The 144,179-nt window shown below is 46.0% G+C and overlaps 1 protein-coding gene across 1 annotated transcript; it reads left to right on the top strand.

Annotated features, from left to right (window-relative positions):
- The first annotated feature begins 5,654 nt into the window (after nt 1-5,654).
- On the top strand, nt 5,655-102,329 carry Cdc42bpb (CDC42 binding protein kinase beta). The gene is made up of 37 exons (XM_038337941.2): nt 5,655-6,108; nt 41,627-41,718; nt 48,813-48,896; nt 50,938-51,033; nt 54,391-54,539; nt 60,954-61,047; nt 63,153-63,353; nt 65,568-65,816; nt 66,878-66,957; nt 69,228-69,394; nt 69,475-69,594; nt 70,748-70,881; nt 71,125-71,367; nt 72,911-73,021; nt 74,141-74,385; nt 74,472-74,577; nt 74,875-74,999; nt 75,344-75,449; nt 78,598-78,746; nt 79,713-79,807; nt 82,657-82,736; nt 85,545-85,634; nt 85,883-85,960; nt 87,343-87,448; nt 88,755-88,891; nt 89,533-89,672; nt 90,597-90,678; nt 92,079-92,295; nt 92,419-92,481; nt 93,790-94,389; nt 96,873-96,970; nt 97,057-97,141; nt 97,283-97,400; nt 97,518-97,635; nt 98,104-98,209; nt 98,298-98,368; nt 101,123-102,329. Exons 1-37 carry the CDS (start codon nt 5,934-5,936, stop codon nt 101,252-101,254), a joined length of 5,142 nt encoding a protein of 1,713 aa, XP_038193869.1. The 5' UTR covers nt 5,655-5,933; the 3' UTR covers nt 101,255-102,329.
- Nucleotides 102,330-144,179: the final 41,850 nt, after the last annotated feature.

Here is a 144,179-nt window from a genome sequence, read left to right on the forward strand (position 1 = left end):
CTCAGAAGACACAGGCAAGTGGATATCTGAGTTCAAGGCCAGCCTGATCTACAGAGTGAACTCCAGGACAGCCAAGGCTATACAGAGACATCCTGTCAAAAAAAAAAAAAACCAAACAAACAAAACACACATACACACAGACACACACACACACACACACACACACACACACACCAAAATTATTCCTTTTATTTTTTCAGGTTCTACTATAATTTTCTTACTACCATTTTCTTCTTCCCTTTCTCCCTCTAAAACCCTTCCATATACCCCTCCTTGCTCTCTTTCAAATTTGTGGCCTTTTTTTCATTAATTGTTGTTACATACATACATATATTTGTATGTATCTCCATACATATATATTCCTAAATACATAGATGAAACCTGCTTGGTCTGTATAATGTTATTTATGTGTATGCTTGCAGGCTTGAGCACTTGGGGTTAGATAACCAATTGGTGTGCTTTTCTTTGGTGAAGACTGTGTCTCCTGCTCTCAGCATTTCTTAGTTGTCTGTAGCTCTTTGTGTAGGTTCAGGCCTCGTGGGCTCCCCACCACCCACCTCCATCTACTTCAGCGTGTCTATTGTTGCTGTCCTTGTTCAGGTCACGTTTGGCCAGCCGTGTTGGTGAGACTTTATGGGTGTAGTTTCTGAAATTAGCAGGAAACACAGTCTCACAGAAAATTTCTCGTTTCTGTGGCTCTCACAGCCTTTCTGCCCTCTCTTCTGCAATGGCTCCGGGTTTAATTAGGAGTTGTTTTGTAAATGCATCCATTAGGACGAGGCTCCACTTTCTCTACTGTGACAGGTGTGGGTTTCTTTAATGGTCTCTTCCTATTGCAAAGAGAAGACAGGTGAGAACATTTATTATAGCTGAAGAGTTAGAGCCAGAAGCCTCAGATGAGAGTGAACTTGTGGTGTTTGTCTTTCTGGGTCTGGGTTTCCTCCCTATGACCTTTTCAAGTTCCATTTGTATGCAAAGCTTGTGGTTTCCTTTTTCTTCATAGCCAGGTAGTGTTCTGTGGTGTGTGGTATGGCGTTCTCATTGGTCACTCGGCTGCTGAAGGAGCTTGATCCATTTCCTAGTTCATCGCCCGCTGCTGTCCCAGAGTTCACGGGAGCTCAGTTCGTGTGTGTGTGTGTGTGTGTGTGTGTGCTCTGCACATGCACGTGTGTGTGGGTAGAGATCAGAGGACCAACTTTGGGGGGTCACTGCTCTCATTCACCCTTGTGGGTCCCAGGGATCAAGGCTATCAGGTTGTGAGCCTGGGTGGCAAGCCCCCTTATCAGCTGATCCACCTCCCTGGCCCACCTGGATAATTCCAATTCTAAGCTTTTAATTTCATGAATCTTAAGTAATATCTAATCTGTTACAAGTAACATACATTTTTTCCTTCAGGGGCTGTAGTTTTCATCATTCGATGTTATATTAAAAATTAAAATGATTTTGTTGACTGTTTGAACATAGGGAATATAACTCCAAAAGCTGTTTTTTACCGTCGTCTGCTAATTCTCTTATGGGGTAAACTGCAGGCTGGCTCTGACTCTTGGTCTCCTGGTTGTGGGCTGTGCTTTCCTCTTGGCTGGTTTGAGAGCTTGGCTCTTCTTGGCTGGACTCCAGGCATTGTGATGATGCCATTTGGGATCTTCGCTACTTTGCCTCCAATAAATGTTCTGTAGCTTTGTTCTGGGATGAAGTTAAGTTGTTTGTAAAGATTTTGCTATTACTTTGTCTTGTTTTGATGAGTTATTAAGCAGACATGGAAGCATGGTCTGTCTAGTGCCCTCTCTTTCCCCCACCCTCTCCCCTCCTCTGTTGGACTGAACTCAGGGCCTCACACTTGCTAGATCAGAGCTCTCCATGAAGCCAAATCCCAAGGTTCAGTCTAGGCCTTTATCTAGGAGGTCTAGGGTGGTGATCCCACCATAAGGCACAACTGTTTTTCATTTGGTTGACCTCTGAAGGTTCCTTCAAGGCCCGTATGTTGACTGCCTGCTCCACAGCTGGTAGCATTAGTGGGAGGGAGGTGATGGGAACCTTAGGGTCACTGCGGGCATGCTCATGGAGGGTATGCTGGGCACCTGCTCTTTCCTCTCCCTTTCTCTGCTTCCTGGTTGCCATTTTTTTCCTCCACTATGACAGAAAGCTGCCGAACTTAGCAACCTTCCTGAGCATTCTATCCAGTGTCTGTGAATTATGAGGTTTTCTAGTCTGGTTCGTGGGAAACAACATTATCCTTTTGTCTGTTTGTGCACTAGATACTATTCCTTTAATCTTTTGGAAGCCTCTTTCCCTGGCACTGGATGTTTTCTTCCCCTGTGAGCACTGGTAAGTAGGCTGCTGGATTCCTGAGGGCGCCGTGGTGCTCTGTGGAGTATCCTTGCAGCTGAGTGCCATCCTGAGAGCTGTGGCTGTCTCCTTGGCCCCAATCATCTTCAAGCTTCAGGGTCACCAGGCTCCACCCCAGTTCTCCTAGATGGCTCAGAACATTCATCTCTGGCCAATCATATCTCAGGGAGAAGGATCGCAGCTATCTGTAGAAAGACACCTGTTTTTTATGGTTACAGAATTCCTTATTTCATGTATCCTATCTATATTTTTCTTACATAAAAGAATAATTCTGATTTCTGTCACCCCTTGGATTTTTTTTAGATTTTTTTATTTATTATGTATACAACATTCTGTCTCCATGTATGCCCGCATGCCAGAGGAGGGCGCCAGATCTCATTACAGATGGTTGTGAGCCACCTTCTGGTTGCTGGGAATTGAACTCAGGACCTCTGGAAAAGCAGGCAGTGCTCTTTACCACTGAGCCATTTCTCCAGCTCCAACCTCTTGGGTTTTTAAGACAGAGTCTCACATATTCTGTCTTTGAACTTGATGTAGAAAAGGAGGACTTTGAACTTCTGATCCTACTGCCTTCACCTCTAGAATGCTGGGATTATGGAGTTGCAGGCGTGTTCCACCATGTCTGATTACACACAGTGCCATGGACAGAACCCTGGAATTGGCACATGCTAAGCAAACACTCCACTAACTAACCACGTCTCCCTTCCCCCGGACCTTTTGAGATAGGGTCTCACTCTCAGTCCTAGCTGGCCTAGATGTCCCAGGCATTTTCTTGCTTCGGTCTCCCCAGTGCTGGAATTAAGGCCTGAACCTCTATGACCTTACCTGGAAGCAGAAGTTTGGGAAGGTTTTTTAATTTTTTTTTTAAAACACAAATTAGATCAAGCAAATTCTCATCTGTCTATTGATTCTTTGTGTTTGCTTCCTGTATAGTTCATTGTTCCTGTTATTTGTTCTTTTCTCTTTGGGGTTATCTCCTGTTCTTTGTGATCTGAAAGGATACTTTCAGGTACAAACTACAAGTCCCTTTCTCACACTGATTTACAGAGAAAAGGAAACTTAGTTGCCTGTAGTCAGATCCCTTTTCCCAAACAAGGGTTCTCTCTGGGCCTGGAATCCCACTGTCAAAGCTGCAATTATGAAGCAAGAGTCAGCAAAACCACCGGCTTCTGGAAATAAAGTTTCACTGGCACAGATCCACCTTCATTTGTTTAGACATCATCTGTGAGGATGTGGAGTTCTCAAGATCTCAGAGTTAATCCCCCAGATTGCCTATGTAGATTATCAAGGGAAATGTTTGGGAACCTTTCCCTCACTCTGGACCAAGTTTTTGCTTGTGGCGTGAAGTTACTACATTGTGTACACTTGAGATGCTGGGATGGGCTAGCTTGGAGTAGGGTTGGTGTGTTGATCTAAAAGATCAGAAATACATGGTGAGTCCACAGTTTACTGTGTGTTCTCATGAATGCCAGAGACGATATAGCTAGGCTTCCTCCATCTAGGGGCCAAGAGCCAGTACCCAAGGCTGTTTCACCCATCAGCTGGTCACAAACTTTCTGTTTTCTAAAATATTAACCCTAATGCCCCAATAGCAGCCACCAAAGTCAATGACAGGGCAGTGGGCAAGTACTTCTTGGGTGTTTATTACTCACAAAGCCCCTTCCAAACTCTCTGAGATGCACAGGAGATACTCTTTTTTACATTTGGAAACCGAGGGACAGAAATAACTGTTTAGTTATTTTACTTTTGGTCCCAGGCTAGTGAGCAAGCTCCCTATGGACCCACTGTTACAAGTTCAGAGGAAGCCTACAGAATCACCTGGGGCGGATGTCTCAGGGCTGTGAGATGGCCCAAAAGGCAGTGTGGAAGCAAATCTGGGATAAACAGACACAGCAGAGGTAGCTGGGCGAGGCACTGCTGACTGGTACGAGGGGGGGAGGAGTCGGGGGGGCAGGTATGAAGTTCTAATCTGGAGGGATTAAATACTTCAGAGGCAAGCAACCACTCCAGTGCAAGGGTTTGGAAGGCTGACAGGGCCAGTCAGAAGACACGCTCTCATGGGGACACTTATGGGACAAAGAGGAAGCATGGGTTCTGTCAGGAAAGGAATTCATTTGTCTGGTCACACTATTTGGGACCTTCGTCTTACAAATAGTACTCAGATTCTGGTTTTGGGTAGTGCGATCCTCTTGGCCTTTCTTTTAAAAATTTAAAAACTGGGCACCAAATATATGCAGTAACTCGTGAATACGCTATCTATGTGTATAGATTCCCTCGCGATAACACCGTTCTGATGAGGGGGTCGCTCTACCCAACCTACTATACTGGGCCATTTTGCCTGCGTCTTAAAAACTAAGGCTAGATACACACGTATGTGTGCTTGTGTGACCCCAGCTAAGTCATACATCATTCCCAGCAGCCTAGAAGGCTCCAGGGACCCTGCAGTCGCTTCCTGCGCTGGACGTTTTGCCTCAGGCTCCACTCAGCTTCCGGCTTCCAAACCCCACCTGCCCCCATTGAACCACAAGCCCTCACTCTGTTGAAGCAACCCTGGGGTCCACAAAGGGATCCTCTGCAGAGGCCCGGGGTTTCTCGTAAGGGATGTTCTACATCAACCTTTTCGGCCGCCGATTCCACTAAAGGCGGCGTCTCGCCTGGATTCTCATTCTCAGCGCACCAGGCCGACACCCTAATCAGTCAGGGGGTAGAATCTCAAGAGTAGAGGCAGGGTACTGCGCATCCCCAGGGGCGCGTGCCCGGGGGTCGGGGAGCGCGCGTCCAGCGGATCCCGGAGCCTTCCGGCAGGTGCCCCGCCCGCGTCTGGCGAGCGCACTCGGGCACAGACCTCGGACGAGCTCGGACGCGACAACCGCGACCCCGCAGAACTGCTCCTGGGGTCGCGCCAGACAGATGCCTCGCTAGACCACGATGGTCGGTCCCGGAGTCCCGGGAACGGACCCGAACTACTGGACCCTGAACACATAGCTCGCAGCTCGGCGCCCCGCCCGGGCTCCTCTGCGCGTGCGCCACCCGCAATCTCGGTTTCGCACTCGGCACCCCGCCCCACACCGTTCCTACGGCGAACCGCGAGGCCCAAAGAGCCGCGGGCTGAGGGCGGGGCGTCGCGCTGAGGTCAGCGCGGCGGCGGTCGGCCCCGCGGTGGTTGGCTGCGCGGCCCTGGCCGCGCCCTGGTTGGCTTTCAGGTCGCGGGCTGGGCGGCCGGCCGGGCTGAGGTCGGGGCTCGGGCGCCAGCCGGGTTTCTGCTGTGTTCGGCTCCGCCGCGGTCCAGGTCGGCGACGGCGCGCGCGAGGGTGCGGCCAGGCGACTGAGGGCGGGGACGGCGTGCGGGCGTGCGGGCGGCGCCTGGGGGAGGAGATCGGCCCATGGACCCGCGGGGCCCGGTGCCCCAGACTCGGTGCCGCCGGGACAGAGCCCAAGATGTCGGCCTAGGCCCGGCTGCGACGACAAGGACTTTGCGGCTACTGGACACCGGGGCGCGCGACCGCTGGGCCGGGGAGTGCTGGCCCTGACGCCGGGGCGCACGGGCGGCGAGAGGCCGGTGCGTGGGGAGCGGGCCGCGCGGCACCATGTCGGCCAAGGTGCGGCTCAAGAAGCTGGAGCAGCTGCTCCTGGACGGGCCGTGGCGCAATGAGAGCGCCCTGAGCGTGGAGACGCTGCTGGACGTGCTGGTGTGCCTCTACACCGAGTGCAGCCACTCGGCGCTACGCCGCGACAAGTATGTGGCGGAGTTCCTCGAGTGGGGTGAGTAAGGTGCCACTCGTTCCTCCGCGCCTCTCGCTCCTCGTACCCGCGCCGGGCCTCCCTAGTCCTGCGCTCCGGAGCCACATCCTCCGTTCGCACTCCCCCCACTCCCGGCCATCGCCCTGGCCGCTTCCTAGACCCACCCTCCGAGTCTGGATATCATTTCCTGCAGCGCTCCCTGGGACATCCGCCCTGCCTCCGCCCGGGACTAGCCTTCGGGGTCCATAGTCGGGCCCGGAGTTATCCCTCCAGCCCTTTGCTCTGCCGGGTGGAGGGCAGCCCCTATGCCTTTTGCATCTCCTCCACTCCCGCCCCCGCCCGGTGGGCCTTCCAAATGCTTCGCCCGGCAGCCCAGCTCCGAGGGCTCCACCCAGGTGACAGCCTGTCCACATCCCCTTGATGTCCAGGGCCTGGGCATCCCCCTTTCTTTAGCACCCCCAAGCGAATTTTAATGTTAAAAGCTTTATTTCAAATACACCATGCGAGAGCAAGTAGATATTCTCCCACTCCCGAATTATAATTGTGGCAGACTCTTGTGATATTGGAGGGGGTGGGGCAGCTGGAACTGTCACTTAACTTTTCTTCATCTGACCTTGGTATCCGGTGAATGCAGTAGTCGTAGGTCGGATAACCTATTGTGCTTCACTGGGACAAATGCTTATGTAAGTCATTTATTGATGGGAATTTCCCAGACAGGTTAGAGTGTAAGGTGAAACACTTGCTTCATACCTCCCTTACATTCATTTCCCCAGAGACCCCCAGTTTCCTCACGGACTGACTGAGATGAGGCTTAGGTTCGGGTCAAACTCTGCGAATCTTCCCCTCGGGTTGCTTTCATCATTGGGCTAGGACTGTGCAGTTTGAACCAGTCATTTCTAGTCTTTGGGACTGATAAAGCTGATATTTACATGAGGAAACGAATGAGTTCCACTTGGAGGCCTCCTGCTCTCACAGTCGTGACTGGGATCTAGAGTTTAATTCAGAGCTGGAGTCACAGTAGTCTTTATGGGACTTCTGTCTGGTTGCCGTTCAGATGTTGTTACGTGTGAGAGCAGCTGGAGGAGGGCCCCTGCCTCAGGACACTCTGGGGCTTTGTTGTGTGGGGCCTCTGCTCTTGGTTACATAGAGGGCTGAGCCCGTAGCTGGGAATACTGGCTTTCCGGGACCTTTATCGGTGACATGATTTCCAGCTGGGTAATGAACTGACTTGAGAGTTGCTTATTAGAAAGTGAGGTCTTTAGTGCATGCTGCAATCTGAGACTTCTCAATATTGCATTTGTCATTCTTTTCTGAGCACTGGGTCTTGAAATCCAGACAAGTCCGCAGTCAGGTTCAGCTGGTATATGGCCTGTGAGTGAGCCATGAGAGGAGACAGCGAAGGGAAGGCTCTCTTCCCAGTGGGGTGTGGTCCAGGTGTTCTCTGTCCTGGGCCGTGCACAGTACGTGGTAGGGATGGGCCAGAAAGTGGGTGCTCACCACTTGGTACTCCAGACTCCCCGGGAGGAAGCTCTTCTCAGCATGTAAAGAGGGCAGATTTTGTAAGATTTGACCTTTCCAAATCTAAACAGAAGTTGTGTACTATAGTGTAAGCATAGTTTTGAAATTGTGTTTTGGCCCTTGGAAATTGTGATTACAAATAAATTATCCTCTTAGCTCAGTTCCTGCAGTGGTGTAAGCTTTTAATTAAGAGCAAACCGGGTGACACACCCGTAATCCCAGTATTTGGGAGGTAGAGACAGGAAGATGGGGACTTGAAGGTCAGCCTTAGCTACATTGTGAGTTTGAAGCCAATGTGGGCTATCTAAGAGAGACTGTCCCATAACAACAAAAAACAAATCATAGAACAGAATGGTCTGTTAGGTACAAGGTAAAATTTTAGTGAAGTAGTAACACAGTTTACAGTGCCTGTACTGTATATAGCCATGTACACTGTTGTAACATTGAAGTGGTATGTCACCAGGAGAAACACCTGTGCAGGCATTGTCTAGGTGTGTTTGTGACAAAGCAAAGAATGGCCTTCCTAAAAAGACTGTTCTAGAATTCTGGTAGGTCCCCTAATGTCAGAGTGGAGGGGCTTCAGTTCAGGAAGCATCAGGCTTGTTGAGATTTAGGGTTCTTCATTCTGCCTGTTTCAAAGTCTCTGACAGCGTTGAAAAGGCAGAGAGCCAGTCTCTCCCCCACCACACCAGTCCTGCCGAGTACCCAGTGATGAGTAGATAAGATTCTTGAGATTGGGAAGGGAAATGGGTGACTCAGCCCTTAAGAAACTTAAGGGAAACCTTTGAGGAAATTTGGGAAATAAAAGTAATAAAAAGTTTTTAAAATGTAAAGATTATTCCTGGCCGTCCGTCCCACGGTGTTTGTGTTGGATGCATCGCTGCAGCTCTCACTGTGGGAGTTCGTCTTTACTCTCCTCTGATTATGTTTATCGTGTGATTGCTTTCCTCTAGGAAATTCCAGACCGTAATTAAACGTTGGAAAATCCTGTACTTTGCATGTGTGTTTCTTCAAAATGTAAATAAGAAAGTGTTTGAAGCGCAGCCTATGAAACACTTTAGAGTCTCCACTGGTAAATAGTAACAAATACAAGCACCCAGTGTGCCGGCCAGCTCCCTCTGTGTTACATCAAAGTGTGTTTTCCTGTGCTGAGTAGTTTTTCACAGTTCAGAGTGGAGTTGGAAAGAGCAGTTGTTTGGAATCCCAGCATGCCTCACTGCACAGGCCTTTGTGTGGCTTATAGACCAGGAGACAAGAGTTATGGCTCCCTAGTTCCTTGTCGGGCATCTTCTCTTGCTGTGTGCTATGCCTTAATAAATAAAGCTAATCTTTTTTATCCTTCTGGTTAGTTAGTTCCTCATAGTTGTTTCTTTCTTCTTTTGGATTTTCAAGACAGGGTTTCTCTGTGTAGACCAGGCAAATTCAGAGATCCTCTTGCCTCTGCCTCTTGAGTGCTGAGTTAAAGGTGTTTGCCATCACACCCACTGAACAGTTTTTTATGCCTTTAATTACCCACCCCCTTTGTTTTAATGTATGGGTGTTTGGCATGCATGAATGTATATGTACCATATGTATGCAGTGCCCTCAGAGGCCAGAAGAGGGTGTCAAAACCCTGGGACTAGATTTACAGACAGTTGAGAGCTGTCTTATGGGTACTGGGAGTTAAACCTTAATCCTCCAGAAGAGCAGCCAATGCCCTTAACTTTTGAGTCATTTCTCAAGCCCCATTAAAATATTTTTTTATCTTGTGTGCACACAGGGCTGTGTGCCATAGTGCATGTGTGGAGTTCAGAGGGCATCTGGCAGGCATACTTGCTCCACTGTGAGAGTCTGGGGACAGAACTCAGGTCGTCAAGCTTGATGACAAGCACTTTTGCATTAAGTTGCTTCACCCATCCCACTTAATGGTTTTCTCGTCACCAGTATGACCATATTTTCTCTTCATTGAGCTGTGTGCCCAGCCCAGTATGACCAGGTAAGGGCCACCGTGTTTGGTAAGACCTATAGTGCTAAGCATCAGGTACCCGATAACTTAGATTTCTCTGAATAAGATGTATGTGGAATATAGTGAGTCTTTCTCTGTCCTGCCAGCTCACAAATGGCAACTTAGCTTAAGCTTGTCCCACCAGCTCTTATAACATAAATTAACCCGTTTATATTAATTTACGTTTTGCCCCATGGCTTTTTACCTATCATTCCGTATGTCCTACTCCCTCCATGTCCACCTCCCTCTCTCTGCTCGGAAGTCCTGCCTATACCTCCTGCCTAGATACAGCCGTTCAGCTTGTTAGAACAGCAATCACAGTAAATACATCTTCACACAGTGTACAGATATTCTACAACAGTGGAACATGAAAATATTTTTTTCCTAAGACAGGGTTTTTCTGTGTAGTCCTGGCTGTCCTGGAACTCCCTCTGTAGACCAGACTGGCCTTGAACTCAGAAATCCTCCTGCCCCTGTCTCAAGTGCTGGGATTAAAGGCTTGTACCACCACTGCCTGGCTAAGATTGCAATGTTTCTGTCTTTTTTGTTTGTTTCTCCCAGCAAAAATACTTTTTAAAATAAGAGATTTCAAAAACATCTTTTAATAAGTTCCAAATTGGAGGGAAGTGTTGGAACTGCATGATAAAAAGATAGGCTCACATAATTTCGGTTTTTATAAATAGCTCTTTGAAGTGCATATTGACCCTGGGTTCAAGGCATGAGATGGGATAGTGGGAACACTTAAACATTAACAGGCCAGTCCTGCTTTGTCCCTCCTCACACCACGCCATGGGCAGTCAGACTGTAAAGTGAGCAGACGGCAGTGTCTCAGTCAGGACGCCACGGAACTGAGCCTGCTGTAGGGCTGGCAGGCAGGTGCTCTCCTGGCTCCTGCTTCTTGTTGGGGAGCCAGGTGTCCAGGTTGCCTATCTGGGCATCAGAGATGTCTGATCAACTGACGAGTGGGCAAGAACGGGCTGAGAAGATCCAGTGTGTTTCTTGTTAAAGAGGGTGGTGGCACACGCTTTAATCCCAGCACGAGCGAAGCAGAGACAGATGGATCTCTGTGAGTTCAAGGCCAGCCTGGTCTACAGAGTGAGTTCCAGGGCAGCCTGGGCTACACAGAGAAATCCTGTCTTGAAAAAAAGAGGAGAAAATATTTTTAAATTTAAAAAATTTTATCTATTTTGTGACTGTGTATATATGCCACCAGGTGTGGAGGTCAGCGTGTCGACAGCTCGTGCGGGTGAGCTCTCCCCTTCCACTGCTGAGTTCTGGGCATCATCTTAGGTCGTTAGAGTTCCTAGGGAGAGCCCTACCTGCTGAGTCGTCTCTCTGGCCCCAGAAAGTTCTTCTTGAGACTGATAACTTTAATAGGTTCTTGTTAGAGATGAGACCAAATATAGGCTTTACCCTTTTTTCTTTCTTTCTTTTTTTTTTTTTTAAGAATTTAAAAACTGGAGAGGGATTTGGCTTAGTTGGTAGAGTATTTGCCTAGCACGTGTGAAACCCTGGCTTCAGTCTCTATTCCTGTAAACTTGGCCTGGTGGTGGCTACCTGTGATCCTAGGGCTGAGGAGGTCAACCTTGACTGCGTAGCTAGCTGCCGGAGACCCTGGGCCCAGAAAGAACTTTTAAACCCTGAGACAGCACAGCTGCATCGTCCTGTCTGAGTCTGTGACAAGACACACCTGGATCCTTTCCCACTTTGATGTCTTATTATTTATTTTTAAAAATGTTACTCTGTGTGTGGATGGGTGGGTACATCTGTGCCACAGTGCATGTGTGGAAGTCAAAAGAAGGCCTGTGAATCCTGTCTCTCTCCCAACAGCTGAGCCCTGGGGATTAAATATAAGCTCAGGTTTGGTGGCAGAGTACCTTTACCTACCCTCTGGGCCATTTCACTGGCCCTTACTTATTTCTAACTTTTATTTATTTATTTTGAGATGGGGTGGTGGTGGTGGTACGTAACTCAGCTGGCCTGGAGTTCTGTGTAGACAAGGATGACCTTGTACTCTTAATCTCCTGCCTCTACCCCGAGCTGGGTCAAGGCAGGGTCACAGACATGGGTCACCACGCCCAACTTTTACTGATATTTTATTCTGGATTCCTGGGTGCTGTGTATTGACAGGATCTCAGGAGGTGTGTGTGAGATCTCATACCTGTCCTTATTGCAGATTGGAAGAGCGGAAGACCGTGTTCCTCAGGAGAAAGTCCTAAGTGTTTTGACTGTGTGATGTATTTAGGATAGTTCTCATTCCTTTCGGGGGGAGTGATTATAGCCCCTCACAGTAAATTTTTCACAATTTATTTAGTTTTAAAATCTACCAGAAAAAGCTGGGCAGTGGTGGCACATGCCTTTAATCCCAGCAGTCAGGAGGTGGAGGCAGGGGGATCTCTGAGTTCGAGGCCAGCCTGTTCTACAAAGCTAGATCCAAGACAGCCAACAAACTACCAGAAGAACCTCTTGTATGCACAAACAGAATAGATACTACCTATGAGGTATAGGTCGTTCATTCCCTTGAGTTTGATTTTAAACAGTCTATGTTGACAATTAGGTTTTGGTTTGTTTCATTGACTGGTGGGTAACTGACAATTGTTTTTAGATGAACGTTGTCTGAAAAAGATTATTGGGCACTTTGGATTGTTTTTTGTTGGTTTTTTTTTTGTTTGTTTGTTTTGCTGTTCTTAGGAATGTGTTAAAAATTCAAAAATTTTGAATTATTTCATTCAAATTCTGTCCTGCATTGGAGCCCTGTTGGAGAACTTGTGATACTTCTCCCTCTCTGATGATCCTAACTTCGTTGAGTCCATGACTCCTGTGGTCTCCAGAAGAATTTTGACACACTGGACCCTGTCCCGGTTCATGCTCCTCCCCTTGAGTGAACAGGTTGTAAACATTCCCGCTAATTCTTTCCAGCACCACGTGACTCTCCCTCAGGACCACAGTTGTCCGTGGGCCTCCTGGTTGCTGGTTGGTTTTTGGCTTTTTCTTTGGGTTCCCTTTAGCCCTGGCCTAGCTAAAGCTCTTGACCCTAGATGTAAGTGGGTGCTTTTCCAGTGTTAAGAGCCTCTGCAGGAGCCAGGCAGTGGTGGCGCACACCTTTAATCCCAGCACTTGGGAGGCAGAGGCAGGCGGATCTCTGTGAGTTTGAGGCCAGCCAGGGCTACACAGAGGAAACCCTGTCTCTAAAAACTCCTGCTTTTCAGGTCATTACTTTTCTCTTAAAACCCCTGCAATGCTTCATAATGTTGCCTTGTTAAATCGTCTGAATCCCAGTCAGTGCGAGAGTTTAAAATGGACTTAAAGACCTGTGTAATCCTAGTTTTAAAAGTTAGGTTAACATTTCTGGTAAAACACCCTGGTGATACTCTTTACACTTAAATTTACCTTCGTTAGTGTGGTCCACTAACGAAGCCAAGTAGAGGTGTGGAATTGAAACATAAACCAGCAGCCCCTTTGCTGCCTCTACCTCAGATTCCTTTTGTCTTCTGTTTGTGCTTATGAGATAGGATCACACTTCACTGCTAGCTGAGGAGATGAAAACTGAGAAACATGGAGCCAAGGCTGTGTTCACTGGCATGTCAAACCGGGATGTCATGGTCCAGGACTAGAGCACACCTGTTCTTAGGAGTGGCCAGGGCTGAAGAGGTCTATGCGATGGCTCAGTGGTTAAGAGTGCTGACTGCTTTCCCAGAGGACCTGGGTTCAGTTCCAGAGGATCTGATGCCCTCTTCTGGACTCCGAGGGTTTCACCGCGTGTGGTATGCAAATACACATGCCCACAAAACACCCATACACACTAAAAAGAAAAAAAGTGTCAGGATTTGGGCCTGTCAGGTGGTGGCCAGCCCTTCCGGATCTCAGGCAGTCGGGTGGGAGTTACTATGGAAAACCCTTGGGTGTCCATGGCTGTGTATTTAGCAGTCCCTGGCTCACTTCCTCCCACACAGCACACTTGTGAGGTGCTCCCAACCTCCCTTTGGGCATCGCTTCCTGCTCCAGTGTCTCATGACTCCTGCATCCCTCTCCTCCGCTGCCCTGGAGACAGGCTTTGCCTTCTGTTTCCCTTTCCAAACACTGCTGCATAACTTGGCTTACGTTGATATTCTGTGTTGCCGTTCTTACCATAGGTGAGCACTGTCACAGCTAACCTGTAGAGAGTAGGGTTAATAGGGTATCTCTACTAAGACAGGGAAGTTTTTATGTGATTGGAGTGAATTATCTGCCATTTTGCTTGAGTTTTCAGTCAACAGACCTTAATTTCATACTAGGTTTTTATTTTATTTACTAGGTGTTCTTGTTCTTTTTAAACATCTTGTTTTTGCTTCATGAAGGTAATATCTTCTAAACATTTTTATGTTTTTTGACTTATGCACACATATTTGTTGCACAGACATTTTTCATTCTTGTTTCTCTTTGTGTGATGTATGTGTGTGTGTGTGTGTGTGTTCTGTGTGTATGTGAGTGTGCATATGTGAGCATGCTCCTGTGTAGAGGCCACAGATAAACATTGGGTGTCTTTTTATATTGTACTCTACTGTATTTTTTTTGAAACAGTCTGTAGTGCATTTTCTAGTTGGTCTTAATAATAAAAGCCCAGAGTCATATATTAGTGGGCGAAAGCTGAAAGATCAGAGAAGCAGAGCAGCCAGCCACTAGTTCTTACCTCTATGAAATCCTCAGACTGAATGCAGTTAGCTCCTCTCTCCTCCCGATTTATATTCCTCTCTCTATGCAGCCGTGTCCCTGCCTGTCTCCACCTCTCTAGTACTGGGATTAAAGGTGTGTGACTCCCAAGCCGGGCGGTGCTGGCGCACGCCTTTAATCCCAGCACTTGGGAGGCAGAGGCAGGCAGATCTCTGTGAGTTCGAGACCAGCCTGGTCTACAAGAGCTAGCTCCAGGATAGGCTCTAAAGCTGCAGAGAAACCCTGTCTCGAAAAACCAAAAAAAAAAAAAAAAAAAAAAATGGTGTGTGACTCCCAAGTACTGGAATTAAAGGTGTGAGCCACCACCACCAGGCTCTGTTTCTCTTTTAGACTGGATCAATTTTGTGTGTAGCCCAGGGTGGCCTTTAACTCACAGAGATCCTCCACCTCTGCCTCCCAAGTGCTGGGATTAAAGGCGTGTGCCACCATCGCCCAGCCTCTCTGGATAACCAGTGGCTTTCTGTGTTCCAGCACAAACACGGTATCACCACCACAGTAGTCTGTCTGCTGAACCTGGAGCTCTCAGACTGCTCAACTAGTTGGCCAGTGCGCTCTAGGGATATATTGCTTCTGCTCCCCGTGCTGGGGTTACAGTCTCCGTCATGCCAGTCTTTCCATGGGTGCTGGGATGTGAACACAGGTCCTCATGCTTGCTCAGCTGCACTTTACCCTCTAAGCCCTCTCCATCCCCATTCTTCCCTCCCTTCCTAAGACAGGTCTCACAGTGTTGCCCAGGCTGCCCATGGACTGGTTTCTTCCCTCTGAGGTCACATACTCTCTAATTTCAGGAGTTGTCTCCAGGTTCCTGTTTTCTTGTCCTTGCTTTGGTCTTTGGAGAGGCTCTTTCCCCACATCTTCTGGTTTGGATTGTCTGTCTGTACTTACATATGGTCTGATTAGAACTCTGTATCACTGACAGACTTGAAGCCTTGTGCCTCACCTTTCAGAGACAGGATGTGGAGGCTGGAGAGATGCTCAATATAGAGAGCACATCCTATTCTAGAAGACACCAGTTTGGTTCCCATCATCTATGTAGGGGACTCACAAGTGCCTGTAACTCCAGCTCCAAGGGATCTGACATTCTTTTCTGTGTGAACATTTGATGTGGGAGAGTCTTCTGTTTGTGTTGATTTCATTGGTTAATAAAGAAACTGCCTTGGCCCATTTGATAGGCCAGCCCTTAGGTGGGTGGAGTAGACAGAACAGAATGCTGGGAAAAAGGGAAGTGAGGCAGATGCCTCAAGCAGATGCCATCCATGCCTCTCCTCTCTGAGACAGATGCCATGGAGCCAGCCACCAAGTAAGACATGCTGAATCTTTCCCGGTAAGACACCACCTTGTGGTGCTACACACATTACTAAATATGGGTTAAAGCAAAATGTGAGAATTAGCTAATAAGAGGCTGAAACTAATGGGCCAGGCAGTGTTTAAATGAATACAATTTGTGTGTTGTTATTTTGGGGCATAAGCTAGCCAGGCGGCCTTGGAGTTTTGTGCTTACTCTGCCCTTTGATTTGGATACATTGCTGTTTAAGTTTTTATGGTAATTCATTTTCTTGAAAGGGACCCAGGTTGAGTAAAAGGAGGAAATGGATGTAAGGGAGTCAGACTGGCACTGGAAGACAGAGATTGAGGGGGGCAGCTAAGAGGGATGAAGGGTGGAAGGACACCAGGCTGTGCTGAAAGTCTCAAAAGGGTGTCTGGCAGTTCCTGCTTCCTCTGGTGGCCAGGAAGACAAGGGGGCTCAAGGGTGCCCTTTCTCGCTCTCTCTTTTTCCTTCTTTCCTTTCTTCCTTTCTCTTTTCTTTTCTCTTCTTTTCTTTGAAGTTAAATGGGGCGGTACACATCTCTAATATCAGAGCTGAGAGACAGAAATTGGAGGATTAGGAGGCTGGTGTGGGGACACTTGATGGCTAGCAGAGGCAGGAGGATCTCTCTGAGTTTGGGGCCAGCCTGGTCAACAGAGCTAGTTCCAGGACAGCCAGGGCTACACAAGAGAAACACTGTCTTGAAAAACAACAACAACATCAATAATAATAATAATAGTAACAACAACAAATATATTTCTTAAAGTAATGGTAGCGAGGTGTGGCTGAGGCATGAATTGAAGCCACCTGGGCTACATGGTGAGCCTTCCCCTATAGACAGCAAAACAAAACTGAAGTGATTGTGAGTAAGTGACCATGATCTGCAGTGGTGTTGCGCAGAACAGCAATGGGTTCTCTCTGGCTATTGGGTATTGTCCCTCTGTCTGTATCATATGACTGCCATTTACTCCTGATCTGGCTCTCCCAGTGAAGAGCGTAGTGAGCGTTAGTGGTGTCTGAATTCAGCAGGGTTGTTGTTTCTTTCATTCTTCTTCAGGTCTGCTCTCTTACTCTGCCCTAGCTTTAATAGTTGCTAGAAAGTTCCCACTGATGGTCCAGTTACCAGTTTGTGGTTTAGGACTGCCTCATCCCAAATATCAGCAGTATTGGAACGTAGGTCACAGAAGCTACACAGCAACAGAAGTTGCTGCACTTGGCAACTACCGTTGTCAAAAGGGTTGTTTATTTTTTTGTGTATTTATTTTTGTGGCGAGAAAGAGAATGTGGACTTGTTTTGTTGGAGACAGAAATGATCTTTCTGTCTCAGCCTTCCAAGACTGGGACTGTAGTTTCCTTTTGTTGTGTCTACCTTTACTTACTTATTTTGCATGTGTGTGGCCACGCACATGCCTTGGTGTCCTGTGAAGTCAGGACAGCTCGCCTGAGCTGGTTCTCCTTTCACCATACAGGTCGTGGGAGCGCAGGTCCTCAGGCTTAGTAACGGCCCCTTTGCCACTGAGTCATCTCGCTGACTCTGCTTTATTGTTTAAATTATGAAAACACTGTGAACTCATGGCTACATAAGTTTAATAATACAAGATAATACTCCATAAAAAGTATGTTTCCCCACTTGTACTACTGTAATGTTTTACCTTTTGGAATTTAAACATATTCTAGGTGATTTCTCTTAGAGTTGAATATTATTTTGGAATGTTTTAAATATTAAAATATATTTATTGTTTTTTGAGTTGTGAGCCTAGCCTTTAGTGGCTGAGCCACCTTTCCAATCTGTTAAAATAGCTTTTTAACTAGTCATAGTTAAGACTTTTATGGGAAGTTGGTGTTTGCATATGGTTATTGCGTACATTTGGAGGATTTGGTTCTGCCTGTGACTTTTATTGTATGTCACCACGCACAGTGCTATCAACTTGTTCGTTCCCGGGGTCAAACACTAAGGTCCCGTTTGATATTCTTATGATGTAGTGAGCCTATTATGTTTATACTTTGTTTGAAGGTAGATTTTAAAATTTATTGTATTATTACTTAAAAACGTTTATTTTATTTTATGTGTGGGTGTTTTGCCTGTATGTGCTTGGTGCCTTTAGAAGCCAGAAAAGTGCATCAGATCCCCCAGAGCTGGTGTTACAAACAGTTGTGAACTCAAGGCCTCTGGAAGAACAAGTGCTCTTAATCACCAACCATCTCTCCACTCCCTGTTTTATCTCGTGTGTGTGTGTTGCACACACTTGCCACAGTTCCAACCCCTGTTTTACCTCTTGTACATGTGGTTCACACACAGCACAGTTCCTAGCCTGTGTTTTATCTCGTGTGTGTGTGTGTCTGTTGCACACGCCACAGTTCCTAGCCTGTGTTTTACCTCGTGTGTGTGTGTCTGTTGCACACATGCCACAGTTCTTTCTTTCCTTCATGGTTCTGAGGATCAAAGGACAAGTTTGCCCAGGGGCGGAACCATCTCTCCTGTGTGTGTTGGGAGTTTTTCTCCTCCTCTTCTTCTCCTCCTTTTTTTTTTTTCTTTGTTTATTTGAGTCTGGATCTCACTATATAGTCCTGGCCGTCCTAGAACTCGGTAGTAAACCAGACTTGCCTCTGCCTCTGGAATGGTGTCAAAAAGCTAATTTTGATTAATAATTTTCTCTTAGAAACATCATCTACTTTCTCAATGATTTCAGGTTTATTAACATGAATTGTCTAAAAAAATTGTTAAATTTGATCTTTATACCTTTTAGTTTTTAGTTGAGTTAGAGGACTTAATCAGTTGATGACTTATGTTATATGACATCAGTGGTTCAGGGGATGTTGGGGAAGTACTCTACAACAGACTGTATCCTTAGCTATGAAGTTTTTACGTTGGTTTAAAGAGTTGAAAACTGTTGGATGTGGTGGCGCATGCCTTTAATCCCAGCACTCAGGAGGCAGAGGCTGGTGGATCTCTGTGAGTTCAAAGCCAGCCTGGTCTATAAAGAGAGTTCCAGGACAGCTGGGGCTGTTATACAGAGAAGCCCTGTCTCAAAAATGAAGGAAAGAAAAGAGAGAGAGAGAGAAAGAAAGAAAGAAAGAAAGAAAGAAAGAACTGGAAGCCAGGGAAAAGCTTTTCTGGCAGCCACAGTGACAGCATTGGGATGCATTACAAAGCGTGAGTCTGACTGTCCCGTGAGAGTGCAGGCAGGGGCACCGTGAGCAGGTGAGGGAGTTGCTGTAGTTTGGGTTTGATGTGGACAGCACCTCCCTCCGACTTCTGGCTTTCTTCATGCTACTGTGTCCCAAAACTCAGCCACCACTGCTCTCTTGTGCTCACTACTTTTTCTTGGATTCTGTTTTGATGTTTTCTAGGGTCCTTATGGGTATGCGTGTCTATATACACATTGCATGCATACATTGCACACGTATGTGTACATATAACTAACACTTGGGTTTTTCCCTTTGAGGATTGACAGAGTGAACATGGAGGTAGGGTAGAGATGCGACAGAGGTCCTGCTTGGTGGTCATGTGGTTGCTGGGGTGTGCGGTGGAATGCTGAGGACGCCTCTTTCTGATGATGAGAATTTCAGGTTTTTCTTCTGATGCTCAATTTCCTCTAGACATAGCTCTTTGTTGGTAGTGGAGCTTGAAGGTTGATAGTCCTAGGCTGTCCACTTTGCTATAGATGATGTAGAAAACTCGTTTGTCGTGTAGGTCGGCAGTGTCCCTCTTGGTGCTCTCCTTCAGTACTGTGACCCACCCTTGGTTCGTCTTTCTCCAGTAGCATTGTGATGGCAGCTATTTGTAACAGAAGTTAGAGCGCGCATCGCTGTGAATTAGTGTCCATTTCATTTCCACTCCTCTTCCCACTGTTCTTCTCCACTGTGGTTGTTGTTGTTGATGGCATGAAAATTTACTTCCAGTGTTGTATTTGCAGTCTTAGAGAAGAATTCTCAATAAAGTGCACATCAAATACTTTTTTAAAAAATATTTATTTATTTATTTATTATGTATACAGTATTCTCAGTATTCTTTCTGCGTGTATGCCTTCAAGCCAGAAGAGGGCACCAGACCTCATTACAGATGGTTGTGAGCCATCATGTGGTTGCTGGGAATTGAACTCAGGACCTTTGGAAGAGCAGGCAATGCTCCTAACCACTGAGCCATCTCTCCAGCCCCTCAAATACTTTTTATAATAAAATTTGATGTGGAGAATTTAATAGTTGTTTCTTGATTCCTGAAGTATTTTATAGCATTGTGTTTGAAAGGAAGTCTGCATGTTGGAACAGTAGGAGAACCTGCACAGACCTTGAAATCAAGTCCAGAGTGTGGCTGGGCTGGCATTGACCAAGTTTGGGAAGTACAGATAGTTTGTGCTGAACGCAGAAACCATCTATGTTATGTTATGTTATGTTAGCTCTGCAGGATTTGCACAGAAGTTTTACCAGCTCGTAAAACTTTTATGGTCCAGAAGGAACACCAGCAGTAAACAAAATGAATTCACAGCTCAGCTGGGCATGGGGCTGGTTGTCCTGACAGTGCTCCCGTTGGAGATGCTGTCCCACGTGCTACAGGGCTGGCAGTCGTGGGGCTCTGTGTTACTGCTTGGAGACTGTATGAGTGCTCATTCAACAGTTAATGTTGTCAGCTGCTATCTTCCCTGTCTCCCTTTACACCCGGAGGTCTGATTTGACCTTCTCTGATACCTTGTCTGGTTTAGTTGGGGCCATCCTTCCATGTGATGGGTAATTTGGGGTGAAAGAAAGCTGTCTAGGAGGATGTGCTCCACCCTTTATCTAGCCTTTGCCTCTCGTGCTGGCCAGATGTCTACCCAGGAGTATAGGGCAGCTTCCCTGGAACCTCCTGTCTCATGGGACCATATAGACAGAGGCTGTGGAGGTGTGTGGAAGCCTTGTTCCTGCCTGTCTCCAGCCAGAGCACTCTGGTTCCTCTTTCCACTGGGTAGGAGGCTGTAGACCAGTTGAGAGATTGTGGCTGCCTCTTAGCCAGGGGTGACTGCAGGACCTCAGACTTACAGAAATGTGTGGTATCCTCCTAGCACCCCTCTCTTCCAGCGTTAGAGGCCCCTTGCACAGTGTCAGTCTAACACATGGTCTCGTGGCATGCTATGCACTACTGCGCAGGATTCACTGCTGGCTGGAGAGCCTTCATTGCTGAAGGCAGTGAGGACCCTGTTTTGAAAAGGACCTCGTGCAGCCTAGGCTGGCATGGATTCCTCATCTTCCCACCTTGGCCACCATTGAGTAGGACTTGGCTTTTAAATGTGGTCCTGAGCTTTGTGGTTTAATTGAGTTTAGGAACACAGGTTGGTTCTTGCCCATCTCTATGAGTCATGCTATGTCCAGCTACCTCAGGTATGTTTCCCTGTGTATGGCTCTTCCACTTGCTAGGTCCTCCAGATCTTGATGCAGATGAATCTAGATGATAGGGCTGGGGTTTGAGCCTCTTCCCACCAAAAGCCAGGAGTAGTGTGTGCACGAAGGTGCAAAAACAGCTCCCTGAGTTCCCCGTGTGCTCCTTTTCATGGATGTGTTGACTACTTCTGTATTGTTTTGGAGAAGTTATAGTTTTGAACTGGGGTACAGTATTTGTCTTCTAGTCAACTATGAAAGTCTTTTTCTATATTCTAGCTAGATACATCACTTATCAGGTATAAGATTGGCAGATGTTTTTTTGACTGCAGGTTGTCTTCTGCTTGCCCCGATCCCCACCCCTGATCCCTACTACGAGATGCTGTCTTGGGTGTGTCTTGGGCTCACCAGAGCTCCTGCCTCAGCTTGGCAAGTATCTGGCACTGCCAGTGCACCCCTGTGCCACAGCACTGCGCCAAGAACTGCGCCAAGAACTGCGCCACTCTTCTTCCTCCTGATCTTCTTTCTCTTCCTCCTTTTGCTTTTTAGAGACAGAGTTCATGTAGCCCAGGGTGGCCTCAGCTTTTCAACATGCTGCTTTTGCAGACATGCACCACCGTTTGCCTTAGCAGTGCCTCGTGTTCTGGGGTCTGGAGTGGACATCAGTGGTAGAATGCTTTCCTAGTGTCTGCGCTCGTTCTCCAGCACTGGAGAGGCTGGCTTGCTGTCACCGGCTCTTGGCTGAACAGTTCTAAACATGTTTTTATGCTTATAGTTCAAACATGTAAGTGTTAGTTTTTTTGTTTGTTTGGGTTTTGTTTTTTGGCTTTTTGAGACAGGGTCTTACTAAGTAGTACTGGCCACTCTAGAACATGATATGCAGACCAGACTGGCCTTGAACTCACAGATCTGCCTGCCTGCCTCTGCCTCATGCTGTTCAGGACATCTGCCACCATGCCTGACATGCCGTTTTGATGAAATCCAGTTTGTTTTTGCTTGTATTTTGGTTTCATATCTAAAATTGTCACCTAACTCAAGTTTGGGACCAGTGTTTCTTTTAACTCTTGGAGAGGGTTGCCCTCCCTTACTTGTTGAAGCAGCCATTCTTTGCTCTTGGACTCATGGTTGGGGGTGGTGTCTACTTTCGAACTTTATGTGGAGTCATGTGGTGGTTGTGAATGGTTTCATGTATGGATGCTCGTGCATGGGCACTCCACTCTGTCTTTAGAGACGTGGACTGTTACTGGACCTGGTGTTCAGTGACTGAGCCAGTTGCCTGGCCACAAGTCTGAGGCATCCTCTTGTCTCCGTTTCCCCAGCTCTGGAGTTCCAGGTGTGTTGGTGTTGTTTATGTTTTCTTTAAACATGGGTTCTGGAGATCCAGACTTTGATGCTCTGGGTTGGGCAACAAGACTTTACCAGCTGAGCCATCCCCTGCTCTTGAATGTGCTCTTTCTCTCACATTACATTTATGGTTTATTTATGTGTATGTGTGTGGGCGGGCACGAGGAGCTGGGCTCTCTACTATGTCAGTCTTCCAGTTCAGGCCTTCAGGGTTGGCGGCAAGTGCTTTACCCACCGGGCCATCTCGCTAGTGAACATCCCCATCCCTCACTTTCTTTTATAGTTTTTTATTTTTGAGACAGGTTGTAGTCCAACCTGGCAATGAACCCATGATGAGTTCTGCCTCAGCCACTCCAACACTAGAAGCTCCATGAACTATTGTGCCCAACTTTAGCTCCACATGGTGTCCCTGACATAACCTGCCTAGCGCAGAGCAGATTGCCCTTTCACCTGCTAGGGAGCGTTTGGGATTGCCAATAAAGGTGCTGTGAGCACCGTCATGTGCCTTCTCATGGAGTTACCTAGTCTAGAAGTCAGTTTAGAAGCTGCACCTGTGTTAGCCAAAGAGCTCCCTGCACAAGTTTGGGATGGTGGCAACCAGCTGTGCTCAGAGGAGAGCGAGATAATCTTCTGAAGTTAACCTTCCCCCTTAAACTAAGCATGGCCCCTCTGACGGACAGGGCTCAGCACAGGGCTCTTCATACCTGGGAAGCCACTGTTACTTGTCTGAGTTCAGTAGCACAGGATGTTTTGATAATATGCCATTTACTAAATGATTACAAAAAAAAAAAATCAGGAGCTAATTTCCTCCCTGGCTTTTAAAATGGAAACTTACTAGTGTTGCAGGAAATGTAAGACATGGGTGTGGGAGATAAATAAATGGTGACAGATATAAACACCAAGTGCTACCATGCACTTGGACCTCACATTTCCTCAGTCTGCTTAGATAGTGTCCATCCTGCAGGTTGTCAGGACAGCAGTGTGACATCCCTGACGCTTAAATGTCCAGAGAACAACACCTGCTGTCAGCGGTGGGTGGATTTACTACTTACCTAATGATTGGGATTCAACGAGCACACAGTTTTTAGGCTATTAGGTGTCTTTTAGATAGGGAGGGGTGTGATTCTGAATGCGTCTTTGCAGGCTCATGGTTAGTGGAATCTGGAGAAGTGTTTATGTGGGGGAGGGATCTTGGTTGGATCAGCCCACTGGGTGCCAGAAGCTTGGCTACAAGAGGAGGGCCAGCAGACAGCCTCTGGACGGACTTGATGTCCCTTATTCTCAGAGTTTCCAGGTTACTGAAGTTTAGCCGCCCATGTTTCACTTCTAATCTGTTGATGCCTTGCAGACTCATCCCTCTGGTTAATCTCCTTATTTCCTTCCTGGTGCAGTTTCTGCTCTAGATGTCAGTTTAGCAAGTGCACTTTGTCCAAAACCTGCGACTGTGATCCCTGGAAGCATGCTCATGTATCTTGGGCTCAAGGACTGGAGCTGGAAGACTTGAGTTGATTCTGTCAGAGATCCCTAGCAGCCAAAGTCAAATCTCCTTTTTGTCTTCCATTCAACAGAAAACTCCTGACCAGAGGCATTCTGGGAGGAAGAAGTACAGACAGTTCCTCAGTGTCATGTCCTTCCTGTCATAGCAGGCCCCAGCCCATTCTCGGGTGGGGAATAAATATTCTCTGTGTATATTTAGAATGGCTCAACCCAGTGGTAAGAAGGAGGGAGGAATTCGTTTTTGATTTCTCATCCTGCACCAGCATAGTAGTTGAGCACATTTCTCATGTTGCTGCCATGGAGACAGGCGTCATCCTAGGTTCTGTCTGCGTGCTAGATCCTGTCTGTTTGATTTGGGGAACCAATCTGTAATGATGCTTTTTGTCTCTAAAATAATTGCATAGAATTCAAGGGTAGGGGAATGGGTCAGTCCCCACAATTTCAGATGCTTAGTTCACAGGTAAGATTGGATTAGAAAACTGTCTGCAGTGCTCCTGCTCTTCTGTCTGCTCAGCTCTCAAGAGATTCCACCCCATGGTGCAAGATACAAAGTAACTCCATTTAGCATTGTGTCGAATCTGCCCCTGCCAGATAATCCCAGCATCTGGCTTTAAAAAAAAACTGTGTGTGCTGCACATCCACCGCTGCACACCTGGGAGGGAGTCATGTATAAAGTCCCCGAAGGGCTTTCCTCAGTAAATGTGGGCAGAGTTAAATTTGAACTGGAAGTCTTCATTTCTCAGGTCAGATGTTAAGAGGGATGGTTAAATTGGGGCAAAACCAGGGGCCTTTGTCTTTGTGTCCTTATTAGAATGCACTGTCTCAGTAAAAGATGACTTGCCAGTTAGCCAGCACCTACAGACTACAGCCCAGTAAGGGCTCTGGGTGGATGCCACAGAGACTTCAGCTTCTCTCTTCTTGTAGAGCTGGCCCTTTTAATTTCACCCTCAGGGTGAATAATTCCAGATGTTGAGTGAAATTCTTTGGAATTGTTGCATTTGAAGAGTGGTAGAGGTGGAGAGTGTTGGGAGTCTAGAGTTTGGGGAAAGGCCTGGAAAATTAAGTAGTGGAGAGAGGACAGAAGCCACAACTCCTTTGCTCTGGAGGGAGAAATGGTTTCGTGATCTGTCCTCCACCGTTAGCTCTTCATTCTCAGTACTGAAGTGAAATGCTGAATTCAAGACTCTCTTACTGAATTAAATTTTGGAATGAGGTTCCATCACAGGGTAACAGAAACAAAACTTTCCCCCTTGTAGCTTGGCTGTTCAACCCCAAAGCAGGAAGGTGACTGTGGGGAAATTCAGAAGCTAACTGGAAATGCCCTTGTGACAGGGATGTGACACCATCTAAGCCTTCATCTCTGTTTGTACTGTCCTAGCCTGTCCCCTGACACCAGCACCTGGTGCCTGGGAGAAAGTGGCCCCCAGGGACGAACACGGTCAGAACTTTGGCTTAGCCTTGGCCTGGGTCAGGAAGCTCAGCTATTTCCTGTCTGTGTGATGTGGCCACAACCTTAGTTGCCTACCTGTCAGGGGGGTTGTTAGCGCACAGCCACACTGCCGCTGTTGGGCACTCTGATTTCACATCACGTGCACTCAGATTGTGTGTCATTTTAATGGCAGGTTGCTCTACACGTGTGTGTTGCTGTTTCCTGTCCATGCTCAGCTTAAGTTTTGCCCCATGTCTGTCTTTGTAAAACAAGGTTAAACCAGTATTAAAGCTCTTACATTAAAGATTCTGCTTGTGCTGGGTGTTGGTGTCACAACTTTAATCCCAGTACTTGGGAAGCAGAGGCAGGTGGAACTCTGTAAATTCGAGACCAGCCTGGTCTACAGGGCAAATTCCAGAATAGCCAAGGCTCCACAGAGAAACTCTTGTCTCAAAAAACTATACTTGCTAAAGGAAAAAAAAAATACTTATTTTTCGAAAGATTTTTGTCCTAGTTCCCCCCAAAGCAACAGGGCACTGGACCTTACTGTGTCCTCTGGTACCTCTCTCTTGTTGTTGGGGTTCTTGGGAGGGCTCCACTCCTTACCCAGTGAGTGTCCATCAGGGCCTCTTAAAACAAGATCGCAGGGCTGGGAGGATGGCTCTGTGCATAAAGCACTTTAAGTGCAGTGTGAGGACAGTGTGAATTCTCGGCACCTGTGAAAAGTGGGGTACGGTGACACAGCACCCATAACTCCAGTGCTGTGGGAGGCAGAGAGGTGCATCCCTGAGGTCCTCTGGCCAGCCAGTCCAGACAAAGTGCTGAGCTCCAGGTCCAGTGAAAGACCCATCTCAGACAGTAAGATAGAATGCAGTCAAAGATGCATCTGATGCTGACTTTTGGCTTCCACTCATCTATCCACTAATGAGTGTGCGTACACGCAGTGCCCCCCCTACACACATGTGCGCACACATAGATTGAGGTACCTTAAACATTGTAAATCACAAATTTGTGACTTCTGTCTTGAGCATTCCACTTCTGAAACCACGTGTTTTTGTTGTTTAACATGTGTTTTCTTATTTTGTGTGTCTGACTGGGGGCTGGTTGTGGTGCAGACCATGGAGTGATTATGGAGGTCAGAGGACAGAGTTGGTTCCAAGGACAAAACTCATCATTAGCCAGCGTGGCAGCAAACACTGTTACTCACCCAGCCATCTTGGCAACACCAAAAAGCCATCAGTTTGTATTCAGGGCACCATGTGCCTCTGGGTCCTTTTCAGCATGACTTTGGTTAGCTGGCAGAACCCCCAGGAAGAGAGCCTTCAGGGGAAAGCACCCTGACTTCTAAACTCAGATGCTCCCAGTAGATAGTACATTACAAAATCTTCTTGCCTTCTCCCAGCAGATGCTGCTGGCCAGGTGAACTGGAGTCGCTTGGGAAGAAGGAACCTCAGTTTAGAACATGCCTCCATCAGATTGGCCTGTAGGCTAGGCCGTGAGGGCATTTTCTTGATTAATGGTTGATGTAGGAGGGTCCAGCCCACTGTAGACAGTGCCAGCTCTGAGCAAGTAGTCTTATGTTCTGTAAGAAAGCAGGCTGAGTGAGCCACGAAGAGCAAGTCAGTAAACAACATCCTCCATGGCCTCTGCTTCAGCTCCTGCCCTGAGTTCCTGCTCTCACTTCCCTGAGTGATGGCCTGTAAGCTGTAGATGAAACCCTTTCCTCCTCAGCTTTCTTCTGGTCATGATGTTTGCCACAGCCATCAAAATCAAACTGGGGGTGCCGAGGAACCCACTCTGACAACCTCTGTGCTCAGAGAGCAGAAGCGTCCAGAGCGTTACTAATGCTGACTTGTCTCAGCCTTCTCTGAGGCTTTTTTTTAATCTTTTGATTGGAGTTGAGGTTTGGTTTTTGTTTTGTTTTGTTTCTTTTGTTCTGTGTGTGTCTGTGTCCATGTTTGACTACATACATGTCTATTCAAGAAGGGCACATGTGGAGGTTGGAGGACAGCTTTTGGGAGTTGTTTTTTCCTCCACTATGTGGTTTGCAGGAATTGAATTTAGGTCATCATGTTTGGACAAGTACCTTTACCTGCTTGCTTGCTTTTTGAGACAGGGTCCATTAGTCTAGTGTGACCAGCTTGGAACTCACTGTGTAGCCTAGACTGACTTTGAACTTAAAGTCTCTTGCCTCAGCTCCTGGGTTTTGAGCACTTATTCTTTACTTCTGATTTTCCTTTCTTTTAAATTTGGGATGTACACAGACAGGATGCTTCTAGGAGTTTGTAGAAGAAATAGCCTAGAAACTGGTTGTCTTGTGGGTGCACCAGCAAGCAGAATGGGGGCTTTGTCACGAAGCCCTTGCTGTGTTTCTATGACTTCAAATCACTCCATTTTACACTAGGTTATTTTTCATTTTAAGTTTTTGGGGGAGAGAGGCAGTGCTGGGGATGGAACCAGCTTTATGCAGCTACATCCCAGCCCTAGAATTTTAAATTAAATTTCTATTTAAGCAAGGGGAGCTGACCTTACTGTAAAGCTGCTCATTCAGCAGAGGGTCTTGGCTTTGCTGAAGGACTCCTACAGGACAGTACTGCATGTGACTGGGATCACTGCCTTCTTGGAGGGTTCAAGTGGGGCGCATTGTCCTTGAACAGGAAGCCAAAACACTGTTGGGTGATGCGCAGCAGTGAGGTAATGGGACCTTGTTTCTGTAATGACAAAGCAACTTCAACCAAGTGGATGTGAGTAGAGAAAAGGAACCTGACAGACATGGGGTGCAGGCTGGTGAGGGGCCTGAGTTGGTCTGGAAATTAGGTGTGAATGGCTTCATCAAGGGGCATAGGCGGCTCCTCCCATGACTGTATCCTGCTGGAATGAAGGTTTCCCATCTGGTGTTGACTCAGCACAGCCTCCCCACCCCAGTGGACTTTTAACTGCCCAAGCCTGTAGCTGGCTTGGCTCCTGACACAGTTAAAACGCTTCCTCTTTACCCTTAAGTCTCATGTTGAATAGTTCATTGTTTGTTCGCTAAGAGTGTTGCAGGTCTGCGGTCCATGTCAGCTTGGGCGGGAGGGTTCTCAGATAGGGAACTAGAGTGGGGTACCACTGGGACTTCTTGAAAGAGTCAGTTCAGTTTTCTCCAGCTCATGGTTCATGGTGGAGGATTTGTAGTTGCTTGCCTGGGGTATAGGTTGCTGTCACTTTACAAATATCTAGTTATCTACACAAGTGAGTGTGGTTTTTATAATCTGAGCACATTTTTCAGAACTCTTATGGTGAGTATTAATCTTTTGTGCCCTCACTAGGAGCAGGTGCTTTCAGGGAGCTGGCCATGTGCCAGGCGGCCATCCTATGTCTCCTGAAGGGAGCTGTCTATGTGTTAGATGGCTACCCTATGTCTGCCCAAGTGCCAGGTGGCCACACTATGTCTCCAGAAGGGCTCTTGGAAGGAGAGGCATTCTTAGAAGCAGGGAGCCTTCAAGTAGAGTTGACTTATATCTGTGTGTTCCACACATGTCAGCGGCCTTCAGGGGTCCCTATTTCCCTGTGATAACATGCTGTTTGTACTGGGTGATCATCAAGGGAGTTCACTTGCAAACATAGTGATGCTGTCACAGCCACAGAGACAGAAGAGTGGAGAGACTAAGTCCAGACATGTGAGTAGAGCAGCTAGGTGGGGAAAGTGGAACTTAATGCCTGCCTTCTGTTGGCAGTTACTTTGACCACGGTCCTCCTTCCTCTGTCTCTTCCCTGCTAGACCCTCTGTTTAGTTGATCTAATCTTACGTCCTCTCTTGGTGATCAAGCCAAGATAGGAGGCATCAGCTTCTCATTTCACAGTGATTTGCAGTCACATCCCTTTTGCCTCCCCTAGTTCCTCCTGGCAGAGCTTCCTGTTTAAAGGAACACTGGGCTTCAATTTTTCTTGTAGTTTGGATCTCATATTTATCAGTAGTTTCTCTTTGTATTTGTATGTGGTATATGACATGGTCTTCTGAGTGTGCCCATGTGTGAACTGCATAGGCTGAAGGAGGGTAGCAGGTGTTTTCCTCTGTTGTTCTTTGCCTTTTGTCTTGAGACTGGGTCTCTTGTTGAACTGGAAGTTTGCCTTTTTGGCTTTGTTGACTCTCTAACCATTAAGCTCCTGGGATCCACCTGTTCCTGACTTCTCTGCTTGGGCACACAGAACCATTCCTGCCCAGCAAGCAGTCATACTTACTGAGCCATCTTCTCTTTCATAGTAGTTATCTTGACAAATTCATTACCTTTTGGGCAACAAGATAAGTTCAGAGAGGCAATAGAGATCTACAGCTCAGTGTAGAACACTTATAAGGGACTCTAGGTTTGACCTCTAGCTCTACAAAAAGAGGAAAAATTGAATGTGGTCTAGAGAAATAGGAACTCTAGCTGTCCAAGTAGACATGGTGATGTAAGCCTTCTGTATAGAGAAGGTAAATCTCTTTTTGATGGCTTGTCAGAGTGACCATCAGTCATCACAAGTTTGTGGCTGTGCTGGAGAGAAAGCAGTGTTCACCCATGGGAGGTGGACCTAGGCTTCAAGTCCACTTTGTGAGTTGGGGAACTCAGTGTATGGGGGTGTCTCAAGGCTCCCAGAGTCTAAGGCTGAGAGTACTGGTACTGGAGTGAGCCATCATGGGCTCTACTCTAGGTCCCATCCTGGTCCTTAAAGGTTCCCTGTGGGTATTTACTGACCTGGTAGTATTTGGTGTTTAGACATAGATAGGTATTGATAGATTATGCAAGAAAAGTTCTGTTGTAGCTTGTTTTTGTCTCTCTTTGTGTAACCCATCCTTCTGCCTCTGCCTCCTGAGTCTTGAGATTACAGGTGTTAGTTCCGGTGTCTGGCTACAGTTCTTCCTTTCTTGAAACTTAGAATTGTTACATGTGGTCTTCCTGCTCCATTTATAATATATATCACTGTGAGAGTCAGTATCATTACCAGTTGTGGCTGACTGACCATAACGTTGCCTTTTTAAAGTGTGTTGTATGAGTGTTGTATGAGCCAGAAAGATGCTCTTCAGAGAAACAGGGTTTCATTTCAGGTACCCACATGGCAATTTACAACACTCTGTAACTTCAGTTCTAAAGAATCTGACACTGTCTTCTGGTCTCTTGGGGGACTACACATATGTGCAACACAAACACATGCAGGCAAAACATCCATATAAATAAATAGTTCTTTTTGGGACATAGTCTCTCTGTTTAGCTCTGGCTATCCTGAAACTCACTCTGTAGACTAGGCTAGCCTTGAACTCACAGAGACTGGTAACTGGAGGTTTCTCTCCCACCTTTGGCCTATTAGCTCAGTCTTATTATTAACTAACTCTTAGAACTTAAATGAACCCATTTCTATTATTCTATATTTTACCACAAGGCTTGTGGCTTGTTACCTCACATCTTGCTTCCCCAGCCACTGCTGGGATCTCTCTGACTCCACCTTCTCCCCCACCCCTCTACTTGGCTTTCCTGACTAGCTATATTCTGCCTGGCTACTGGCCAAATCAGCTTCTTTATTAACCAATGATAAGACATATTCATAGCATATAGAAGGACTTCCTCCATCATCTCCCCTTTTCTGTCTAATTAAAAAGGAAGGTTTTAACTTTAATGTAGTAAAATTACGTATAACAAAACAGATAATCAAGTAAGAATTATAGTTACAATAGAGATCCTTCTGCGTCTGCCTTCCAAGTGCTAGGATTAAAGTTGTTTGCCATCATGCCAGAATTTGGTTTTGAGAGTGTTAATGTAAATACTATTTGAAATGAGTATTTCTAATTAGTAAAAAAAAATAGTAAAAGTAATCTTTATCTTGTTTTTATATTAATTGATTGATTTGAGAAAGGTCTCACTATGTATCCCAGAGTAAGGTCACACCTGGTCCAGATAGTTCTTTGACTGCTCTGGTTTTGTTTTGTATCTAGCATGTCTTAGGAGTGTGTGACAGTGACCTCCCTCCCCCCCCCTCCACTCCCAAGACAGGGTTTCTTTGTGCAACAGCTCTAGTTGTCTTGGAACTAGCTCTTTAGACCAGGCTGTCCTCGAACTCACAGAGATCTACCTGCTTCTGCCTCCTGAGTGCTGGGAGTAAAGGCGTGTGCCACCACCATCCAAGGAAAATATGTTTTGAATAAGGATATGTTTATATATATATATATATATATATATGTATGTATGTATGTATGTATGTATGTATGTATGTATGTATGTTTTGCCTGCCCTTAAGTATATGTACTGCTTGAATAACTGGTGCATGCAGACTACAGAAGAGGGCATCGAACCCCCTGGAGTTGCTGATGGTTATGAGCTACCATGTAGGTCCTGGGAATTGAACTCAGGTCCTCAGCAAATGCTTTCAAATGCTGAGCCATCTTTCCAACCCCAATGTTGTGTACAAGACAGCAGTAGAATGCTATTTTAGTGGGGTTTCTATTGCTGTGAACAGACATCATGACCACAGCAGCCTTTAAAAGGAAGACATTTAATTGGGGCTTACTTAGAGTTTCAGAGATTTAATGTCCATTATCGTCACCACGAGAAACATGGCAGCATGCAGGCAGACATGGTGCTAGAGAAGGAGATGAAATTTCTACCTTGATCTGCAGGCATCAGAAGGAGACTGTACCACACTGGGCATAGTTTAAGCATAAGAGACCTTAAAGTCCATCCCCACAGCAACACACTCCCTCCAGCAAGGACACACATTCAAACACATGAGTCTTTGGGGCTATTCCCATTCAAACCTCCACAAATACCATAAAAAAAAAAATCACTTTGTCCTCTTCACACTTGAAAGCCCTGTAGCGTTAACTTTTGTTGTTTTATTTTGTGGTTCTGGGGCTCTGCCTCTCTCATCCCAGCCTGACGTCACTGGACCTCCCGCTTCAGTAAGTCTTGCCCTCCTGCTCATCAGGTTGCTGGGACGAAGCCTCATGCTCTTCCCGAGCAGTGTGCTCTGGTCCCTAGTGTTGTTGAGCCACATCCTACTCCTCCGCTCCTCCAGGACTGGGACCCATCTAAGTTGTCCTGGTTTTCTCTTGCAGCATTAGTGGCAATGTTCATCTGGCAAGTGTGGCTGTCCCTATTTTTTAAAAAAAGTGTGTAAAGTGTCTCTAAAATGGTTTCAAACTTAGAGAGTAAGTTCTCACATGATATTCCCTGACTCTTGAGTAGTATGTATTTCATATGACCACAGCACAACTGAAGTGTCAGGAACTTAACCTTAATATGTCACTAGCTGCTCATCTTCTGATGCAGGTGATGTCTCGGGTATCCCATTTTTCCCAGCTGAATAACTTATTAGTGTCAGAACCAAGTCCCTGGTTTGCTTTGTGTGTTGTTGGGTTTGTGACCATTGTGGTTTGTTGGGCCATCCTTGAGTTTGTTTCACACCACAGGGTGGTCTGGCTTGTATGAGGAGACCTGGCTCCTTTAGTGGAGGATATTGAGAAACTGAAACCTGGTATCAGGGGCTTGTTTTTATTGAACTTTCTGTTTCTGTGCCCCTCAGGAGATAGAACTTGATCTTCTGTCTCTGTGTACACTCACTTATATCTGTGTATAGTGGTATGTTACTGTGTTTTAGTAAATAAAGCTTGCCTGAAGGTCAGTGCAAAGCAGCCAGACTAGTCAGCCATACAGGCCAGGCAGTGGTTGTACATGCCTTTAATCCTGACACTAGAGAGGTGGATAGATGGGAGGAGATGAGTCTCACACTCAGTCTCACTCTGAGGACTCATGGAGGCAGGATCACAATTTTGGTTTGAGGTAAAGGTAAGAGCCTGTGGCTTGCTGCTTTGCTTTTCTGATCTTTAGGTTGAACCCTAATATCTGTCTCTGGGTTTTTATTACTTGTGCTACATTTGGCACCCAATGTTTAGGGTATGAACTCACAAAAAAGCCACCTGCACCGGCCGGAGCTGCACGTGCGGCTCCAATCTCATCTGGCTAGGCTTTCTTTTTTCCCCCCAAGCCTCTGAGCGAGTTTGGGATTTTCCTGTTGTAGTCTCTCTGAAACAGTCTCCAGCTGCCACCTAAACTCCAGAAGCACCTGGGTTCCAAATGCCACAGGACTCACCAGCTCTAGACTCCTGCCACACATGCTTTTTCTGAGCAGTCTCCTGTGCATTTTTCAGACAGCCGTCTGTGTCTCTCTCTCCCCCACTGTGGGTTGTGCGCTCTCCCTGAACCCCCTTCTTGGGCTGCTGCCAAACTAGGTGCTGTCTTGAAATCCAGTCAGGCTTTCTACGCAGCAGCAATCAGTCTTGCAGCAGCAATCAGTCTCACATCTTCATCAACATCACTGGCAGATTTGGTAAGAAAATTGGAAATTCTTAAGGGAGGAATTAGTTAAAAGAGAGATTTTTTTCCCACATTAAAAAAATGGGAAAAATCATTACAATAGAGGGATTTGGGTCTCTGTATGATACTATGCTAGACAGTTTGAAAATTGAATGATTAAATGAGAGGATATCTAATTTAGATGGGATTTATATAATGTCAATTGTAAACATTCTCAGCGTTATGATTTTTGTCTCATCACTAAAAATGTTGGTTAACCTGAGTGCTAAGATACAGGCCTTAGAAAAACCTAATAAAAAAGATCACAGAGATATTCAAGTCCAGATAGAAGAATTTAATGAAGAGCCAATTCCAGCACTGCATTATAAGAATAGAGAGGAACAGCCTAAGGTTTTCATAAACCAACCTTAATATTCCCAGGAACCTTACAGGAGTTGCCAAATAGCAGAGGCTTTGTTACAGATAACTGGATTCCTGTGTCAGTGTTAGATTTAAGGAGATTCTAGGAAGCAATAATCTCATATGGTATGTATTTACCTTTTGTGAAGCAAATGTTAAACTGGTGGTCAGTTTGTAATAGAATTATCCATAAAGACAGGATAGAATTGGTTAAAGGTGTTTTAGAGCCTGGTCCACATTACAATGGCATATGTGGTTCAGAGAAGAGGCTAAGGTTATTGAACAATGGAGTAAAGCTAGAGGTAGAGAAATCTCCCAAGATCAAATTCTTGGAGAAGGAGATTATGCTACTATAAAAAGACAAGCTGTCTATGTTGACCACACCCTGGATTTATGCTGTGCAGCAGCTTTGAATGCTTAGGACAGAATTGGAGAATCAGGAAAGAAAATCGAGTCATTTACTAAAATTATACAGGGTACAACAGAAGCCTTTATGGATTTCTTACAAAGACTGACTTGAGCAATAAATAGAATGATACCAAATTCAGAAGCTAGACACATAATAGAATCTCTGGCTTTTGAAAATGCCAGTTCTCTATGCAAAAGGATAATTAGGCTGTTAAAGGCAAGGTCAGCACCTTGGAGGAATGGATCCAAGACACAATTAATATTGAATCTCATGACCATGATGGTGCATGGATAGGAGAGGTGATTTCCAGAGGTTTGAGGAAAAAATCAAAATGTCAAATATTATAATTGTGGCAAACAAGGTCACTTTAAAAGGGATTGTAGACAGGGTGTTCCTAGAAACAATGTTTTTTTTTCTAAGAATAACCCATTCAGAACACCCCTTTGCTGGATTATGAGGAAGGTGTGGCAAAGGCAGGCATTGGGCTAATGAGTGTAGATCAATGAGGAGTATTCAAGATAATCTTTGCCATTGGAAAACTCCATGAGGGGCTTCTTACAGGCCCTATGCCAAATCCGGTTCAGTCCTTTCCTGTTATTATAGAGGCAACTCCTTCCCAGACAATTAACCTAAAGCCTAATATAAGAAACTATACTGCTCTGGATAATAGAACAGCTATAGAAGAGAGAACAAAAAAATCAGGAGAAACTATAAAGTGAGTATTTTGGCAAACTTCTATAAATGAGCAAAAACCAAAATTAAAAATATGAATAAATGACATCATTGAAAGTCTGGTAAACACAGGTGTGGATGTAATAATAATTTCATCAGAATCTTGGCATCCAAATTGGCTTCTTCAGGATATAAATGTTCAGTTTTTAGGAATTGTAACTTTATCTCAGGTAAAACAGAGTGTGAGATGGGTCAAATGTATAGGGCTAGAAGTACAGAGAGGAAGAGTAAAACCATATGTGGCTAAAATAGCAATGAAATTGTAGGAACTTTTTTTGTTACAGCAATGGAATACTCAGATTAAAATTCCCCAATCTTAGAAACAAAGTATAAATTAACATATATTTCTGGAAATATTAGAAGGTTTTATAAAGAAAAGTTAACAGTTGTCTTGCGCAATCAACCATTCAGGTTGTACAAGAAAGGGCCGAGCACCTGCTGCTATTTCAGAGGCACCATCAGCCCTCCCTTTAAAATGGTTGACAGACAAACCTGTATGGGATAAGCAGTGGGCTCTAGCAATAGAGAAACTGCAGGTTTTAGAACAATTGGCACAGGAGCAACTAGATGCTCAGCATATTGAAGAATCAACCAGTCTTTGGAATTCTCTTACATTTGTTGTTAAAAAGAAATCTGGAAAATGAAGAATGTAAGAGCTGTTAATAAGGTGATTCAGCCCAGGGGCTCTCTACAGTCTAGAATCCTCTGTCTTCTCTGTTGCCTAAAAGATGGCCTCTTAGAGTAATTGCTTTAAAAGATTGTTTCTTCACTACACATTTACAAGAAAAAGATACAGAAAAATTTGCCTTCACAGAGCCTACTTATAATTCTGTCCTGCTAAAAAGATACCAACGGAAGGTTCTCTCACAGGGAATGTTAAATAGCCCCACCCCATGCCAATATTTTGTAAATCAGTCATTGGAAATGATACATAAGCAATTTCCTGAATCTATAGTTTACCATTACAAGGACGGCATGTTGGTATCTGATTCAAATGTAGATACTTTAGAAAGAATGTTTGAAGAAGTAAAGAAAATTTTCCTTGTTGGGGATTACAAATTGTTCCTGGAAAAATACAAAGAGGAGATTCTATTAATTATTTAGGTTATAAAATAGGTTTGCAAAATATTAGACCACAAAAGGTATAAATTAGGAGAGATCACGTGTGGACTCTTAATGACTTACAAAGAGTGGTTTTGCATATTGAAACAGGTGAATTTATACCAGATGATACAGAATTGACCTCATTATTTATTCAGGTACAAGATACAGTCAGGAATACCATCATCTCATATACATAACTCACATCCTGTCCCATGGGGGTCTGCCAGGTCCTCTAGCAAATGCAGAAATCGATTAATTCTTCATTGGAAATGTGCTAAAGACTTCGGAATTTCATTAAAAAAAACATGTCAATAGGATTTAGAAAATTCAGTTAAAGCATTATGCAATCTATTTCTGAGGCTATTTATTATCCCTTTCTGTTTATTTAACATATCCTTTAGAGTTCATTTTGATCTTTCTGTAACTGCCTGCCCTGTAGGATTGTGTGGTATCCCTGTAATATACTTTATATTATAATAAGCAAAAAAACTTTCGTTTTCTTAGAGACATAGCTGGAACATTGTCTGTCTTTATTTGTACAGGTATACCCATGATGGCCATAACTTCTAGCAAACATGTGATTACCGAATCAGTCTTTTCCAAACTCAAAGCAGTTTTCCATTGAAAACCTGAATAGGTATCAATGGTGTGGTGTATGTATTTTAGTTTTCCAGACTCTGCAAAATGGAACGCATCCATTCCATCTGCCAGATTTCATTCCTTTGAGTACCCTTTGGGTTACTTCCTACAGGTAGTGGTGTTTGGCTGAATAAAGAACAAGTAGGACATTTCCTTGTAACTTCCTTGGCCTGTTGCCATGTGATGGAAAAGTCTTTTTTTTTTTTTTAAACCTCTGAGGAGAAACAGGGGACCTGACTTACTGCTTTACAGGCAGCTAGCTGTTCCTGTCATTTCTCACAATTTTTGAAAGTCACTTGCTCACACTTCCTGCTTACTCAGTTAATATTATTTTCTTCTTGGGTCTCCGAGGGGGTTGAAGACTAGAGAGTTATAGTTTTCCTTGTTTACCAGATGTGGAAAGCAAGTTATTATAGGAAATAAGTTAGTACAAGCCTTTGAGCCCACCAAGAGAGGATAGATAATAGAGTATTTTCTCTGAATTTGTCAGATGCAAATGGACTAAACATTGTTAATGTATTTATTGCCTGTATATATTGTATATAGTATTGTACTTATTGTATATAGTTTTCTTATATTAGTTATAGCCTTCCTTTTTTATTTTAGACAAAAAAGGGAAATATAGTTGTATATTATTTGTGTTTTAATAAATAAAGCTTGCCTGAAGATCAGTGCAAAGCAGCTACTGTAGTCAACCATACAGGCCAGGCAATGTTTGCACACACCTTTAATCCCAGCAATTATACTAATTAGCTATAGAGGCTGGGCAGTGGTGGTACACGCCTTTACTCCCAGCACTAGAGAGGAATATAAAACGGGGGGTAGACAGGTCTCATGCTCAGTCTCATTCTGAGGATTCATGGAGGCAGGATTGCCATTTTGGTCTGAAGTTAGAGGTAAGAGCTAGTGGCTGACTGCTTTGCTTTTCCGATCTTCAGGTTGAACCCCAATATCTGTCTCTGGGTTTTATTATTTGTGCCAAATATATGCTCATTTCTATATGTCTGTCTGTCTGTCTCTCCCTCAGTATGTATGTTTGAGACAGGATCTCACTGCTCTCTCTGTATGATGGAAATGGGGAGTTTATACTGACCCTGTTGGCTTCCCCAATATACTCCTGCTTCCTTTCCGTCCTCCCATCAACTTTGTCTAGGACTGTGTATTTACACGGTCACTGCTACATCTGTGCAGGTCAGCCCCCCCATCCTCAGCCTGTTCCTGAGCACAGAAGTCTTTCTTGCTCGATCAGCCACAGAATGTGAGCTCCAACGCCTTTATTCTTTGACCTAAAGAAAGTGCTAGATAAACCTGCAAGGATTTTTTTTCCATGCTTCCATTTTGTGTCTCACTTCATTTAGATTGATTTCCTGATTTTACTCTTGTAGTTCCTTTACCTTGCCAGATTCTCCCTTAGGTTTGTTTCTATACTTGTCGTTTGTCAGACTGACCTGGTAACTCCATGTCAGCCTTTTGAGGGACACCTGGACACGACTGTTCAAATGCACAAGCAACAGAAAACGTCAGCGAGCAGAAGGAAAGCTTGACAAAGATGATGAAGTAACCTTAGGGCAGCTGATGCAGGAGAACCTACAAAGAGGGACATGGAGGTGATAGTCTGTAGCACAAGCTAATTGTTCTTAGTAAAAACCTGGAGTCAGATATTAGGGTGTGTAAGCCGAGAGATCAGAGAAGCAGTGCAACCTGGGCGTGGGCTCCAGTGGATATAACAGCTAAGTCCTGGAAAGAACTGTCTGTTGCAGAAAGAAGACATTTATTCCCAGTGGTGAGTGAATTCTAAGATGATGCCGACGTTGGGTTGTCACTGGACATCCTTATGACCCGAGTCTGTGGGGGAAGGTTGGAGGTTTTCTCTGGGACCCCACAGTGGAGGTGTTTTCTTCTTGCCTGATAAGGGAGAATTGAGCAGAATTAGGCAAATCAATTTCAGAATACTTAAACACATGTGGGTGGTTAAAACAAGCATTAAAATTTGCATTTCACACCTGCTAAGACATGAACATTAGGTGGCATAAAGGATTAAATGTTTTTGAAAAAAGCCATTTAACAGAAAATAAGATTAAATATATGATCTTCAAAGGGTTAATTGATTTTCTAAACCTTAATAAAATGATAGGAGAAAAAGAACCAATTAAAATTTATTAAGATAGCTTTCTACCCTGTCTCAAAACCAATATCTATCTATCTGTCTGTCTGTCTGTCTATCTATCTATCTATCTCTATCTATATATAGAGATAGATAGAGAGATATAGATAGAGATAGATAGATAGAGATAGATATAAAGATAATTTTCCTTAAACTAATTCCTGTAAACTAAAAAATAGTATAATTCGTAAAATAAAAAAAAGGCCACAGCGTAGAAGAATTTTATTTGTAGCTGTTATGTCTAGGCTGAACAAGAGTAGAGCAGTTTCTCCAGCAGGAAGAGCAGTGTGTGGTATGCACAGAGCACAGGTGACCCAGAACACAGCTCCTAAGAGGCTGCAGCTCTCCAGGTGGCATCTGAGCGCTGAGGTGTTGAGAGTGTGGTCTGGGTTAGACTTGCTTGGGAAGGCGTCTTAGGAGCTGTAAAACAGTTCTCTGTTCCTTGGAGAGCCCAGGAATTTCATCCTCAAAATTAATTGGAATAATAAAAAGTATGTATGCAAATCATCATTGTTAATTTATTCACTCTATGAAAATAATATTAAAATTAGCATATCAGATAAACTCAATTCATAAATCTATTAAAGTGATTGTTGATTGATATAAAACATGAAAGTCACGAGTAAAATAAAACTGGAGCAGAAGCTTGTAAGCAATTGACTGTGTCCAGGGGCAGGAACTGAAATGGCAGTGTGGGCAAGTTCTGTACGCACATGACACTTTTGTAGGTGGACTTTTCTTTACTTTTCAAGAGCTTCTGTGTGCTTGCGCTGCTTGAGTGAAGGCGCTCAAGCTTGCGTACCTGCTTCTATGGCTCCAGAAAGCCCGCTGCTGTGTGCATTTGTGCTCTTGGAAGCCACATTTCCCTTCTGGCTTATCCAGAAGTCAGGGCCCCTGTTTTTCCTCACAGGAGGTTCCCCTAAAAGATTCTGAGAGGTGGTATCCAGTAGCTGTCTAAAAGACTTGTTTCCTTCGGGGGTTTTAAGAATGGTTATTTTGGTGATATTTGAAAGAAACAAGCATGAACTGGAGATGACCCTTTAGGGTCTCACTTGAGGGTTTTCCTGTTAGGCTTTGTGCGCTGTTTTCTGAGCTCTGTGCGGCTGGCATTTATGGTGAAGGGCCAGAGTCCTCTGCCCAGCTCTGAAGAAAGCCAAGAGTCTTCTATGGCTTCCAGTATTGTTGGGAACAACAAACAATAGTGACCGAACCTTAATAGTACTGAGCAACCGTGTAAGGAGAAGTATAGAGAAGTAGGGTTAACAGTATGGATTCAATGTAGTCTTTAAAATATCGCATCGTACATTTTGGCAGAGCTCGTTTTAGATATTAATGTAAATGCAGTGGTAAGACATTTGCTCAGTTTTCCAACTACCTAACATTTTAGAAACCTTAGAGTAGCCAGGCGGTGATGGCAAACACCTTTAATCCCAGCATTTTGCAGGCAGAGGCAGGTTTGATCTCTATGAGTTTGAGGACAGCCTGGTCTACAAATCGAGTTCTAAGACAGAGCTACACAGAGAAACCCTATCTCAAACAAAGAAGAAGAAAGAAAATCCTCTGGTAATTAGGACAAGTAGAAATGTGGGAAAGCAGGCAGGTATATTATAGCAGTGGGCGTCTTTGGCAGGTAGGCCAGGCTGTGGGCAGGAGGGAGAGTGGTCCTGGCACTTGCTCTGTCCTGGGGAGGAGTGAGAACACTCTGAGTTTCCTGGGATAACCGTGCGCTGTCGTACTGGTCGAGATGGAGGGTGGTGCTGAAAGTGTTAGAGCTTTGCTTGTCACAGTTGTGAAGGCTAAAAAGGCCAAAGTCAAGGTATGGCCTGTTGTTTCCTTGAAGGCTCAGGGAGGAACTTGTTTGCCTATTCCGGCTCCTAGTGACTACCAGCGTTCCATGATATTAACTGGTTTAGGGCTGTCCCCCTCCATCCTCTCTGTATTTTCTTGTGGCTTTTTCTCCATCCTGCCTCTGTCCAAATTTTCTTCCTATAAGAACACCAATCTTGTTGACTTTAGGGCCCACCCTGTTACAGTTGTGACCTCAGGTTTAACTTGGTTATGAAGACTGTTTCCAAATAAGTCATATTTTGGGGAATACTTCATCACAGTACCACACCTTCCAAAAACCCAGCTATTTTCTCATCTATAAAACATAGCAGCAATAGAGTTACTCTCAGAGTTGGTGTGAAGAATACATAGTAACATGGAATGTCTGACTGTCCAATGTTACCACAGAGAGCTGGGCTTACCAAGGACCCTTTGCAGCTCCCTGAGATTGTTCAAGGCACCTTTGAGTCTCCTGTTCCCCTAAATGTCCCATAGTTCCTGCATCACAGGTGGGACCACAGAAACGTCCCACCCAGCTGTCCCTTCTGATGATTGTGGACATGCCAGTTGCTCTCTCAGCGGACCAACCTTGGATCTGACCAGGAAATTTACAGTGTTTTGTTTTGTTTTGACCAGGGGATTTTCACAGCCATAATATTTGCCACAGTAGAAACTAAATCGTACCTGTTGACAAGCATCTACATTGAGAGAAACCTGTAATACGGCGTGGCACCTCTATCATTTAGGTTTTGATAGTGTTAATGTGCTGGACTAAATTGCTATTTTTCTTTCTGCCTTTAGCTAAGCCATTCACACAGCTTGTGAAGGACATGCAGCTTCATCGGGAAGATTTTGAGATCATCAAAGTGATCGGAAGAGGGGCTTTTGGTGAGGTAAGAGACTCCTTCTGCATGGCCCAGGCTCTGCTGGCTCCATACTTCTTGGGTACCTGTCTGCCGACATCATCTGCAGAGCTCTGGGTGGTAAACTCTGATAAACAGAAGTAAGAAAACAAAATTTATTATTGGTGAATTACCCTGAATATTTTAGGGCTTCAAAAACTAGCTTCTTGGAGATACTATAAATAAGTTTTCAATTTGTTGATTGAAATTTTTGGGGGGAGGGGAATTCTTCCTCTCTCTTTTTTTGTTTCCTTGCTTTTTGTGTGTGGTTAGGGGATGGGGGTATCAAGATCTCATATAGCCCAGACTGGCCTTGAACTTACTATGTAACTGAACTTTTGATCCTTCTGTTTTTGCCTCCCAAATGCTGGGATTCCTGGCTCTTGACATTTTCCAAAAACTGCAGGAGGGATTAACTGAGGTTTACTCTGTGGCATCAGCACCGGTGCTGTCCTGCCCTGTCTGTCCAGGGCAACTTTCTCTGCTCCTCTAGGACCATGCAGTCCACACACTGTAGTGAGGTTTTGCTCTGGAAGTACATGTTAATCACTGAGGAAGGGTCAAACAGTAGAAAGGCTGTGCATCTCACCATGTGGGCTTTTTGCTCTGCCTGATAAGAGAACCCACGGGCATTACCCACTGGGTACGAGTGTAAAGTACTGCAAAGAAAGTCATGTAGTACAAGGGATGCATTTTCTCATTTAAAAAAAAACAAACCAAACAATGAAAGAAAGTAATTTAGAGAATAGCTGCTTCTCTCTGGGGTCCCATCTGACTACAGAGTCTAAACCAGCTCAGGGTTTGGGGTATATCTCTTCTGCGGAAGTCACTTTGTGACACCCCCACTTTATTGCTGGACTGTGATGGACTCTGTGAATATTGTTTTTGCACCCTATTCTCCTCCCTCTGTATTCCCATATCTCCTTCCCAGGCCCATTTCTCTTGGCCCTTTCCCCATGGGGAGAGAACCATCCAGTCCCCAGTGACTTTTCAACAACTCCAGGTAGATCTTAGTCCTGCCCTGGATAATTACGTACAAACCACACGGATCTAAGAACACGATTGCGTCCGACAGAGACAGAGGCCTGTTACTGTGGAGCTAGCACCCAGTCAACAGAGTATCTCCATCCTGAAAGTACCTTCCTGTCTCTAACAGTACCTCACCCACACCCAGACAGTGATTCTTTCCATTTTCACAAGGAGGGAACTTTTTATTTGAAGGAGCCACAGGTAAAACCTGAGTTCCACAGGAAGCCAGAACTCTTTAAGTGGTCAGTAGCTTACTTGATGGTGTGAGTGTGGGTTTGTTGTAGAGTAAGAAGCAGAGAAAGTCTGGCAGAGTCAGCCAGCTTCCACCCAGCTCACCGTTTGCCTGCAGTGGTGAGGAACACACCAGGGCTGGCCGCAGTACGGCCATGGCATCCCTGCCCATGGGAGGAAACATCAGGTGGGAACAGGACTAATAGGTGACATGAAAGAAAGAAAATTCCTTGGCCAAAATAGTTATAATGTGTGCTCTTGGAGGTAGGGGCGTGTTGGGAACTTTGTTGCAAAACTCAGGGTTTTAATGAGTTTCAAAGATGGCACTTACCAGCACAGGCTCAGGCTCTTCCAAGTTAAGAGAACCAAGTCTCCTTCCAGGCTGGTCCCTGCCCTCCTGTGTCTTCTCCCCTTTTTCTCTTTCTTTTTATGATACTGGGCTCAACCCAGGGCCTCTTGAAGGCCTTGCACCTTTTTATTCCTTTTTATTTTTGGTGTTTGGGGCAGGGTGTCACTATGAAGCCCTTGCTGTCTTGGAACTCTATGTAGGCCAGCCTGGCCTCGAACTCCCAGAGATCTACCTGCCTCTGTCTGCATGCTGGTATTTGACATATACTACTATGTCTGGCTATCTTTTTTTGTTTCAAAATTATATTACTTTGGTTTTGTCTGCGTGAGTAAGGCTATACGAATTTATGTGCATGCAGGTACCCATGGGGCCAGAGAGTGTCAGATCTCCTCAAACTGGAGTTAGAATTTGGGCTACCTGGTATGGGTGCTGGGAACTGAGCCTGGGTCCTCTGCAAAAGCAGTTCTTAACTGCCAAGCCCTCTTTTCAGCCCCTTGGCCTTGCAGCTTTTACCACCCCCACTCCTGATAAGGTATAGTAGCTCATGCCTATAGTGCAGCAGTTGGGAGACTTAAGACAGGAGGAGTTCCATGAGTTTGAGTCCAACCTATCTCAAAAAACAATAAATACAATTTTAAATTAAAAAAACAAAAAACAAACAAACAAAAAATCCTCTTTGTGTACTCTTGGTTGTCCTTTGGTGGCCATGACTGTCCTCCCAGGTCCCCGTGGCCTGGACTTGGCACCCAGCTCTCCTTGCTTTGTAACCCAGTCAATCTGCTCATTTTCCTGTGGTCATACACTCTTAGGTTTCTCCTGCCATAAACTAAACTTTTGGCCTCTGGCTGAGGTTCCTGCAGCCAGAAGTGTGCCAGTCTTTATACCTGTCTCTGAAAGCACTGAGCAAGTCACAGAAGGTGTGGACAGTTGCCAGCCACTGTTGGGAGAAATGTTCTTCCCATCTGATCTGCTTGAGTTGTGTGTTTATAAACATGTAATGTGCGTGTTTAGTGGCATGGGAGGTGTCCTTACTGAGTCTTCGGTGTGTTCTTGTCAACTCAGAGTTCTTGGCCTGTCCCTGTCCCTGTCACTTGTGATCACAGCTCGGCTTCTCTCCAGCTTCTCATAAAGTACATTCTGATTGAGGCTTCCACCTGCCACCAGTCTGCTCTGCAGCACCGCCTGAGACCCTGTCCTCAGGCGAGATCAGGCCCAGGTGTCCTAGTCGGTCACTGTTACTGTGATGAAACACCATGAGCAGAGCAAACTGGGGAGGAAAAGGTTTGTTTGACTTATACTTCTGCATCATAGTTCGTCATTGACTGGTCAGGACAGGAACCTGGAAACAGAAGCTGATGCCAAGGCCATGGAGGGATGATGCTCACTGGCCTGCTCCACTTGACTTGCTCAGCTTGCCCTTACAGAACCCAGGACCACCACAATAGGCCGCGCCTTCCCATATCAGTCACTAATTAAGAAACTGCCAGAGCATATGGAGGCACTTTTGTCTCTCTTATTTTAAAGAGTCTATACTCATTTTCCATACCGATCCAAGCTCCTCCTCCTGTTCCCCATCTTCCCCCACTCCATCCCCCACCCACTCCTCAGAGAGGGTAAGGCTTCCCTTGGGGAATCAACAAAGTCTGACACATCACTTTGAGGTGGAGGCATTTTGTTAGTTGAGGCTCTCTCCTCTCAGATGACTTGTGTCCAGCACACTGGACGATACTGGTGTTTGGGGTGCAGGTGGCTCTCTGGGTAACTAGTGGGGTCAGGGCATGCTTCCCTGCTGCCCCATTCATCTCAGGAACAGCCTTGAATAGGGGACCTGTGACAGGAACACAACCCTCTACCCAGAAGCAGACTCGGGAGGTGTGTCTGAGGGACTATGGAGCCAATGGCTGACTTGGCTCTGGGCAGCCCTTGGATCTCATAGAAACCTCCCACTGGTGTGGCGCCTGTTGTCCGGGAAAGATGAGAGTTGAAGTTCTGAGCTGGAGCTGAGGTGGGGCTTGACGTGACTCTTGAGTCCGGCCACTCTACCTTGCTGTTGTCACATTAAAAATCAGATGAGCCAGACGGGCCTTGGTGGCGCATGCCTTTAATCCCAGCACTCGGGAGGCAGAGGCAGGCGTTTCTCTGTAAGTTTGAGGCCAGCCTGGTCTATAAGAGCTAGTTCCAGGACAGGCTCCAAAGCTACAGAGAAGTCCTGTCTCAACCCCATCCCCAATAAATAAATAAAATAAAATAATAAAAATCAGATGAAAGAAACTTAAGAAACCATTTCATCCTAACTATACTGCAAGCGCAGCCCTGGGTGGGGGTCCTTTTGTTAAAGGTCACTTTGTGCATGCTTCTGCTGCCCCACCCCGGGGTGTGTGTGTGTGTGTGTGTGTGTGTGTGGTGTTGAAGAGAGAATTCAGGGCCTCGAAGTATGAGTCAAGTGCCTAGGCCCAGTGACTGTTTTCTCAAAGGGACTGTGTTTTGCACTCACATACAGACAGTACTTACGGTTAATTTGAAACGGGTTCTGCGTTGTTTTGTTGTCTCCTTTTTTCTTCTAGTATAGGACCAGCATGAAATATTAACTTTATTCTCATGTTCCAAGGTCAATTTTTTATATTTTATGAAATTCCTTTGCTGAAACGTTTAATTTCAGACATAGTTTTAGATTGATAATTGTATTTCTTTTTTTTAAAGATTTATTTATTTATTATGTACAGTGTTCAGCCTCCATGTATGCCTGCAAGCCAGAAGAGGGCACCAGATCTCATTACAGATGGTCGTGAGCCACCATGTGGTTGCTGGGAATTGAACTCAGGACCTCTGGAAGAGCAGTCAGTGCTCTTAACCTCTGAGCCATCTCTCCAGCCCTAGAATGATAACTGTATTTCTATGTGTATGTGGGGTGGTAGTAATTATACCACCTGAGAGTCCTGGTGTAGGCCAAAGGTTGACATCGCATGTCTTTGTGCCTTGTTTTGTTGGGACTGGGGTGTGTATGTCACTGGACCCGATAGGCTGGCTCTGCCTCCCCAGTACTGGGGTTACAGGTGTGCTGGGGTCACAGGTGTGCAGCGCAGTGTGGCACTCGGCTTTGCACTTGGGCCCTGAGGGTTGAGCCAGATCCTTAGCCCCAGGAGGATTGTTTTTATTTGTTTGCTTGGTTGATTTTTTGTTTTTATTTATTTTTTTTTGGGGGGGGGTGGTTTTTTTTTTCCCCCCTGAGACAGGGTTTCCCGAATATCTTGGAATTCACTTTATAGACAGACTGGGCTTGAACTCATAGAGACCCACCTGCCTCTTCCTCCTGATTGCTGGGATTAAAGGTATGTGCCACCACCATCTGGCATGGAGGATTGTTTTTCTTTGAAACAGTTGGATTGAAGTTTGAGCTGGAAAATTTCTGGTAGGCCAAATGAGAATTTTATGCCTTGTTTATTTTGTAAGTTGTTTTGTAGTAAAACTTAGCTAGCAGTTAAGGATTTGTTTCACGTAACTTTTACTTAAATATTTTACTTCTACATATTCTTAATAGGTGTTTTTTTGTGACTAACATGTTCTCCCATACATCTTATTGACTATTTTGTATGTTCCCCAGCAGTAGTTTGCGTGGGACTTGCATCTTGCGAAGATTGGGGTCTGGCAAGAGTTCCAGTGCTGTGGGTCTGTTCTCAGAGTCCCCATTTCTTGTGCGTCCTCTGCAGAGTGTCAGCGCTTTTCTAAGCCAGCTCTGCCGCCCTGTGCAGTAGGACAGTTTCCATAGCGAAGCCAGGGTCACTTTAACTAACAGTGCCTTACAGCCAGCCTGTTCTGGCTTTCCAGAGGGAAGAGCCTCTCTGGTGCAGCCTGTACCTGTGCACCTGGAGCTGCTGATCCCACGGAAACTCACTGCACGCACTGTTTTCTGTTTGTTCAGGTTGCAGCAAGCTGGGCTGTTGGTTTCTAAGCCATAGATAAAGAGCAGGGGAAAGGCTGGCATGAAGAACCAGTAGTGCTCTGACACTATAGGGAGAACTACAGTGTAGGCACATGTCCTCAACTCAGACGGCCTGTCTGGGCTTGGAAGAGCCATTGTTGCCCAGTGAAGACATTGAGTTGGCTGTCACAGTAATGTAGGCTTTAAAAGCTTGTGCCTGAGTGTGAGATTCCACCACTTCTTGGGCTATCATTTAGACCCTTCTGTAGGTGGAGACTGCTTGTTTCCTGACTGCTCAGACTCCAAATAATCACACAACAACTGTATTAATTACAGTACTCTTCGGCCATTGACTCAGGCATTTTTTCTAGCTTACATCTTGAATTAACCCATTTTTATTAATCTGTGTATCGCCCTGAGGCTGTGGTTTACCAGTGCCACTTGTTACTCCTCTGGCACTTATGTGGCGTCTCCTTGACTCAGCCTACTCTCTATCTCTATCTCTGTTCAGATTTCCCTCCTGTCTTAGCTCTGCTAAGCCATTGGCTGAAACACAGCTTTATTCATTAACAATGGTAATAAAACATATTTGCAGCATACAGAAGGGAATCCCATATCATCCTCCCACCCTCAAAGTACACATCTGTGAAAAGTGCTCTCCAGTATCCTTACCATTGAGGATTGTGAGAGCTGAGCAAGGGTCCATACTGCTCAGCATTGACCCCAGCACATGGCACATGCTTGGGACAGGTTAACTCTCATGGTTAATCTCTCTTGGGGATCGTGAGGTATGTGCTGTTTAGGAAATTGGGAATGTAGGTGGTGCCATCTCTAAGATCCATTGTTCCGTAACTGTTATGTTCAAAGAGATACTTGGTCTTCTTGCCATAGCTCACAGCATCTTGAAGGAGATGTAGATCAGTGGACACGTGATGCCTACTGTGGAATGTGCACAGCAGGGGCACATCTTGATGCTGCTAGTCATGATGGAGTTCATTCAGGATGTGACAGACTGAAAGAGGTGGTGTTACAGGCAGGCCAGAAGGAGCTCTTAGTCACTTGTAGTTGTGGATTATGCCATCTTCCACACAGCCACTACCTCTGTGAAGCAAAGATTTGGATGAGTAACTGCGGATGCTGGCAGGGATGTGGGCCTGGGCAGGAGGGAAAGGGATACAGAGTGTATAGGTTGCTCCCAAGTGCTGGAAGAAAGCTTGAGAGCTATATACCAGCTTAAAAGGGCTCCGTTTGTTTCTACTGGAAATCTTCAAACATTGCCTCAGTAGAAGACAGTGAATTCCTGTTCCTATTGCTTAGTACTGAAGTGGATTTTTATTTTTTTTTTTTTTTTAGCTAAGCCAGGTGGTCCCATCCAAGCTACGGGGTAAAGCCAAGTTTTGTTGTTTAAAGGGCAAATCTTTCTTTATATAGAAGACTTGTCTTCTTTTTTTGACTTCTCGTTTCTCAGAGTTCCCAGGCAGTTAGGATTGCCATTTAAATGTGCAAGGCTTTTGAACCATTAACTAAATTTTTGTTAAATTCAAATTTGCATTCTAGGTTGCTGTTGTCAAAATGAAGAGCACTGAACGAATTTATGCAATGAAAATTCTCAACAAATGGGAGATGCTAAAGAGGGCAGAGGTATGTGTGGGTGTATAATAAGTAAAAATGGTGTGTGTCTGAGAAGGGACTGGTTGCACTGGCCTTTGCAGCCTGAGACGCTTGAGGCATCTTCCACATGCAGATGAAACCCTTTGTAGGGAGCCATGTAGTGCAGATATTTTGTGTTCCGTCGTCGAGGGTGGTAGATACAAAGGGTCAAGTAAAGGGGCAGGGGTGAAAGGAACTACTTGCAGTCTTGACACACTTTCCCTTGTTTCCTGAATCCCCACACCCAGACTCTGGTCTCAGCTCTGCTTTCAGCCCTCTCAGCCTTGCCCTTCTATCCCTCCTAAGTGTGAAGTTATCTTCCTCTTGGCTGTACTCCATCCAACATGCCCACTCCTCTTCCTTTTTTACTCTCTGGGCTCCCCGCTTTGTAAATCCTACCTCTGGTCAAGCCTTGTTCTCCGTTGGTGCCCATTTCCTCCTTCTGATGTAGCTCCACACATAAGACCCTACCCTCTTTGTCGCTCAAGAAGTGCATGTGGGTGACTGAGTTGTCACCATTTCTTTTGTCACCTGGTTGCCCATGACTGCCTTAGCCACCTGCATCCCCAGCCTCGGAGTGGTACGCAGTGACTTCCTTCCATCCTCTCAGTGTGTTTTCTGTTCTCGCATATTTGTGTCACAGTTTGCCTTCTGTTGCTGTGACAAAACACTGAGCAAATCTTAGGGAGGGAAGGCTTTGTTTGGCTATCATTTCCCTGTCTCTCGTTGAAGGAAGTCAGAGTAGAAACTGAATTGGAGACCATGGAGGATCGCTGTTCCCTGGCTTGCTCGCCATTGTTTGCTCAGCCTGTTTTCTTACACAACTCAGGACAACCTGCCCAACATTGGCACTGCCCATAGTGAGCTGGAGCCTCTCACATCAATCATTAATCAAGAAAATTCCCCACAGGTTTGTCTGTGTATCAGGCCAGTCTGATAGAGGCGGTCCCTCAGTGGATGGTCCTTCCCAGATAACTCCAGCTGCTGTCAAGTTGACAAAAACACAAACCAGCTCACTTTGGCAAACAAGGGAATCACTGAAGCAGTTGAGGGGGAGAAGGAGCTGGTGCTCCATAAGTGTGGGGGTGGAAGGAGTGTGGTCTGGGCCCAGTGCCGTAGTGAAAGAGCCGGTTTAAGAGTTGCTACAACTGATCGCACAGCTTCAGTTTAACTAGCCACTCAGAAAAGGCTGAAATACTGTGTGTGTCGCGTGTGAGCACACGCGTGGCTCTTTTTTAACCATTCAAGCTAAAAGCCTTTTACCTGTGTGTCCATGGCCACCAGGAATGTCACCTGGTTGTGACTGTTAGTCCACAGATCGAATAAACAGTATTTCAGATCAGGAAGTGGGCTTGTCCCCATCTTGCCAGCCGTGCACTCAGAAGAAGGTATGCATTTGGGCACCCTGTGCATGCGTCTAGGGCATGTGAAGAGGCTGTTGGTAGAGGCTGTGAGGATGTGGTGTGGTGGATGCAGGGGGTGTATGTTAGAACTGCTACTGAATCCACGCATCACATCAGGGTGACCTTGAGGTGTGGGCCACAGAGATAGTCACTGGGGAAGGGGAAGGCATTTGTGTTTTCCGTGATCCCTGCCCTTGCCCAGGGCTCTGGTGAGGAAGAGTGCAGATACAGCCGCTGGGAACAGTGGTGCCTTTGGTTCTGGCTGAGGTAAAGAGATCAGGCTCCAGGCAGTCAGGAGGAATGGGGCTACTGTCTGCAGATCATGGTCACAACCGAGTCTAGTATTTGGGAATATGTTCTATGAGCTATTTTCCTAAATCAGTGGTGCTCAACCTTTAGGAAATTAAATGATTCTTTATAGGAGTCTCTAAGACCATCAGAAGACACAAATGTTTACATTACAATTCATAACAGTAGCAAAATTACAGTTATGAAGTAGCAACGAAATAATTTTATGGTTGGGGTCACCATAACATGAGGGACTGTATTTAAGGGTTATAGCAGCCTCCGGAAGGTTGGAACCCACTGACCTAGACGAGCGCAGACTGACTGTCCTCTCCCCCTCACAGACAGCGTGTTTCCGAGAAGAGCGCGACGTGCTGGTGAACGGCGACTGCCAGTGGATCACTGCGCTGCACTATGCCTTTCAGGATGAGAACTACCTGGTAGGCCTGGGGACTCTTCCCAACAGAATGGCTCCTCCTTGCTGCCACTCAGAGTAAGACAGTGTAGCGTGGACCTTGTCAAGTACATGCTAGGGCTGTGACACTGAAACAGAGCCCTCAGTTTTATGTAGACTAGCATGTACTCGACAAGTTTGTACATCATTTTTTCTCAAGCCACTAGTTTGCTGCATGGCTTGGTTCTTAAAACATTTTAAGCGTATGAAACACTATTTTTGTTTCTTCTTTTCTATTTTGAATCGTGTATAAGAAACTCAGCTGCATGGTAGCACACCTGGGTGAGGGAAGCAGCAGCACAGGAGGCCATGAGCCCCAGCTCTGCACTGCCCAGCTCTTCCCTCTCTTGGGTGCGTCTCCAGGGGCATGAGTGCCTTGGCGGGTCTCCTCAGGGTGTCTCTGCTCTTGAGTCAGCCTTGTGGTCCACACGTGTGGGTTTGAGTGTGGGCAGCCGTGAAACACTCCAGGCCTCAGGGCTGCCTTGTGTAGGGTTCCAGTCTTGGGTGACTTTCCAGATGCCCTAAGCCAGCAGACTTGAGACTGTTTCCAAGTGGCCTCTGGGGACTGCAGAGAAGCAGAGCCATGCTTACCTCCCTCTGGTCAGTGCTTTTGCCTCAACAGTGACTGAACAGGGTGTAATTGCTGTTGTCTCCCAGCCTCCAAGTGGGGATCTAAGGCCTTCTATGTTTGCCCTGTGAAGCTCCTTGGTCAAGTGTCTGTTTGCTTGCCAAAAATTTTTGTTCATTTTAGAACAATCTCTTTCAGACAACAAAAATCCCTGAGGTTTGAACAACCAGGATGTGGTAAATGGTGTATATTGTATCATTTATTTAGAGAGGTTTATTTTGCCCCAGTAGAGGGCAGTTGGTATCTGCTGAAAACCTCAAGATATGTTAGGCCACGGTCAGCCTTCTCAAAGACTCTATGATATAAGCCTTTGTGAATACCATCTTTTTATAACTGGGTGTCTGGGGTACAGAGTGTGTGGCTGTGAGCTCACAGTCTTTATACAGATGATAGCAGCCATCTCAGGGTCCCTGCTCTGGTTTTCTGGGACAGGTGGTTAATGTTCCTTGGTTTCTGATGAGTATTTCTGCCCGTGCATTCAGGTAGGCATCCTCCAGAGCTCTTCTTACTCTTCTGATTTGACTTTCTGGGGACTCCTAGGCAGCATGGGTCTGTCTGTTCAGTAGACAACAGGTTTTTTGTTTTTTAATCCCTCGAATGAGTAGTGTGATGCTGTGTGAAGTGTGAGACAGGCGTTACCAGGGGTGTTCTAATTTCACACATACCACTTAGGAATCTCCCGTGGAGATGCCAGTTCTTGGGTTACCATCTAGGATATGGCTGTGGTGAATCAGCAGACCTGCTGCCTGGGCCAGAGCACAGAGGAATTGTTGGAATAGGAACTGTATTGTCTTAAGGGAGAGGAGGGGGACAGATATGGGAGGTGCTGCTGCATGCCTGTGCTGCCCGTGTTGAGATGTGCCGCATCTGGGAGCATGCTGATGCTCATCCTGTGCTCTCCTAAGGGATGCTGTTGCCTGTCCTCCAAGAGTGTCCTTCAGCAGCTGCTGACTCCTTTCCTCCAGGGCTCTACCCACTGCCTTCAATCCCCACCACCCTCCACACAGACCCAGTGGTCCCCACCATAGCTGCTGAGCTCTTGCTGCAAGTTCTGGCTTCTTCCCTCACTGCACCTAGGCTCAGCTTTTGCTGTCTCTGTCCTCCATTGCTCCAACTGCCACATCCATCTCTTCCCCTCCTGGCCTCCTTACACACCCCCGGCTGTTAGATGCCCCACAGCCTGTGCTCAGTAGCTTCTGGTCGTGTGGCTGTGCCAGACAGGCTTGTTTTCTGGCCCTTCCATTGCTCTCTGTGCTTGCTGTGGTCTTCCGTTAGTAATATGAACCCTGCTGAGCAAGGACATTTTCCATTTTCTGCACTCCAAGCCCTACCTCCCAAGGGTACTAACAGGCTAACTGTTGAGACTGGTCAGAGGTACTGCGTGATAAAATGGATAATTTAGTGCATGTCCACCAGAAGGCTGTGTGCAGTGGAGCTGAGCGGGGTGCAGGAGACAGGAGACCTGCTGGTGCAGAAGTAGTTGGGAAGCAGGCTGAGGTGGCGTTCACAGTGGGGACACAGGAGGAAGGAAGGCTTTGTAGAGGAGAGGACACTTGAGGGGAATTTGGGGAGTGGGGTGAGGGCTGCTGGTTATACCCTGAGACAGGGTGCTCTCTCAGATGGTGGCATGGTGATCACTTCCTTCCATACAGCATGCTTCCTTTACTGTTACGATTGTGGGCCTGAGGCGGATCTCTGTGAGTTCGAGGCCAGCCTGGTCTATAAGAGCTAGCTAGTTTCAGGGTAGGCTCCAAAGTCTAGCTCAGGTAGCTGAAGGCACAGAGCGCGGTTGTCACACAGAGTAATGCTGTTCCTGTATTGTATCTTGATATATGTTAAAAGACCATTTCCCTGGCTCAGTTAACCAGACCATGGTAATTCCTTACTATGGTGGTGACTTAAAAGTTACGTTGACATGGAGATGAGACTGCCTATTTTTCTGTGTGTCCCAGAGGCCGAATAGTCCCCAGTAGTGGAGCTGTGGGGGTGGCCTGCAGTGATCCTCCTATCCCAAACCTCTCTGCTGGAATGAGATGCTTCTATTAGGGCCTCTGCAACTCTGGGATTTCCTGTCATGAGCCTGAGTGTTGCATGGGAGAAGCTGTTACCAAGCAGCATGTTTGTGCAGGCAACTGTACCTGGCACACTAGCCTTAGGCCTATATGAGCAAAGAGAAGCACTCAGTTCATTAGCAGAAGACATTTTTCCCCATAAAGCAATAGCTGTCTGACCTGCCTTTGGCTGAAAGTACCTCCTTTCCTGCTCTTTGATGGCATTATCTTTTCAACAAGAGTGCTGGTCTATGACTTTAGCTAACCCACTTCCCTCTCTGATCAGTGTCTTCTTGTGACTCAAGGACCTGGAGGACTCACCCTTACAGAGCTGGATAGTCTGTTTATGAGCTGAGCTCCTGCTTCAGATCCCTGGCTCTTAATGGGCTTTCTCCGTGAGCAACACCTTCAGCTCTTCTTCACCGATTAGCTGTATTGTTCAGTGAACTCTTCTCTGCCGTGTGCATTTGGATTGCAGCAGAACCACAGCATAGCAGGATATTTTCTGAGAGAGGAGATCACGGCATATGCCTGTAATCCTAGTGCCCTAGAGCCTGCGGCAGGAGGCCGGCCTGGCCTACCTTGCCTTGAGTCAGACAGCTTCCATGGTAGTTAGCTGTCAGGTTTGAGGTTAAGAACTGTATTCTCTCTTTCTAATTTGTAGTACTTGGTTATGGATTACTATGTGGGCGGTGATTTGTTGACCCTGCTGAGTAAATTTGAAGACAAGCTTCCAGAAGACATGGCAAGGTTCTACATTGGTGAAATGGTGTTGGCCATTGATTCGATCCATCAGCTTCACTACGTGCACAGGTAACCACCTTTTCATGACATTTATGAATACTACATTAAACATTAAAATTCTCATTTTCACTAGGATCCTGTTCCTGGTCTTGGGCCTCAGGTTCCAGACCCCCTGAGGAATCCTTCAGTTGACTAGTACTCACTGAGCGACTGAGTGTCAGCATAGGGTGGTTTGTCCCTGTCACCCTTAGCCTGCAGCATCCAGTCCAGTTGTGATGGTCTGAGTCCCAACAGCTGAGGCACCTGGGCTTTTAGGGGTCCTTTTGCAGAGCCCACCCCTACTTGACTGTCCTCACTGGCACTCACGCAGTTCCATCCCACTGCACCTCCATGCCCTCCTCTGTCCACACTGGCCCGTGAAGCCCCTCAGGGAAAGAGATGGCTAAAGCGTAGGTGTTTCTGTCATGGCCGTGGGAAAGGCCAGAAGGACGGTGCTTCGGCTGCAGGTGCATTCCCATAGGACCCCCTGCCCCAGTTAGGAAATAACTTCTGGGAGAATCTGTGAAATGTCTATTTGTCTATTACAGCTTAGCCTTGTGATGTATGAAAATGAACATTTTTAAAAAAGAGGATTTGTGTTGGTGTGTGTGCCACTTTTGTAAGTGCTGAAAAATGCAGAAGGGGGTGTCAGATTGCTAGAGCTAGAGTCATGAGCTGCCTACGGAGGGTGCTGGGAACCAAACTTCTGTCCTCTGGAGAACCCCAAGTGCTTAACCACTGAGCTGTCTCTTCAGCCTCTAAAATCCCTTTGTTTTTATTTTATTGATTTTTATTTTTATGTCTGTGTGAGCATAAACACTTACACACACACACACACACACCTCATTGCCTTGAGATAGGGTCTCTCACTATACTGGAGCTTGCTGTTTCATGTGCTGGCCAGCCACTCTCTGTTCCCAGTGTTGGGCTTACAGATACAGGTAGCTGCACCCAGCTTTCTACATGGGTGCTGGGGATTTGAACTCATGCCCTCAGACTTACGGAGCAGGTACTTTTAACCACTGAGCCATCTCCCTAGCCCAAAGTGTATGCAGCTTAAAATTTTGTTTATTGTTAGATTTATTTGTTTGTTTTAGGGAGAGTGTTTACCTAAGGCAGACTCAGTCATCTATCCTGTTGCAGAGGCACAGGCTTTATTAAAATTAATAAAAGGGGAGGCATTGTGGAGACCCAAAAATATGAGCCTGTTTCTACCTTGTCTGATGGTCAAGGTTGTTAAGTGACAAAGGTTGGCATGTCTTGACTCAGGATGTGCTTACTTGGTTCTTTTGACAATAAGATGGCCCATACAAGTAGACCCGTTCCATCCTGACAGGGTGTACTTCTATTCTTTCTTTTGTAATATGGGAAATGGCTGCCTTTGGAATACTTGGTCAAGGGTAACTTCACTGCCTAAACAGCAGATTGCTCATTCTTTGCTATGGTGGTTCCTTGAGAAGGGTCTGGAGGTGGTAACTCTCACCCAGGGAGTGCGTCAAGCACTCACTTCCTGAGATTTTTGACATTGCAGCTTCTGTGTTTTCCTACTCCCCAAAACTCTGCAGAGATGTCTCTGTGGTGTGGATATGTTCTCTGCTCATTATGTGTTTCTGGGGATCCAGGGCCTTGTGTGAACCGGGCACACACTGGCGCTGCTCTCCACCCAGCTCGCGTTGGCTTGAAGCCTCAAGCCTCTGCGAGGAGGCTCCCTAAGGGAGCACAGCACCCACTGTGGAAGGAAGGACTTTTCCATTTCACAGAGTGCAGCTTCATTACCAGGGGATGCAGCAGGGCCCAGGTAGGTGGCATTGACCCCCTGGGGACCACAGAGTACACGGTGCTCCCTGTAGCTCAGAGAGCCTTTTGTCAGTGCCTCTCCCCCAATGCTGTTTATTGGGTATGCCTGCTTCTGTAGGTTATTGCAGTTTTTAGATGACTGTTCATATTTCCCTACTGAGGATCAAACCTAGAACTTCACATTCTACCACTGAGTTACTCCACACACAGCCCTTTTTTCATGAGACAGTTTCCACCAGTTGCCCAGGCAGGTCTTGTACTTGTAGTCTTCCTGAGTAGCTGGGATCATAGGTATGCATGCTACCAGGTCTGACTATTGCAGTTCAGTTTTTCTTTTTAAAATACATACATATGTGTATGTATGTATGTGTGTATATATATATATATATATATATATGTATGTATGTATGTATGTATATGTATGTGTGTGTGTGTGTGTGTGTATGTATGTGAGCACAACTGTGTATATGGAAGCCTGCAGAGGCCAGGTGCTGTGAGCTGCCCAGCTTAGACTGGGAACCAAACTTGGGTCCTCTAGAAGAGCAACAAGTGTTCTTAATCACTGAACCAGCTCTCAAATGCTCTGTGTGTGTGTGTGAGAGTGAGAGAGGGGGGGGGGGAGAGGCAGACAAGTGGCCATGTGTGTTCAGTACATGTGTGGAGATTGGAGAATTAATTCTCCCCTTCTACTCTTATGTGGGTTCCAGGATAGAACTCAGATCACCAGGCTTCACCCCCAAGCTATCACACTAGCCCTGTTTTGGTTCATAAAATTTAGATTTTGTCTCTGTGACAAAACTTTGCCAGCTTCATAATACAGACAGAAATATCTTTGTCATGGGCCTCTCAGGAAATTAATTAGGTTATATTAATATAACCTAATGTGCATTGGTGTTTTGCCTGCATGCATGTCTGTGTGAGGGTGCCAGATCCCCTGGAACTGAGGTACAGATATTTGTGAGCTGCCACTGGGAGTTGAACTCAGGTGCTCTGAAAAACCAGCCAGTGTTCTTTAACTGCTGACCCATCTCTCCAGCCCCAATTAGGTTCTATTTTAAATAGCTTATTTTTTCCCTTTTTTCTCCTATTTAGAAAACTCCTTTTTTTATTTTTTTAAATTTTGTTGTTTTTTTTTTTTTTTTTTATCAATGTGTACTTGTATATTCCTGCTTGTCTGTATGTGTGACAGGTGTGTGTGCTCATGGAGATCAGAAGAAGGTAGATCCCCAGGTGCTGGAGTTACAGGTGACTGAGCTGCTTGATGTGAGTGCTGGGAACCATGCCTGGACATCTCTCCAGCCCTTCCTCAGTCATTTGACCTCTAGAAGTAAAAATATATAATTCAAAAACTTGTATTCTTCTCAAACCAACTCAATTCAGATTGTATGTAGATGGCCCACCTAAAACATAGCACAGCAAGAGTCAGTGCTGCCCAGTCTCAGGTATGTGTGCTGTGCTACATTTGGCAGTGTCAGAAGTGAGTCTCTGGGGGGCACAAATGGCACTGGTGAACTCAACAGCGGAGCTCAAGCACAGGCCACAGTTGGGCTCCTTTCTTCTGTTGCTATGGCTGTGGGTCATGACCCCTTTGGGGGTCAAGTGACCTTTTCCCAGGGGTCATTTAATTATGATTCTTCTTTTTTTAAATATTTATTTATTTATTATGTATACAATATTCTGTCTGTGTGTATGTCTGCAGGCCAGAAGAGGGCATCAGACTTCATTACAGAGGGTTGTGAGCCACCATGTGGTTGCCGGGAATTGAACTCAGGACCTTTGAAAGAGCAGTCAGTGCTCTTAACCACTGAGCCATCTCTCCAGCCCTAATTATGATTCTTAACAATAGAAAAATTACAGTTTTGATGTAGCAATGAAATAATTTTATGGTTGAGGTCACCACAACATGAGGAACTGTATTAAGGGTCGCAGTGTTAGGAAGGTTGAGAACCACTGCTCGGTGGGCTGAGATGGCTCTGTGCACTGACCCCTTCTTCACAGCTGGACTTCTGCAAACGTCACGGCCTCTACCTGATGCTCAAGGAAACAGTGCCAAAACTAGGACCCAGCAGCACTCAGGCCCATGTATGCAGCACCTTCCTGAGACATCAGCTTCTAGGGGCCTGAACCCAGAGACAGTGAGAGTTGCACAGAGGATTACGGCAAGAACAGTGTGTATGCCCAGAGAAAACAGGACATGTTTCACAGGCATGTTGACGCAGATCAGCTTCAAGTTAGTAAGTGGGCATCCAAAGGGCAAAAGGAGCCTCAAAAAACTCAAATGAGGGGGACAGAAAGCAGGGTAGAAGGTAAAGCAGAAGAAACTCTCAGAAGGTGCTAGTCAGGTGTCCTCTTGTGCAGCTACCTGATGCAACCTGGCGATGGAAGCCTGTCCTGCATGCACTGAACACCCATACTGCTGTGGGACTGAGATTGTCTTGATGATCGCTCATGGGAAGGAAAGGCTTTCAGAATACAGGGGGGTTTTGTTAAAATGTTTTTTTCTTTTTCCCTGCTGGTGAACAGGAACGGGAATTTAGTTTTAGATGGGTAGATAACACCACACAGCTAAGGAAAGGAGACAGCACAGCACTGACTAACTAGTCTTCTGTAGCAAGAACCTGAAGCCCCATTCATGTCAGCAGGTCCTGTATCTAACTTGTGATACTTGGTCCTAGCCAAGACATCCCTTAAGCCATTTCCATAATTATTTGGTTACATTTGTGTGTGTTGGTATGAATGTAGGCACATGCATGTAAGGAGTTTAGAGGACAGACTGCTGGAGTCCCAGGTATCAAACTTAGGTTCTCTGGCTTGATGGCCATTACATTTACCCACGGAGCATCTCTCTGGGTCCTGGGTTTTTAATTAGTTAATTTGAGTGGCCTTTTTGGCAAGAGACTACTATATTAAAGGAGACTTGGAAATATAAATTAGCTTTGCCTGTTTTTAATTATATATACTGAACCATACTATCTATCTATCTATCTATCTATCTATCTATCTATCTATCTATCTATCTATAAATTGTTTGTTTTTGAGGTGATATCTTGCCAACAAGATAGCCTGGAACTTGATCCCTTGCAGCAGCCTCTCTAACCCTGAGCTTACAAGCGTGGAATGTTCTTGGGTTCCATTTCAGATGGAGCCGTGTTTTATTATCTGGTCCCTCATGTCTGCTGGCTTCCTTTGCGGGCTCCCACCTCAGTCAGTCTCCAGCTCCTCAGTCTGACTCTGGTGTGTTGTCTAGGTTCCTTCCCTCAGTGCTTCCATTAGGTTTGATTTAAACTCACTTTCCCTTAAGCATCTTGTAAATTAGTCTTCATTTGAGGTTACAGTTTATCTTTTTCTCCTGTTTCTTCCTTTAATTAAATCCTCATTTCTTTCTGGTTTTGTTTTTTCCTAGTGTTTTTCCACTGTGGCATTTTGGTTCCCCCTCTGTTCCTTTCTTTGTCATATCTTCCCCACCTTTCCTTCTTTTTCTAGTCTCCCATTGCACCCAGGCTGACCTCTAGCTTTGCCTTTCTGAGTGTGCCACACCTGACCTTTCTTTTCCCTTTCACGTCTGTATGAGGGTGTTTATTTCAGTTTCAAATGCTGTGCTAGTTTTCTCCTGTTTCTGACCTGTGCTTTTGTGGCAGAATCCCTGTTGCCCTGCAGCCCCCCCCCCCCCAATGTGGCTGCATTGCAGCCTGCACACGTGCTCCTGCACACGCGCTCCTGCAGTTGATGCTGGACATGTTTTGTCTGTTGTGTGTGGTGCTGCTGCAGACAGACTTGAGCGTGACTTTGGTAGACGTGTTCTCTTGCTTTCAGAGTAGTCTGTAATGACTTTATTCTTAGGGCTGTGAATATGCTTCAGCCCAGCATTTGGGCAAGTTGACAGTGTGGGCTTTGAGTGTCTTGCCTTGGCTGTGTGACTGTGCCATTTGCTGTGGTAGCTGACTGTATACAGGCTACTCAGCTTCAGTGTGCAGCGCAGCTTGTTAGCCTGCAAACAGTTGTGCCCACCTCTTCCCTGACTTCATTACTTCTTCTGATACGGATCCCTCCTGGTAGCTACTGCTCATCTCCCTCCATGCTGCTTGTCCCTTGGTCTCCGTTTCTATTTCTCTAAGCACTCTCCATAGACCACAGTATGTGGTGCCATCTGAGGCAACATTGTCTTTTTAAGATGGAGAGAGAGAGAGAGAGAGAGAGAGAGAGAGAGAGAGAGAGAGAGAGAGAGAGAGAGAGAGAGAGAGAGAGAGAGAGAGCGCACATGAAAGCACGTACAGAGGCTAGAAGAGGGTATCAGATCCCTCAGAACTGGTTTTACAGGCATTTGGGGAACCCTGGTTATTATGTGGTTGCTGAGATCCAAAGATTGTGTAGCAAGCCCCATTAACTACCGAACCATCTCCCTAACTCTTAGGTGTTATTTTTCTGGCCCTGTGCTGATGAGCCCCCTCAGGAAGGCAGTGGATACTCGGGAACCTTAGGTGGCAGGTGACAGGAGTTGCAGTGCTGCTGGGGGAGGGGCTGGCATCCGTGACAACTCTGCTGGTGCTGCTCCGGTTGCTCTGCTTGGTTATGGCTGCTCTTGGGGTGACCACGGTTCCCTGTGAGCCCGCTGGGACAGTTAACTTACTCTGCTTATTTCACCAACAGAGACATTAAGCCTGACAATGTCCTTTTGGATGTGAATGGTCATATCCGCCTGGCTGACTTTGGATCGTGTTTGAAGATGAATGATGATGGAACTGTAGGTATTTTTGTTGAAGATTGCCATTTGCTTTTGAGTTTGACTTGTAGTTAAAAGGGACTAAGTGTTCAGTTTGACATAAAATTAAGAAAATACAGTTTTTGAATGTAAATTAAGAAAATGAATCTGTTTAGAAGACAATTGAAATTTTCTATTTGAGGAATTTTTAAAGTTTGAAAATCGTATGTGTGTGTGCATGCTGTGTGCAGATTTGTATGCATGAGTGTACAGGTGTGCATGCACATGGATGCATCTGGAGGCCAGAGGCCAGCCTGGGGTTAAATTCCTCAGAAGCTGCCCACCTTTCCTCTTGGAGGACTCTGCAGTCCCTCACTGACCTGGAACTCACAGGCTCTGTTGATTGGCCATTGGTCCTGGGGCCCGCCTGTCCTCCCTCCTCAGCACTGGGTTTATAATGGTGTGCCATCGTGCTACCCCACACCCCCACTGCCAGCTTCCTTTAACAGTGTGGGTTATGACGATGAGCACAAGATTCTCATCTTGTAAGGGATCTTGAGGAAATCCAGTTTGTTGACTAGACTCTTCCAGCCCTTCTTTTCTGTTTTTGCGATGACATATGGGTGCCAATGGGGATTTGTCAGGCTCCTCAGAGCCCTGGGTGACTGTAAGCATGCTACACTGCAGCGAGTGAGACCAGCCCTTTCCTCCTTTGAAAAGCCCTGTCCATCTTGGAGGGCCAGCTCCAGGTAGCTTTCTGCAAGCTAAGCTTTCTCTTGTAGTTATCGCAGCCTAAAAACCGGGTTCCTTAGTGCAGAGTGCTGTGAGCCCCAGATGTGGGACAGGAGAGTGCCTGGTCCACCTGGTACCTCAGGTCAGATCGACACTGCAGCTAGATGGCCTGTGAGTAGTTGGTGTGTCTCACCTCACTGGCCAGCTCCCCACCCTCTTTACTGCACACTGTGTCATTGCATTCTTTCCTGTGACTACAGCAGCCCTTGCAGTCCCATACAGGAGGTTCTCATCCTTTCAATCCTACACTTACGTGTGATGCCAGCTACTCTGAAAGGAGTCCCAGACAGTTCCTACCAGTATATTTTGGAACATCTATGTGCAGACACCAGCTGACCATGCTGCACAGGCAACAGGGCTCCAGCTGACCGTGCTGCACAGGCCACAGGACTCCAGCTGACCGTGCTGCACAGGCCATGGGGCTCCAGCTGACCGTGCTGCACAGGCCATGGGGCTCCAGCTGACCGTGCTGCACAGGCCACGGGACTCCAGCTGACCGTGCTGCACAGGCGTGGAACTGTTTGTACTCTTCTCCACTGCCCTGTGCTTTTTTTTTTTTTAAATTTCAACCTCCATGTTAACTTGTTGGTAGGTTGGTGCTGTGGTCAAATCTATTCTGGTAATGAGAGCACAGTGTCCTTGGGTGCATTGACATTGCCATCTACCACAGTGGACATTTACTCACCCCTACCGCCCTTACTGGCTGCTGTGCTGAAAAGTGCCAGGCAGACCCCTGCTGTCTGTCCACTGAGTAGCACCTCTTACTGCTTACCCCCGAGACCCTCTTTCCAAAGGGGACCTTAGAGAGTCTGGTCTCTTCTTAGATGGGCCTGTGACCACTGCCCATTCCTGCCCTGCTTTTGTTCCATCTGTGTATCTAATCCTCTTGCTTTTCTGTGATGGTTGGCTCTCCCTGATACAGCACTGCGTCAGTGCCTGCTGATGTGGACTGTAGGGAACTGCTCTCTTTGTGGGGATAGTTACCACCCTCTCAGGCCCCTGAGCAGAGACTCTCTTGGGAACCTGGTTGGTGCTGGGCCAACCTGCCTGCTTTCCCTCTGGGTACTCAGGGTGGGCTGTGCTAGGAAGCCATAGCCCCTGGGGGCTTGTTAGAAGCCAGCGTATGCTTTTCCTTAGGCTTTGTGTTGAACAGAAAAGTCAAGGGCTGGCCTGGACACGGAGCCCTTAAATTACCCTGGGAGCATGGGCAGCAGGTGTAGGGTTGCTGCCTCTGGGGACTTTTATTTCACGGTTGCTATTTTCTGCAGCTGCAGGATTCCAAGGGAAGCAGATAGAGATATGTAGCTGTTAGTGATGTTGTCGGGCTTCCCTTCATCACCCCTTCTTCTTCCAAGGTTCAGTCTTCAGTGGCTGTGGGTACACCTGACTACATCTCACCAGAGATCCTGCAGGCCATGGAGGATGGCATGGGCAAATATGGACCCGAGTGTGACTGGTGGTCGCTGGGCGTCTGCATGTATGAGATGCTGTATGGAGAAACGCCATTTTATGCAGAGTCACTGGTGGAGACCTATGGCAAGATCATGAACCATGAGGTGAGATGCTGTATGCTGTTGTAGTGCCCACACGGGCTGGCGGGGTGGGCAGCAGTGGAGGAACCATGAGGCTGTTCTAGTGCCTGCGCAGGCTGGCGGGGAGGTGGAGGCTAATGGTGTTCAGGCCAGATGGGGTGGCGGGACAGGAGAGGTGGGCAGAGGTTTGTGATGTCACCAACGTAAGATGGTGACACTGCACACGTGGGACGGAAAGCAGGAGATACTGTGTACTTAATGGAGCCTGTGTTCACTGACCTCAACTCCCTGGAGGAGAAGCAGGCTTGTGTAGAACAAGCCATGTGTTCATTTAGAGCCTAGAGTGGTGTTGGGAGGTCCTTGCAGACACTTCGGCTTTAGATGCCACCTGGGACACAGTCAAGAGTTTGCTCACCTCCATGTAGGGCATCCTTGTTCCTTCCCCATCCCAATGTGTTCTTTTTTCCCTTTTCAGGGTTTTTATTTTTCACTTTGATGTTGTGTCCTTGTTCTCTCCATCTCTACCTCAGCCCCACAGCACACACTTGACTGAACACAGGGCTTCACACATGCACCTGCCACAGAACTGCACACCCAGCCCTGGAGATCCATGGGCAGGATTCCTTTTTCCTGTCTGCTGAAACACAAACACGACCTGGCATGTATGTGTGTATGTGCCTACACATCCCAGAAAGCCGAGTTGTATGTAGTTGACCTGTATTTCAACCAGTCTCCCATTAATTGCTCATATTGGGTCAAGATTAACATGAAAAGTGCTTTATATTTCACTCCAAATCAAAGTAAAAACTATACTTAGAATATTTTTCAGCATGGGGGGGCAACTCCATCAGTAAAGTGTTTGCTGTGTAGTTGTGCACACCTGATTTGAAGCCCCAGAACCAAAGTAAAAGGTGTGGTAGTGCACAGCTGTATCCCCATGAAGAGTCAGGTGTGGAGGTGCACAGCTGTATCCCCATGGAGAGTCAGGTGTGGAGGTGCACAGCTGTATCCCCATGGAGAGTCAGGTGTGGAGGTGCACAGCTGTATCCCCATGGAGAGTCAGGTGTGGAGGTGCACAGCTGTATTCCCATGGAGAGTCAGGTGTGGAGGTGCACAGCTGTATTCCCATGGAGAGTCAGGTGTGGAGGTGCACAGCTGTATCCCCATGGAGAGTCAGGTGTGGAGGTGCACAGCTGTATCCCCATGGAGAGTCAGGTGTGGAGGTGCACAGCTCTCGCCCCATGGAGGGACAGGCAGATCCTGGAGCCAGCTAGTCCAGACAAATCAGTGAGGTCTAAGTTTTATATGAGAGACTGACTCAAAAACTAAGTAAATAAATAAAGGTGGAAGGTAATTGAGGAAGACCTCACTATGGCCTTTGGTGCACACAACAAGCACACAAAGTGGAGATAGATTCTTAACTCATAAATAAGTGCTTCCTAGAAAGACTTCACACAGTGCATACTCGCCTCAAATAGATGGCAGCTCAGCTCTCAGCCTGTGACGTGCAGTACATTGTGTGAATGGGCTTCTGTTCATGTGTTTCAGTATTTATTTATGTACCACACAGGTACATGGTTCTCATTGTTGGTGTCTGTTCTGTTCTTTTTAAACAAACCCCTTCCATAGGAATTCAGCTGAACACTTGTTCTCTTGGTCAGGGTGCAAATGTGAAGTGTTAGGAGTTTTAATCTGTTCTTTGTCCCCAACAATTAAGGAGTGTGTGGTTTGTAGTTTTCCTGCAGTGTAAAGTGTGGATTCTTGAGGCTGTTTTCTTTAAAGATGCAGTGTTGGCCCAGCACTGAGAGGGCTGTGCCGCATGTCTCCACAGCACACTTGTCTGTGTTCTCTGCTGTTTGGAGAGGAAGAAATATAGCCTGTCATTGTCATTTGTGGGTAGGAGTTAACAAGCCAGCTATGATAAAGTCAGTTTATATTAATTAATTTTCTTCTTATGTGTGTGGGTGCATGTGCCACAGTGCGCATTGAAGCCAGGGGACAACATGGGTTCTAGGGATCAAACTCCATTTGCCAGGCTGCCAGGCAAGTGAGTGCCTTTTACCCATTGAGCCATCTCACAGGCCCCAAGGGAATGATTTACTTGTTTGCCTTTGTGGAATTAAAATTACCTAGCTTTGGATTACATTTGGTTAATTGTAAAGTAAGGATTATTTCCTATACTGTCTACACATCTGAGGTTTCCCTGACTATGTCCTCTGGCCGTCCCTTCTTCCCCAGGAGCGATTTCAGTTCCCATCCCATGTCACTGATGTCTCTGAAGAAGCAAAGGACCTTATTCAGAGACTGATATGCAGCAGAGAACGCCGGCTTGGGCAGAATGGAATAGAGGACTTTAAAAAACATGCATTCTTTGAAGGCCTAAATTGGGAAAATATACGAAACCTAGAAGCTCCGTACATCCCTGATGTGAGCAGCCCTTCTGACACATCCAACTTCGACGTGGATGATGACATGCTGAGAAACACTGTGAGTCCCGGCCTCCTCCTCTCTGGGCTGCCTCCAGTGGGTCTAAGTGTCAGGGTACTGTTTGCTAACAAGTCAGTCAGTGGCAGAACTGTTCTAATCTTCGAAACTATTTGACAGCTGAGCTGGAGAGGTGGCTCAGCAGTCAGGGTTACCTGGTGCTCTTCCAGAGGGACCCAGATTCTGTGCCCATTACCCATATTAGGCAACTCACAGCTGCCTCCCACTCCACCTCTAGGGGATCCAACATTTCTTTGTTTTTTGCAGGCACCTGTATACATGAGGCATAAACACAGACACACACACAAAGTAAAAATTAAAGTAACTGAAGCACACACCTTCAATCCCAGCACTCTTGGGTGATAGAGGCAAGTAGGTTTCTCTGAGTTCAAAGCCAGCAAGTCTACATAGTGAGTTCCAGGCCTGCCAGATGTACACAGTAAGATCTGTCTAAAAACAAAAATGTTTTTTAATTTGGCAGTTATTTTAAAGTCTTCAGCTTGGTCCTTAGTGTTGCTTTTAAAAGACAAGGGAGCCGGGCGATGGTGGCGCACGCCTTTAATCCCAGCACTCGGGAGGCAGAGGCGGGCGGATTTCTGTGAGTTCGAGACCAGCCTGGTCTACAAGAGCTAGTTCCGGGACAGGCTCCAAAGCCACAGAAAAACCCTGTCTCAAAAACAAAAAACAAAAAACAAAACAAAACAAAAAAGACAAGGGATTACTCTTTTGACAAAAATTGCTCTTGTTATGGCACACATCTGAAATCTTTTGCTTTTATTTTTCCATATTTTGTACCTTTTTATTTAGTGTTGATTCGTTATTATGTGACGGCTTCATTGTTGCCATGACTACTTCATGTATATAAAGGCTTCAGATGCACAGGAAGCCTGGCCTGTAGGCCTCTCCCTGTGAGCCATCTTACCAGCCCACATTAATGCTGCTTTTCATAGCTGGTGCTCAGAGTAGTGCCCACAGTAATAAGGTTTTTGCATTCTTTTTGGTGGCATGTGTTGCTTATGTGAAGGGAGATTTGTTTAATTTGTGTTATATGTGTTCTGATGCAGGAAATATTACCTCCCGGCTCTCACACAGGCTTCTCTGGATTGCATTTGCCATTCATCGGCTTTACATTCACAACAGAAAGGTATGGCTGGGTCGATGCGAGCTCCCATCACTCTTCACTAGGGGTTGGCACAGCCTGAGAGTGGGCTCTCAAGCTTTTGCTCTTGTCATAGGGCTGGGAGGATGCCGCTCATGAGAGATGCAGAGGGTCTTTTATCCTGTGCTGATTACTGTAGGTACGCATCAGCACCAGCTGGTGTTTCTGAAAATGGAAAATTAGTGAATATGCTCATGTGCCACATCAGTGTTTGGTCAACACCAGACCACATACAGAATGGTGGTCTGAAATGTTCCAATATTCCCATTGCCTGACGATGCCAGTGTCTGCCATTTGTGGCGGTGCATTACCACTGTACATACGTATGTTCAGTGGAAATGCTTGACACTAACATACGATTCCGCTGACAGCTGCAGAACACACTGTTGTGTAGTTTATGTGTTCTGTGGATAGCATCCCACCATGCCAGCACCACTTCGGTCCCATGTGTGCCCTGCAGCTCTGATTGCGTCTCTCTGTTGTGCACATGATTTACTCTCAGGTTGTGGGAGTATACTTTAGGTGTTGGCACAAGAGCACCTAACAGCACTTGCCAGAATGTGTCCCTGTCGTTAAACTATAGATGACTGTAATACGCATCTTCTGTTCTCTGTCAAGCATTTTTTTTCTTTTACAACCCTTAAATATTTAAAAACTGAGGCTGAAGAGATAGCTTGACAGTTAAAAGCTTGGCTGCTCCTCCAGAGGACTAGGGTTCCATTCCCGCACCCACAGGATAACTCACAACCATCTCTACCTCCTGTCCTAGGGGTTTTGACAAGCTCTTCTGGTCCCCTTGGGCACTGCATGGAGGCGGTGCACAGGCATACATGCAGGCAAAACATTCATACATATATAATAAAACACATATATAATAGAATGAAAATAAATGGGAAGACTACTGGAAATACAGCTCAGTAGCAGTGCTTGACTAGCATGCATGAGGTTCCGGGTTCCATCCTGTGTGGGGGCTGGGGAAAGAGGGTGGGAAGTGACATGTAGAAGGCATTCTTAAAGGCTCACGGAAGGCACAGGCACAGAACTTGACCCACAGGCTGTCAGCTGGTAGATTTATCCAGTGGTCACAGCTGTTTCTGCTCACACTCAGTCAAGAAGCCTTTAGAGCACACTGCTTGATTTTGTCAGTACTGCAACCTCAACTCCTAGTTCCCATAGTGGAGCTGGAACTCATTCCTCCTTTGATATGAATTTAATAGTTCCACCAGATTGGTGTTTGTGCCTGTCATTTCTATCCCCAGTGAACCTGTCTGTTGGCCAAGTTGTGTAGTACAGGGCGTCCTTCCTCAGTTTTAGAAACCAAAAAGAGAGGGTGGTGAGAGGAGAGTGATACACACTTCTCCTCCTGAGCAGAGATGCAGAACTGGACACCTGGCTCACACTCCTGCGGTAGTGTGGCTGTGCTGGAAGGGCACCTCTGCTCAGGCTGGTAGGGAGTCTTGAAATGGGCATGTGCATCTCCTGTCTGATCCCACAGTGGCACCTCATCACAAAAGAGTTCCAGGTGCATTCCAGCCCACAGGGTGCTCGTCACACTTGTGACTAGCCTGTCAAGACAGTTTATACAGATGGACTTAAGATTCTCCATTTGTGGTAGGCTGTCTTCAGAAATGCTGGTTGCTTATAGTCTATAACAGAAGGGATGTGCCCAGTGCCCACTATGGGGTTCATAATAGGAATGAGACAAGCTAAGCAGACCTGAGAACCTCGTGTAGCATTCCAAAGATTAGGCTGTTGGATAACAGAACTGTCCTTGGCTTCCATCTGAGCAGAGCAAAGAGCCCCACATCCATGAGTATGGTCTTGAATCAGCCGATCCTTCACAGCTAAGCCACTTGGCCAGAGCAAGGCAATGTGCTGTTGAGTCTCCAAGGCAAAATGATAATCCCTAAATTGTTAGCATGGCACAGCTTTTAAGAAGCAGAGCCAGTGAGCCTTTCGACCAGTGGGTTATGCCTCCCTGGAAACCTAGATCATTAGGCAAACGCCTTAGTTTTGCTTTTCCACTTGATTGTGAGCATTGAGTTCCAAGTGAGCATCCGTTCCCTGTTGGGTCCTGTCCAGGCTCCCACTCCTGCCTAGTCGTCTGTGGCAAGGAGGCTCTTGTCTGACTTTGGTTCCATACACAATAAAATCTTTTCACAGGTATTTTGTTTGCCACTTTAAAAAGACTCTAAATGCTAATGAAATCATTGTCGGTTCTCAGTAGATTAGAAAGCCTGTTGTTCTGTTTGCAGCTGTTTTTCTGACCGAGGCTCTCTGAAGAGCATGATGCAGTCCAACACATTAACCAAAGATGAAGACGTGCAGCGTGATCTGGAGAACAGCCTGCAGGTGGAGGCGTATGAGCGAAGGATACGAAGACTGGAACAAGAGAAGCTGGAGCTGAGCCGGAAGCTGCAGGGTGAGTGTCTGGAGTGGCCTGGTGTGGCTAGGGTCCTCCTGGCACACATGGCTGGCCACTCAGTGCGGTGTCTCCTTTAGAATCCACCCAGACTGTGCAGTCTCTTCACGGTTCCACACGGGCCCTGGGCAACTCCAACCGGGACAAAGAAATCAAGAGGCTAAATGAAGAAATTGAGCGCTTGAAAAATAAAATGGCAGGTAAGGGCTCTAGCTGGTTGCTGCTTGATCCTTATTCTTGAGTATGAGTTTCCTATTTCCAGAATCCTTTTTCCTAAGGGGCAAAAAGTAGGGAAAAGCTCAAGTTGTGCAAGCTTATGCACAGTTGAAGCATGTTGTCTGTGTCTGAAATTGTTTTCCTACCTCCCTTGTTCTGATACCGTAGTATTCTCCATAAACTCGGGTTTTTCTCTTGTACTTAATTTGCCTGCTGGCTGTTGCCTCAGAAGTATAAGAGTTCAACCTCCCACTCTACTTTCTTTCTTCCGATTTTGTTTGTTTGTTTGTTGCCTGCATGTATGCATGTGTACTGTGTGAGTGCATGCCTGGTACCTGTGGAGGCCAGAAGAAGGTGTCAGATTCCTTGGAACTGTAGTTACAGGTAGTTGTGAACTGCCATGTGGTGCTAGGAACCAAAACCAAGCCAAGGTCCTCTGCAAGAACAGCGACTGCTCTTAGCTTCCGAGTTGTCTCTCCAGCACCGTCCACATTCTGTTCTAGTCTTGGTCATCAGACTCAGATCACTTGTGAACTATATCCCTTAGCCACACGTGGGCAGGCTCTTCGTCAGCCCCCATCTCTAGGTTACATCTGGAGTCTTTGCACTCCATTTCTATCAGACCCCACCATCCCGATTAAAAATAAAAGTTTATACTGTGTTTGTTATTCACTAAATAATCTTATTACCTTACACCCTGAAAAAGGGCCAGCACTCTGGGATGACAGAGATTGAGGCAAGTCTTTGAAGAGAGAGTCTCCAGCATAAAACATAAGCAGAATAGAAAGGTTTAGGATAAACACCAGGAAACCTACAGTGTATGCATATCTGACACCGTGTGTGGGGATGTAGGGCTTCTGACTGAAGACATTGTGAGGCTGACTGGATGGTGCAGCGGGTGCTTGTTAGCATTCACTCCCTGTTGGCCTCTGACCGCCACACCCTCACTGTGGCATGCACATGGGCGCACACCACACAGACACACATATCGAATAAATGGAAACTAGTGAAAAAAAATTGAAAAAAAAAAAAAAAAAACAGCTTTATTTGTGAATTACCAGATAATTTCAAGTCAGTCAGTCAGCTAACATAACGTCGCTGTGCACAAAGGAACAAATTCACTTCTCTTCTGCCCAGATTCACACAGGCTTGAGCGGCAGCTTGAGGATACGGTGACACTGCGCCAGGAGCGTGAGGACTCCGCACACCGGCTGAAAGGCCTGGAGAAGCAGTACCGCCTGGCGCGGCAGGAGAAGGAAGAATTGCACAAGGTAGCACAGACTGTCTGAGGAGGCCTTGTTCCCTTCACATGCGTAGCCTGAAGGAAATAACACTGGCTCAGGTGCTTAGTGCCCACTTTAGTAGGGCCCCACTCTGTTCCTGAGAGCACGCTCCAAACCCCTGGCTATAAACTGACCGGCCCTGAACCACTTTTCACTTTACTGCAGCATGACTCTTGGTTTTCCAGGTCTTTGTTAAGTAGATGTAAAACTTACAGAATTCTTTTCATTCAGCAACTGGTTGAAGCTTCAGAGCGATTGAAATCCCAGACCAAAGAACTCAAAGATGCCCATCAGCAGCGAAAGCGGGCCCTGCAGGAGTTTTCAGAGCTCAATGAGCGCATGGCAGAGCTTAGGTCCCAGAAGCAGAAGGTGTCCCGTCAGCTCCGTGACAAAGAGGAGGAGATGGAGGTGGCCATGCAGAAGATCGACTCCATGCGGCAGGACATCCGCAAATCTGAGAAGTTCAGGAAGGAGGTATCTTTCTCCTCACTCACTTGTCCAGCGTGAGTGTGGATGCGCATGTGCAGGTGGAGGCCGGAGGACTGCTTGGAGGAGGTGGTTTTCTCCTTCCGCTGTGTGGGTGCCAGGGATTGAAGTCAAGCCTAATGTTAGGCTTGGGTTTTTAAGAATTTGAGTAAAATACATAAAAATTTCTAATGCTAAGTACCTGAAAAAGTAAGAACTTTGGTCTTCTGATGGTGTCTCGGGACTTGGGTCTCCTCCTCCGTCCCTACGTGGCCTGCTGCTGCCCTGGGTAGCTGGTGTCCCACTATTTACAGTTGCTGCACTCTAAGCGATGCTGGGTTAAGTTCTGTTGAATGTATTTGATGGATCGTGAGCATAGACAGCCTGGCCGTGCATGATCTAATTTCTTCACTTTCGCACTGTCAGTCCCAAATACCTATTTGATTTCTTAGTTTATTTTATAACCCAGACATAATTACAGTGATAGCCTATTATAGCTCAAGGTAGAGAAACTCATAAGGATTAAGGGTGAAGTGACAAGCTGCCTGGCTGTTGTCAGACAACCTGAGACTAGAGACATACAGGTAAAACAAGTTTGCTTCTTAGCTAACTGTCACCTGTCAAAGCTGGCTCATGGGCATGGGGGTTTTCTCTCCTTTTGAGGATATTTGAATTTTTTATTTAAAAACTCAATTATGTTTATTTTTTTAAGACAGAGAACACTTTATTAGGTGGTGTCAAAAATGTTTGGTCGAGGGATTAGATTTACTCTCTGATCAAATGAAACTCTACATTCAGAGCTGGAGAGATGGCTCAACAATTAAGAGCACTGGCTGCTCTTTCAGAGGCCCTGGGTTCAATTCCCAGAAACTACATGGTGGCTAACAACTGTCTGTAACTCCAGTTTCAGAGGATCTGAAAACTTCAAACAGAGAATATCCAGGCAAAACACTGTTGCACATTACATAAATATCTTAAGAAAAATTGGGCTTGGTTGTGGTTGTGCATGCTTTTAATCCCAGCACTTGGGAGGCAGAAGCAGGCAGATCTCTGTGAATTCGAAGCCAGACTGGTCTACAGAGTCAGTACCAGAACAGGCTCCAAAGCTGTATAGAAAAACCCTGTCTCGAAACCCCCCCCCAAAAAAAATTGGAAAAAAACAAAAAACCTCTACATTTTTTCCTTTTTCTTCTCTTTGTTTTTCTCTCATATGTTACCTCCTGAACAGTTTCTCCTCCCTCCACTCCTCCCCGTTCCTCTTCCCCCAGATCCACTCCTCCACCATTTCCTCCTCCCATTATGCCTTCACGTGTCAGGATTGTTTCCATAAATAAGGAGTTTTTCTTGAATGTAAACCTCAAATTAATCTATTTAACTAGAGTGCAGGCTGTGTCATTACTAATGGTCCTAGCTGGCCATTCCAATTAAAGTGTCCCTCAGCCTTTGACTCTTGTGAATCTGATGAGACCCTCGCTGCACCTGATCCTCGGGGACTGCTCCTTGGGCAGGTTCTCAATGCGGTTCATAAAAAGCAGTTCTGCCTTTTCCTTAGCTGGAAGCTCAACTTGAGGATGCGACTGCCGAAGCCTCCAAAGAACGGAAGCTGCGCGAGCACAGCGAGAGCTTCTGCAAGCAGATGGAGAGCGAGCTGGAGGCCCTCAAGGTAGCTCTTCTCCCTGGTGGGCCGTGGGGCATGTTGACTGGGTGAGTGCCACCCAGGGCAGTTTCAAGGAAGGAACAGGTATGGGAGGAAGTGGAGGATGTGGCCACTGCTTGCGATAACCTTCATTATAAAAGCCAAGTTTATTTCTTTATCACATGAAAGTTTTAGGTGTTTGTAGTCAGTATTGCAGAGTTAGCAGACACCACCTCCCTCCTGTCCTGACATCCTGCACGTGGGCATCCAGAACGTTCAGTTCTGGAAAGCTGTCTAAACCCGTGTTCTGTTGTTGCTGTGGCAGAGGCAAGCTGCTCCTTCTCTAGGCCCTGCGGATGGGGTCAGAGGGCAGAAAAAGGCTAAGAGAAGAGACAGTCATGAGTGAGGGCCACTGTCTGTTCCTCAGTGTAGTGTGATCTTGGATAAGTGATTTCCCTCTTTAGAGCCTGGGCCTCTGTACCCTTCTTGTGGTTGTGATGGTGCCCTTCGAGCCCATGTGCCCAAGGTACTTATTCCTCTCTTATCTTTGCTAGCACCCGACCCAGCTCTCAGCAAACTATTTTCTAGATAGCTTACCTGTGACTAACTCTTTCTGCCTGCTCCTTACCTCTCTGTAGGTGTCCTACCTCTAAACCATTGAGTTTAACAGACCCGTCAGCCTGAGTCAGAGCTCCTCTCCCAGCACCTCTCCACTAGCCTTGTCAGCCACCTTCATCCCCAGCAGGCCTGTGCCATTATCTGGCCCTGTGCTTAAGACCGTCTCCTGCCAAGGTGGCACCATGCCCATCCTATGTCTTGCCACTATTCTTCCTTACGTAATGGTTTGCTGTCACCATGAGAGCAGGGACCTCAGTGTCATACCAGTCACCAGAAGACTTGTGACAATCAGTCAGCACTCAGAAGAGTACTGGTGGGCAAATAGGCAAACAGCACGGCACTGAGACAAAGCCTGTGCACGTACCCTGCAAACCAGGTGCTGCCCCCACTCTACCTCCACTGTGGGCTGCTCTGCCTGCTGCGGTCCTGACGCCAGGTCCCTGCTAATAGTAAAGAATGAAAAGACATCACCACCCTTGAGGGAGGGAGGACATAGATTTGATAGTTTATTTCAACCTTTATCTGAAGGTGAAGCAAGGAGGTCGGGGGCCAGGTGCCACATTAGAACACCAGCAGGAAATCTCCAAAATCAAGTCCGAGCTTGAGAAGAAAGTCCTGTTCTATGAAGAGGAGTTGGTCCGCCGAGAGGCCTCCCATGTGCTAGAAGTAAAGAATGTGAAAAAGGAGGTACATGATTCAGAGAGCCACCAGCTGGCCCTGCAGAAGGAAATCCTGATGCTGAAGGATAAACTAGAGAAGTCGAAGCGAGAGCGGTGAGTTACGCTCTCAAGGCGAGAGACGGAAGCTTACTGTCGCTGTCGGCTTGTGTTGTGAGGCAGTCTCCCCTTCACCTCTGCAGGCATAATGAGATGGAGGAGGCGGTAGGCACAGTAAGAGATAAGTACGAACGCGAAAGAGCCATGCTGTTCGATGAAAACAAGAAGCTAACAGCTGAAAATGAGAAGGTGACTGGGCCCTCACCATCCTTTAGGGGAAGTTGATTTTTTTCCTTGGGTCTCTTGGAAGCTTGGTACCTGTCTTAAATGTTTTGATATTTAGATGAAATAATTCATTTGGTCTTTAAATGGGATATTTTCATTGTTGAGAAGCTGCTCATCCTTGGCTCTGTCACTCTGAGACTTGGATCAGGTACAGTGAAAGCCCCACAGGGCTGATGAGCGGCAGAGCTTCTGATGTCACCATGCTGTGTAGTGAAGAGGCGCCAGACAGATGTGTGATGTGGTGACATTGTTTAATTTCAGCTTTGTTCCTTTGTGGATAAACTCACAGCCCAAAATAGACAGCTGGAGGACGAGCTGCAGGACCTGGCATCTAAGAAGGAGTCAGTCGCACACTGGGAAGCCCAGATCGCAGAGATCATTCAGTGGTATGTGCTGCAGCGCAGCGTGTGGAAAGCTGCTCTTTGGCTGCACTGGAGTGCGTCTCTGGGTTTCCTGATCCCTGCCTCTGGGACGCAGTGCTCTTCAGAATGGACTAAGGGTGGGGAGACCCCTTAGGACTTGGGGTGAGCTGTTTATGTTCCTCATTGTGGGTGACACATGGGTGGAGAGCTCCCGTGGCCAATGTACACACAACCAGGGAGACCCTAAGATGGGGGCATATCCAGTCTCTGCTCAATAGAGTCAACTGGTGCTCGGGCCACAGTGACATTGTCCTGAGGAGGGCAGCAACTGCTCATCTTCATAAGACAAACACCTGTTCCCTGTGTAGGGTCAGCGATGAGAAAGATGCTAGGGGCTACCTCCAAGCCCTCGCTTCTAAGATGACCGAAGAGCTTGAGGCTTTGAGAAGCTCTAGTTTGGGATCAAGGACTCTGGTAAGGTGCTCTCTAAAACTTGATTTCTCCTCCTGAAGAGCTCCCTGGTGGTTTATTATAAGTGCATGGCAGCTTAGGTGCCATCAGGTGATTCCAGGGAGGAGATCTGTGTGTCTTGCAGGATACGTGGCAGCTATCAGTCCAAACTTCTCTTGAGTTCATTTCTTTCATTGTTAACTCGACCAGGGCCCTAAGGTATGACCTCAAAGCATCAGGACAGGGTGCTGCTCAGTTGCTTTATTGATTTCACCCTCCATCCACTCACTTGGGATCTGTTTTGAACTTGAGGGTGTAGCAGGCTCTGGGCTCTCAGGGGACACTCCCCTCTGTTGCTGCCCTTGGTGCTTTGAGCCATGCAGCAGGTGCTTCTCACCTCGGCATTGGGGCCAGTTGCCATCTTTTTTGTTTTGTTTTTTTGAGACAGGGTTTCTCTGTAGTCCTGTCCTGGCTGTCCTAGAACTCACTCTGTAGACCAAGCTGGCCTTAAACTCAGATCTGGCTGCCTCTGCCTCCTGAGTGCCGGGGCTAAAGGTGTGCGCCACCCCTGCCCGCTGAGAGCACTGATGATTCTTGATTCCACAGAAGGGCAGGGAGCAGCCTCATGTTTTGCTCTATGCTGGAGAACACTTTTGGTTTTAGATTCTAGATTAAGGAACACCAATTGGGGGTTGGAGAGATGGCTCAGTGGTTAAGAGCACTGGCTGCTCTTCCATAGGATCTGGGTTCAATTCCCAGCACCCACATGGCAGCTCACACCCTCTGTAACTCCAGTTCTAGTAGACCTGATACCCACACATAGACATACATGCAGGCCAAACACCAATGCACATAAAAAGGAAAAAGAGAGACTAAATAGAATCTTCAGTAAGATTGGGGTTAGGGCGGTGACTTAGTTGATAAATTGCAAGTATGAGGACATCAGTCTGATCCTTGTCACTCAAGTGAAAACTCGAGTGCAGGGGCAGTGGCCAGATCCTCACGGGACAGAGAGGGACCTGGATTTGCTGGCCAGCACAGCTCAGACTAACCAGTGAGAGACTGAGCTCCTGGGGAGCAGCACCTGGAGTTAACATCTGGCCTCTGAACTTTGCACCCACGTGCAAGCACACATGACAAAGAGCAAATAAAATAGAGAAGCGTCAATAAAGCGTATTCCATTTCTCATTTTCTTTTATTCTAGTTGTGCTGATGTGTGCATGTTTGTGGACAAGTTTATTTGTACAGGTGAAGAACAATAAGTAAATTTTTGTGCAAGCCTCATAAAAGATGGATGTATGCTGTTCTAGGTCCCTTCAGCAAAGTCGTTGAGATTCTTATCCAGAAGCAGTCTTCCTGCTGAAAGGGAATGTGTTTCCTTCTAGCTCTAAGAAGTGTTTTGTTTGCCCATCAGTTCTTTAGAAATCCTCCCGTGTGTAGTGGCCTGGAGATGAGGGTCCAGGCTCTCTCACACAGTCCACCGCACCCTTAGCCTAGGGTACCCCTCTCCCCCACGCTGGTCCCTGTGACTGAATCTTGAAAAGCATCTTTCTTGGGTCAGTTTTCTTCTCTTGACTGTTATGGGTGGAAAATGAAAGCTCAACTGTGTTTTAAGTAAAAATCCACCAACATGGTGTTCTGAGACTTTTTAAGAATGAAGTCATCAAGTCAGTTTGCTTCATTCTGGTAGGTTTTTCCTTCATTCCTTCATTATAATAATTTTAGCCTTTTACTGTAACTAGGAATGAGTAATGACAGTTCCCTAAGGTGAAGTAGGAAAATGTTTCAGGATATAGGAAAAAGCTAACAGTCTCCATGTGATTTATGAATGTCCAGTGGACCCACAAAGAAATTGTGCCACAAGAATTAGATTTGTTCTTTGTTTAAAAATTACCCCAGCTGTGACACATGATCCCAGCCTCCAAGAGACATAGTTCTCTATGAGTTCAAGGCCATCCTGATATACGAAGACAGTTCTAGGCTAGCCAAGGTTGCATAGTGAGACCCTGTCTCGAAAATCAAACACCTAAGTGGAGGCACTGGGCAATGGCTGGTACCAGATGCCAGGTAAAGGCACTGGTTGCTAAGTCTGATAGTCTGAGACCAGGCCTCAGAACCCACCACGTGGAGAGTGCTTGCTGCTACAGTTGCCCTGTAACCTCTGCATGTGTGCCATGGTGCGTACACATGCACAATCAGGAAAGCTTTAAAGTTGTTTATGTGAATGTTTTGTCTCCATGTATGTATGTGTACTACATGCGTGTTTGATGCTTACAGAGGTCAGTTCCCTTGGAACTGGAGTTAGAGATCGTTAGTAGCCACCCGATGAGTACTGGATACTCAGGAGCTATGGAAGGGCAACAAACAAGTGTTCTTCACTGCTGAGCCATCCCTATAGCTCAGAACGAAAAAGAGAAGGAAAAACAGCAAAGCCAGGCGTGTTGGTGAACATCTGTAATCCCCAAACTGGAGGCTGACACTAGGGGGCTAGGACTCAAGGCCAACTGCTGGGCTATATAGTGAGACTCTCTCAAAATAGTTTTTTGTTGTTTGTTATTTTGTTGATTTTTTTGAGACAGAATCTCTCTATGTAACAATGACTGGCCTGGAACTCATAGAGATTCACCTGCCTCTGCCTCCCAAACTCCTGGATTAAGGGTGTGCACCCCTCATACTCCTCCAAACTTCCTCCCCCAGCTTGGGTTTGTTTTTAGAGGACTCTTAGGAAGGGCTGGAGAAATGGTAATTAACAGGTACATGAATCTCCCATGGGCCCTGTGCTTGGTTCCCAGCACCCATGCCTAGAAGCTCGCAGCCCCCGTAGCTCCAGCTCTAGGGGTCTGACGTCCCTGGTCTCCATGGGCACTCAGCTCTCAATGTCACATAAGCAGATACACATAGTGCACATGAGTGAAAATGATGTGAATAATTTTTCAAAAGAAGGAATAAAAAGTTACAAAATATTGGCCTGGAAATTGATCTCAGTCCTAGGGTACTTCCCAGCATGTCCTTGCTCAGGGTTTATTCCCCAGCACTCCAGAAAGAAAAAAGAATACTGATGTTAAAGTTAAAAGCAGGACTGAGGGAAGTAATTTATAAATATACTTAAGGTGAGTTACTTATTTGTAATCATTTTATTAAGTAAATTTAAATGTATTTTAACCAATCAAAGGATCCACTCTGGAAAGTTCGCCGAAGTCAGAAGCTGGACATGTCTGCACGGCTGGAACTGCAGTCTGCTCTTGAGGCAGAGATCCGCGCCAAGCAGCTGGTTCAAGAGGAGCTGAGGAAGGTCAAAGACACAAGCCTCTCCTTTGAAAGGTTGGTTTGTCCTGGAGCCAGACCCCCAGAGAAGCTGGGCCTTTGTGACCTGAGGCTGCCCCTGAGATTGTCAGGACATTTGCTGCTCCCGAGGAACACGTGAGGTCCTTAAGTCAGGGTGACTATAGAGATGTCTGGAGGAATGCTAGGTTCACAGCACTTTAGCTGTCTATATATCCAGGTGGGTAGATTGTACTTTTTCCGGAGAGGGCCCCTTAGTGTTCTCAAGAAGTAATGAGGAGCCTGTGCACTGTAATCCTGGCCCTCATGCTGAGACAGATCCTGAGGTCAAGGCCAGCCTGTGCTACACAGCCAGAGTCTTTAAAAAAAAAAAAAAGACAGGTTCACCATTCAGTAGTAGAGAACTTGCCTAGCATTGGCAATAGCCTGAATTCAGTATCCTCATTCTACAGGTGGTGAGACCAAGGTATAGCTGTGTGGAGGTGAATATCGTCCTGCTGACTAGTGGTCATGCCTGTGCTGGGTTCTGCCCTCCTGGCCAGGTTTCACCTGCTAGCTCTGTCCTGGAGCAAGGCCTACGAAGAGCCAGGCTCTCAGGGCTTCCACCTCAGTGTTAGTTCTGGGCTTGGTCCTGGGGAGCCTTGTCCAGGACGACAGCCAGGGATCTGGACTCTGCACTTATCTGCAGATGGCAGGCAAAAACTCACCCAGTTTCATGAGCTACACTTTTCTTGACCACGACCTTACTCAGATATTTTGTTTTGTTGGTTTAATGTAGCCCAGACTGGCCTTGACTCTTAATTCTGTTGTCTCAGCTTCCTGGTTGCTGGGACTGCACACTGTTCTCCTGTAACCCCTTAGCCGTGACTTGAACCCACACATCAGAACTTTCTTTAATATGCTGAGTGGAAAGGCCTATCATGTTCTAAGCCGTTCTCAGGAGGCCGGGAAACACAGGACGTGGCCTCTGCTCCCTGCACTTACAGCTGTTTATTTTTATTTCAGTAAACTAAAGGAATCTGAAGCCAAAAACAGGGAGTTATTAGAAGAAATGCAGATTTTGAAGAAAAAGATGGAAGAAAAATTTAGAGCTGATACAGGTAAATTAAAACCAAAAGATTTTAATTACTAAATATCAGCCTTTTCTAATGAGTGGTTTTCTTCTTAATAGCTTTTTTTAGTTGTATAAAAATATTTCCAGTTAGGTGGTGGTGGCGCACACCTTTAATCCCAGCACTCAGGAGACAGAGACAGGTGGATCTCTGTGAGTTCGAGGCCAGCCTGGTCTACAAGAGCTAGTTCCAGGACAGGCTCCAATGCTGCAGAGAAACCCTGTCTTGAAAACAAGAACAACAACAAAAAACAAAAAACAAAACAAAGAGACAAACAAGCAAACAAAATACTTCCAAGCTTAAAATTTTGAAACAATATGTTTAAAAATACCTTCCCCCAAATTAGCCATAAATTTTGTTACTTCTTCCTTTGAAAATCAAAGCAGACACACACACACACACACACACACATCTGTAGTTCATACACGCATCTGTAGTTCACACACACACACGTCTGTAGTTACACAGTCACATCCCCTGTAACACAAAAGGCAGCCCTTTTCTGACGAGGCCACTAGACCACAGCCCATGGGAACCATCTAGAGCTCTTTCACAGCTGCACGGAGCCTCTGGGCTGGGCTACTTCCTGCCCTTTGCTCACCAAGTGCTGTGGTGTGGTGTTGAGCAGATGTAATCCCAACACTCCGGAGGCTGAAGCAGGAGGATTCTTTCTGAGTTTGGGGCCTGATTGGAGTCTATAGAGCTTTCCCCCCACAAGTTCAGTGAGCAGCCATGTGCATAAAACATCTCATATTTTGAGATAGAGTTTTAGAAGTGATACTTTGTCCACATCAAAATGTCACATCCCTTAGTCTTAGGCCAACTCAAAGTGAACTTTATATTTGGGAGTCTCCATCCCAAATAGGTGGCGTCTCAGTACAGGAATTTACATTCTTTTGTCTGTTTCTTAAATCTGAGTTGTCTTATATTTCAGAAGCTTTTTGTATATTGAGGAGGAAATTTTTTTGTGATGTAAGTTTCCGCTATTTTGTCCTACTTTGACCTTTGCTAAGAAAGCCTTTTTTGCCTGACGTGCACAAACGCCACAGGAAGCAGGCCTGGTGCAAACACACCTGTGAGCTCTGCACTCAGGAGGTAGCGAGGCCCAGTCCACAGTGATCCTGGTCTCCATGAGATCCTGTCCCAAAAAAGAAAAAGCTTTCCCTGGTTTTGTCTCAGGTTTATTGATCTTGCCTTTTCTTGCAAAGGAACATGTTCCTAGCTATATAGGCTGTTGAAGAAGAACATTTTCCTGACTGTTTTTTTTTTCTCATTTTTTTATTCAAGATTTCCATCTCCTCCCCTTCTCCTCCCCCTTCCCTCCACTCCCTTCCACCCATACCCCCACTCCACCCCTCTCCAAAGACAAAGAGCCATCAGGGTTCCCTTCACTATGTTTAGTCCAAGGTCCTCCCAGCTCCCCCTAAGACCAGGAAGGTGAGCAACCAAACTGACAAGGCTCACAGTGAGCCCGTCCATGCTGTAGAGTTCATGTTCATTGCCATTGTCCTTGGTTTCTCAGTCCTCCTCCACCGTCAGCCACATTCAGAGAGTCCGGTTTGGTCCCCTGTTTCATCAGTTCCATTCCAACTGGACTTGGTGGTCTCCCGTTAGATCTGTCCCACCATCTCAATGGGTACACGCACTCCTCATGGTCCTGACTTCCTTGCTCATGATCTCCCTCCTTTTGCTCCTCATCAGGACCTTGAGAGCTCAGTCTGGTGCTCCTATGTGGGGCTCTGTCATTTTCTCCATCCAGTGCCAGGTGAAGGTTCTATGGTGATATGCAAGATATTCATGAGTATGACAATAGGATCTGGACCTTTCTGGCACCCTCTCCTCAGCTGCCCAAGAAACTAGCTGGCGGCGTCTTCCTGGGCACCTGGGAACCCCTCTAGAGTCAAGTTTCTGCCAACCCTAGAATGGCTCCCTTAACTAAGATATATAATTCCTTGTTCCCATACCCACCCTTCCTATATCCCAACCATCCTATTCCCCCAAGCTCTTCCCATCCTCCACTTCACACTTTTCTCTCCCCATCCCCCCATCCCCCCATCCCACCCCACCCCCATATTCCCATTTTTTGTCCGGCAATCTTGTCTGCTTCCAATATCCAGGGGGATAACTATATGTTTTTCTTTGGGTTCACCTTCTTATATAGCTTCTCTAGGATTTTTTATGAATTATAGGCTCGATGTCCTTTATTTATGGCTAGAAACCAATTATGAGTGAGTACATCCCATGTTCATCTTTTTGGGCCTTGGTTACCTCGCTCAGGATGGTGTGTATGTCTGTGCATTACTCATTGGTGCCTTCAGAAGCCGGAAGCAAGTGTCAGATCCTCTGGAACTGGGGTTCTGTCACAGACAGCTGTGAGCAGCTGGGATCCAACCTGGGCCCTCTGGAAATAGAGCCAGTGCCTCCCCTACCCCTCATTTTTTTTTTAAGCAAGACAAAATCTCACTGTTGATCAGACTGGCCTCAAACCCAAGATTTTCCACTACAGCCATATAAATGCTGAGGTCATTGCTGTGTGCCTGGCATGATTTGGAACCCACTCTGGCCTGTAGTTCAAGGTGACTTCCCAGCTAAATGCTCATCTTAATGTCCTTTCTCTCCTGGTTTCATGTGGTCTCTGGAAACTGCTATTTCTGGGGTCTCTGCTCTGTATGGTCGTTTGTCACCACAGAGCTCCCATGACCCTGCGGTCCTGCACGGTGACTCCTCCGCCCTCACCCCTCTAGACCCTCTTCTGGGGGCAAGTCCCATCACGTCGACAGTGAGGACTGCTGTCTTTACAGTTTTTATCTTAATTCTCCTTTCTTTCTTTCTTGCAGGGCTGAAACTTCCAGACTTCCAGGACTCTATCTTTGAGTATTTCAACACTGCTCCTCTCGCACATGACCTCACGTTCAGAGTGAGTACTGCTTTTGCAAATAGTGAGTGTGTGTAAGTGAGGAGCAGTAGACTATGACTTGACCCAGGAAACAGGTCTGACATTATGAGAGTTGTGCCAGTGACATCATGGGCAGGGAAGTCACGTGTGAAGGTGGAGAACACTGTAGGTGCTGGAACTGTTCCTGGAGACTGAGGGGAACTGAGACGATGCTTAGCCTCCATGCAGAAATCTATACTGGCCTCTGGCTGTGTGGTGAGGATTTGGTGTAAAATTTAAAATATAAATAATAGTAATCATTTCTGGGACTTGTGTGTGAATATATAGCTTAGACTCAGTGATTAGTGAGAAAAGTGGTTTATAAGAGATTGAGTACCAAACAGTTTACCAAGACCCTGCCTAGTCTTGCCCAGGTAACCAGCGTGTGATTGCAAGTCTGCTTACAATGCCCCTGCAGAGGGGGATGAGCCCCCTATAGGCTGCAGGTGCCCCGGAGCACTCCAGGGCCACTTCCCTCTTCTGGAGCAGAGACGTGGGCTTGCTCTACTAGTTCCTTCCCACAGGCACGCATGTGGGAATGACGGAGGCTGGGGAGCAGCTGTGGTGATAGACCCAGCGCGGTTTCCCAACTTTTGGCCCGCCCACACGTGGACACGAACACTCAGCACTTGCACCCTCACCTGGCATGTGCTTCATGCGTGCGCTCTTTCTCTGCCAATCTCCCCCGCTCACTTACACACAGGTCTCTCTCATCTGGATTAGCTGAAAGTGTTTTGTAGACAGCAGTGGCCGCAGGAAACCTGGCACAGTTGTCTCCTTAGGCTCTGTGCAGACTTACCCGTGGTCCTGGCTGTGTTTCCTCCCGGTTCAGGCCCTGGTAGAGTGCCCTGCCCTCTGGGATTATATCATGTTCCTCTTGATGCCCATGGGAGGGGGTTTGGCATAGATTCTACACAGGAGGCGGGTTTTTTTTTTTTTCTGTACAGAGGCCACTTTGCAGCTGTGTCACCAGGCTGGAGGTGGCATCTGCTGGGGCCCCTCCCACAGGTCACAGTACAAACTCCCAGAGTGAGCCGTTCTGGGCCTCAGTTGTTCACCTTCACTCATCCATATTCGTGGGTTTCCAAAGGGCAAGTTGTCTTTTTCCTTGTTTTTTTTTTTGTTTGTTGGGTTTATTTTTTTGTTTTGTTTTGAGGTTTGTTTTTTTTTGTTTTTGTTTGTTTTTGTTTTTTTTTTTTTTTTGAGGGTAGGAGCTCAAGATAGCGTTTCTCTGTGTAGCCTTGCCTGTCCTAAAACTTGCTCTGTAGACCAGGCTGACCTCAAACTCATAGAGATTCACCTGCCTCTGCCTCCTGAGTGCTGCAATTTAAGGCGTGTGCCACCACCACCTGGGAAGTCCTCATAATACATTACAGCAGCAGTCGCTCACCCTGCACACGGGCTGCACAGAGAGCGCAGTGGCTCGTGGCTTTCACAGTGCTGTCCACCAGTGTGGACATCACAGCGTGGACTGAGTTTACCAAGATCTGCTGTCCTGCATCCTGCCTTTCGTTTCTAGACGCTCTTCAGTGCTTTGTCATTTGAGTATGAGGCATGCTTCCTTTCAAAGAACACCCTAAGCTGCACCACGGTCCATGTTAAAAGTTTCCAGAATTGAGGACCACTCGGGAGATCTTGTACTTTGCCAGATTGAACATGTTGCAGCATGCTAGACATGGGACTCCACAGTAGTCTTGCCAGGCTTTCCTGGGGGGAAATGACCATTTGTGTTCCTCCTATCTGTTATACCAAGGACTCGCTCTCCTCCTCGTCTGCGTCTTCTCTGCTAGCCTTGTGGGAGGACGTAAGTGACTGCAGACCCCCTTCCGTGGGTGCTCTGCTAAGTCTGCACCCTTCGATTAACAACTAAAGAATCTGAGGTCTTAGACGGCTAACATGGACGCCCGGCTTGCCTTCACTCACCAGGTGGCGCTAACATGCTCGACTGGCCTTGTGGGTGACCTCACAGTTACTAGCTCTGCTCGTTAGCTAATTGATAGCCCTGGAGTGTGCAGTTACACTCGTGCTTGTGTCGCTCCCAGTACTCCCTCCCCTTGGAACATGGAGTCTACCCAGGGTCATTCTACCTGTGTGCTGTGGGGTCGGAAGTGGAAGAGTTCAGCTGTGGACTTGGAGAGTCTTCTCTGCAGTCTCCCGTGCACTCCTGTGCGCTGGGAATAGCGGTGGCCTGTGCCCATGTACCAGGGCTCCGCCTGCAGGAAGACTCACCTCAGATAGCTGTTCCTGAAGAGTGCCTGTGAGGGCTGGCACTGTTAGAACGAGACACTGCTTTCAGGGGCTTCAAGCTCTAGTTGTCAGGGCTGTGTGTGAATTGCCTCTTGATCTCTGATAGGAGTTTGGTATCTGGGCTGTCTGAGGACTGCCTAAGGCCATGATTCCCAGCTCCTTTTCTGAGATTGATTTTCCCAGTTCCTTTATTTAAAAAAAAAAAAAAAAAAAAAAAAAAAAAAAAGAGGTTTTTACTAGCTGGCCTAGAACTCAGTACTTAGACCAGGTTGGCCTCAGACTCACAGACTCTGCAGGTAGAGTGCTGGGATAAAGGGTGAGCACTGACACACCCAGCCCTGTCCCTCCTTTAAATGGCTGGAGGAGAGCAGGCTCACTCACGTAATGAGGTGGCCATGATAGTGACTTGCCGTTCCCTGGGAAAGTCAGGATAGTTGTGAGTAGAGTTCATGGTGAGACCTGGGAGTAACAGGATGCAGGTCACCTAGACCCTGACAGAACACACTGTCCAGGAACAAACACCACCTTTTTTTTTTGTTGCAGACTAGCTCAGCCAGTGATCAGGAAGCACAGGCTTCGAAGCCAGACTTGTCCCCTTCAGTGTCTGTGGCCACAAGCACAGAGCAGCAGGAGGTAAGGTACTCTGTGGGCCCTGGTCTGCTGTGCAGCTTGTAGCTGTGCCCCTTTGCAGGCTCTCTTTCTACATCTCCTCTGCAGAACTCTGTCAGAACATCAGGTAAATGAGGGCAACCGTGACAGGTGCCTGAACAATGTAGTAAATTAGAAATTCAGAATGTTAATAATTTATAAATTCTAGAGAGAAACCCCAGAGAGGACCTGGCAGCTAAGCTGCCGCTCACCTGTCCACACCTTTCTCCTAGGATATACCTCGGCCCCAGCAGAGGCCATCTGCTGTTCCCCTGCCCAACACACAGGCCCTCGCCATGGCTGGACCCAAGGTAGGCCCTCTTACATCGCTGGGTGTCTTCTTGGTTTTAGAAGATAACTTTTGTGTAAAGTAGCCGTGCTGGTTTTGAATATGACAAACCCAGGTTCAGGATCTGCATTGTGGTCAGCACCCTCGAGCACTCAGTGTGTTTTCAGCGGAAGCAGTTCCAGCCTCTCCCTCCTCCTTCCCCTCACTAGTCTGGTGTTGGGCTCTCACTGCCAGGTGCTTCCCTTTATCATTATGTCTGCTGTTGGGAGTCATACGGTTTGTAGGAGACTGTTCCCAACATAAACAGTTATCCACAACGTGCAGTTAGTTCCCTGACTTCTGCATGAGCATTGCAAGAACCTGGCCTCTCAGTGTGTGTGTCTTCACCTTGTTTTCCTTAGTAACCTTAAAGCTCTACTCGGTCTCCTTTCTCTCTGAAGATCCTGAGTTTCCCAACTGTGTCAGGACCTGAGGTTCTAGTGTGGCTGCATTTAGCCAGTACACCTGGCATGGACTTGTGTCCTGGTTTTTTTTTTTTTTTTTTTTTTTTTTTTTTGTTGTTGTTGTTGTTGTTGTTGTTGTTGTTTTAAATACAGACCTGGTCTGTTGCTATTTTCCCCTGGAGACCTGAAAGTAATTCATGTTTTGGCTTTGATGCTTGGGCTCTTGTAGAATCAAGGACCAAGGTGCGGGGCTGCTTGTTTAGTGACTTCTGCTACCCAGGGAAGGCACTGTAAAGGTGGTGTGTATTTGGTGACCGAGCCCTTGCCTCCTCTCTGGCCACCTCCTGTAGCCACTCCTGGGGCTGAGCTAACCATCCTCCACTCTTTGAGAAACACATGGTCTCTCCTGTCTGCGTCTTCCTGAGCAGTGTGTCACCTTTGTCGCTATGTGTGGGCTTTCAAGGCAAGCTATCACAGCCTGTCCTTGTCTTCCCAGCCAGCCTCACTGTTTTTCCCTGTTTGTTGTATTCTAATTTTTCTGTCCTGCTGGCAGGAGACAGTGGGTCTTTCCAAGATTTTGCTGTTAACATATCTTGTAAATTAAAAATGCTGTCTTGTTCACACACCCAAGAAGAGCCAAACATAGACAGGGTTCCAGGCCAAATCCCAGATCCAGTTGGTGCTGGTCCCTGGAAGTGCTCCTAATCCGAGTAGAGTTTCAGTTGTGAAAGGTGACATAACAACCAATCCCAGCTCTGTCCGTAACAACACTAGCTGAAGGAAACCCGTGACTTTGAGTTCTGTCTTAGGACCTTGGGGTTTAGGCGCCACTGATGAAGAACTCACAGCTGGAAGAGAAAAGGCAGGAAGCAAGCAGGTTGTGTATAAGCCAGTCAAGAGCACTGACGCACTTCTCCTTGGTTCCCAGTCACCTGATTTGTTTTGCTTGTTTCTCCTGCAGCCCAAAGCGCACCAGTTCAGCATCAAGTCCTTCCCCAGCCCCACCCAGTGCAGCCACTGCACGTCCCTGATGGTTGGGCTGATCCGACAGGGCTATGCCTGTGAAGGTGAGTGTCGGCCTGGATGCCAGACCGCACCCTTGTGCTGGACACCCTGCTGCTCTGGATGGAGTTCTTATAGCAGACAAGCTGTGTGTGTGTGTGTGTGTGTGTGTGTGTGTGTGTGTGTGTGTGTGTGTGTGTGCATGGTTAACTGTGTGGAGCAGGCCTGCTCTTCTTAAGTGCACAGTCAAGGCCTACAGCAGTATTGACCAGCGTGTAGGTCCAGTAACCAGGTAATCACCTGAAAGTTACTGTAAAGCACAGTACCTCCCTGAGGGCCCTGTGGAGCTCACCTCCCCCTGAGGGCCCTGTGGAGCTCACCTCCCCCTGAGGGCCCTGTGGAGCTCACCTCCCCCATGGCTCTGTGGAGCACAAACACTCAAAGCCATTCTGTCATGTCAGGGAGCAAGGAGAAAGGGCCAGAACTTTCTGCTCTCATGCTACCTGGAGTTTTTTGGGGGGATTGTTTTTGCTTTTGTTTTTATTTTTTTTATTTTTTATTTTTTTTGATTTTTCGAGACAGGGTTTCTCTGTGGTTTTGTTTTTATTTTTAACTTCTTAAATGCACCTACTTCTTTGCGCATGTGAGTGTGTGGCCGCATGTGCCATGACACATGTTGTGGTCGGAAGACAACTTGAGTAGTTGCTTCTCCTCTTTTCATCTTTGGTGCCAGCGGTTGAACTAAGGCCATCAGACTTGGCGGCCATCACCTTTCTCCACTGACCCTTCCCACGGGCTCCAGATTGTCTCATATGATTATACTGTCTTTTTATGGTAATCATTATTTTTAAATTACAGCAGCCCTCTGTGCTTTACTCCGTGAAGGTATTTGGCCGTGTGCTGTTGAGCCTGTGCCCTGAGACCGTTGCCTCCTCACTTCACGGGTGGCACAGTGATTCCCTGCTCAGAGCCTCCCCTGTGCAGGCACACACGTTCTTCTTTTCCTGTTGCTAGTTTGTTAGTTGTCCTAAGCCTTCTGATTGGCTATATATCACTGTGCCTGCCCTACAGTGGCACCCAGGTGACCTCAGTGAGCAGATCTGGATGGAGCCTGCTTGTGTGGATTCAAGCAGGCTCGTGGAGTAACTCTGAGGCAGACTTCAGTGTGTGCTTGTTCAGGCGACCCCTCTTCATGTGTGGGCGCCATATTTGTTGAGCTTTTATTCTGAAGCCTTTTGGGATTGTTTTCTTGGAGTCTGCCCTACTGAACACCTAGGCCTCCTGGGCAGCATGTGCAGAGAGCCTGTGCCCAGCAGTTCCACTGCCCTGGTTGCACGTTGTGAGGTGGGTGGAACTGTTCCTCTTTTCCAGTGTGTGCGTTTTCCTGCCATGTGTCCTGCAAAGACAGCGCTCCCCAGGTGTGCCCCATTCCTCCTGAGCAGTCCAAGAGGCCTCTGGGCGTGGATGTGCAGAGGGGTATAGGCACGGCCTACAAGGGTTATGTCAAGGTAGGAGGAGCCAGCTTCTGTCCCATAGCCCAGTGTGGCTCATTTCTCATTCGGTCAGCTCTTAAGTTCTTCTGTGTGGTGACCAGTGGTCATAGCTCATCTATACTTGAAGCAGTCTGTTTGCTGTGTGGAGCAACCCTAGTACCTTGAAGGTTTCAGACACAACTGCTACTTTACATGGCCAGGAGCCTGAACCATTGTGTGCGGATTCCACCTTAGGTTCCTAGTTACTCTCCTTGGGTGTCTTGTCATGAGCTTGAAGTTGAGGTTCCAAATCCAAGCGGTGCTTGCCGACCACTGGTACCTGGGCTATCTGTCTCCATGTCTTATCAGCTGCAGCCTCCAGGATGCAGTGTGGTCCTGGGTTGTCAGCATCCCTTGTCTCATTCACAAGCTTCTAGTCAGGCCCTGAGCCTCCTGAGCCTAGACACAGGCTTACCTACCAGTCTGGAAAAAGATTTGATGGGGAAGCAGTCCCTGGGGACCAGGACAGTCACCCAGTGGGTGGACCCAGACTGCTAAGGGTCTGGCAGTCTCTGTGCTGCCCCTCTTTGTGGCCCAGGGAAACGTAGTCACTATTGGTTTGTTTGCAGCCCCTATCTATCTGTGGCCAGGGAAATGTAGTCACTATTGGTTTGTAGGTCCCAAAGCCCACAGGAGTGAAGAAGGGATGGCAGCGGGCATATGCAGTGGTTTGTGACTGCAAGCTCTTTCTGTACGACCTGCCAGAAGGAAAGTCTACCCAGCCTGGTGTCATCGCTAGTCAAGTCTTAGATCTCAGGTAGGTTTATGCAGCAAAACGCTACCCTGGTATCCAGTGCTCACTGCCCAGGGGGGCAGCCTGTGCTGTCCTCCACATCTCTCTCCAGGTCTGCTTGGAGAATGATAGCAGGTGTGAGGAGCTGTCATGAGAACTAACCAGGTCCCAAGGGCACACTCAGACAGAGCAGGGCTGCAGGCATCACTGCTGTCATCTGCACAGGTGTGGAGGGCCTGTGCACATGTCACTCAGAAACACCCAGCAGTGGCAATGTCCCCATTGCATGGGACCTTACGGCTTCTTGTTTCATTCAACTGTCTTGGTCACCGTTCTGTTGCTGTGAAGAGGCACCATGACCAGGGCATTCTTATGAAGAAAAACATTTAATTGGCTTGCTTATAGCTCCAGATGTTTAGTTCATTATCACAGCAGGGAACACTTTTGGTGCTGGAGCGGTAGCTGAGAGCTACATCCTGATACAGAAGCAGAAGGAGAACTGGGCCTGCCTGGGCTTTTAGAACTCAGAACCTAACCCCCAGTGACACACTTCCTCCAACAAGGCCACACCTCCTAATCCTTTTAATCCTTCCGAGTGGTTCCACTCCTGGTGACTAAGCATTCAGATAGTGAGTCTCTGGAGCCCATTCTCATTCAGACCACCATAGCAGCTATAGCCTGGCCCGGACAACTCAAGCTGGCATTCCCATCTGAACTCAGCACCTTCTGCTTCTTGTTGGCCAGTAGCTAATGAGGCTTTGCCCAGTTGTACCAAGGACAAGCCAGAAATAAGATGTGGAACTTAGAACTGGGGGACATTGTGACAGTGGGAGTCAGGCAGGGGCCCCGTTCTCAGAGCCCCCCATTCAGATGTTGGGACAAGTTGTGAAAACGTGGCAGCCGATATGCAAAGCTTTCCCAGAACTGTGTGCATTTCTTTCTTGCCAGAGATGACGAGTTTTCCGTGAGCTCAGTCCTGGCCTCAGATGTCATCCATGCAACACGCCGAGACATTCCATGTATATTCAGGGTATGAGTTTCTCTGACTTCACTTCTGTTTGTGAGACATCCTTTTTAAAATAAGTCACAATGTTAAAAGACAGCAGTTCTTAAAAACAGCAACAGAATCCATGGGCATAGTGGTACATGCCCTTTGATCCCAGCACTGGAAGGCCAGAGACGACGGATCTCTGTGAGTTCCAGGATAGTCAGAGGTACATGGTGAGGCCCTGCCTCCCTCTAAAAAGCACAAACAAAACAAAAAAGAAACAAAACAAAAAAGATATCAATTCTCAAGCATCTGGCTGTGCTGCAGCAAGCTCTAAGGAATATCTCTAGTGGCCCCTCCCCTGCCTCACATTCTTTCCGGACACCAGGTTCCTCCTTTGCCATCTTCTGGTGCAGCTGACCCTCGCTGAGCACTGCACCCTCCCCACATAGCCTGCGTTTCATGAGGAGCTTTCCATGGTGGTCCTTCCACCCTGGCCACAGTGGTTAGCACTGAAGGACTTCATGAATCTGTGAGAAGGGTCTTGTTTAGGTTCCCTTCCCCTCCCTGGCATACTGGCTCTCACTGAGTAAGACAGAAAACTTTCTAGAATGACTGCATCTGGTTTGTCTGTGTTTCTCTGACTGAGTTGAACTCTGTTCTCCCAGCGAGTGCTGAATGCTAAAGCCCCAGGACACTCCTGGAAGAGTGTTGTTTGGAGAAATACACACTCCAAGTAGGATTATTTGTAGGTACATCTGGTTGACCGCAAAGCTAGGTCTCAAGAGTTGTTTTTTACTGAATCACACTTTTATTCAGAAACAACCTTTTCCATACGATCCAGAAAATCATCAGCCTTCTGTGCTCAGAGTGACAACCATTCTGTAGCTGTGGAGCCTGCCAGGTTCCTAACGGTGCTCAGTGAGCACTTACTGGAGACCCTTTCTTCCCTGGACATGCCCTAAGAACCCACCTCTTAATCATAATAAAGTTATTCAAGGAAGCATTTTTTTTTCTTTTTGAGACAAGGTCTCTCTTTAGTCCTGGAACTCACTGTGTACTCCATGTGTATGTGGCCAGTGTATGGCAGACTGGCCTTGAACTCACAGAGATCCACCTGCCTCTGCCACTCTCCCAAGTGCTGCAAGAGAGCACTTTCAGGATGCGTGTTTGTGTGCTGGTGCTGACAAGAGCAGAGTGAACTGAAATCTGTGGGAAGGGTCCATGCTGTGTGCTTGCAGCACTGCTGCTTTCTGTCAGCTGCCCTGCCAGTGCCCAGCTGGCAGCTGAGGACATTGGTGATCTGTGGGGCAAAGCAGGAACACGGACTTGAGCCTGTTAGCATCCATTTGTGACCTCTGTGGCTGGGTGGTTCCAGCACAGTCCCTGCTCTGATCTGGCTGGCAGCTCATGACTTTATCTGTTTTGTTTCTCTCATGAAGGTGACGGCCTCTCTCTTAGGTTCACCTTCTAAGGCCAGCTCACTGCTCATCCTGACAGAAAACGAGAATGAGAAGAGGAAGTGGGTTGGGATCCTTGAAGGACTGCAGGCTATCCTCCATAAGAACCGGCTTAGGAGCCAGGCGGTGCACGTCGCCCAGGAGGCCTATGACAGTAGCCTGCCGCTCATCAAGGCTGTTCTGGCTGCCGCTATCGTGGGTATGTCTGCGCGCCTCTCGGGTTCCGAGCATGGCTGTGTGGTCCCATCCATCTGAATGTGGACGGTTGTCCTGTTTGAACAAGTAGATCTGGCCTCACAGGACCTTTGTGGTGTTTTCCCAGATGGAGACAGGATTGCAGTTGGCCTGGAAGAGGGGCTCTACGTCATTGAGCTCACCCGAGATGGTGAGTAGACGGGCGCCTGGAGTCCGCTGACTGCTGCAGACATGGGGCCTTCAGAGGGCTCGGGGTTCACTCAGACCGTGTGGCACAGCGCGAGAGTGTGAGGTTCTTGGTCCCGCTCCAGTGCTGTAAAAAAAAACGACATCCTGATATGTACCTCAAGTGGCAGTGTCAGAGGACTTAACAGGACATGGAAAGAAAGGATTTCCAGTTGGTACAGCAGGCGTTCCATGCATACAGGTGCCTGGAACGTGTTTGCTGGGTCACTTTATGTGCTTGGAGACACAGTAAAGAGCTCTTGTTATGTCTGTTTTTGAGACAGGGTTTCTCTGTGTAGCCCTGGCTGTCCTGGAACTCATTCTGTAAACCAGGCTGGCCTTGAACTCAGAGATCACCTGTCTCTGCCTTCCAAGTGCTGGAATTACAGGTGTTCACCACCATCACCTGGCCAGCTAATTTTTGATTGATTCGTTTCTGTGTGTGTGCTCATACACAAGGATGGGTGAGAAGACAGCCGGAGGCAGCTGGCTCTCCTGTCACCATGTGTGTCCTGTTACTCAAACTCGGGTTTTCAAGCTTGGCAGCAAGCACCCACACCCTCAGAAGCCACCTTGCTGGCCCTTTAATGAATTCTTTTTTGTTTGCTTGTTTGCTTATTTGTTTTTGAGACAGGCATAACCCTCACCATCCTGGAAATCACTATGTAGGACAGGCAGACCTGGAAACTCACAGATCTCTACCTTCCTCTGCTTCCCGTGCTGGGGTTGAGGGTGTGTACCACCACATCCAGCCTCTGTTAAGTTCTTTAAAGGGAGTGGGATAGGTGGTAGGTCACAGAGCCCCTCAGGAGAGCCAGTGATGCTGGGTCACTGAAACTTCCCTGAGTTCCTGGTCCCTCCTGCCAGCAAGGGAAGGTGGCTTTTCCTGCCTTTCCCCACTCCGTAGCCACTTCCTGTTGAGAGAGAGGGAGCCAGAGCCTACAGTAGCCAGAGCAGGTGGGCAGCTGCGTCCTTCGGACTCCAGGGAAAGTGGCTGAGGTCCTAAGCCAGCTAGTGTCTTAGTTTGAATGGGCATGAGCTTGGGAATTCCAGATCCAGTCCTCAGGACCTTACTGTTTTGTATCAACTAGAACTGGCCACACTGAGTACAGGACAGGGTTGTCAGGAAGCTGAGACAAGGGTGCCGCTGTGTCTCTGTTAGGGGCATTTGCAACAATGGCTCTGGGGCCAGCTGTGGTGGGAGGATTGCTAGGGGACCCAAGGGCAGCTCTCGTGTCAGCCAGAGCAAGTCACCTGCACCCTCTGCCTGTAGTGATCGTCCGTGCTGCTGACTGCAAGAAGGTGTACCAGATTGAACTGGCGCCCAAGGAGAAGATCATCATCCTCCTCTGTGGCCGAAACCACCACGTGCACCTCTACCCCTGGTCCTCCTTTGATGGAGCAGAAGCAAGCAACTTTGATATCAAGCTTCCCGAAACGAAAGGCTGCCAACTCATAGCAACAGGGACACTGAGGAAGAGCTCGTCCACCTGCCTGTTTGTGGCCGTGAAGCGACTGATCCTTTGCTATGAGATTCAGAGAACTAAACCTTTCCACAGGAAGTTCAATGAGATGGTGGCACCAGGACACGTGCAGTGGATGGCCGTGTTCAAGGACAGGCTCTGTGTTGGCTACCCTTCTGGGTTCTCTCTGTTGAGCATCCAGGGGGACGGGCAGCCTCTGGACCTGGTAAATCCCACTGACCCCTCGCTTGCGTTCCTCTCACAGCAGTCTTTCGATGCCCTTTGTGCTGTGGAGCTCAAAAGTGAGGAGTACCTGCTTTGCTTCAGCCACATGGGACTGTACGTGGACCCTCAAGGCCGGAGGTCACGCATGCAGGAGCTCATGTGGCCTGCGGCTCCTGTCGCCTGTAGTATGTATATGTTTTTCTGTTGCCATATCACTGTTGCTGCTTCTCATATGGACAGTCGGCATGTGTTGTTTGCTCTGGTCTGTCTCCCAGTCCCCCAGCTGAGAGTAAGGAGCAGAGTGACGGGGCTGGTCCACGGGCAGGCAGTGTGCAGTCAGGGCTGCGCCTGTGCTGCGGGCCGGCAGCCATCCTCCCAGGTGTTCTGCTTGTTCCTCCCGCGTGTGACAGCAAGAGGCCTCCTGGGCAGAAAGGCACAGTGAATAGGAAATGAACCTGGAATCTTCTTTAAAAAGGCATTTCCCATAGCTGATGAATTCACTGGGCCATATAAAGCTACAGGGGTTTGGTCACCAGGAGACTTAACTCCCGTGTCAGGTCATTTGCAGTAAGAAGTCCGTGTGTGTGCGGGTGCTGTGCAGAGGCTGGGAGAGCCGAGCACTTTGTTACTTTAAGGCTGCCCAACCATCATAGAATTGAAGTCAGCAGCAAGCAGTGAAGAATTTGCAACCAGGAAGGCACAGACTGGTTTTGGCATGGAGCCTCTGGGGTTGCTGGGATAGGAGGGAGTGGCATGTTTCCTTGGTGGTGAGCAACTAAAAAGTCAAGGCTGTCTTCTGACTGGTGTGGCCAAGCTAGACACCAGAGCTGTCATGGCCGATAACCAATCTGTGCATTGCAACACTGACAGCCCTTCTCACCCAGGAAGCTGGAGCAGGGCGGCAGGCTGGGCAGCTCACCAGAAAGGACAGCCTTGTGACCCCGTCCTGGTCTCTTTACAGCAGCCAGTGCAGCGCTCTGTGCCATACACTCCTTACTTCCAGAATTTCATTTTTTTTCCCAGTTACTCAGGTCCCTAAGTGCAGTGTCTTTGTGATCCTGGACATGGATAACTAGCATGAAAACCCGGTGTTCCTGCCTTTCCACCTTCATGGGTCTTCCTTCTCAGCCCCATGTGTAGCAGATTCCAGGTCAACTTTAGAGCCGGAAGAAGTTAAGGAACTTGAGAGTGGAGAAGTTCTTGTTGAGAGCCTGTCTACAGCAGTGCCCACAGTGCCTCCTTGTCCTGTCTCAGAGACAGGTGCAAAGGCTCTCAGCCTACAAGTCTGCCCAGCTCGAAAGCACACGTCCTCCACTGAGTTCTCTTTAGTGTGTGTTTTCTTTAAACTTTTCAGTTTGAACATCGTCCTTTGTTGACAGATCAGAAGTGAAGTCCCATATATTCAACAAGTAAGAGCACTTGCCCCACCATTCCCATGTGGGGAATTGTCATCTTAGAGGTAATTGAGGGCCAGCCTCTGCACGTGGTATTCAAAACCAGCGTGTGTGTGTGTGTGTGTGTGTGTGTGTGTGTGTGTGTGAGAGAGAGAGAGAGAGAGAGAGAGAGAGAGAGAGAGAGAGAGAGAGAGAGAGAGAGCTGCGCACAGGTTTGGTGGCCGGCTCTAGCACCTTGGCTTGCCTAGGCTGACTGCAGCTGGCTGGAATGGGCAGGGCCTTAGCAGCATAGCTCCTAGAGCGCATTCCAGTGAGTGCTTAGGGCAGAGGCCTCCGGCAGTCAGCCTGGGATCCAAGGCCCTCGTGCTCCACACTGAAGGTTTCTAGCGGTGGCTGGCCAGCAGCAGCAGCATAGCTCAGTAGTAGACATCCACTCCTGGTGTCTGGCAGGCCATTCAGGTGGGCTTTGCTGTGTCTCCCTCAGCTTCACAGCTCAGGCCGTGGGCATTTATCTGCAGTGTAGTGTTCCAGTTGTTGTTATAACCCAGCACATAGCTGGGAAAGGAGGTGCTATCGTCTCGTGCTCATGCGTATTTGAGTTCCGAGAGGGCCACTCGGGTCCTCCCCACTGTGGTGTCCCTCCTGTGAAGTGTGCATAACCCAGTCTTGGCCAGAGCAGAGCAGTCAGTCTGGGTCTCCAGAGTACTCACCCAGAAACCCGCCCTCTTTCCGAAGGCTTTGGGGATTGGAGAGGTGGCTCAGTGGTTAAGAGCACTGACTGCTCTCCTAGGACCTAGGGTTCATTTCCCAGCACCCACAAGGCAGCTCCCAGCCATCTGTAAGTACAGTTTCGGTGATCTGGCACCCTCTTACAGTCTTTTCAGGCACTGCATGCACACGGAACATAGATACACATGCAAGTAAATGATTCATACGTGTACAAGAAAGAAAAAAAATTAAGTTTTTGTCTGGCAATGTGGGACCCGCGGTCCCTGCCTGAACTTAGCAGGTGTTGAGCCTCGCCAAGCTCGTTGCCTGAGAGCCGAGTTGAGGAGGCAGACTTTCTAAATCAGCTTCAACATCTTGCTGAGGTGTGGAAAACGCCCAGTTGTGGAAGCAGTGGAGGTGGCTGGTGTGGGAGCCCCCAGAGGTGGATGGTGTGAGCCCCACCACAGGCAGCGCTGTGTACCTGCGCCTTGCCAGCGCCGCTGCGGTCTGGGAGGCCGGGTAAGGGTGGAACTCGACGCTTACCAGCTCTGCTTCGTCTGCACCAGGTTGCAGCCCCTCCCATGTCACGGTATACAGCGAGTACGGGGTAGATGTCTTTGACGTGCGCACCATGGAGTGGGTGCAGACCATCGGCCTGCGGAGGGTAAGATAGTGTGATGGTCTCATCAAGGGCGGCTGTCTGCTCTGATTCCTGGTAGCACACATGATGGGTCTCCTCCACTCTTACAGATACGACCTTTGAACTCTGATGGCACCCTCAACCTGCTGGGCTGTGAGCCCCCACGCCTCATCTACTTCAAGAACAAGTTCTCAGGTGAGCTCCCCACAGATGGGAGGTGGCCCTCAAACAGAGCACAGGCCTCATCTGTCCCACTGCCCTGGTTAGTCTGAGGCGACCGTTTGCGCATGTATGGCTGCCCCTCCATGCAGCAGCCCAGTGACTGTTCCCCTACAGGAGCTGTCCTCAATGTGCCCGACACCTCGGACAACAGCAAGAAGCAGATGCTGCGGACTCGGAGCAAACGGCGTTTTGTCTTCAAGGTTCCGGAGGAGGAACGGCTGCAGCAGCGGCGGTGAGGCGGGTCCCTCTGTTTTGGGTCCCTGGGTCCCCGCAAGTGTGCAGGAAAGGGGCTGGCCAGAGCCAGAGGATGCTTCCAGATTCCTGATTCTCAAATGTTTCCTTTTCGCAGAGAGATGCTCAGAGACCCAGAATTGAGATCCAAAATGATATCCAACCCGACCAACTTCAACCATGTGGCTCATATGGGCCCTGGGGATGGGATGCAGGTGCTCATGGACCTGCCTCTGGTGCGTGCTCAGCCAGCTGTGGGCATGGGCTCCATCCCCTGCTGTGCGGATAGTGCCTGTCCTGCCTCAGTGTGCTGTGCTGACCTGTGAAACCCTTCACAGTGCTGTCTGGATCATGCCTTGGTACCGGGATGGGTATTTGTATGGGGGACCTCCCTGTGTGCACTTGTGTCCCTTAGGGAAATGCTGTCAAGAAGAGGGTTTCTACCTCCTTTGTGTGAGACAATAGCAGTTTTTGTGTCCTCATTTTATACAGCGTTTTCTGTAGGCTTTTCTGCAGTTGCCTTTGCTGGTTCTTGGCTCGGGCGCATTGGTGGTACAGTAGTGAACATAGCTGCCTTCCATTCTTAGCTCTAACTGGTCAGAAGCCACATCCAGAGGCCTATTCATTGCCATCCCGTTGTGGCCCCCGCCCTGGTCCCTGTCCGTGTTCACGTACCACTCTTCTGTGCTACTCTCTTCCCCCAGAGTACCGCACCCTCTGCCCAGGAGGAGAAGCAGGGCCCTGCCCCTCCAGGTCCCCCTCGGCAGCCCCCGTCCAGGAGCAAGCCCTACATCTCATGGCCCTCATCAGGTATCACGGGGGTACGTGCTGGGCAGGAGCTCCATTCTCTACCTTCCTCTTGACCTCTCCCTGAGGTCTAAGGTGTCGCTGTCCACAGGTGGGTCTGAGCCTGGAGTGAGTGTGCCTCTGAGGAGCATGTCCGATCCTGACCAGGACTTTGACAGAGAGGTACGTGTTACCCCAGCACAGACCGCATGGCCACACAGGGCCGGCAGAGCAGAAAGCACATCACCACCTGTGACCCCAGGGCTCGCTGGTTGAGAACTGGGACTAGGAAGACACCGTACAGCAGGGAGTGCAGTCTCAAGCCCCTCTGGGATCCTGCACTCTGGGATACGATGGCCTGAGCACAGAGACCCCACTAGCATTGGGCAGCCCAGGATGGGCAGCCGCCTGACTTGAGTCACAGGTCCACGTGCATCAGTGTGGCCAAGGCTGTGGGGTTACCAGGCATACACCCCACCTAGGGGTGAGGTTTCTGCCAGAGACGCCCCTCTTTTGAACCTCTCTGCTCTGAGATGGTTCATGTAGCCCGGACTGGCCTCAAGTTTACTACTGCATAGTTGAGGATGACCTTGACTTGTGATTCTCTGGGAGTGAGCCCTACATCTCAGTGGTTGAGGGTTCCACGCCCTGCTGCGTAGGTGGTCATACTTAACAGACTGTCCCGAGCCAGGTCTTCCGAGCTCTGGAATTCGAGGCAGGCAGCACCTCACTTACTTCTGGACTTTTAGTTTGTTTTGTGAAGGTTTTGTTGCTTTTATGCAGGGTCTCACTAGATAGCCCAGTCTGGCCTGGAAGTCAGTGTTGACCAAGCCTTGAGTTCAGTACTGAGATCTGCCAGCCCCTCCCCAGAGTGCTCATTAAAGAAAAGGTGTGACCGTCACGTGGGCCCTGCTTATCTCTGCTTTTCCTGACAGGATCTCAGTCTTTGCCCAGAAAAGCTCTGCTCTGCCAGTCTTCCTGCAACCCCCCAGTTCTGAGCATGTGCCACCACACCTGGCCTTTCCTGCAGCCCCACCCCCACCCCTCCAGTTCTGAGCATGTGCCACCACAGCTGGCCTTTCTGTCGTGCTTTTCTGTGTGGATATGGCGTTACCTGGCTCTCATCCTGGAGGGTCTCCTCTGGTCACCTTGGCTCCTTCCCTTCTAGAGCACTTGTGAGCGTGTGAGCAGCAACACTCCCATGCACTGGAAGGTGACAGTGGCCCCTGCTTCAGTTTCCTCTACGTGGAATGGGGATGAGAAACAGATGAGCTAGGACTTATCTAACATCTAGCACTGAGGTTTGAGGAACTACATGTCTTATGTGACTTAGGTCTTTCTGGAAAGAGAGGAGCTGGCCTGTCATTCACAGCCACCCAACATGGAAGTGGTGATTGACATGGCCGTTCTCCTGCTCCTTTTCAACCTGAGGCTCACCGTGCCAGCCATCTTCTCCAGTGCACACTGGAGAAGGGACCCCTCCCTCCTTCCTCACCTGTCACGAGCATGCTGGGTGATGCGCTGGCTCTCCGTTGAAGTCAGTCTTGTCTTGTGGTTTTGGTTTTTATTTATTTTATGTGTGTGTTTTGCTTGCGTGTATGGTTCCCAGTGAGGCCAGAAGAGGGTGCCAGATCTCCTAGAACTGGAGTTACGGATCGTTGTGGGTCACCATGTCGGTGCTGGGCACCAAGCCCAGGTGCTTTGCAAGAGCAGCAGAGCTCTTTCCACTCGGCCATCTCTCCAGCCCTTGTTTCACGTTCTTGGTGGTGGTTTTTGACATATAAAAGCTACTGATTTGGGCAAAATTCAAATTTTTTTTTACTGTTACACCCACTTTTGATATTCTATCTAAACTCACGCTGGTTACATTGTTTCCATCCAGTGAATGTCCCACGCCAGCTGCTGTAGGGTGTGTTCTTGCCCGCTGGATGGCGTTAGCTGTGGCTGTGTGGACGTCTGTGTGTTTGCTGATTTCAGTGCCACTCTGCTGCTTTGTCCTAGACTTTGGGACATGGGTCCCTTGACTTTATTTTTTTAAACTGGGAATTTTTCTGCTGAGCCTCAACTTCAGCCTGGATTTTGCTATGACACAAAGTGTGAGGTCCCCAGGCAGCTTTCCTCCTCTGCACAGACCTTGATCGCAGCTGGGAGTAGAGACCCAGGCTTTGTCTCTTTAGAGTAACGTCCCTGTCTGAAAGAGGCCATTGGAATTTCAGGAGCTCACGTCATGTCTGTAGACCACTTTGAGAATTGATACCATCTTGATAATAATTCAGTCTGTGAATGTAGCGTCTTTCCATTTTTCTGAGTCTCTTTTATTGTTCTGTGTGGTGTGGTTGCTAGCACAGGCCAGATCCACCAGAGCTGGAGTTAGAGACAGTGTGAACTGCTCAGTGTGGGTGCTGGGAACCAGCCCTGGCTCCTCTGCAAGAGCAGTTTACACTCTGGGTGGGCTGTCTCTCCAGCCGTATTAAGTAGTGGTTTCTGGTTACACATCACCCGTTATCTTCAGTGCTCTCGTGAATTGACTTGTCTGTTCCATGTGCTCTGTTGCTGTGTGTCAGTACCGAGCCCAGAGCCTGCTGAATTCACTTGTAGCTCTGGTTTAGTCTTGATGTGTGCAGGATCGTGTCACTTGTAAATGGTGTTATGTCCTCTTCCAGTGCAGTGAAGCAGGAGGTGGTTCTTGTTCCTAACCCTAGGGAAGCTGTTTCTCTCTCATACTGTGGTAGCTGTAGGCTTTGATGACAGCCTTTGACCCCGATGATGTTCCCGTCTGTTTATCCCTAGAGTTTCTCCCTTGGCTTCAGCATAGAGGGTCAGTGGATGCGCTCACCTGTGAACTTAAGGGCCCTGCTGAGGCTGTAGACAGCCTGTGCACTCACGCCAGGGACCAGAGCGTACCTGCCTCTCACGTATCTCTCTTTGCATTGGCAGCCTGACTCCGATTCCACCAAACATTCAACTCCATCCAATAGCTCCAACCCTAGCGGCCCTCCAAGCCCCAACTCGCCCCATCGGAACCAGCTCCCTATGGAAGGCCTGGAACAGCCAGCCTGTGATGCCTGAGGCGGCCAGCATAGCAGTGCGGGGCCTGGGAGCCCAGATGGCCCCAATGTCAGTGCCAAGACTGAGCTGACCCTCCAGTGTTGTCCAAGGAGATGTAGAATCAGTTTGTAGATAGATAAAATAATCTTTATTATAATGAGCAGTTTTGTGCCACGTTGTTGGTGGCAATTGACCAGATGTTTTCGTCTGCACAGCCGTAAGGCAACACTGTTCCGTTTGCACATGAAGGACCACCCTGACCCATGGGCTTCCTCGGCAGATGCTGGGGGTGTGGCCTCAAGCCCTTCCCTTTCTCCTGAAACTGTCTCAAGGACCTTAGAAGACTCAAGTCGTGCGTCACCCCAGTGTCAAGGAGGCAGAGGCTAGTTTGTGGCACTTTTGTTCACTTAGCCCTACAGCTGCCACTGTCCTGCTGACTGCCTGTGTCCCTGTTAGTCCATGCTGGGCCACAGCCACAAGATGCCCCTGCTGCAGTCTGCTGCAGGCTAGCACTGGGGCTGGCAAGCCCATGGCCTGCTGAGCTCAGAGGTGGCTGGAGCCTGGGAAGCCATGCCCCAGGTCCTGGGACATCCCCTCCCTCTCCCTTCACCCTGCATGGAGCCTCTGTGCTTAATAGCCCAGTCAGTCACATAGATCACCCGACACTCCTGCACATCGGCCCATACCGCAGGCCCACGAGCGCCACCTGTATTTAACCTCATCCTTCCCTGTGACCTGTGTTGAGTGGTCAGGTCTGCGGCCCAGCCCACAAAGGCTGTGATAACTGTGGCAGCAGGCATGTCTTGTCCTCTTCTTGGACAGGCTTCCCTTACCTGTTGGCGTGCCTGGTGACACTGTTGAGGATGTGCACTTAGCCGAGGTGGCACTGAGGGCTGTGGCACTGCTGGCCGTGCCTGCGTGTCACCCACACCCGCCTGCCCCATCCGCCCTCCCAGCGTTACACTGGGCACGCGCCTGCTGGGAGCTCTGGTTTTTACTTTTTAATGTAAGTCTGAGTCTTTGTAATTATTGAATTGTGAGAACATTTTTGAACAACTTACCTGTCAATAAAGCAGAATACAGCAGTTTTACAGTTCTCAGTGGTTTGTCTGAATGCAATGTCACCCACTATGCCCCACAGGTAACTCTCTCCAGGGACATTCACACGGCACCTCTGTCCACAGCATGAGACAGCAAGTCACTTGCCATGGCAGGCAAGTCAGATGTGGGGTAGGGAAGGGGCGATCCACCCAGGCGCTTTGCCAGGCTTGTTCATCCCCTAAGGGGCCTCTGCCGATAGAGTTGGCCTTTCAGCCTGAGCTGCAGCAGAAGGCAAGGGGGACAAGGTTCGAGAAAGACAGTGTCGTGAGCCCCAGGAAAGGAGGCTTGCCACAGGGTCTAGCCAGCAGGACTTGCCCCATGAGTCAGCATTCCTGAGGGCAGAGAGTGGCCACTCACTGGAGACCTCCAGTAAGGCTTGGTGATTAGGACACTAAGAGCCTACTTCAATGTGAGGTAATGCACAGGGTTAGGGGTGCAGTGAGTGTCTCAGAGCTCAGCGAGCTCGTTCCCTGGTACAGACAAAACAGCAAGAACAGATGACCCCATCAGTTCAGAACAGGGGGGCAGTCGTGGTTCTGGTAGAAAACATTGGCTGTGGTGGCACACGCCTTTAATCCCAGCAATCGGGAGGCAGAGGCAGGAAGATCTCTGAGTTCAAGGCGGAGGGGAGTAATGGCCACACCTAGCCGCTTCATGCTGAGAGGGGGCAGAGTCTAGGGAGTATCAGTCCAAGAAAGGAGAGGCTCACTTCAGCGCACTGTGGTCCCATATCCTGAGCTGCAGCTTGAGGTGATCCATCCGGTCATTCAGAGCTCAGGCTGATCCTTTCCACCGTGTCATCCCTCAGCAGGTGAGATGGCCTAGGTGGGTGTTTGCTTCCATTAGGTCCTGGGCCAAGGCCAGGTCAGATAAAAGTGGGCTGTCTCTAAATCGTTGTGGGAGGACAGTCTAAGTGACCAGTTAGATAACCTCATTTAGACCCTGGGGAAGGTGAAGTTTGGCCTCCAAGGCTGGTCTTGAGGATAATGAATGACCCCAGGATCTGCTTTCGGGATCTTCCTTAGCTAGTGGAGTGGCTAGAATCGCAGTGTGAGGTCCCTCCTTAAGGACTTCTAGAAAGAAAAAAAAATCTAGCCATCATTTGATTCCCACGCCCCTTAGTTTTAAACAGTAGGCCTGTCTGGACTGCAGGTGGGCACTGTGGTGTTGAACCAAACCAAACTCATGAGGTCCCATATCTGGGTGGCCTTTTTCTTATCAAGAATATAATTAGTGAGAAATAGATGTCTCAGAAATGTCTGATAGGGGCTGGGAGATGGTGGTGCACGCCTTTAATCTCAGAACTCGGAAAGCAGAGGCAGGCGGATCTCTGAGTTTGAGGCCAATCTGGTCTACAGAGCAAGTTCCAGGACAGGCTCCAAAGCTACAGAAAAACCCTGTCTTAAAAAAAAAGAAAAAAAAAAGTCTGGTACAAATTTAAGCCTAATGTCTCAGAATGTGGTCCCTACTAAGAAGTATGCTCCTTTGACTACTAAAGAAACAGAATCACATCATTCTGCACTCAGGAAGCAGAGGTACTGTGAGTTCAAGTCCAACCTGGTCTACATAGCAAGTTCCAGAACCACCAGGGCTGCATAGTGAGATCCTGTCTTAGAGAAAAAGGAAGGGAGGGCGAGGGGGACAAAACAACCCCCATTTTAGTCCAGTTATGGTTTCCTGCTGGGTGTTCGAGACCGTGCAGGTAGCCAAAATTAATCACTTTTAAAAAAAAAAATATCAAGACCACTTGAGTCTCTGGTCTTTAGGGGTCGCTTGAGTTAGGGGTCTAGCCTTCCTTTTGGCAGTAGTTCCTTCTGTGTGAGGATAAGTCAGAAGTCTTGCTTGACCATGGCCTCTCCTAAAAGCGGGGAGGAAATTTCCCTCTGTATCGACCCTCCTGGTTCTACATTGACCCTAGTGAGAGCTCACCATCTGGAATCTCCACAGTGATTCCCAGTCGCGCCCCTCACAGTCCCTGGGACTTAGTTGACCTTGAAAGGCAAGGGTTAAAATCTGCCATTTCATTCCTCTGACCACACGTGTGTAGGCCTCCAGGCGTGGTTATTGGATGCCTGAAAGATCAGTTACTCCTGTATTTTTTAACTACTGAGCAATATTTAGATAAAATCAAGGAAAAATGAAGCACTTAGATAGACTTAAATTAGACATACATTTTGTTCTTGAGAGCTTGTTTGGAGGTTCTAGCAGGGGAGCGCAGCTACTCGTATACTCTTGACCGAAGACTGGCCCTCCTCTGTTTGGGGAAGGTTGTCCTCTTTAACAGAGCCCATAGCTTCAGGAGGGACGCACATGGCGCAGTGAGGGAGGAAGGGGACACCCGCTTAGCCAGCCAGTTCAGCCAAATCAACCCTGGTGATCAATGGGGTGACATGTTGCGCCAGATCGCCCTCACATCATACATTTTGTTCTTTAAGCCATTCCTTACGATTGTTAGGGAGAGAGACCAGGAATTATATTGGTCTACACAGAGGTTTGACATCAGTGTACTAAACCTGAGTCTTTTACATACCTTATGTAACTTGCTCAGTTGTGACACCATGACCAAAAGTAAGATCCCTGGGGAGGAGAGGGCTTGCTTGGCTTACAGGTCAGCAGCACTGTTCCTCACTGAAGGAGCTAAGGTCAGGAACTCAAACGGCAGGAATCTGGAGGCAGGAGCTGATGCAGAGGCCATGGAGGGGAGCTGCTTACTGACTTACTCTCCATGGCTTGCTCAGCCTGCTTTCTTATAGAATCCAGGGCCACCAGCCCAGGGATGGTACCACCTACAACAGGCCCTCCCCCAACAATCACTAATTAAGAAAATGCCCCACAGGTGCTCCTGTACCCTGATCTTATGGAATCATTTTCTCAGCTGAGTTTCCTTTCTTTCAGATGGCTCTAGCTTGTGTCAAGTTGACATAAAACTAACCAGTATAATCTTCATTTTTTCAAGTCTTGGCAGTTGTCTGGCTTGGAAGACTGCTTTGTAACCCCACCTTAACAAAACACACCTTTAATCCTAGTGCTCCGGAGACAGAAGCAGGCTGATCGAGCCTGGTCTACAAAGTGAGTTCCAGGGCTGTTACACAAAGAAACCCTGTCTCGAAAACAAAACAAAGTTGAATTCATACTGCATACATGTACATCAAGCTGTTAAACCATGGGGCTTGGTGAATTCCCAGGCAAGCATTACAGAAAAGACAAGGGCGTCTCATACAGCATAGAGCAATTGGCTGTAACCTTGCCTTTGCTATTGAGTGTGAGGAGCAGTTACGACTACGGTGCTGCATTTAATGTAATGATCTTCTCTTTAAGAGAAGCCACGCCCATTCCCCTCCCCCTCTGCTGAGGCAGGCAGATCTTTATTCCTGTTTGTAACCTGAGTCTCCTTTTCTGTCTCCCCTCAGAGAAGCAACTTCTGTCTCTCATCTCTCTCTCTCTCTCTCTCTCTCTCTCTCTCTCTCTCTCTCTCTCTCTCTCTCTCTCTCACACACACACACAGACACTCTCTCTCTCTCTTTCTGCTCTTCTCCCCTTCTCCCTTCCCCCTCTATAACCCAGTAAATAAATATCCAACCTCATTCTGCATGGCTTGCCTATCCATGTCTCTGTCTCTCACCCTCCTCTGCTACGTGGCTCACCACCTGGGACCAGCTGCCTTCAGAGACCTGCAATGTGGTCTCGTTTCTGCCTGGGACCCACTGCCTGCTGCCACTCGGACCTTTGGTGTTTCTGCCACTGCAGCCACTTGGGGATCTGCAGAATTTTGTTTTTACCATTACATTGTGCTGTGAATAGTTTTCTTTCTTTTTTTCTTTTTCTTTTCTCCCCCCCCCCCCCGCCCCACTGTTAAAGGTCACTCTGAGCGACCTCTGGCCTCTCTGGCTTCCAAGTCTCCTTGACTGAATCCAGTCAGGCTGTAGCACCTCACCTGGGGGTAGAGGACGCTCTCCCACAGGTCCTGTGGTATTTGCACCGATTTACACCCTGCCTATGGGGGAGACATCCCGTTATAGGCCTTGTGATGTCGCTGGTTTCACGGATTTTCACGATTTCAGCTATGGGTAGCAAGCCATCCATGTCTGTCCCCCCGGGATGGATGCCTTTTAGAGGCCCTAAAACCCCAGGTCTTATTGCCCTACTTCTTCAGCTTATACTGTAGAACTCTAGAATAACTCTAAAGCCATTTCTGACAACTCTGAGGCCAATTTTGGGACCTCCCCCTGGGAACCAAGGACCTAACAGCTACACATGCACATACTGAGATGTTGGGAACTTTCCATTTCCATGAATAGGGACAAGATAACCCTTAGGTGTTGACTCGGTTACTGATGTTTTGACTCAGTCCCTGGGAAAGGGGCAAAGTGACCCTCAGAAGTTTCCCCTTACCTCACCTGATCTGGCAACCACTCTCCAGCCAATTATTGGTAATAGCCCTTTTGAATAAGCCAATCATAATAGTTAAAGAACAACCCCCAGATACCCCCCTTGCTTCTGTGGTTTTTTTCCTTTAAAAATAGCCTGTACCAGCCATTCGGGGTCTTTCTGGCCTCTTAAATGCTGAAAGTCTCTGTCATGACAGAATTAATAATCCTCATGCTTTTACATCAGCTGTGGTATGAGAGATGGTCTCTTGGGGCAACTCCTCCATGGTGATTGGACTCTAGGGTCCAACAGTACCCTCATTCGACCAGTGTCCTGCCAGCTCCACTTTTATGGGAGCTTTCTAACTACTGTCAGCGCACAGGCAAATGGAAAAAGTTTCCTCAAACTGTCTCTGCCACCGCTACTGCTGTCAATAAGATTGATCAGATCCACTAGGTGGCTGTTTTCAATTCCAGCTTTTTGCTCCCCTCTGTGGCTTGTGGTATGGTGGCTCAGAGATGGGCAGATCATGCCTCTAGGCCTCTCTTATTGAGCTTAAAACCCCTGCAGCTCAAAAACTGTGGCTTTTCTATACAATATGTGACCTCTGCCATTTTGACTGAGGTCAGGTGGCTTCACCACCATCTTAACTGAGTGGCTTTTCCATACAGCACGTGACTGCTGCCATTTTGACTGAGGTCATGTGACTTCACCACCATCTTTGCTGAAATGACCGTGTTCCGCCATCTTTTGGTGAGGTGTTCCCTGCCTGGTTCCCCAGTGTTAACTCTATTACATGGGTGACCTTACTGCTATCTTAACTGAGGTCAGGTGACCTTATCACCATCTTAACTGAGAGCCAGGTCAAGTGACCAAGTCCAGACATCTTTACTGAAGTATACCCTGCCTGGCTCCCTGTTTTACTTATGTTTTTGTCTCTAAATTCCTCTTGCTGACTCTGTTGCATATGTGTTTTTGCGCAGTGGCATGCCTTTGGTAGGACCCACCAAGAACATCTACTTTGCCCAATTCCTGTTCACTCTTTGTGTATGTTCTCATACATGTAACTTAAATGCACCTATGTTTACTGTTAAATGTTATAATTGTCTGTTCATTGCATCTCATTTCAGACTACAAAAACAATAAGTCTCATGTTTTAAACTGGTATTTACTTTTAAGTCTCTTACAAAAATACTTTATATTTAATCCAACCCTCATTTAAAACATATTAAGATGTTCTCTACTATTGTCAGTTCTGCTGTTAACCTTCTATTGAAAGCAGTTTTTTTTCTTCTTTCTGTCTTTTTACTAGTGTAAATCTTACCTGTTAAGAGCCAGTACAGTTAAGCTCAGACCCAGCTCTCTAGAAAGATTTTATACTGTAGCTGTACCTGATAAACACCCTTCAACTGCTCAGAGACCTGGGGAATGTGGCATTTAATTACTTAATTATTTAAAAACTTTTCATAACAAAAAGAGACAGTTTGGCTCCTAGCAGCAGCATTCTACTCCTCCAAAGAAGACAAAAGACAAATGGGCACAGAACAACATCCATCCATAATTTGCTTCAACTGCAAGTGCTGACCACTGGGCAAAACTGCCTTTCATCTAAACTGAAGATCTCCAGACGTAGAGAGAATCACTGGAATCGACAGCCTAGCTGCTGTATATGTATATGTCTATGTCTAAAATATATTTGTATACATACATGTCTAAATGTATATGTCTAAAACTTCTGTTTTCACAAATCCAAAGAATTCTTGTGAGTTCCCGGTAGCCAAATTGAAGGATCCACCTTAAACAGCTCAATACACCCCTCTCAATTTCGTCGTCATTTTTTTCCCTTAACTTTGTCCTCTGTTCTGCCAATACCTTAAACAAGTGTAAATGACACCAGACATTTCCATACCACAAATGCCAAACAGGAACAAACAGACCAGCTACATCAGGATGTGACCAGCACCCAGGTTTCTCATGCTTCCCCCCCAAAGACAGGTCAAGGTAGGCCTGTCTTCCTACAGATTTCTTAGCCCACAGGATCTTCTAGAGTCTAGAAGGCCCTACACTAAATCGCAAAAAGGCAAATACTACCTTCAGCGACCAAGGAGGACCCTGAGGAGTAGCTCTAGGTGCCAACAAAGTAAGTTCTCTGTCATTATTTCATCAATAACTCAAGTAAAATTTCATCCTTCTCAAAGATCTCTGATGCAGATTGACAGCTGAGAGGTTTTGTCAGTTTAAAAGGACAACCTCACCAAACAAATTTTAGTAAAATACAAATACAAGACGTGCAAGTTATAAAGGTGTGAGGACAAATACAAGTTATCAAATTTCTCTCTCACGTTGCCTTCCATAGTCTTAAAGATACTTTTTATTGTGCAAAAATATCAGTCACAGTCATTCTGACAAATATACTACTGTTTATACAATGTATATGTCTAAAACTTATGTTTTCACAAACCCAAAACATTCTTGTGAGTTCCAGGGAGCCGAATTGAAGAATCCACCTTAAACAAGTCAATACACCCCTCTCAATTCCCTGATCCTAATTTTTTTCCTTAACTTTGTCCTCTGTTCTGCCAATACCTTAAACAGGTGTAAGAAACACCAGACATTTTCATACCACAAATGCCAGACAGGAACAAACAGACCAGCTACATCAGGATGTGACCAGCACCCAGGTTTCTCATGCTTCCCCCCTAAAGATGATGCCCATAAATAAGCAGGAAGCAGTCTTGAGAATCCACCTCCCCAATTCCCTTAACTTGTGGTGCCTAACCTCCCGCCTTTTTATTATAAAAAAGAGAAGGGAATGTAATGATCTGTACTGTCTTTTTAAGAGACAAGCCACGCCCACTCCCTCCTCCACCCCCATCTGCTGAGGCAGGCAAATCTTTCTTCCTGTTTGCAACCTGAGTCTCCTTTTTCAGAGATGCAGCTTCCATCTCTCCCTTCTCTCCCCGCCCCCCTCTGCTCTTCTCCCCTCCTCCCTTCCCTTTCCATAACCCACTAAATAAATATCCAACTTCACTCCGCATGGTGTGCCTATCCATGTCTCTGTCTCTCACCCTCTGCTGCCACATGGCTCACTGCCTGGGACCAGCTACCTTCAGAGACCTGTGGCATGGTTTCATGTGCTGTTCCTGCCTGGGACCTGCTGCATGCTGCCACTGGGGGACCTGCAGCATTTCTGCCACTGCAGCCACTTCGGGATCTGCAGAATTTTATTTTTACCATTACAGTTACTGTTCTGAGTTTTTCCATTGACTGTTTTTCTTTATGAGATAAATAACAGCACAAGAGTGGTGGAGTTTATGTGCTTGCCCATGGCTCAGTCCCTGCCATGCGTGGTTCCCTCTTGAGTCTTAGGCCTGTATCACCTTCTTGTCCATCCCCACAGGGACTAGGGCTCAGGTCCTTACAGCTACCCAGACATTAGATGTCACCACTCCTCAAAACAATTAGCTTCCATTTTAGCCACATGAGCTCAGAGGGACCAGAGCCTCATTCACCAGGTACCCTCAGCACATGCTCAGTGATGGACCACTCTGCTCCAGCCTCACATAATCCCAAGCTCATGAGCAGGGCTTTTCTGGTGACCAGGAACTCGCCTGAGTCCACTGAGCTGGAGCAGGGGCCGGATGCAGGCACAATGCTAGTAACCTCAGCCCACCAGTGAGTCACACAAATGGCCAAGGTACGGGGTGGGAGTCAGAGTCCAGGATCCAGCCACCCAACAATTAAGAAATGCTCAAGTGTCAGTCATCTGCAGGAATAGCGTAGAACAAGGAGTACCAGCCCATTGTCAGCCACAGCTGCCAGGCAGGGTTGGCCCTCCCGGACACCTTTCCCTCAAGTGCCCATCACCTTCCTGTCTGGAGGCCTTTTGGGGAAACAAATTCTGGCTGTGCAAACTTCACACTTGGCCCCAAGTCTAGTGTCACCCAGCAGAATAGAGCAGCAGTGCCACGGGTCCTTTAGACACATACAGGCCTGCATTTGTTCCATTTCTAATCTGCTGGTTTTTCACCAGGACCTGGCTATTCCTGTCCTTCCTACTACACCTCACTACCCAGCCGTGAGACCATGGCTCCAGGCTGCAACAAGTAGCACCTGTAACACAGGAAGAGTTCAAAAGGACGACTCCTCAATGCCGTCTCTAGTGGGGCAGAGGGAGGGATCAAATTGAGATTAAAAAGGATCATCAGAATAGAAGGGTCCACAGCACACTCGTGGGCATCTGAAGGGATGCTGCTGGACATCCAGAGAGCAGTAGCCTCCTCAGTGACCCCTGGCCACAATGACCTGGTCAGGCCAGGCACAGGCCAAGGGCGTGGTGAGGTGGAGCAGCAGCATCAGCAGCAGAGAAACTCGATGCTACACACACGCTTAACCAGACTGAAGAAGTCATCCCCGTGCTCAGAACGTGTCTGATTTCAGACCCCAGAACTCAACCCCTTCTTGTTACAGCTTGCCACCTCTGTTGCTCTGGGGACTGTGCTAAAGGTCCTTCCTAGTTGGCAGAAATTCTGAAGTACAGGAATGGCCAACAGCTTCATCCAGCAAGAACCAGTTCTTTAGGCGCTTGGCCCACATAGTCAGCTGTGGAGACTTTCTACCCTGTTGGTTTTCACGTTCTCTGTACTTCCCATTAGAAGCCACTTTATCCTCCAGTTTATAGATGAAGCCCGTGTGCAGAAAAATGTCAATTGTTCCCTTCTTAAGGCTATTGATCGGGGATCCCAATGGATAAAGGCACAGCCTAGGGGAGCCTTTGCTAAGGACCATGCATTTTTAGACAAAAGGTGTACTGGCACATCTAGATCTTTGTCTCCAACTCCAGTGTCTTTGGGAGTTTATGTTTTTTAAGATTTATTATGTATAGTGTTCTGCCTGCATGTACACCTGAACGCCAGAAGAGGGCGCCAGATCTCATTATCAATAGTTGTGAGCCACCACCATGTGGTTGCTGGAAATTGAACTCAGGACCTCTGGAAGAGCAACCTAATCAGTGCTCTTAACCTCTGAGCCATCTCTCTAGCAGCTTGTTTTGTTTTTTGAGACAGAGTTTCTCTGTGTAGCTCTGGCTCCCCTGGTTCTCACTCTGTAGAATATCCTCAAACTCAAAGGTCTGCCTGCCCCCACCTCTGGAGTGCTGGGATTAAAAACGTGTGCCACCACTGCTGGCTACATCTTCTTGAGATTTTAACAACATGGGAATAGGGACCTGTGTCCTCTTGTTCTTGTTTCTACCATGAAAGGAGGGGGCATGGTCCTTGTCTAGGCCATACTGGTGAGACTTCATGGTTACAGCTTCTGACACTTCTGACTCCCTGCACTTTCAGATCCTGGAGTCTTCTTGGGTTTTTTTGTTTGTTTGGTTTGGTTTTTCAAGACAAGGTTTCTCTGTGTAGCCTTGGTGGCTTGTCCTGGAACTCGCTCTGTAGACCAGGCTGGCCTCAAACCCACAAAGATCCATCTGCTTGTCTCTGCCTCCCAAGTGCTGGGATTAAAGGCGTGCGCCACCACCACCCAGTGTGATCCCAGAGTCTTAGGACAGGACTTGTGTTGTAGATTTATCAGTTGAGACTCGGCTTCATAACTCTGCATTTTGATTGATTGTGGATTTCTGTAATCCACCAGTAGATATGCAGATGGGGTGGGGGGAGCTCATGAGGCCTCAAGGCTACACGAAGGACCACAAGCAACTAAGGAATGCTGAGTGTAAGAGATAGTCTTCCACGGGGAAGATCACACCACTTGATTGGCCAATACCAAATGTGCAGCCCTGAGAACGTACATGCAAGTAGTATAATAAAGACTGAATGGGCAGGGCTGGAGAGATGGCTCAGAGGTTAAGAGCACTGGCTGCTCTTTCAGAGGTCCTGAGTTCAATTTCCGGCACCCAGGTGCTGGCTCACAACCATCTGTAATGGGATCTGAAGCCCTCTTCTGGCCTGCAGGTATACATGCAGAGCATGCACACACACAAAATATGAATAAATAAAAAATTTAAAAAGACTGAATAGGCTGTAATTGTTTATTACATTGTGTGTGTGTGTGTGTGTGTGTGTGTGTGTGTGACAATATTAAAAAGAGGCCATGAATTTGAGAAAGAGCAATGGGCGGGGGGGCACATGACAGAAGACAGGAAAGGGGGAAATGATACAATTATCTCAAAAAATTAAATAATTTTTAAGTGAAAAAAATGAGAGGGAGTCTGTACTATCTGCCCTGTGACCTTAATGAATTGATGACCACCATTCACAAAAACCTCTGAGGTAAGCATTCCCTTTGACACCCTCCCCGGTTCAAATTTATGACCTGTAAGCTTGATAGCGCTCAGTAAATAATTTAGCGCATGGGCTGTGATCTAGAGCTCTGGAGTGCTTTCCCTTAGCCTGTGCCTGTCACAGCTGCAAGACACAGACAGAAGTGGGGCCGGGCAGAACTCCCAGCAGGCAGCAAGCAGGGGAGAATATTCCTTCTCTGTTAGAAAAACAGGCATGGAGGGTGGCAGAGAGAGAGCTGGCGGGCAGCCCGGTTGCATCTGGGCCCTCGTCCTAAGCCTCCCACCCTGGCAGGCTGAGCCGCCTTTGCCTCCAGGCGTTCTGGCAGCAGCTTGTCTAGAACCAGCCCTGGCTGGCAGTCACAGCCATCTTCCGGGCCACCTTAGCGCAGCTTGGCCAGGAAAGCTCTCGGTTCCTTTTGTCCCCTCTGGAGACAGTAGCCATGTTTTCTCTGTGGACTGGCTTGCAGTGCTGGGAATGGAACCTGAGCCTCTAGCATGCTGAGGCACGCCTACCTCCCGCTGAGTCTACCTGCGATCCCACAGCCAACACTTCTGCCATTTTCTTTCCCAGAGTCCAGTGTCCCCTGCAAAACCCACAGGGCACTACACACACGCACGCACACACACACGCACGCACACACACACACACACACACACACACACACACACAGTGTCCCCTGCAAGACCCACAGAGCACTACACACACACACATACACACACACACACAGTGTCCCCTGCAAGACCCACAGAGCACTACACACACACACACAGTGTCCCCGTGAAGCAGTACACACTCCACCACCACTACCACCTCACCCACAACCAGGAACACAAGCCTGGGCTGGAGAAGGCTGAGCCTGAAGGGCATTTGCAAGGTCACAGCCATCAGTCCCCCAGCCTAGCCTTCCCTGCCATCCCAGCCCCATCTCAGAGTTCACATCAAACATTCTTAGCTCTCCTTTTGAGAGCTCTGAGGGGAGGAAGACAGGCTTGCAGCAGCCATGTAGTTCCAGACACACAGCCAGAGTGCACAAGCCATGCCAGCCCCCAGTGATGTGGAAGAGTCTTCTGTTTGTGTTGATTTCATTGGTTAATAAAGAAACTGCCTTGGCCCATTTGATAGGCCAGCCCTTAGGTGGGTGAAGTAGACAGAACAGGATGCTGGGAGTGAGGCAGATGCTTCAGGCAGTTTCCATACACAGATGCCATGTCTCTCCTCAGTGAGACAGACGTGATGGAGCCAGCCGCCAGGTCAGACATGCTGAATCTTTCCCGGTAAGACACCACTCGTGGTGTTACACAGATTATTAAATATGGGTTAATCAAGATGTGAGTAAGAGGCTGAAACTAATGGGCCAGGCAGTGTTTAAAAGAATACAGTTTGTATGTTGTTATTTCGGGTCATAAAGCTAGCCATGCGGGAGCCGGGCGGGACAAAAAACAGACCTGCTTGTGTCCTCATCACTACACCCCAGCAAAGCCTTCCAATGAGAAAGACCTTCCCTCTCCACCCAGAGGATCCTTGAGGTACCTGCCCCACCTAAAACCAAAACCACTTTCCCATCTGTAATGGAAACTTTCCAGAGGTCAGGTCCCCCCAACCCGGCACGCTAGATTGGCCCAGAAACGGAAAGCTGAGTGGGTCTTCCCTCCCCAGGTGCCTGCCCTTAGCTGGTCACAACCCATGAGCCCACAAGTCAGGTGGGGCCAGGAGGCAATGGATCTTCCCTGTGAACCCAGATGTGCCCACACCACCTTCCTCCCCAGGAACTATCAGTTTCCTTGGTTTGCCCTATCTCTTGGCTTAGGAATGGTGGCTTCCACCCTGGTTTATGGGGTGAAAACTCCTTCCAGGCAGAAAATATCAAAGCGTGCTCCCTCAGAACCTGAAAACCTTACTCTCCTTACTCCCCATGGAGGTGGGAGCTAACTGGGTGTTCTCGATATACTAGTCTTGGTACGGGGTCTAACACAGAAGGGGCCCCCAGAGAGTGTCTGATGGTTGAGACCACCTCCAAGTCCTTCTCCAGGATCTAGTCTGGCATATAATCTTGGGTAGATTGCTCCCCAAATCCATTATATAAGTGCCCTGAAAAATCTAACAGGGGCACATGAAGGTATCTCAGAACTCATTCCCTGGCTGGGACAAAATTTTAAAAAATTAAAAAGAAAATGATAGGCTCATATGGCATACATTCACCTTTTGTGAAGCAAATGTTAAACTTGTGTTCAGTTTGTAATAAAATTACCCCAACGACTGGAAAGATTTTGTTAATGGAGTTTTAGAGACTGGTCCACATTACAATGGCATATATGGTTCAGAGAAGAGGCTAAGGTTATTGAACAATGGAGTAAAGCTACAGGTAGGGAAATCTCCCAAGTTCAAATTCCTAGAGGAGACTATGCAACTATAGAAAGGCAGGCTGTGTATGATGACCACACCCTGGATTTATGCTGCACAGAAGCTTTGAATGCTTGGGACAGAATTGGAGGAAAGAAAATTGAGTCATTTACTAAAGGTATGCAGGGTCCAAAGGAAGCCTTTACAGACTTTTCTTTTACAAAGATTCACTTCAGGAATAAATAGAATGATACCAAATTCAGAAGCTAGACAAATTATAATTGAATCTCTGGTTTTTTGAAAATGCCAGTTCTCTATGCAAAAGGATAATTGGGCTGTTAAAGGCAAGGTCAGCACCTTTGGAGGAATGGATTTGAGATACAATTAATATAAAATCTCATGAATATGATGACACATGGATAGAAGAGATGATTTCCAGAGGTTGGAGGAAAGTCAAAATGTCAAATATTATAATTGTGGCAAACAAGGTCACTTTAAAAGGGATTGTAGACAGGACATTCCTAGAAACAATGTTTTTTCTAAGAATAATCTTTTCAGAATGCCCCTCCCTCCTGGAGTATGAGGAAGGTGTGGCAAAGGCAGGCAGTGGACTAATGAATGTAGGTCAATGAAGAATAGTCAAGGTAATCATTAGCCAGTGGGGAAATTCCATGAGGGTCCTCTTGCTTCATAGAGGAAACTCCTTCCCAGACAAAGAACCTAATATCTATTGTTAGAAACTATACTGCTTTGGATAACAGAACAGCTATAGAAGAGAGAACAAAAAATTCAGGAGAAACTATAAAGGGAGTATTTTGGCAAACTTCTTTAAATAAAAAAAGACCACATTAAAAATATGAACAAATGACATCATTGAAGGTCTGGTAGACTCAGGTGCGGATGTTAACAATAATTTCATCAGAATCTTGGCATCCAAATTGACATCTTTGGAATGTAAATGTTCAGATTTTAGGGATTGGAACTTTATCTCAGGTAAAGCAGAGTGTGAAATGGGCCAAATGTAAAGGACCAGAAGGACAGAGAGGAATATTAAAACCATACATTCACTGGCATAACTGGATATCAACATGTAGAAGAATGAAAATAGATTCATATCTATCACCATAAACAAAACTCAAGTCCAAATGGATCAAAGACCTCAACATAAAGCCAGCCACACTGAACCTGATAGAAGACAAGGTGGGAAGTACACTTGAACACATTGGCACAGGAGACCACTTCCTAAATAGAACTCCAGCAGCACAGACACTGAGAGAAACAATTAATAAATGGGACCTCCTGAAACTGAAAACCTTCTGTAAAGCAAAGGACATGGTCAACAAGACAAAATGACAGCCTACAGAATGGGAAAAGATCTTCAGTAACCCCACATCAGACAGAGGTCTGATCTCCAAAATATACAAAGAACTCAAGAAATTGGACACCAAAAGGTCACATAATCCAATAAAAAAAATGGAGTACAGACCTAAACAGAGAACTCTCAACAGAGGAACCAATGGCTGAAAGACACTTAAGGAAATGCTCAACATCCTTAGTCATCAGAGAAATGCAAGTCAAAACAACTCTGAGATTCCATCTTACACCTGTAAGAATGGCCAAGATCAAAAACACTGATGAAAACTTATGCTGGAGAGGTTGTGGGGAAAAGGGAACACTTCTGCATTGCTGGTGGGAATGTAAGCTAGTACAGCCCTTTTGGATGTCAGTGTGGTGATTTCTCAAAAAATTAGGAAACAACCTTCCTCCAAACCCAGTAATACCATTTTGGGTATATGCCCAAAGGATGCTCAATCGTGGCACAAAGACATATGCTCAACTATGTTCATAGCAGCTTTGTTTGTCATACTCAGAACCTGGAAACAACCTAAATGTCCCTCAATCAAAGATGGATAAGAAAAACGTGGTACATTTACACAATGGAGTACTACACAAGAGAAAAAATAATGACAGCTTGAATTTTACAGGCAAATGGATGGGGCTAGAAAACATCATATTGAGTGAGGTAACCCAGACACAGAAAGACAATTATCACATGTACTCACTCATAGGTGGTTTTTAAACATAAAGCAAAGAAAGCCAGCCCAGAAATCACAATCCCAGAGAACCTAGATAATAATGAGGATCCTAATAGAGACATACATTGATCTAATCTACATGGGAAGTAGAAAAAGACAAGATCTCCTGAGTAAATTGGGAGCGTGGGGACCTTGGGAGAGGGTTGAAGTTAAGGGAAGAGGCAGGAAAAGGAGCAGAGAAAATGTAGAGCTCAATAAAAATCAATTTTAAAAAAGTAAAAAAAACCATACATACATTTATGTTGCTAACATAGCAATGAATTTGTGGGGGAAATGATTTGTTACAGCAATGGAATACTCAGATTAACATTCCCCCAATCGTAGAAACAAACTATAGATTAACGTATGTTTGAGGGAAAATTATTAAAAGCTTTTTATAAAGAACAGTCACCTATCATTCAGGTTATACAAGAACAGGGCACAACAGCCCTAACTTTTTTATTTTCAAGACAGGGTTTCCCTGTGTAACAGTCCTAGCTGTCCTGGAACTACCTCTTGTAGACCAGGCTGGTCTCGAACTCACAGGGATTCACCTGCCTCTGCCTCCCAAATGCTGGGATTAAAGGCATGCGCCACCACCACCCAGCCCAGCCCTATCTTTAAAATGGTTGACAGACAAACCTGTATAGGTTAAGCTATGGCCTTTAACAATAGAGAAACTGCAGGCTTTAGAACAACTGCTACAGGAGCAACTAGATGCTCAGCTTATTGAAGAATCAACCAGACCTTAGAATTCTCCTGTATTTCTTGTTAAAATGAAATCTGGAAAATGGAGAATGGTGAGAGATCTAAGAGCTGTCAATAAGGTGATTCAGCCAATGGACTCTCTGCAGTCTGGCATTCCTTTGCCTCCCTATTGCCTAAGGGATGGCCTCTTTGGTAAATGATTTAAAAGATTGTTTCTTCACTATGCCTTTACAAGAAAAAAGGTAAATTTGCCTTCACAATGCCTACTTTTAGTAATTCTCAACCTGCTAAAAGATACCAATGGAAGGTTCTCCCACCCCACCCTATGCCAATATTTTCTAAGTCAGTCATTGAAAATTATATGTAAGCAATTTTCTGAATTTATAGTTTACCATTACATGGACAACATTTTGCTATCTGATTCAAATGTAGATACTTTAGAAAAAATGTTTGAAGAAGTAAAGAAATTTTTTGGTTGGAGATTACAAATTGCTCCTGAAAAAAATACAAAAAGGAAATCCTATTTATTATTTAGGTTATAAAATAGGATTACAGAAAATTAGATCCCAGAAGGTACAAATTAGGAGAGATCAATTGCAGACTCTTAGTGACTTCCAAAGATTGCTTGGAGATATTTCCCAGCTGTGGTCCACCATTGGGATAAAATCTGATGAACTAGTTAATTTAAACAAAACTTTAGGTGACAAAGACTTAAATAGTCCCAGAAAATTATCAGCTGAAGCTGAGAGAGAATTGCTTTGAAGAGAAATTACAGAAGACACATGTGAATTGTGTAGATCTGAATCTTAACTGCATTCTGGTCATATTACCCTCCAACTATTCCTCTACAGAAATTTTAATGCAGAAGGAAGATATTATCTTAAAATGGATTTTTTTTTTTTACCATATGAACCGGTAAAAAACTAAAAACTTATGTAGAAAAAGTCTCTGAGTTAATTATAAAAGGAAAATTGAGACTTTGTAAATTAGCAGGAATAGACCCAGCAGAAAGTATAGTGCCTTTTACTAATGATGACATTAACAAATTATGGGAAAAAAGTGAACCCTGGCAAAGAGCTTGTAGTAATTTTTTGGGAGAGATTAGCAACAACTATCCCAAAAGTGAGAGAATTTGACTTATAAAGAGAGCTAATTGGCTTCTTCCCCACATTGTACGAGACATGTCAATAACTGAAGCCCTTACAGTGTATATTGATGCAAATAAATCAGGAAACATTCGTTACAAATAAAAAAAATTTAAGTAAAGTGGAACAAAGCCCTTATGATTCTGTCCAAAATTCACAATTATATGCTATTCTCATGGTACTAAGGAATTAAAGAACTTCTCAACATAGTTTCCAATTTGCAATATGCAGAGAGAATTGTTTCACATATTTTAAATCACTGAATTTATACCAGATGATACAGAATTGACTTTATTTTTTATTCAGGTACAAGATATAATTAGGAATAGCCATCATCCCACATAGATAACACATATCCAATCCCATATGGGTCTACCAGCTCCTCTAGGTAATACAGTAATTGATGAATAACTGATTGGAAATGTACTGAAGGCCTCAGAATTTCATTAAAAACATTATGTAAATAGCAAATGTTTAATAAAGGATGTTTCCATTAATGGCAATAAGCCACAGAGATTATAAGATTGTTCTTTGTACAATCAAACACCACTACCTGCGAGGAGTAACCCAAAGGATCCTCAAAGGTATGAAATCTGCCATATGGATGTGTTCCATTTGTAGAATTTGGAAAGTTAAAATATGTACACCACACCATTGATACCTATTCAGGTTTTCAATGGGCAACTGCCTTGAGTTCATAAAAGGCTGATTCAGTAATCACACACTTGCTAGAAGTTATAGCCATCATGGATATACCTGCACAATAAAGACAGACAATGCTCCAGCCTATGTCTCTAAGAAAAGGAAACAGGTTTTTTGTTTATTATAAGATAAAGCATATTACAGGTATACCACACAATACCACAGGATAGGCAGTTATAGGAAGAGCAAATAAAACTCTAAATTATATGTTAAATAAACAGAAAGGGGTGGAAATACCTCCAGAAATAGATTGAATAACACTGTATTAACTTTGAATTTTCTAAATGCTTTTGACAAGGGAACAGCAGATACAGAGAGATACTGGATTGTAGAAAAGAACTAAGGAATTAAACCAGCCAATATACTTTAAAGATATGCTGTCCTCAGAATGGGAAACAGGACATGTGTTACATTGGGAACGGGGGTTTGCTTTTGTCTCCACAGGAGAAGAAAAATGTGGAGGCCCAAAAATGTGAGCTTATTTTCACTTTGTGTGACAGAGAGTTGGAAGTTGTTCAAAGTGGCTGACAAGTGTAGTTGCACATCCCAACTCAGGATGTGATTGCTTAATTCTTTTATTTTGTTTGTTTTTGTTTTGTTTTTTGAAACAGCATTTCTCTGTAGCTTTATTTCTCTGGAGCCTGTCCTGGAACTAACTCCTGTAGACCAGGCTGGCCTCGAACTCACAGAGATCTACCTGCCTCTGCCTCTCGAGTACTGGGATTAAAGGCATGTGCCACAACCTCCCGGCTTAATTCTTTTGACATTAAGATGGCCCATACAAGTAGGTCCACTCAGTCATGCATGATTAGGATATGCAGATGTAATTCTATTCCTTCCCTTCTTCTGTAACTATGAGGTCACCTGGGGAGCAGCTGCCTTCAGGATAAGTGGTCTAGGGCAGTTCCCCTGCCTAAACAGCAAATGCTTAGAGTGTTAAAGTGATTAACTGTTGGAGTTGTCCTTTGTATCATGTTAATAAAATCTTTTGTTACATTCTCCCCCTCACCCACCAATTTCTATTGGGCATAAAAATGTACGAAAAAAATAAACGCGGGTGATTTCTGTATTCACTGGAATGTCCTCTCCGTACTGTCCATGTTCATTTCACAGGTGTCCTCACAGTCTTTACTTATATTTATAAAATCCCACACCCTACCCTGGCAAGAGGTATTTTTGTTGGAGCCAGTCCTCGAAAGAAAATCTATAATACCATCAAAATTGATAAAGATTCGATTATATCAAGAAACACTGCTTAATTAGAGGAAATGGCTTTTAATCTGAACTAACCTATAAAATGAACAAATGCTTTTCATTTGATCAGATATAACTTGCCAAAAGAGAACCTCCACAAAATTAGGTTTGGGAAAAGGTTTTTTTTTTCTTTCTTTTCAGGAGAATAAAGGTATCCAGCTAAGGAAACATCAGAAAAAAAGGAACAAATCATCCAAAAAAAATCTCAAGAAAAAGAGTAAATTGGCCTATTGGTATATCATATTTCCATCAAGGTAAAATTTCATAAATTTTCCCAAATGTTTGTTTCTGCTGTCCTCTACAGATATATGATGCTAATGTCCCAGTTGAATTAAACATTCAAAACCCAAGCATGTTTTTTAAGGTAAAATTCAAAATCTCTGTCTCATGTCAGAAGAACCATGATATGGGACAGAAAAAAAAAACAAAAATTTAAGGACTATTTTATTGTTGCCAGTCTCATAATCTTTTGGTTTTATATTGACCCTTTGACAGCCTTTCTTAAGGTTTAAGATTTATAAGATAAATATATATATATATATTAAACTTTTTGTCTTGATATTAATGGCCATATAGAGTACTAATACTAGATAAAGGTTTCATCTGCCTTCCTATACTTGATTTCAGGTTTGAGTCTTTTTCAGGTTTCTATAGTGAGCCATGAGCACACCTCACAGTGACTTTGAAGTCTCCATAAGGAGGATGGGAGCATCACAAAGACTACTCCTCCAGGACTATAATAACACCACTAAGCTGAAAAATACCATCTAAAGACCGGTTTTGGACTACAAACAGCTCAGGATAAATTCAAGGTGGCTAGCTGAGATGATCCAGCCTAATAGACTAGGCAGGACTTGAGACACCCTGCACTTTCTTGTTACACAGAGGCTGGACAACAGATGATAAAGCTACCTCTCTCAGGACTTGACAATTAGCCCCAATTTTTTCCATGATCTCCTAGAGATACTGTCCCCCAGATAGCAGGGTGTAAATTTAAGAATATGACGCACACATTCCCAAGAGGTGCAGTAGATGGTTTGGGGTTGTTCAATGGATTATAAATATTTGTTATTATTTAGGGGGTTAGTTACAAATTATTATTGGTAATGGTCAGGAAAAAAGCTAAACAAAGAGAATTAGATTCAAAGTTCTTATTTTGAAAAGAAAAATTGCAATGATCTGTGCTGTCCCTTTAAGAGACAAACTGGCTCACTCCCTCCCCTGTCCACTGAGGCAGGGAGATCTTCCTTCCTGCTGGCAGACTGACTCTTTTCTTTTTCCATCTCCCTCTTGAAGAGACAGCTTCTGTCTCTCCCCACTTCTCCCCTTCCCCCTTCTGTTTCCCTCTCTCTCTCTCTCTCTCTCTCTCTCTCTCTCTCTCTCTCCTCCCTTCTCCCCTTTCCTTCCATAACCCACTAAATAAATAGCCATCCTTACTCTGCATGCCGTGCTTATTCCTCTGTCTCTTGCCTACTGTGTGGCTCCCTGACTAGAACCAGCTGTGCTTCGGAGACTTGTGGCATAGTTTTGTGGCACGCCCTAGTCTCGTGGCTGGCCCATCTGTCTGTCTCCCCTCATGGAACCCCTCATGGCCCACTGCAGCCATTTGGGAACTACACCATCCCTGCCTGGGACTGGCTGCTCTCAGGACATGCTGCCCACTGCTGTCACTTGGGAACCTGCAGCATTTCTGCTGCTGCAGCCACTCGGGGATCCGCAGCACAGCGTTTCTGCCGCTGAGCCCTTCAGGGATCCACAGCATTTTTACTTGATCCATTACAAAAATAATATCAGGGGCCTTGCGTGCCAGCCTCAGTACCCCTTCAGGGTCTAGGTAAGATTTGCTATGGCATGGCAAGCTAAAACCTGGCTAATTGGTTCTCAGAGTAAATAGAATAAATCAACTCACGTTCCTTATCTTTACATGTTCTTTATTTCTTGGAGCAAAGAAGCAGTGAGAAGAAGGAAAAAGGGGCGATCTCTACCAGGTTTTTAGTTTTTATAGATGTGGTTGGGAAATTCCATAGGCAAGGACAATGATAACATGCATATCAAAATCACAAAAAGGGCAGGTACAGCCTGACAAAACAGCACTCCAGAACAGGTGACACCACCCAGGAAAGAGCCAGTATCTGAGGGGAAATACCTGACATTCCTGTAGTGAGGAGCTGTGGGCAGGCCTGCTTTTCATCCTGCCCAGCTCCTGGCCACTGGCTAGCTTATACCCCGAAATAACATCACACAAATTGTATTCTTTTAAACACTGCCTGGCCCATTATTTTCAGCCTCTTACTCACATCTTGACTAACCCATATCTAATAATCTTTGTAACACCACGAATGGTGTCTTACCGGGAAAGATTCAGCATGTCTGACCTGGTGGCTGGCTTCATTGCATCTCGCATCTCTCTCTGAGGAGAGGCATGGCAGTCTGCCTAACTTAAGAGAGGCGTGGCATCTGACTGAGCCATCTACCTCACTTCCTTCTTCCTGTTCTGTCTACTCCACCCACCTAAGGGCCGGTCTATCAGATGGGCCAGGCAGTTTCTTTATTAATTATCCAATGAAATCATCAGATAGATAGAAGACACACCTACATCATTTCCCCTTTTTCTGTTTAAACAAAAAAGAAAAGCTTTCACTTTAACATAGTAAAATTACATATAACAAAACAGTTATCAAGTAAGAATTACAGTTACAATATTTATATCTACTTTATCTTTTATCATAACTAAGGAAAACTATAACTATCTATTTATTCTTCAACTCCATCAAAGACTCCAGAAGGATATAATATTACCTAGGTGAACAAGAAGTAAGCTACTTCCAAAACTCTAGAAATCACAGAGACATCTTGCTACCTGGACAGTCACCCAAAGTTCTTTTGTACCATTGGGGCATCCATCTTCAGCCTTCAGGTCCATAGTTTCCAGCAGACATTTCCACGAAGCAGGAAATTTCGAAGGCAGTTCAGTCACTTTCTGCTGTGTCCTGCAGAATGTCTCACAGACCCTTTCATGAGTCAGGAACCCCAAAGAATCATCTCACATTTAGGCAAGTTCAGCAGTCCTCTCTGTGGCTTCTCTGTGTCCAGTTTATGCAACAGTCCAAGCAAGAGCAGTTTCTTGCCCAATGGCTATCAAACTCCATAAGTAGCCTCTTCGATGCCCATCTTTCTCTTGAAGTAGCTTGTGCTGCCAGGAGCAGATGTGTCTCATTGTCATGAAAAGTCCTAAGTTATTAAGACATTTAAGTAGAATATTCTGTAGTCTTTGAAAGATATGAAGAATGTCTATCTTACTGAAATATATCTCTCTATATATAGAAAATCTAACATGACTACAAGCTTAACTATTATTGATGACTATCCATCAACAACCTATATTTCCTAATTATACATTACATTTTAAGTGAAGTACACAATCACAATACCTTAATCAGTATCAGAAATACATATACATATAACAAAACTGACCTTAAATTTAAATCACTAAAGCAAAATCCATATCAATGCAAATTATTCATCTCCATATCATATCCCCCTTTAAATGTAAAAGAACATTTATAAACAATATTTGGGAACATGGGCGCAGTTATTTCTCTCCAAACTGCTTCCTGCTGAATGGGGATGCTGTTAATCAGATCTTTCATGGTGTAACCTGTGTGCCAGATTCATCTCAGTTATCAGTAAGGTGAAGTAATTTTCTGAAGGTGTTCACAGCAACCTTTCAGGAGGGCGTGGTCTATCATACCATATTGGGATAGAAGCAATCCATACGGTCTCATTTTCTGTTAAAATAAAAGAATCTCTTTTCCAAAGTATCATATCCTTAGATCCAAATTCTGAAGTCAAGGTATTTTCAAAATATCTATGTTGGATTAGTTCAGCAGCATTTATAAACAAATATCTTTTAGCAGCTGTTGCTTCTTCCTCAGCATTCAAACAATTCAAAGAGAGCATAATAGCATACAGTATCAAGATTCTCTGTGTATTTTCCATCTTTATGCGGCTTTACTTTAACCTCTATTTCTTTTTTTTTTAACTTTTACTTTTTTGAGACAAGTTCTTTGTATATCTTTGTCCTGGAATAACTCTGTAGACCAGGTCGTCCTTGAACTCAGAGGTCTACTTGCCTCAGCCTCCCCAGTACTGGGATTAAAGGTGTGTACTACAACACCTTGAACTCACAGAGATCTGTCTGTCTTTGCCTCCGAGGCATTGGGATTAAAGGTGTGTTCTGCCACACCTTGAAGTCTCACAGAGGTCAATCTACCTCTGCCTCCCAAGTGTTGGGATTAAAGGTGTGTACCACCACAACAAACTACTTCCTTTTTTTTTTACTTTTAAGAACTTTAACCTTTAGCTTGCATATATTTTTAACACATAGTAAACCATTTAGACATTTTCTTCGACTTTGAATCTTTCTTTTTCTGTATATCTCACTTTTTCTGATCACATGAGTCTTTAATTTACCAAACAATATAAGCAGGATTAAAGCCGTGGCTTTGACAGCTAGATCCGGCCCATGCCTTAGCTTTTCAGCCTCATGGCGGAGGTACCAGCCAGAGCCATGTTTATCGCCACAACTCTATGGCATTTCAAGGTCCCATCCGGCAAGCAAGCTGCAGCATTCTGCTCACAGACCACACTCTGTTGGACTGCCTGCCTGAGTCAGAGTTTGCCCTGGCAGGACAGCCCAGAAAGCCGGCATTTTAAAACAGCACAACTTTTTTCCTGCTACAGCTGAAAACCAAAAACATGTTCAGAGCCGAGAAATTGCTGCTACCAAGAAGCCATGCTTTACTCTATTCTTTCCCAAGATTTCTCAAGATTTCTCAAGCTTTCTGTGGATCCAGTCATCCACGTGGGTGCCATTCTGTAGTGAGGAGCTGCGGGCAGGCCTGCTTTTCATCCTGCCCAGCTCCTGGCCACTGGCTAGCTTATACCCCGAAATAACATCACACAAATTGTATTCTTTTAAACACTGCCTGGCCCATTATTTTCAGCCTCTTACTCACATCTTGACTAACCCATATCTAATAATCTTTGTAACACCACGAATGGTGTCTTACCGGGAAAGATTCAGCATGTCTGACCTGGTGGCTGGCTTCATTGCATCTCGCATCTCTCTCTGAGGAGAGGCATGGCAGTCTGCCTAATTTAAGAGAGGCGTGGCATCTGACTGAGCCATCTACCTCACTTCCTTCTTCCTGTTCTGTCTACTCCACCCACCTAAGGGCCGGTCTATCAGATGGGCCAGGCAGTTTCTTTATTAATTATCCAATGAAATCATCAGATAGATAGAAGACACACCTACATCACATTCCAAACCATTAGATAAGGTTACTAAAGGCCTCCGAACCCAGACTTTACCCACACCCAGACCTGTCTGTCTGGTAAGGGCGGTGTCTTCCTATCCTTTTGAAGTTCCTATGTGTACAGCAAATCCTGAAGAAGTAAAAAAATGCACAAATTAACATCACCAATGATGAAAACTAAATTAACAGGAGATAGCAACCAGTGGTCGTTAATATCCCTTAATGTAAATGGACTTAACTCACCTATAAAAAGGCACAGGCTAACAGATTAGATAAAAAAAAAAAAAACCAGAATCCATCCCTCTTCTGCATACAAGAAATGCATCTCAACCTCAAAAAAAGATATTGTCTCAGAGTAAAAGGTTGGGAAAAAGTATACCAATCAAATGGACCTAAGAAACAAGCGAGTGTACCTATCCTAATATCTAACAAAATAGACTTCAAGCTAAAATCAATCAAAAGAGACAAGGACATTTCATATTAGTCACAGGAAAAATCCATCCAAAGGAAATTTCAATACTGAACATCTATGCCCCAAATACAAGGACACCCTCATATGTCAAAGAAACACTTCTAAAGCTTAAATCATACATTAAACCACACACACTAACAGTGGGAGACGTCAACACTCCCCTCTCACTACTGGACAGGCCAATCAGACAAAAAATGAACAGAGAAATAAGAGAACTAACAGATCTATGATTCAAATGGACTTAACAGACATCTATAGAGCATTCCATCCAAACAGAAAAGAATATACCTTCTTCTCAGCACCTCATGGAACCTTCTCAAAAAATTGACCACATACTCGGTAACAAAACAAACCTCAACAAATACAAAAAAATTGGAATAACCCAATGTACCTTATCAGATCACCATGCTTTAAAACTAGAAGTTAACAGCAATACTAATTCCAGAAAACCCACAAACACATGGAAATTAAACAATGCTCATCTGAATCATCAATGGGTCAAGGAAGAAATAAAGGGGGAAATTAAAGACTTCCTAAAATTCAATGAAAATGACCACACAACATTCCCAAATTTATGGGACACAATGAAAGCAGTGTTAAGAGGCAAGTTCATAGCACTAAATGCCTACGTAAAGAAGCTGGAAAAATCCCACACTAGTGAATTAACAGAACATTTGTAAACTTTAGAACAAAAAGAAGCAAACTCACTTAAGAGAACTAGATGGCAGGAAATAAATCATATTGAGAGCTGAAATCAACAAAATAGAAACAAAGAAAACAATACAAATAATCAATGAGACAAAGAGTTGGTTCTTCAAGAAAATCAACAAAATAAACAAACCTTTATCCAAACTAGCCAAAAGGCAGAGAGAGAATATCCAAATTAACAAAATCAGAAATAAAAAGGGGTACATAACAACAGACACAGAGGAAATACAGAGGATCATAAGGTCATATTTTTTTAAAACCTAACTCCACAAAATTGGAAAACTTAAAGGAAATGGACAACTTTCTGGATAAATATCACTTACCAAAATTAAATCAAGACCAGATAAGCAAATTAAACAGACCTATAATTGCTGAGGAAATAGAAACAGTCATCAAAAGTCTCCCAACCAAAAAAAGCCCAGGACCAGATGGCTTCAGCTCAGAATTCTACAAGACTTTCAAAGAAGAACTAATACCAATACTCCTCAAATTATTCCACACAATAGAAACAGAGGGAACATTGCCAAACTCTTTTTGTGAGGCTACAATTACCCTGATACCCAAACCACAGAAAGACAATACTAAAAAAGAGAATTACGACCAATCTCACTCATGAACATTGATGCAAAAATACTAAATAAAATACTAGCAAATCGAATCCAAGAACACATCAGAACCATCATCCACCATGATCAAGTCAGCTTCATCCCACAGATGCAGGGATGGTTCAACATACGAAAATCTGTCAATGTAATCCACCATATAAAGAAGCTGAAAAATAAAAACCATATGATCATCTCATTGGATGCTGAAAAAGCATTTGACAAAGTACAACATCTCTTTATGATAAAGGTCTTGGAGAGAGCAGGGATACAAGGAACATACCTAAACATAATTAAGGCTATATACAACAAGCCAATAGCCAACATCAAACTAAGTGAAGAGAAACTCCCAACGATTCCACTGAAATCAGGAACAAGACAAGGTTGTCCACTCTCTCCATATCTAGTCAATATAGTTCTTGAGGTTCTAGCTAGAGCAATAAGACACCAAAGGGAGATCAAGGGGATACAAATTGGAAAAGAAGTCAAACTCTCACTGTTTGTTAATGATATGATAGTCTACATAAGTGATCCCAAAAATTCTACCAAGGAACTTCTACATCTCATAAACACTTTCAGCAATGTAGCAGGATACAAGATTAACTAAAAAAAAAAATTCAGCAGCCCTCCTGTCCACAGATGATAAAGGGGCTGGGGAGGAAATCAGAGAATCAACACCCTTCACAATAGCCACAAACAGCATAAAATATCTCAGAGTAACTCTAACCAAACAAGTGGAAGACTTGTATGACAAGAACTTTTAATCTTTGAAGAAAGAAATTGAAGAAGACACCAGAAAGTGGAAAGACCTCCCATGCTATTGGGTAGGCAGAATTAATATAGTAAAAAATGGCAATCTTACTGAAAGCAATCTGCAGATTCAACACAATGCCCATCAAAATCCTAGCAAAATTCTTCAAAGACCTCAAAAGAACTATACTCAACTTCATTTGGAAAAACAAAAATCCTAGGATAGCCAAAACAATCTTATGCAATAAAAGAACTTCTAGAGGCAACACAATCCCTGACTTCAAATCTACTACAGAGCTACAGTACTGAAAACAGCCTGGTATTGGCATAAAAACAGACAGGAGGACAAATGGAACCAAATAGAAGACCCAGATATCAATCCACACATCTTCGAACACCTGATCTTTGATAAAGAAGCAAAAAATATCAAATGGAAAAAAGAAAGTATATTTAACAAGTGGTGTTGGCATAACTGGATATCAACATGTAGAAAAATGAAAATAGATCCATATCTATCATCATAAACAAAACTCAAGTCCAAATGGATCAAAGACCTCAACATAAAGCTAGCTACACTAAACCTTATAGAAGAGAAGGTAGGAAGTACACTTGAACACATTGGCACAGGAGACCACTTCCTAAATAGAACTCCAGCAGCACAGACACTGAGAGAAACAATTAATAAATGGGACCTCTTGAAACTGCAAAGGACATGGTCAACAAGACAAAATGACAGCCTACAGAATGGGAAAAGATCTTCAGTAACCCCACATCAGACAGAGGTCTGATCTCCAAAATATACAAAGAACTCAAGAAATTGGACACCAAAAGGTCACATAATCCAATAAAAAAAATGGAGTACAGACCTAAACAGAGAACTCTCAACAGAGGAACCTAAAATGGCTGAAAGACACTTAAGGAAATGTTCAACATCCTTAGTCATCAGAGAAATGCAAGTCAAAACAACTCTGAGATGCCATCTTACACCTGTAAGAATGGCCAAGATCAAAAACACTGATGACAACTTATGCTGGAGAGGTTGTGGGGAAAAGGGAACACTTCTGCATTGCTGGTGGGAATGCAAGCTGGTACAACCCCTTTGGATGTCAGTGTGGCGATTTCTCAAAAAATTAGGAAACAACCTTCCTCAAGATCCAGTAATACCATTTTGGGTATATATCCAGAGGATGCTCAATCGTGGCACAAAGACATATGCTCAACTATGTTCATAGCAGCTTTGTTTGTCATACTCAGAACCTGGAAACAACCTAAATGTCCCTCGATCAAAGATGGGTAAGAAAAATGTGGTACATTTACACAATGGAGTACTACACAAGAGAAAAAATAATGACAGCTTGAATTTTACAGGCAAATGGATGGGGCTAGAAAACATCATATTGAGTGAGGTAACCCAGACACAGAAAGACAATTATCACATGTACTCACTCATAGGTGGTTTTTAAACATAAAGCAAAGAAAGCCAGCCCAGAAATCACAATCCCAGAGAACCTAGATAATAATGAGGATCCTAATAGAGACATACATTGATCTAATCTACATGGGAAGTAGAAACTAGAAAAAGACAAGATCTCCTGAGTAAATTGGGAGCATGGGGACCTTGGGGGAGGATTGAAGGGAGGAGGAGAGAAGCAGGGAGAAGAGCAGAGAAAAATGTAGAGCTCAATAAATAGCAATAAAAAAAATCCCTACATGGTCTGTTAGCAGGTAATTCTGTGGGATTGTCTCTATGTCAATTTGACTGTTAGAACAAAGAGTGAATGTCATCTCTCTAAGACCTCATAGTTTGGGGAATGGAAAGGTCATTTTGTTGCCCCAGCAGAAGTTATACTGCTGGGGTATTTTTGGGAATGAATCCCATTTTGAAGCGCGAATCATGGTTTTAACAGATTTGACAGTGACTTTTCCAGGAGACAAGTGTTCCCATAGCTCTTCTGAAACACATCCTCCATGTGGATGTGTACATATATACTTCCCATGGATTACTCTGATAGATCTGTCAGCTGTACATTTACTGTATAGTCTTATGGGTTCACCCCAGAAAAAAAAGGGATGATATAGATATAAGATAAAAGGTAGATTATTGAATCTACTTTTTTTGTTTTGTTTTCTGAGACAGGATTTCTCTGTGTAGCCCTAGCTGTCCTGGAACTAGTTCTGTAGACCAGGCTGGCCTTGAACTCACAGAGATCCACCTGCCTCTGCCTCTCAAGTGCTGGATTAAAGGCATATGCCACTGCCAGACTATCGACTGTACTTTTAAAAAACAACTAATTAAGGGAGCCATCTGAGGGTTGTCAAGAGACTTGACTCTAGAGGGGTTCCTGGGTTTCCAGGGAGATGCCCCCAGCTAGTTCCTTGGGCAGCTGAGGAGAGGGAGCCGGAAAAGGCCAGATCCTATAGCCATACTGATGAATTTCTTGCATATCACCATAGAACCTCCACCTGGCAATGGATGGAGAAAATGACAGAGCCCCACATTGGAGCACCGGACTGAGCTCCCAAGGTCCTGATGAGGAGCAGAAGGAGGGAGAACATGAGAAAGAAAGTCAGGACCGTGAAGGGTGCGTTCACCCATGGAGACGGTGGGACAGAACTAATGGGAGATCACCAACTCCGGTTGGAATGGGACTGATGGAACATGAGACCAAACCAGACTCTCTGAATGTGGCCGACAGTGGAGCCTGACTCAGAAGCCAAGGACAATGGCGATGGGATTGGATTCTACAGCGTGGACTGGCTCTGTGTGGGCCTTGTCAGCTTGGTTGCTCACCTTCCTGGACCTGGGGGGAGCTGGGAGGACCTTGGACTTAACATAGAGTAGGGAACCCTGATGGCTCCTTGGCCTGGAGAGGGAGGGAGTGGGGGTATGGGTGGAGGGGAGGGGAGGGAAGGGGGAGAAGGAGGAGAGGAGATGGAAATTTTTAATAAAAAAATGAGGGAAAAAAACAACTACTAGTTTTAAATATTTTGCATTGGATTGGACTTTTGTACATTGTATACAAATTTTTTATATTGAGATTAATTTTGTTAAACCATACTGTACATACATTTCTACCCTTGTGCCAGGTATTGTACCTCTATAACTTAGTGAACAAGGTAATGCAAATTTGTAGTCCTTGAAAATTAGTATTACCAACTGTTATGGTTTAGATAAAACAGCGCAGATCCCTGAGAGGCAGCAGTGTGCCATGAGGGGCAGCCGGATCCCACCAACTGAGGCCTCCATAGGTCCCAGGAGGGTGGGAGGTGTCAGGTCAGAGACATGGGTGGGTCATTGGCGGGGCAGCTGGTCCCAGGAGGAGCCATGACTGATGGGTGTGAGACAGAAATGGATAGGCACGCGATGCAGAGAGAGGTGAGAGAGAGAGAAACAGAAGGGGGAAGGAGAGGCGTGGAGAGGAAGCCACAGCAGGAACCACCTCTTCCAAAGAGGGACAAGGCAGAGAGAGCACAGAATGGAAGCAGAAGGAAGACCTGCTTGTCTCAGAGGAAGGGGAGAGTGGGCAGGGCTTAATCTCTTAAAGGGACAGGACAGATCATTATACCAACCATTTAGGATAATAAGGAAATGCAGGTTAGTAGTTAATCACCTAGTATAATCAAACTTGAAAACATTAGGTATGTTTTCAAGGTCAAACAAAGATACATTTTAGATAGACAAACACTTCAGAGATCTACAGAATATGGCATTTAAGATATTTTAATAATCTAGGTTCTTTTTTTTATGACAATGAGACATGTCTACTCCTGGCAGCACCAATCTACTTCAGAGAAGATACTGGGCATCGAAGAAACTTAACATGAAGTTTACTTTCTTTGTGACAAAAGCCACTGGGCAAGAAAATGCCCTTGTCTCAACTGCTGACAGTGTTCTGTCCTAATTGGACAAGCAGGACACAAAAGAAAGTGACTGCCAAACATTGTTGAGACAAGGAGGGACAGCCCTTCAGAATATCCTGCTTCACAGAAAAGTCTGTTGCATATGCCAGGCCTGTAGGCTGAGGATGGATGCACCAGTGCTGCAGAGGAACCTTGGGTGACTGTCCAGGCAGCCAGCTGTTTCTGCCATTTCTCACAGTTTTGGGGAAGTTGCTTGCTCACACTTCCTGCTTACTTGAAGGGGAAGCCTAGCCCAAAACCTTGTTTTGTAAGGCGTGTCCCCCTTGGTTTAAAGGCGTGTCCCCCTTGGTCTAAAGGCGTGTCCCTCTTAGGCGTGTCCCTCTTAGGCGTGTCCCCCTTAGGCTAATATTGACTTATAAAATCTTGCGGGCCTGCGGCCTGCCTGCTCTTTGTTTTCCTGCCCTCCTCGCTGGAACCTTGGATTTGTAAGTTCCCTTTCCTTTCCTTTATTAAAACTGACTTATATATATATTAAAGCTTGTCTGGTGAATCATAACTGCCGATCAACCACGCACCTTCATTTGGCGCCCAACGTGGGGCATTTGGGAGCCTTCAGCTCCAGTTCCCACACTGCGTGGCAGGGATTCGGCCTTGGGCTCTTGATTGCTTCAGAGCAGTTTCCCAGACTAGCCTGTCCCAGCCCCGCTTGTACGGAGCAAAGGACGTGTGTGTGTGTGCGCGGGTGACTCAGTCCGAGCTCGCTAACCCCTCAGGCAGCACCAGTCCCGGCTGAGTTCGGCCTGGGCCCTGACCTGCCGGAGACTAGCGGTTACTGCCGGAGTCCCAACATTCGAGCTCCGCTGGTACTGCAGACTCGGTTTGGCCGAGCGGTTATTGCCCTAGCGACCTACTGGCAGGGAACGGTCATTTCAGGTAAAATTTCTTTTGATTAAAAAAAAAAAAAATGTCTGACCATATCACCGTTGAAAGCTTCTGCAATCTATTTAATTATACTATGGTAGAAATATTACAGGATACATATGATATTCCCATAACTTGGATGTTTATAGGGCTTGCAATTTTTCTCGTATTTGGTTTCTCCCTTACATGGTTTGAAAATAGAAAAATGATAAAGTCCTTACAGAATGAAACCAGGATTCTTAGGACAGAGGTTGAATGCTTAAGAAAGGGCACAACTGTTTTGAGTGACAACTTTAAGTCGGTCGAGGTATTTGCAAAAACAATTCAGACTGACACCAAGAAAGAGTTTGAAGGTCTCAAGGAAGGGAATAGGGCTTTGTCTGATATGACTCGGTCAAATGAGCAAAATTTAGAAAAACTACAGTCTGATATTAAGGAGAGACTCATTGCTGCGGAGGAGAGAACAGCTGATTTGGATCGTAAACTTCAGTCCCTGTCTGAAACATTATCAGAGAGAATTAAAACTGCTGAATGTGAAAATCGGATTTTGTCTAAAGGATATGACAGATTGGCTGACAGATTGTCAATACAAGAAGGCACAATTCATGCCATGAAAATTCTATCCAAGGATGAGATACTAACTCTACTGGACAAACTTCATGTTTTGGAATCCTCCATGAAGGCCTTGGAGCATAATTCTGGACAGGAGATCCAGGCCTTACAGAAGGCAATAGTAAGCAGATTAGAAAAGATTGAGGAAATTATAGAACAGGAGCAAACGGTACAAAGGCGAAATTTAACTCCGTCAATGAGTAAAACTCTCCGGGATAATTTCCATAAAGTTCTACCTGCCTTTCCAATAGTAACGTCAGAAAAGGTGACTGGTTCCAAAAACCCTAAAGTCATCAAGGAATATACATGGGAACCCGTCCGTATGAATGATCTCAAAGAAATTAAACAAGCTATTATGAACTTTGGGCTACATTCGTCCTTTGTTAGAGAGATGCTCAAAACTTGGTCTATAAGCAATAAGGCAACGCCCCATGATTGGGTACAATTAGTATCAGCTGTTCTAGAGAGTGGGTCACAATTAAATTGGAAATGCATGTTCAGACAAGAGGCTAAACTTTTAGAACAGCAGGAAAGAGCAAAGGGAATTGAGATCTCCCTAGATCAAATTCTAGGTGAAGGACTTTTCTCCGATCCTCTGGAACAAGCGAATTATGATGAACACACCTTATCCATATGTACTACAGCAGCTTTAAAGGCTTGGGACAGGGTTCAAGACCCAGGACAGAGACTGGAATCATATATCAGAGTTAAACAGGGTCAGAGAGAACCCTTTAGTGATTTTTTACAAAGGCTAACTAAAGCTGTACAGATAGGGATATCTGACCCAGAAGCAAGACGTATAATAATTGAATCTTTGGCTTATGAGAATGCCAATGTGGAGTGTAAAAGGATCCTGGGGCCTTTAAAGATGAGATCAGCGCCCTTGGACGAATGGGTCTTACATACAATGAATGTTGAATCATTTGACTATGGCACTGAAGCATGGGTCGAAGAAGCAATTTCTAATGCAAAAAGGAGGCATCAAGTTACCAAATGTTTTAATTGTGGCAAGATGGGACATATTAAAAGGAATTGCAGACAACGGATTTTCAGAAATAATAATAATAATAACAACAATAATAATAATAATAATAACAATAATAATAATAATGCCTCTTCTAGAAATAACAGACGTAGGAGGACTCAGCCTTCAGGTATATGTAGGAGATGTGGAAAAGGCAGACACTGGACAAATGAGTGCAGGTCAACAAGAGATAGACAAGGCAACCTGTTGCCACTGGGAAACTCAATGGGGGGCCTCTCGCAGGCCCCCATGGCGAATGTGGTCCAGTCATTTCCAGTTACTGCCGAGAACATGCCTCGTCAAGAAAATTAGAAAGCCCCATGCCTGCTGTTAAAAGCAAAAATGGCCTGAAAGATGAGTTACGTGTATTTTGGCAGACTTTTATAAATGAACAAAGACCAAAGTTAAGAGTATGTGTAAATGGCATTTTTATTACTGGCCTACTGGACACAGGTGCGGATGTAAGTATCATTACTCCAGAATCTTGGCATCCGTATTGGCCTCTTCAGGATGTAAATGTTCAGTTCCTGGGAATTGGAACCCTATCTCAAGTAAGGCAGAGCACGAGATGGGTTGAATGCATAGGGCCAGAAGGACAAATAGGAAAATTAAGGCCATATGTAGCCAATATTGCAGTGAATTTATGGGGCCGTGACCTGTTGCAGCAATGGAATACCCAAATTAACATTCCTGCTGCTTCTAGAGCCTCTATCACTGAGGGAAATATTAAAAGATATTACAGAAGGCGGAAACCGGCTGTTCGGGCTGTACAAGAATGCAAAGCAATTGATGGCCCTTCAGAGATACGAACAGCACTGCCTCTAAAATGGTTGACTGAGAAACCAATATGGACAAAGCAATGGCCATTAGCTGAGGAAAAGTTGCAGGCTTTAGAACAGCTGGTACAAGAGCAATTAGATGCTCGACATATAGAAGAATCTACCAGCCCTTGGAATTCTCCTGTATTTGTTGTTAAGAAAAAATCTGGTAAGTGGAGAATGGTGACAGATCTCAGGGCTATCAAAAAGGTTATTCAACCTATGGGCTCTCTGCAATCTGGAATTCCTCTGCCATCTTTATTACCAAAAGGATGGCCTCTCATAGTAATTGATTTAAAGGATTGTTTCTTCACTATACCTTTACAAGAAAAAGACAGAAAAGTTTGCCTTCACAGTGCCTACTTATAATAACTCTCAACCTACAAGGAGATACCAGTGGACCGTCCTCCCACAGGGCATGTTGAACTCTCCCACCCTGTGCCAATATTTTGTAAATCAACCATTGCAAATAATACGCAAGCAATTTCCCAACTCTATAATTTATCATTACATGGATGATATTCTGTTATCTGATTCAAACATGGCTACTTTAGAAAGACTGTTTGAAGAAGTAAAAATACTTTTACCTAAATGGGGATTGCAGATTGCTCCTGAAAAAATTCAGAGAGGAGATTCTGTTAATTATCTAGGTTATAAAATAGGTTTACAAAAAATTAAGACACAAAAAGCACAAATTAGGAGAGATCGGTTACGGACTCTCAATGACTTTCAAAGGTTGTTAGGAGACATTTCCAGCTTACGACCAGCTGTTGGCATAACACCTGATATGATAATTCATTTAAATAAAACCTTGGATGGTGAAAAAGACTTAAACAGTCCCAGAGAATTAACAGCTGAAGCAGAAAAGGAGCTGAGAATGATTGAAGAGAAATTACAAGAGACACATGTGGACAGGGTGAATCCAGAGCTCAGTTGTATTCTCGTCATATTGCCTTCCAAAATTTCTCCTACAGGAATTTTAATGCAGAGAGATGATATTATCTTAGAATGGATCTTTTTACCACATAAACCAAGTAAGAAAATAAAAACTTATGTGGAAAAAGTCTCTGAATTAATTATAAAAGGCAAATTGAGACTTCGTCAACTAGCAGGCATAGACCCAGCAGAAATTATAGTTCCTTTCACTGCTGATGAACTAAAAAAATTGTGGGAAGATAACGAACCATGGCAAAGAGCTTGCGCTAATTTTTTGGGAGAAATCAATAACAACTATCCGAAAAGCAAGAGGCTTAACTTTATAAAGAGAACTTCTTGGATTCTCCCCCGAATCATCCGTGATGCTCCAATAACTGGAGCACGTACATTTTATACTGATGCTAATAAATCAGGGAAAGCAGGTTACAAATCAGAAGATTTGAGTAAGGTGGAACAAAGCCCTTATGATTCTGTCCAGAAGGCAGAATTATATGCCATTCTTATGGTGGTAAGGGATTTTAAAGAACCGCTTAATATAGTTACTGATTCACAATATGCAGAAAGAGTAATCTTACATATTGAAACTGCTGAATTTATACCTGATGATACAGAACTAACCTCATTGTTTATCCAGGTACAAGACATGATCAGGAACAGGCTTTGCCCTATGTATATAACACACATCCGATCTCATACGGGTCTGCCAGGTCCTCTAGCAAAAGGTAATGCAGAAATTGATCAATTGTTGATTGGTAGTGTGCTGCAGGCCTCTGAATTTCATAAAAAACATCATGTCAATAGCAAAGGCTTGAAGAAAGAATTTTCTATTACATGGCAACAAGCTAAGGAAATTGTAAAGAAATGCCCTACTTGCTCTTTTTATAACCAAACACCACTGCCTGCAGGGGCTAATCCAAAGGGCACTCAAAGGAATGAAATCTGGCAGATGGATGTGTTTCACTTTGCAGAATTTGGCAAATTAAAATATGTACACCACACCATTGACACTTATTCAGGTTTTCAATGGGCAACTGCTTTAAGCTCAGAAAAAGCTGATTCAGTAATCACTCATTTATTAGAAGTTATGGCCATCATGGGTATACCTACACAAATAAAGACAGATAATGGTCCAGCTTATGTCTCTAGGAAAATGAAACAGTTTTTTGCTTATTACAATATTAAGCATGTTACAGGTATACCATACAATCCTACAGGTCAAGCAGTCATAGAAAGATCAAATAGAACTATAAAGGATATGTTAAACAAACAGAAAGGGGTGGAAAATACCCCTAGAAATAGGTTACATAGTGCTTTATTAACCTTGAATTTTCTCAACGCTAATGAGAAGGGGACAACGGCTGCAGAAAGACATTGGATAATGGAAAAGTCTGCTGAATTAAATCAACCAGTTTATTTCAAGGATGTGCTGACCTTGCAGTGGAAGCCAGGAGATGTGCTGCGTTGGGGAAGGGGTTTTGCTCTTGTCTCCACAGGAGAGGAAAAATTGTGGATACCGTCAAAATTAATAAAGGTTCGGTTTGAAGAGAAGAAGCCCCTTGGAAAAGAAAAATAATTCATTCACAAGGATGATGATCATACTGATGGTAAGAAAAGCATATAGGTTGGGGGCAGGGTTCTTTTCTTATCTCCACAGGAAACCACTCATCTTCAAAGAACTTAAGGGACCCTGGATATTTAAATACTGATGCATGGACACTAGTTACAACCTAATATGGATCAACACAGAACCCGAATATGTTTAGTAAGTATAAAACATTTTTTTACATATATACTGTGCCTTTATTTATATGTATATAGAGCTGGTTTTGGAGTTGGACTATGGCTCAGTCCTTCTTCAATTCCAAGCCTGTTTATAAGGGATATCTCAGAGTTTCTGTCTCAGGTCAGGAGCCATGAAATGGGACAGAATAATAATAGTAATAATAATAATAATAATAATAATAATAATGATAATGATGATGATGATGATGATGATGATACTTGATAAACTTTCTTTGCCTTTCCTCATATCTGTCTGTCTTTATTATATCTTTCATCGAATATATATGTCTGTATATGTCTTTGTAGATAATGTTTACCTTTCCTGTAACAAACAACAAATTTTCCTTCAGTAATCTTTGAAGTTTCCAGGATGAAGATGGGGCCCCACAACATCAATTTCACCTGGTTACTATGACGTCATGTTTTTAATAGCGCTAAAATTAGACCTTTTTTTTGGTTTTTTTTTGGTACCAACTACACAAGACAGTTTCAAATGGTGTACAATTTTGACAACACTCTGGCCGGACCTCCTCAAAACACTCAGAGGCTAGTTACAATTTCCTCGACCAAATGTTATTCTGGGAATTTTACCATCATTTGCTTTCATGGAACCCCCTGAGAAGAACGTTGCCCCCATGTCAGCTAGAAGCAATCTTAGAGGACGACGCCCCCTCTCCCAACAGAGTTTGCCCTCTGGTTTAGGGACATCATTTAGTAGATGGTATAGGGTTGAGGGGATGGGGGAGGTATTATATGGACTCAGGGGTGTTTATGAAAAAAAAAAGGGGGGGGATTACCTGGTTTGATGGGATGATTAGTATTTGTGAATTATTGTTATTAGAAAATTGCATTGGTGTTGATTCTTGTATATTGAACATTGTATGTGAGTATGCTTCTACCTCTATTGTATGAGAGTATGCTTCTACCTCTGTTTAAAACAATTGTTATATTGAGATATTTATCATATTGCAATGTACATTTCTCCCTCTGATATTATTTGTATAATGACATTGTTTACGTTTGGGGATATTGTCCTCATTTATTGCACAGTTGTTTTTCAGGTTTTTTAGATACATAGAAATTATATTTAGTATAGATAGTATAATCTTCGACCTCTTTGAAGAGCTGTAGAACATGGCCTTTAATCTAACCTAGAGTTTGGTACTTATGAGACACAATCACTCCTGGCAACACCACTCTACTCCCGAGAGAATGTTGAGCACCAAAGACACTCCACTGGGAGCTTGTCTTCTTCTTGGCAGAAGTGGCCTTTAGGCAAAGAAAAAGCCCATACCTCGACCACTGACAGAGTTTCAGAGTATCCGTAAATGGATAAAAACAGGATTGTCTTATCTTGCCAAGACAGGGTTAGACAGTTCTACAAAAAGTTCCTTGCCTTTGAAAAATGTTATGTCAGTTGTGTTAGGCCTTAGCCAAAGTTGGTTGCCTCAACATTGCAAAACGAAACTTTGGGTGACTGCCCAGGTAGTTAGTTGTCTCTGTCATTTGTTGCACATTTTGGAAGTTTCTTGTTTGTACTTCCTGGTTGCTTAAGTAATATTACTTCCCTTCTCAGATCTTTGATGGGGTTGAAGATTAGATAATTGTAGTTACCCTCTACATTATTTAGACTCCTTGAAATAGAATGCTTAGTAAAACTTTTGTTATATGTTTCTTCTTAATATTGTTTGTAATTTTATATTTATTATTTGTTCCTATTGAATATAGTTGTATTTGGTTTGGTTCTGTCTTATTTAGACAAAAGGGGGAGATGAAGGGGAAGCCTAGCCCAAAACCTTGTTTTGTAAGGCGTGTCCCCCTTGGTTTAAAGGCGTGTCCCCCTTGGTCTAAAGGCGTGTCCCTCTTAGGCGTGTCCCCCTTAGGCTAATATTGACTTATAAAATCTTGCGGGCCTGCGGCCTGCCTGCTCTTTGTTTTCCTGCCCTCCTCGCTGGAACCTTGGATTTGTAAGTTCCCTTTCCTTTCCTTTATTAAAACTGACTTATATATATATTAAAGCTTGTCTGGTGAATCATAACTGCCGATCAACCACGCACCTTCACTTACTCACTTAATATTATTTCTTTCTTGGGTCTCTGAGGTAGCTGAAGACTAGATAGTTATAGTTTTCCTTGTTTACCAGACGCAGAAAGCAAGTTATGATAGAAAGTAAATTGGTACAAGCCTTTGGACTCACCAAGATAGGACAGATATGGAGTTTTTCTCTGAATTTGTCAAATGCAAATAGACTAGACATTGTTGACATATTTTTGCCTGTGTATTGTATGTAGTCATTGGATTTATTGTAGATTGTTTTTCTTATATTATTTATAGCCTTCTTTTTATTTTAGACAAAAAAGGAGAACAATAGTGGTATATTATTTGTATTTCATTAAATAAATCTTGTCTGAAGACCAGAGGCAAAGCTAAAGCCACTGAAGGTCAATTGGTCAGGCACTGGTGGTGACACACACCTTTAATCCCAGGAGACAGAGACAAAGGGATCTCTGAGAGTTCAAGGCCACCCTGAACTACACAAGATCAATGCAGAAACAAATCCAGGTGGTGGTGGCTCGCACCTTTAATCCCAGAACTAGAGGGAATATAAAGTGGGAGGAGAGAGAAGGTTAGTTGGCTTAGTTTATGGTGGCCCAACCTTGGTAGAGGTAAGACTTCTCTAGTGACGATGCTGCCTTGCTATTCTGGTTTTTGGGTTGAACCCTAGTTTATGTCTCTGGGCTTTTATTATTCATGCTACACCCAGGGGCCTTGGGCAGCAGTCAAGAAGCAATATGGTTTTAATCATCAGCCCTCACTGTCTTACCCACGAGGGGTTCACATGATTCCCTCAGCTACAACCCCCTGGGGAGCCCAGAGCAGTCCTCCAGCGTGCCTAGGGGGCTTAGGTAGCGGGCTGCTTAAGACTCAGAGGGTCCTTCAGAGCTGGTGGCTGAAGGAGCAGAGCCCTAGGAACACAGGGAACAGCTGGACCAGGTGGGGTGAGCCAGCCCTGACATCTGCGTAAGGTAGACCTGAGGGTTGAGAAAGGAATGACCATAAGCTGGGTTCTCTGGTCTGAAAAGCACTGTGTGAGCCACTTTTCAAAACACTAGTCGTCTTAGGAGGATAGTGACAGCATTGTAATGAGGAGCCACAGCCACAAGCATGCCACAGTGTGACACAGGCATCCCAGTACATGAAATCCACATGGCTAAACTAATCGCAGTGGGGCCAGGCTGTGATGGGGATGGTGGCTGACTGCCCAAGCTACATGTCCAGTCAGGAGTCCTGACATCTGTGCACACACATGCTATGGCCTGCCCTGTAACTGCTGCAGCTCTGGCTCCCCAGTGTCTGGGTTTTTCCTTTTAGGCCACCAACCGCTCCCAAATCATGGCACAGAGACTTGATATCAGTTATGAATGCTCGGCCTTAACCTAGCTCTTATTTTAATCTGTTTCTCTTTTATCTACTTTCTCTTTTATCTTCTTTCTTTCTTTCTAGATATCTTACTTTCCTGCTGTCTTTTTTTTTTTCTCATGGTTTATTTTTTTTATATTTAAAAATTTCCATCTCCTTCCTCCTCCTTCCCCCTCCCTCCCCTCCTCCTCCCCCTTCCCTCCCCTCCTTCTCCCCCTTCCCTCCCCTCCCCTCCACCCATACCTCCCCTCCCTCCCTCTCAAGGCCAAGGAGCCATCAGGGTTCCCCACTCTATGCTAAGACCAAGGTCCTCCCAACTCCCCCCAGGTCCAGGAAGGTGATCGACCAAGCTGAGAAGGCTCCCACAGAGCCCGTCCATGAAGAACAATCAGAGCCCAGAGCCATTGTCCTTTGCTTCTCAGTCAGCCCCCGCTGTTTGGCCACACTCAGAGAGACGGGTTTGGTCGCATGATCCATCAGTCCCATTCCAACTGGAGTTGGTGATCTCCCATTAGTTCTGTCCCACCGTCTCCATGAGTGAACGCACCCCTCTCGTTCCTGACTTTCTCCCTCATGTTCTCGCTCCTTCTGCTCCTCATCGGGACCTTGGGAGCTCAGTCCAGTCAGTGCTCCAATGTGGGGCTCAGTCACCTTCCCCATCTGTCGCCAGCTGGAGGTTCCCTCACGGTCCTGACTTTCTTTCTCATGTTCTCTCTCCTTCTGCTCCTCATCAGGACCTTGGGAGCTCAGTCCGGTGCTCCAATGTGGGGCTCTGTCATTTTCTTCATCTATCGTCAGGTGGAGGTTCTATGGTGATATGCAAGAAATTCATCAGTATGGCTATAGGAACTGGCCTTTTCAGGCTCCCTCTCCTCAGCTGCCCAAGGAACTAACTGGGGCGTCTCCCTGGAAACCTGGGACCTGCTGTCTTTTTTTAAAGATTTATTTATTCATTATGTATACAATGTTTTCTGCCTGCATGTGTCCCTACAGGCCAGAAATTGGCACCAGATCTTATTACAGGTGGTTGTGAGCCACCATGTGGGTACTGGGAATTGAACTCAGGTCCTCTGGAAGAGCAGTCAGTGCTCTTAACCACTGAGCCATCTCTCCAGCCCATTCCTGCTGTCTTTATGTGTGACTGGCAGCTGCCTGGCCCTGGGCAAGTCCCTTTTTCTCCTGCATTCTCTTCTCCTTCTCCTTCTTCCTCTCCCTCTCCCTCTCCCTCTCCCTCTCCCTCTCCCTCTCCCTCTCCCTCTCCCTCTCCCTCTCCCTCTCCCTCTCCCTCTCCCTCCCTCTCCCTCTCTCTCTCTCTCTCTCTCTCTCTCTCTCTCTCTCTCTCTCTCTCTCTCTCTCTCTCTCTCTCTCTCTCCCACCTATCCTCTTTGCTGCCTATCTATTGGCCATTGCACTCTTTACTAGACCAATCAGGTGCCTTAGGCAGGCAAGGTAAACAGATGCAACACATCTTCAGGTAAGTAAACAAACGCAGCACAAACAAACGTAACACACCTTTACACAGTTCAAGTAATATTCTGCAGCACAAACAGATGTAACACGCCTTTGCCTAGCGAATGTACTATTCCACAAGTGGTTACCTCAACACTGCCCTTGGGGAAGGGTGGGGTTGGTCTTACAGCTGTAGGCATATAACAATTGTAAAAAGCAAGATGGAGTCTTTCTTGGGAACCAAAACCACAATAAAAATAGGAATAAGAGTTACAAAGGGGGAGACC

Source organism: Arvicola amphibius, chromosome 7, assembly GCF_903992535.2.
Source record: "Arvicola amphibius chromosome 7, mArvAmp1.2, whole genome shotgun sequence".
In the NCBI taxonomy this organism is placed as follows: Eukaryota; Metazoa; Chordata; class Mammalia; order Rodentia; family Cricetidae; genus Arvicola; species Arvicola amphibius.

Excerpts from the sequence above, each read along its gene's own strand:
- Cdc42bpb (XM_038337941.2), top strand. The coding sequence starts at position 5,934 with ATGTCGGCCAAGGTGCGGCTCAAGAAGCTGGAGCAGCTGCTCCTGGAC. Across the intron at positions 78,747-79,712 it reads ACAAGCCTCTCCTTTGAAAG|TAAACTAAAGGAATCTGAAG; the intron begins GTTGGTTTGTCC and ends TTTTTATTTCAG. Across the intron at positions 85,635-85,882 it reads CAAGCACAGAGCAGCAGGAG|GATATACCTCGGCCCCAGCA; the intron begins GTAAGGTACTCT and ends CCTTTCTCCTAG.